Source organism: Mastigoproctus giganteus, chromosome 13 (assembly GCF_048544385.1).
Source record: "Mastigoproctus giganteus isolate SK-2022 chromosome 13, ASM4854438v1, whole genome shotgun sequence".
Lineage (NCBI taxonomy): Eukaryota > Metazoa > Arthropoda > Arachnida > Uropygi > Thelyphonidae > Mastigoproctus > Mastigoproctus giganteus.
Genome location: NC_143587.1, coordinates 15,282,411 through 15,426,589, shown reverse-complemented (window position 1 = coordinate 15,426,589; position 144,179 = coordinate 15,282,411). Strand labels below are relative to the sequence as shown.

Here is a 144,179-nt window from a genome sequence, read left to right as displayed (position 1 = left end):
GGAGGCCTCATTTCAAGAAGGATGTAGAGCTGCTGGAACGAGTACAGAGAAGGGCAACAAGATTAGTGAATGGAACAAAGGGGTGCTCTTACGAAGAAAGGCTTAAGTTTTGCAAATTACAGTGTCTGGAGACTAGGCACCAGCGAGGTGATCTGATAGAGGTGTATAAAGCCTTGAATGGTTTAAGCATGCTCAATGCTGATGGGATTCTTCCTCTAGCTCAGAAAAATCACCTGAGAGGGCATAAATTCAAGTTGAGGAAAGACAGATGTAGGATAGACGTGCGGAAATTTGCCTTTAGACAGCGGGTGGTTGGTTGGTGGAACAGACTTCCATCCCTTGTGGTGGAGGTTGATAGCCTAAATAAGTTTAAGGCTCAGCTGGACAAGTATTTTGAACGAACAGAGGGGTGAAGTGGAAGTGGGTTTTTTTTTGGCTGATGCTGCATAAGCTTGCTTTCTTGCATCAAATGCCTCTGCTAATGCTAACGAGTCATTAATTAATCTAACTACCCTCTTTTGAATTAATCTAGAAGCCCTAGATGAGGCAACAATATTCTAATCTTATGTTCACCAAACTGGTAAAATGCAATGGAACAAATCACAAATCGATCAAATTTGAAGCACGTGAAAGAAGGGGAGGTGAAATTGGGGGTCGACTTCTGACCGTGTTATAAGCAATTCTGCTTTGTATTGGATCTACAGTGTATTTTAAAAATAGGGCAGCAAATATTTTTATTTTCCCTACATTCAGAAAATGCCTATGGATAAATACATAAGGAAATATACCATTAGTGATTTAGGGTGGGAACTACTCTTTCCTATAGCTCTAGTTATTTCTATTTTTTTTTGGCCGACTTCAACACCAGCTTGGTACCAAATGTCCTTTTTGTGTTGCAAAGGCTAAAAATGATGTATGCCACTAGTCATGGCAGTAATCAGTCTTTTAGCAGTAGGTTTCCAGAATTTGAAATAAATTATGGCTTTCGGTAATTATGTTGAAAAATGAATGCTATATTCAGATCAGTTTCCTTCTTTATTCTTTTTTTCTCCTTTGTTTTGCAATTTACTTAATGACTCTCCCTAATAAAATAATATTAACACTGCTAATATTATTTCATATAGCATTCATATTAATTAGGTTGCCCCAGAAAAGCCACAGAGAGAAGTTACATTGTTTAGATTTTTATAGCTCAATTCCAGAAATGTCCCAATTATTTTTCTTAGGTTGCATTTTTGTTCCTTTTTGTACCATCAGAATTTTTTTTTTTTTTCAAAACTTTATTCAAAAAAACTAAACAAAATTTTATTCAGTTTTTTTCATTTTTAGAATTAATTTTGTCCCAGTTTCCATCGCTGAAAATCTGATTACCTTATATAAATCCTGCTGGACATCCGTTTCTGAACAGTTATGGAACTATGGCTGCTTCAATTTAAAAGATGGTTTATAGAGTTTTTAATAATAAAAAATATATAAGAATAAGCAAGCATGTATCTAGTATGAATAAATATTTTAATGGATATGTGTCTGTTTATTCTTATTATTTTATTATATATTTATTATTTTTTTACATTTGAAAACTCCATAGCTATTTTTTAAAATTAAAACAATCATAGCTTTGTAACCATTCAGAATTGGACTGATGATTGCATAATTTTTTTTATTATTTTCAGGTCCTGGATCTATCCTGAAAGCATGGCTCTTATGTTATGAACCACCATATGTATAATTGTCCGAAATGCAAAATTGGGGATTAAGGCATCTCTCATCTTATAATTTAAACATATTAAATTAGATTTAATTCAGTTTAATCTACTATTTGCAATAACTATTGTTTTGTCAGCATTTGTAATTATTAACTTTATTTAACAAAACAAAGAATGCCTCTAAATTTTAACTTTTTACAGTTTAATCAGATGGTCATGTAAGATGAGAGATGCCTTAAATAAGATACTGCTTTTAAGCAGTATCTTATTTAAGATACTGCTTTTAAGCCTCCTTCAGTTTGTTTGTTTGTTATTTGGTTTTTAGGAGCATTAGCAACTAAGGCCATATTGCTCCGGGAATATGCGGTGGTCATTCCCTGACCTTTCTGCATCCTCTGTATTTGGTAGTGATGGGCTCGAACCCCGGTCTAATCAAGAAGCGTGTGCTACACACTGCTGCTCCTTCCCATCTGGCTATGGAGGTGCCCCTCCTTCAGCAAGCTTTTAATGTTAATATATATAATATAAGATTAACAGGCCAATAAAGCTTTTGCAGTACCTCTTTACACCAGGTCACTAAGACATGGTGCTCTGTCATGCTGAAACAAAAAAAAGGGGATTTCCCTCGTGCTACCAGAATTGTTTAGAATTTTATTGTACCACATGACATTCATTGTTCAAAGAACAATGATCAGTGGCCCAAGCCTAGCCCAAAAAAAAAAAAAAAAAACAATCCCAGATGGCAAACAGCACCTCCACCAAACAAAGTAGTTAGAATGACTCGCTTTGGAAAATACTGTACTCCAGCATCCATCAGATTCAAACATGACCATCTGATTGGAAAACCATGTACTGTTACTGGCCATTTCGATAACATAATTTTCCAGGGACCAATTATGATTAAACAATCAGTGACTGCCATGTTTATTGACTGCAGTTCTTCTGCAGTGTTATGTATTATCTCTATGTAGTATCCTTATACTAATATCAGTTGCTGTGCTTCCATTAATTCCTACTGACAGTATTTGATAAGGACTTATAGGATCTAATTAAAATGCTTCTGAGCATCCTCTAGTCTCTTTCTGCCAATTTTTATGGGTCTACCCAAATATTTCCAGGCTGTAGTAGCATCGTGATGTTTCTATTTAGTGACTGAATCAGCCCCCAAGGTGCTGTAGCTTTGTTGCAAGGCAAACAGATTGAATGTTAATATGGCATCCTGTGATGACTCCTGATTGGAAGCCACTAATTACAGTGCTTTGCCTATTTTACTGATCTGCTTGCCTCCAGCATGAACACAATTGCTTTTGTACCTATTCCTGCCACATGAATGGTAACTTGGCTGTCATTCAATTTTCCCAAATCCCAGGAATGTCCAGATAATTTTGTTAATGTAATGTATATTGTCTTACATATGTGTGGCGGCAGCAGCAGACTTTCAATACCAATAACAGCTTTTGCTATACACACACATTTGAACAAATTTATGTTCTTTCTTTATGACTAAAATATGCAGCATACTTTTTATATGCTAACCTGCTTCTTTCACAAACTGCTATTAAATTCATAATATTCACTGTTGTTCATTACTAAATAAATAACAGGCTCAACACTGAGAAAATTCACTCAAAAAAAAAGTACTTTTCTATACGTACTATGATGAAATTCACCGGGAAGATGATTTTTCTGTGTGCTGATAATTATACATTCTTTTAAAGCAAGCACCCACATGCAACCATTACACTGCTTATTCATCACAAGAAATAACCCTAGATGGTGACAGCACCTCCACCAAACCTTACAGTTGGGACACACACTAGTAAACTGTGTTCTCCAGCATCTGCCAGACTCAAACAGCCATCAGATTGGAAAAGCATTTAGTGAAATTGGCCATTTCATAACACAGCTTTCCAGGACCAACTGCAATATGCAGTTGGTCCTGCAACTCTTCTGTAAAAGAACTGCAGATATATCTTTAAAAATAATAAATACAGTCAATCAAATATAATTTAATCAGATATAGCTTAAAGGAGATAGACTAATAGATCAAAATTCATCAAATTTACTTGCTCTCAATTTTGATTAAGGAGAGACTTTCTGCCCTCAGTACAGCTTTGGCCCTGAGTACTCAGCACTAAGGCTTGGAGTTATGTTCTTTTAGAGACATACAGCTATGCAGGGTTGTGCCTAAACTGTTAATATCTTTTTAAATTAGTATTAGCATATAGTACAAGGATGCTACAGGCTTTTGCTGCACTAAAAATTGTACAGCACCACTTGAATAGGTAACTACTATAACAGGGTTCAGAAACCTGTGGCTCACGAGCTGTATGTGACTCTTTGAACATGTAACTGTGGCTCTTTAGTTTTTAGCCCGCATGTACTACAAGCAGCGTATTTCTAAGAGCAAATATTTTCAAACATGAACTATATTAAAATAAATCAAGAAACCATCTGAAAAATGCGAGTCTCTCAGCATGTTTAAAGTTGAAAATTACAGCATACTTGCTTGATGTTGAGAGACTTGCACAATTAGTTCAGTAGCAAGAGTCACATTAATTTGTACCTAATTGGATGTTTGTTACGTTTTTTCAGTATTAATAAATAATATTTCAAAATATATATTTTTTTAATAAAACACCTTTCCTCTCTATTACATTTCTTTAAAAACTAGCCCACCCACCATCCCAGTTTCAGCTGAGGTGCATTTCTTTGGATTTTTTTTTTTTTTATTAGATCAAAAATGGCTCTTCACCCAAAAAAAGGTTGCTGACTCCTGTACTATAATTTAAAAATCTGAGGCACTACCAGGACAGCAGCTGTTTTAAAGCTTATTGGCTTCTCATCAACTCAAGAAATGCTCTATTAGCAAAAGTATGCAAAACTACAAATAATGTATTTTGTCCAAATGAACATGCACAAAGTATATGAAAGTAAAGCTTCAATTCAAAAGCATAACTGTTATATTTTTCAGTAAGAGCATAAAGTCTAAAACCTTGTATAAGAGAAATCGAAAATAAAAGTATACGAATTCTGATTTGATTTTCAACTATTTTAAGTATCATATACTACTAGCATCCATTTTTTTCTCTTCCTTCATTATGGGTTCAGGAAATCTCAATTTAGTAGCCAGTACGTCATCCAAGAGCTCAGTGTACTGATAGCAGATGGTATGCTATCTTCAGGCTTCTAAATTAGTGCCTAATACTTCCAAGTTCTGTTATTTTACCTTCCTGTTGTACAGGGTGTTCTAGTCTTGTTACCACATGAAAAACACATGCTTCTTGATTAGACCGGGGTTCGAGCCCGTCACCACCAAATACGGAGGATGTGGAAAGGTCAGGGAATGACCACCGCATATCCCGGAGCAATATGGCCTTAGTTGCTAATGCTCCTAAAATCCAAATAACAAACAAACCACATGAAAAAATTAAATGAAAGTAGTACAGCAAAACAGATATTAAAAAAAAAAAAAAAAAAAAAGGTAAAGATAAAATTCAGCCATTATCAATCCACTACAGGATACAAGCCTCCTCATCGATTCATGTTGAGGGAAATAGACCATAATCTACCACGCTGGCCCAGTATGTATGGGTTGGCATATCGACCATATTTAACAGTAGATGGGGCTTGAACCTCCAACTACTTGAAGGGCATGTGCTACACTCCCGCCCCTGACCAAATTTCTATCTAGGACTCCAAAGCATATCAGCTAAGGAGGCCTAGATAGAAATTTATTCATATTTAAATACATATATATATAATATTATTGAATAAAATTAACAAAATCATTTTGTGAGACATGGTGATCTATATAAACACCCTGACTTTCTTCATACAAGATAATATGCCTCCATGTGCTATGCAAGAAATTAGACATGTACTTATTCCAATTTCTAAAACACTTTTGCAGCATCCTTCAACTAGTCTGTGGTACTGTAATGTTCAGTAACTTCTCTAATAATTTCCCAAAGTGCATTTAATGCAAGAAAAAAGATGGCAGTGCCAGAAAATAAACCAAATCTTCTTATCCACCTATTCAGAAACACTTCATCTCATTGTGTCTTGAATAAGACACAATGAGAGCATGCATCCTTGTCTCTTTCCTTGATCTTAATTTCTGTTGATATGTGATCTCCAGTTTTTATGCTGTTTGGTGCAGTAAGCAGGGCTGTGCAGAGGCATCTTGGGGCCTGGATGCAAAAGGGGTTAAGGGGCCTTGTTTATTTATGTTGAGACTTTGATGATTCCCTTGATTGGGGGCCCTGGGGCAGCATATCCAATGCACCCCCCCCCCCAATTTGCACAGCCCTGCCAATAGGTTAGCAATTAACTTCAGATCTTTTTCATCTATTTCTATAACTTGAAAACACTTTATCACTTTTGTATGGTAGACTCTATTGAAAGGTTTTTCATTGTCTATGAAGCATATCAGAAAGTATAACCTTTCTCATTTCTATATGTCTTCCACAAATTGTTCTTACATATTCCTTCCCTTGTTACTATCTAAAACTGCTTTATTTTTTATTTTGTGACGAATCTCCCTACTCAATATTTCTTTCAAACAGACATGTCTGAGTTTGGATGCTGTGCAGAGGGTACTTCCTGTCAGTGTATACTGTTTCAACCATAAAATTTGATGGAGGCTGTTTCAGCTTGTGATTCGGAGTTGAACCATTAGTGGTAGTGCCCAAAACTACGTAGTCAATAACCTACTTCAAAGTTCTGGATAATTATGCACTATCTACTTGTGGAAAATCTGTGGGATGAATCAGAGTACCAGATTAAGCTGTGCCCAAAATGGTTTTCTTCCATATTGGCTGCAACAACTAATTTTCAAAAATAAAATGGAGGATAATTCTTGCCAGCACCTACTGGAAATTGATATAAAGTATGATATTATATGTATTGGTATATAATTATGCCCAGGAGGAAAATCCCAGCCCTCCTAGACATAATTTATACCAATACATATATCTGGGCATACTTATGTGATTTAAATTTTATTATATATCCATGAGCCAGAAGAGCATGAGCACAAGGCATATACTTTTCTGGCTCATTTTGGGTCAACTGAACAACATAAGATAAATGGATTTGCTAGTTACTGGGAATGTAGTGGTTTTATTTATTTATTTTTTCTCCCCTTTTTGGTTTTTTTCTTGTCATCATATGTGTCTAGCTTGCAAGCATTGTTTTTGGTATTTAAGCTATACAGTAGACTCTCGATTTTCCGGGATAGATGGTAAAAAACAAATCCCGGATAATCGATTTCCCTGTTAATCCAAAAATACAAAAGTCCCCAACATACGTAAGAGATACGTCCAGGACTTCTTATTTTGTCGAGTTTTACGTAACTTGGGAATAACTAGTAACATATTGCTACTATATTATTATTGACAAATCTGAATTCTGCACGATACTTGTTAATGTTTGGCCATTTTGATACATCCTTATTATAATGATTGCTTAGAGCAGTGGTTTTCAACCAGGGTGCCACGTAATTTGGATTTAAGTTACTTAAACTTATTATTATTTTTTAATTTATATGTTTATTTCATTATAAAATGGTGTACAGTATCTTTTTAATTTTGTGGTGATCTATAATTGTTGTTTACTTATTACCTTTATATAAAGAATAAAATTATATACTGTATATATATAATTTGTATTATGAAATGTAATTTTTATAATTATATTGTAATAAATATCATATAACATATATATTTTTAATATTATATATATATATATATATACACAGAGAGAGAATCGGATCAAACAGGAAGAAAATTGAGTAGGGGTGCCGTAAAATAAAATAAATTACTTAGGAGTGCCGTTATTAAAAAAAGGTTGAAAACCGCTGCTGCCTTAGAGATTTAACAGATGCACCGTTTTCAAACTTTTGAATAATTTCAAGTTTTTGTTTAACTGAAAACACAACTCTTTTGCGTTGGCCAATCATTTTCGCGATTTCTAAACAAAAAAAAAAAAAAAAAAAAAAAAAAAAAAATTTACTATAAAAAAAATTCTGACATCCCTGACTTAAATAATGAAACAAAATTTGTCCTTTTGTCCTGCAACGGAACACAACAATCGACGCGACACACTAAAACAAACTAAACATTTGGTCTTTTTTTTATTTGAGCGGTGGGTGTGAAGACAGCAGAGATTGCAAGATAATAAGTACACTAATCTCCCAGTGACGACTTATAATGTCACTTATTTACGACTTACAAAATATCTGTTTATACCTATTCTAGTTATTACTTGAATTTTTTGATTTCTGGTTGATTTCTTTTTTTTTTTTTTTTTTATTTGGAGTCTTGAAGTGTCCTGGTTAATCCGATCCCGGTTAATCGAGAGTCTGCTGTATTTTCATTCAGAAATAATTTTTGTGTTATTTTAAAAAAAAATACATCCTTCTGAATAAAATTGGAAGACTAATGCAATGCAGTTGAAAGATACAAATGTTTAAAATATATTCATATAAAATTTTTGATACAAAAGATGCTAAAGTGGTACTTTTTTTTTTTTTTTTTTACAAAAACCCCAGACACGAAAGGTATTAGGACCTACAGTACTTAGTGCCATGCATGGGCTGAAGCTTGAGGAGATGAACAAAGATACTTATTGACAGTAGACTTAAATTTCTATAGTTTGTAATTTTCAGGAAATATATGCAAAGGGAGGTTGTTCCAGAAAATGGAAGTTACAGGAATAAATAAGGAAAAAGAGTTGGTTCTGTGAGTTTTAAGTTGGACAGAAAAAGGATGCTGACTGGTAGCAACATGTGTTTGGACTAGTTTGGAGAAATGGGAAATTATAGAAGCCAATTCAGAAGAACAGTACCCAGGAAGGTATCCATTGAAAAGGCATGCAGCAGAAACAGAACATCTATGACAGAGCTAGTGGGGAGACTGTAAGAGATGGGTCATTAATTAACCTACTTGCCACTGGGCCAGATGTTGGACAATAATCCATGGTAGGGCAGATTTGAGATTTGTACAGGGTGAGTAGATGCTTAGAAGAAAAGTAATGCCAAGAGTGAGAGAGATAATCCAGATGCAGAGGAAGCAATATTTGTGATGTGCTTATGCATCACAAATATCACAAGAAGTCAGAGTAATTCCAAATAGAGATACACGACCTTTTCTAAAAAGCTAAGTGTCATCGAAGATAAGCACAAGTGCAGAAGAATCCATTTTGTGAGATATAAGACAGGACTGAGTTTTAGAAGGATTGAAGTGAACTAAGTTATCTTTGCCCCACTGGAGAATTACCTGGAGATCAGCACAGGAATTGGTAGTGGATATTCGAGAAATTGAAGCTGTTTGTGCAGGGCAAGATTTCTCAAACTGGAAGGTGGAATGCAATGTCCTATCATCAGCAAAACTATGGATATTTCCTTCTTCCATTGACAGGATTTTCAGTCAATGGAATGAGAAAAAAACAGGATCAAGTTAAGCCTAATCAAGCAAAAATTTAAAATTAGTGGCATCTCTTGCATACAATTATTGATATTTACACTGGGTTTACATTTTATGGTAACACATTCAACAATTACATTCTCTGGCTTTGTGTCATGAAAGAGCTTGGGTAGTGTTGAAGCACATGAGTTTGATGCAGGGTTTAGATACACTACAAGGACCAGTATTTAAAAAAGTGAACAATTTTTAATTATTTCTTGCTGATTTTTAAGGTTAGTAATGGAAGTTATAAATGGGGTAGCTTTTCCCAAGTCCCTATAATCCTTAAAAAATTTTAGCACATCAAGTTACAGGTTAAAATAGTAGAATGACATAAGGAAGAAAACCTTATGCAGCATTTGCTGTTAAAGAGGGGGGGGGGAGATCTCACTGCATCAAGATGGCATACATAATGGGATCAAGATAGATCCCATTATGTATGCAATAAATGTATATATATGGTTTGCACTATATCAGACTGGCATTATAAGTATAATTTTCAAAGTAAATTTTTGAAATTAATTTAGTAAAATCCATGAAATTAAAATTTTATGAAAATTTAAAGGAATATTAAATTTATACAATTTTAAGAGTTCAATTTTAGTACAGCTTTATATTTCCTTTAAACTTCCATAGAATTTGCTTCAAATTTTACTTTGCCTTTTAAGTTCACTTTAAAATTGAAATAATTTAAAAGCCTTTTTAATTTTTTATTAAAAAAAGTCTAATCCCTGTTGCTTGCCTTGCATAAAGTTTTACCCATCATGTCCATTGTAGGACTTGAAATTACAGTATCTAGTATTTTACTAACTATACCACAATGGCGCTAGCTTAGTAACATGGTCTGCCACTGACAAAAAAAAAAAAAAAAAGAGGGGGCTGAATTCTATATGGAGTAGTCACCCTCAGTGTTTTTTTTTTTTTTTTTTAATTTACAGTACTGGAACAATTTCCCTATTTAACTGAATGAAATACAAGGAAAACAGTTACTCTGATGCAGAGAATGCAGATGCATCTTCTGAGCAGGCCCAGTGGGGGGAAGAAGGGGATCCATGTTCCACAATTCCTATCCCATAATTAAAAGGGGGGGGGGAAAGAGTTATGCATTTTAATTTACATTGGATCTAAGTTATGGAATAACTGATAAACAGAAGTACAGTTTGAACAACTTTCATCCCATTAATCCAACTTGCACTATTTTAAAACAGAAATCGCATTTCAAAATATATTTCTTGAAAACTCAATTTCATTACACCATTTGAGAAATACTGTTTTTAAGTGTTAAGGAGTAGGCCAAAGAAAGCATAACTGCACGAAGTACTGTATTTACGGATTATCTGAAGTACGAATTTTGGTATTTTCAAATTGTAATACGATTTATATATATTTTAATTAAAAATATTAAAAACGAAACGATCTTTGGTACATTACATAATAGGTTATGGGCATTAGTAATTTAAATTAATAAAATAAAAAAAGTTAACAGTTCTGAATATAAAAATGCCCCGTCAATTCTTTGTTCTGGGTTTACCGGTTAGTAAAAATCTCCCAATGACGTGTCATCTCAGCATGAACGATCTACCTTCTTGGAACTTATTAAAACATACAGGAGCACAAAAATTAAATAATATTTTAATTGATAGGCGAACAATTTTAATGTAAGAAGGAGGCAGCGGCAAGAAGTCTGGCCATGCGTCATTTGTCACCGAGTTCTAGAAGCGCCAAAACAACAACAGAGTTGTGACTGCAGTCCTGGTAGGCGACATTTTTCTCAAAACCACTAAAGTTTCGAATCTATATAAACTTTTCGGTAAATTTAAAAGAAAATGTAATGTATTATGCAAACAAGAAAGAAACAGTACTCGTTCAACAGTTAAAAATCACACTTAAATGCAAAAATAACACTTATGTGATTTTTATAGGCAAACAAAGATCGGAGAAAGAAGTCACTCAAAATTGTATAATAACAGGGAAAGCATCGCAGTGTATGCATAATAATCATATTATGCAAATTAGTTTAATCACATGCAAATACAAAGAACAAAAATCGCTAACCCTAACTTTCGAAATTACAAGCACAAAGGATTTTAATAATGAACACACACGCTTTCTCTCTCCTTCTTCCAGAGTTGGTAATTAGTGAACACAATTATACCTACTTGTCACATAATTAGTTAAAATCCATCACAGAACAAATAAAAGGCGAACACTTTCTTTCTGAACTCAGCATGGCTCAGCACATTGCCTAACAAAGCAACTCCCTGTAGCCCTAGTGACGAGATGCCCCGTTGTTATGGTTACAGTGAACTACCGTTAATATGTTGCACTGTGGGATTGACTTTCCCCCCACTTCCCCCTAATGGTACTTCACTGGAAACTTTTTGCGCATTATTTATTTATTTAAATAAAAAAATATATTGTATTAATTTTGTATAAATAAATAAACTCTTTTAGTATATAATGTATCATAATTTGTAATGTATTTATATCTAAAAATGTTACATAGAATGGCATAGCTCTGATTAAACCGATTTATTTTAAGAGTATTTTATTAGAAATGCTGTAATTCATTTTCAGTGGTTAAATGCGGTGGCGAAACTACCACATCGTCAAGTCCACTACTAAGAAAAGGGAAGGTCGAGTACAGTCAGGGACGGATCCAGGTTTTGTGGACCTTGAAACTTATACAGTTTTTGAGGCTCTCTTTTGGGAAAAATAATACAAAGTTGCGAATACCAAATTAGGTACGAAACTGAATGAGAAAAGAAATCACAACTTACATATTTTAAAAAGCTAAAAAATACTACAAAATCCACAAAAAATAATATTTTTATTAATTAACTGCCTGACACGTCTCTATAATACTTTATTTCCCAAATTTTTTGGCTGCATACTGGTTTATCGCCTCTTCATATGACAACGATTTTGTAATATTTTCTATAGAGATAATAGAAAGATAATTCAGTCTTTCCTCTAGCACGGTTGACCGAAATTTATGTTTTATTATTGATTGTTTAGAAAAGCTTCTTTGAGCTTCACAACTCGTTATTGGCAATGTCATAATTTTTTAGGACTGTAGTCAAATTTGAGAAAACACCTATCAAGTTTCTTTCATATATGAGCCGTAAGATTTCAGGGAATTTCAAGTTTTCTTGTGCAGTGACTAATCTTAAATACTCTGGATTGACGACACCCATTAAAATAAATAAATAAATAAACGATTTTGTCCTCAATATCCTCGTTGTGGTGGCGTATTATGAGTTTTATGTTATCTTCCTCAATGTCAGCATTTTGTGTCATATCAGCAAGAAATTTAAATTTTTTTCCAATGGGAACCACAAATATATCCCTCTAAACTTAAACTAAATGTATCCACAATTCAACTTCCTTTTAGCCGTACCCCAAAAATGCCGGCGGCCACTCCAACGCCACCCGACACGAGGTGAAGTCGGAGTGGAAAGAAATAGCGGCCTTAACCGATTGTTGTTAGAATACCTTACTTTTACAATTGTACAAAAACATGTGGCCATGTGAACGCATTGCTAGGTTCCTACCAGGGCCTTGAAAAAAGGTCAATGCAAGCGAGGGGCCATGAATCTTAAGCTTCATTAGTTTCACTGTTAATCAGCCTTTGAGTACAGTATGACTCTGAGGTCCATTTGAAAACTTCACAGAATTTGTAGTTATGCCTCTGATTAAATGTTTCTAAAATTACATCACAAACACTCCAAGTTATATTAAATAATGATATTTTACTTCAATAAATTAACAATACATTTCAACAAATAATTTTAACAATACATAACAAATATTATTTATAATAACAACAGCAAGTTGAAGTATACATTCAGAATAACTTGGTTATCGAAACGAATTGTTCTTAATGCATAATTGCCATATTTTCCCGGCCATAAGACGCGATTTCCTTCCTAAAAAATGGTGCGAAAATTGCCCTGCATTTTATGTCTGAAGGTATACAGTGAGATCACAATGCACAGTATATTGTTCTTTCATAGTTCTTACTAGTGTGGGTTTGAAGGCTCACAAGAATTTTGTCTTTACTACCAAGAAAAGATCAGTCAAACACTACTTCCTTTTAAAACCCCCGAAGTCTTCCAAGAAAATATTTTTTTACTAAAATACTTATAGTCGGAAAATACGGTAAATATTTTATAGCACAGTACTGTGCATGCTTTGCATATCGAATATTACGCCGATGTGCACGCTACATACAAATAAATATAAGAAACAAATAACAAGAATACATTAAAGCTCATGGACCCGTTTCCAGCATCAGCGATTCTCAAGTAACTCTTATGTTTGACTATAATATACAAAAATTGGTCTGATTGCACTATTCCATGCCCAAAATTTCAAACAATGTCTCCAAATTATTCTAGTTATTTGTTTTCCCTGAGTTTTCGGAACATTTATTAGATGAAATTGTCGTATATCCTTAAAAGATCTTCATGGTCACCTCGAAGATGTTTCATATGGGAGCTCTGAAAGTTTTGGATTCTCTATTATGGTGGCCCAGCGCTGCTTTTTCATTTCGTGAGAGAAAAGTTCCCATCCTTGGACTGTAGTAGGATAAAGAAAGTGTTCTTTTTCACCCATTGGGGGGGGAACTATACGATGAACAATTATGGCTTCTAAGTTGCTGGGGTTTTGGTGCTTACATAATTTTATGCAAATCAGGAGCAGTGAAATAGCAGATACAACTGCTAGAACAACGAAAAGTATCAGCTGATATAGTAGAATGTCCATGGAACAGCTTCCTTATATTATGGATGTGAAGCAATCTGCAAATAGAAATTCAAAGTATACTATTAATAAATTATATTAATAAGAATAATCGTTGAACAATAAAATATTACTTCTTGCATTAACTGCCACTGCCATTTTAAACCATATGGATGAATTACGGTTAAATCTAAAAAGGACTTTTGAATTCATAATATTCATGATGGTAAAACTGATTGATATAAAAATATATTATTAATTTCAAGATTAACGAAGAGGTAGCGAAGGCCATAAGGTGTAAGTATATTGGATGTGCAAATTACATGCATTTTATGATCTGGTTCCTGTTTTGAAAAGTAAAAGTTCCACGTTTTCTGGAAAAGTCGTGTATTCTCGCAAAAGGTCGGCTGACTCGATTACAGTGTAAAATACTCGTAAACCAATCAAAGTTCCTCCCTTCGACGTGAAGTACTTTTAACGCCGTCCTCTCCCAACACCGATCGGAAAAGACTTGAGTTCGAGTCCCTTAAATGATGCCAGAAATTTTTATGGCTCTTTTTCCCAAGTGAAAAAGAGCCATAAAAATTCTCTTTCATGGCCTTAGTGAAAAAGAGCCATAAAAATGGCTCTTTTTCAGTTTAAGGCGAAGGTAGCATGGCTAGTCGAGCTAAGGCGAAGGCCCAGGTCTTTTTGACTCTGTGCGAAAGAAAACCAGCCACTGCATTATCGCTATGACTATATTAATGTCATTAGGATTAATATACACTACTCGTGTAGTAGTAGGGTTTTAGGGGTATCAGCGACTAAGACCACATTGCTCCGTATACATTGTCTGTAAATTGCGCGTGTTCTGTGGTCGATTTTCTGTTTGCTGGACGAGAAATTCGAATGTTCGGGAGAAAAAAACCATGCTACCTTAACTTGAGACCAACTAACTCAGCCAAGTTGTGAAAAAGGCTCATAAAAATTCCTCCCGTCATCGACTGGACTCGAGCTCAGGTCTTTTCCACCTGGTGTGAGCAGGACAACGATCTTACGAACTGTGCTACCCACGAGGGCATTGTCTGAAAATATTATGGAATGAGACATTTGACTCTGCACCATGTTTGTTTTTTCAATTTTAAATGGCTTATTGCATTTCAGAATTATAAAATCCCAAAAAAACTATTTCCTTCCAATACTAGTCCTGCCAACAGGACTCTAGTGAGGTGCACTAGTTGATAGTAACGCTGTACTTCCCACACAGGGTGGAAAAGACCTGAGTTCGAGTCCCATCGATAATGGAGGAATTATTATGGGCCTTTTTCTCAACGTGGCTGAGTTAGTCGGTCTCAGCCATAGATAGCAAGATTTTCCCCCCAGAATCTGGGGTTTTTTGTCCAGCAAAACAGAAACAAAACAGCATTAACTAATCTCTTCCAACTCACTCAAAACAAAACAAAAAAAAAAAAAGATTGGCAAAGTAGGAAGAGATCACACACCTACATTTTGTCTTGATCATGGGCGACCGCAGCATGGTGCAAGGTGGTGCACTTGCACCACCTTTGGATTTTGAAGTGATACATAATTTTTAATGTTTTCATTAATTTATTTTGATGAAAATTTGGTAAACAAAAAATTTATTTCCACACATCCACCATCTTGAAAAATACCCTGTTGGCTCCCATGGCATTGATAACGGATTCTTAAAGTTGGATCCGAAATGTTGGCAAGTTATTTACAACTTGTCCCTTGATAAGAAAAGTAAAATTTTTTTATGTCTAGAATTCGATAAACCATTCTTTTTTTCTAATATAAACGTTTGTTGGCAATTATATGGCGAATTAGCTAACATTAAATAGGCATGAAGTTTTCTTTTTAGCTTTTTCATATAAAGGTTTGTAATACATTTTATAACAATATTGTTATAAAATGTATTACAAACTAACGCCTCATAGTTTTAGTTGCTTTGGCCCAAAAATAACATAATTATTATTAGATCTGTTATATTAATATTATGCTACATAATAATAGCTCTCGTGGGTAGAATGGTTGGTAGAATCCCACACGGGTGGAAAAGACCTAAATTCGAAACCCGTCAATGACGTGAGTAATTTTTATCAGAGTTTTCGCAACGTGGATGAGTTAGTCGTTCTCAGGCGTTGGCAGCGCGGTTTTTTATGCCGGAAACTCGGGTTTTTCATCCAGCCAACAGAAAATGGATCTCAGAGCACGCAATTTATAGACAATATACACGGAGCAATAAGGCCTTAGCCGATACTCCTAAAATTCTACAACAACAACAACATAATAATAATATCGTTCTTTATTTATATTACTATACGTCCTTTTTCCTCAAATCTATGAGTTTTGTTTAATGAAAACAATAAATTCTGCGCAATTTCCCATGTACCAATATGTTGGTACTTGGGAAACGTCCTATTTTAAAAAACAAAACTGACAGTACGAAAAGTTATAGGAGCACAATTTAGATTTAAATTTAAGAGGGTGGAATCCGATTTGCCTAACTTCAGGAAAGGAGCCTTTAATGCGATGACATAAGCAACATTTTCTGTAAGACTTCACTGATTAGTTTGAAAATTTAGTTCAAGTACACTCACCAAACAAATTCCGTTGGATCTTTAAAAATCACGTGTAAGTAATCCTCATAGCACGAACGAATCTGAACATTCGAAAACTCAAATCGCCAATAAATAGCACTTCTTCGGTGTTTTCCAACTTCTTTCTTAACGTTGATCTGTTCTCATTGGCTGTTGCCATAGCCATAGTTCTCCGAATATTTTCAGCGGGTTTTCACCGTACCGTTTACGATTTTAACGGGCTCTTTCCGAAAGTCCTTGTGTGGTAAGCTGTGCGTTCTCAGTACGGGTAGCGGCGGCTTTTCCGTGATCTGGAGGCTCTCTTCCTCAGTGACGTAACAACGGAAATCACGAGCATCTGTGTCGGCAATCATCTATCATAGTCTGAAATTCTTCCTTGGATAATGACAAATGAGAGAGGGTGGGAGTTACAAAGGATACATACATTAATTAATACAATTTAGATAAAGAATATCTATTGGTCCAATTTTAATGGAATTTGGGAAGACTCGACAAATTGCTCTTAAGAGTAAAATCCATCCATTACATGCAAATGGGTGGACAAAGATATAATAATTGTCGGATTTCTATTGGCCCAATCTTAATTAAATTTAGGATTGCTCTATTAATCTTTCTAAATAGCCCATATCTAAAATTTATTGAAAATCCATATACTGGGAGTAGAGTTGTTTTACTGTCCAATGGGTCCAATATGTGGATGGACGGAAAAAGAAATGATGGTTGTCGGATTTCTGGTGGTCCAATTTTAATTATATTTGGAATGGTTAAACATCTTTTTAAAAAGCCCAAAGATAAAAGTTGTTATATGCGGACGGACAGAAATGGTGAAGACAAATACATGTTACACATGTAACATCTTGTTCTCCAGATGTGACGTGTGTTACATGTGGGATCCCGTTAATTAGTTTATTAGCTAATTAATTAATAATTACTTATAAATGTTAGTTCTCTCTATCAATGTCATGTGCCTTAATCCCGTGTTTGTTCTTCCATGAAAATTTTTTGTTACATTTTGTTTTCTCATAATATTGACAATGTTCGAGGAAGTTCTTGAAGGACGTTTCCCCATGGGTGTGTGTTTACTTCCTTCACGCGAGTTGCCCACAGATCGGAAGAGTTGATAATTAATGTGAAATCAGCTTTACCATTACACGGTTTTTTTTTTTTTTTTGTTTTGTTTTGTCTGGTTTTTTCCCCAAGAATTGTAGCAAACTATTTGCCTCAGTTCCTGGGTCAGTTTCCCTTTATTACTTCATAGGTGACACAAATTTAAAAAAATCACAATCTGTTATTATTATGATTTTTTCTGCTTACAATTTTTTTCATCCCAGTGGCGATAACAGTACCAAGTGTATGGGGTGGTTGGTTGTGTCTGGTTATTATTATTATTTTTATTATCATTATTATTGCTCCAGGATCTCTGACTATCCTACAGGTGTTCTACAAGCGGCATTCTGGAGTTCCTTGTAAGTGTTCTCTGGGATCCCTATTTTTGCTGGGGTCTTAGGCTCTTTGGCACAATGCCGGTGATTGATACGGTGATTTTTTTAAAATAAAAAACCCCAAACACCTATAGTTATTGCATGAGTTGAAGGTTGAGAAGATGAAAGAAGATATTTGTTGACATTAGACTTGAACTTCTGTAGATTGTAATTTTCAGGAAACACGCATGAAGGAAGGTTTTTCCAGAGAACGTAAGTTGAATGAATAAATGAGGAGAAGAAAAGTTGGTTCTTTGAGTTTGAAATTGGACAGTAAAACAATGTTCATTGCTCTGGAAGAGAGAGAGAGAAAGAGAGCGGGAATTATAGGAGCCAATTCAGAAGAATAGCGCCCATGGAAGTATCTGTAGAAGAGGCATGCAGCAGAAACAGAATTTCTATAAGACAGAGAGTGGAGAAACTCTGTTAGAGATGAGTCATTAATTAACCTAACTGCGCTCTTTTGAATGGAATCTAGAAGCCTGAGAGAGAGAGAGGTTTTGGGGGCACCGCCCCTGATGTGGGAAGAATATTCCATAGTAGGGCGGATTTGCGATTTGTACAGAGTGAACAGCTGTTTGAAAGAAAAGAAACGCCGAGAGCGAAAGAGAAAAACCTAGTTATTTAGATTGGGAGGAAGCAATATTTGTAATGTGCTTATGACAAGAGAGAGAGATTAGAAGTCAGGGTAATCCCCAATGGAGACATATGATCTTGCCTAGAAATCAGTGTCATCGAAGATAAGCATAGGAACAGAAGAATCCATTTGGCGAGATATAAGGAAGGATTGAGTTTTAGAAGGATTGAAATCAACTAAGTTATCTTTGCCCCACTGGAGAATTGCCTGGAGATCAGCATTTAATGAATTGGTAGTGGATATTCGAGAAGTTGAAGCTGTTTGTTCAGGGCAAGGTTTCATGAACTGGAAGGTAGAATGCAATTGGGAAGGTCATTACTTATTCCATATGCCACATTTCTTTGACTTTCTGACTTTTTCCTAGTAGGTTTTAGACAGCAACCTGCGCAGAATCACTTTCGCACCTCATCTAGTTTATTTCCCAGTTTTAGGGGTGCTTAGTCATTGTATCAGATATAATTAGCCATCTTCCTGGAATTGTTTGTGCAAAGTGAAAGTCTGAAAATGCCAAATTTAGTACCGAAATAATTTATGTTCAAGAAAGTCATATTTTCATATAAAGAATTATGTTAAAGCTACAAGTGAAGCAACATGAGTTTGTGAAATCACAGTTAAAAAGGTGTTAAAAATGGTAAGCATGCTTTGGAATATCGAATTTACGAAATGCGCTATTGGTCGCAAAATCCACTATTCATAAGCTAAAAATATTCCTGATTCTTTAAATAAACTGTCTGTAGTAAAGCAGGACATAACTTTGGACTGCAGCAAGGAACTTCTTAGAAAAACAATCAAAGAGATGGGTTCTAAGTGCCAAAAATACCAGTGCAGAAGGAAAACATTCATTGAGAAATCAGAAATGACCTCCTTGTGGTATCAAAGAACTTGTTGGCAGTCGGTGAGTGAAAATGGTGTGCTTACAGCAATCATGAAGGGCCCATGATTGATTATTATTCACTTGTGGAGATAAAGGCTTTGTAAATGATGCCTTACTAATTTTTAAATCGAAGCAGAAGACTGGTGACTATCGTGATGATATAATCTTTGAAAACTTCAGCAAGTGGATCGAAAATAAACTACTGCCAAATATACCTCCCATCTCTGTTATAGTAATGGACAATGCCAGCTACCTTTCTGTACAATATAATAAAAAGAGATATACAACATTGGCTACCGGAAAATGGTATCGTGTTCAGTGATGATTTAAAGAAACCTGAGCTCCTCCAATTGGTCAAAGCTTCTCCCATAAACCCTGATACAAAATCGATAACATTTTGAAAATGCATGGGCATAATGTATTTCGACTTCTTCCCTATCATGCCGATTTAAATCCTTTCAAACTTGTGTGAGAAAAAATAAAATGGCAGGTTTCCGAAAATTACAGTTCTTTCACTTTGGAAAAGTGCACGAACTGTAATTTTCGTTAAAGATTGGCAGAAAACTTTTTCGAACAGTATACTCTGGATAAATGGAAGAAACGTTGGTATCACGAAAGTACACTGGTGTGTAAAATTTAAGGACCAGTCAGGTTTTCACCTGTAGCTTCTCATAGGAGTGGCCTGGATATGGGAAAGGCATACCAAAAGAATATCGTGAGGTACAGAAATGATGAAGGAACCAACACCGACAAAACAACTGAAACAAAACGGTACAGAGGGACTTTATTCAAATATGGCAACATAGCATTGGCTGTCATGATACAGATGCATCACTGTCAAAGATGGAACAAAGGGAAGAGGTGGTCCTCAGTAGGAGATATGGTCACCCCTAATGACGACGCAAGTTTTTCACCGCCTGTCCATTCTTAGAACAATGTTCTTGATAAGTTCTTGCGGTAACATCGTCCATTCCTCTGTTAGCGCCATCTTCAGCTGGTGAACATTTTTCCGGTGGGTGTGAACATGCCGCTAGGCGTCTCCTCACAGCGTGTGGGGGGGAAATAATAGATCTTTACTTTTTATTTTTATTTAATGATTAATTTTCAATATTCTTTATTTAATATTCCTTGTTTTGTTCCCTATTATTTATATAGACCTTTTTTTTCTTATAACTAGTCACTTACTTAATTTTACGAATCGGATCTCTCCGTTTTGGGGCCTTCAGCTCCTTGTCTGGGAATGGCATCATCGTTTGCCAAGGGCATTCATCTATGGGCTGTAGTCTACGTCTGGATAGGGCATCACTGTCTCTCTTAGGAATTTATGGGCTCGTCTTCGATACTGCTACTTAACCTTCGGTTCAGGTATTCTGGCGGACTCGGGATTACAACTTTACCTTCTCAGCTCACTTATCTGCGCCTTGCCTTTATCACTGCCTTCAGATGATGGACTAGGGTTAATTCTTTCCTTGGCCTTTATCACTGCCTTCAGATGATGGACTAGGGTTATTTCTTCTCCTTACACTACTTATTTTCATGCTGGCCACTTTCACTACCCTCCTATTGCGGACTAGGTTTATTTCTCCATACACTTCAGTCATTTGCATACGGCCACTACCCTGGCCTTTCGACGACGGACAGGCTTATTCTCCTTACACTTCACTCATTTGCATACGGACCACTACCCTTGCCTTCCGATAAAGGACTACTCGACTGTTCTCTTCTATTATGAAACTCCACTAACTTTTCTTAACTTACTGACTGCACTAAACTTATCTAACCCTTCACTACTCCATCATAACTTTGTCAGATCTTTCCCAACTGGCTGACAGGACAGGACAGGACAGGACTTATCTAACCCTACACAACTTATTACTCATTTTCCCACTAACACTGACAAAAACTCAACTCTGTCTTTCCTAACTCATCTTCACAAAACACCAACAAAAGCTCAACTCAGTGTTTATAACTCATTTCCATAAACACCCACATAAACTCAACTTTGTGTTCTTTTTAACCCATTTTCACAAAACACTAATCAAATGGTCAAAGCTTCTCCCATAAACCCTGTTACAAAATCGATAACATTTTGAAAATGCATGGGTATAATGTATTTCGACTTCCTCCCTATCATGCCGATTTAAATCCTTTCAAACTTGTGTGAGAAAAAATACAATGGCAGGTATAAAAGCCAGACGCCAATCTTAAATCTCACCCGAGCATTTGTCCCGTATTTACTACCCGTCTCTTCTCCAGGTGTCACCGATCAAAGGAATGTCCCGACAAACTCAGTCCTTTGCCGTATTGTTCTTTCGGAGCCATAATTATTCACACATACTCGCCGATAGCCGCTGCTACCTGTTTCCATTGTTTTGGTGTTATTTCCCGTGTGCTGGGAGCTGAAGCGCACCCCTTCTGCTACTAGTCTCCCATGCTTACCCCCCTACCTGGTAACCTTGTTGAAATTTAATCCCTTGCGAGTGACCCATTATCTTAGTAATATTTGTTACTGGTAATGTTTCGCTGCCCCATATTGCTATAACAGAAGCTTTACTTTAAATTAATCTCACTTTTCTATAAAATATTTTACTTGTAAGATTTTATATCTTACAAGCGTCCCATATATGTTCGATGGGATTTAGATCGTTGAACGGGCAGGCCAATCCATACAAACAATGTCCTCACTTTCCAAAAGCATATCAACAGTTGCAGTGCGATGGGGTGTGGCGTTATCATCCATAAACACGAACTCGGGGCCAATGGCACCTCGGAACAGATACACATGGGGAAGGATTACCTCAGTACAGTAGCGTGCACCGGTTACAGTACCGCCTTCCAGTATCTGGAGTTGTGTACGTCCATCCAAGATAACGCCTCGACCGCTACATCGATCCCTTTCAGTGATGTTTGCGGGGTGATACCGTGTGCCAATATGCTAATGCGTCAGCTAATCTCGCCAGATTAGCTGACGTGCAGAATCGCTGCTGAGACTGAATCAACTCTCATCAGTAAAGAGTACCTTAAGTAAAGATTTTGTGGTTTTAACGTTTAGAAATAGTGTTGGTCCTTAAGTTTTGCACACCAGTGTAATATTGAAAACCAATATTAAGAAAATGGAAGCCGAATTGATGAGGAAATCGATAGACTTATTATTAATACAGCAAACAATTCATCTTCAAATAAGTAAGATAACTTTAATTTTCAAAAAAATATTTTTTTTACACATAACCCATTTTTACAGACTTGTATATGCTCCCAAATTGTCCTGGTTGATTAACCTAACACGCTCTCACAGACGAGTTTATCTTCAAGTGCATTGAGCCAGGGTCGCCTCTAAGTTGCGGACCTTTAGCCATTTCCTTTTGGTGCGAGAGCGTCTTGCCCATTATTATGGCGCAATCCGAGTACAGTTTGTAAGTAGGAGTACAATCTGGAGTTCATACTTGTAATACGATGCCCTTCTTTTGACCAACTGGAATTTTGCTCTAGCTTCAGGTGCTTTATTACCCTGACGACTTGGTCGTATCTATGAGTGTACTCCATCTGGGTAATCATCCTGCATCTCGCGGTGATGTGCACCTGGTCTTGGATGGCAAGCATGAATCCTTCGATCTCGGAGTAAAGCCTTCCCATCATGAGCCATGCGTTGGAAGCCAGCTTATCTATATAGTTTTGATGGAGGTCGCGGTAGTTTCTGCCATGGAATACTCTTCGCCAATCTTTCTGCCTTCGTTTCTTCTGTCTGTGTGAGTAGGATCTCCTTGTTGAGTGGTGTGTGGGAATTGTGTATCTTCCTTATGGCTTGGTAGATTGGCACTGTGTTTTCTTGGAAGTAATCCTTCAGACTCTTATTTTTCTTCTTTTGTTGTTCAATGATATCTGCCAAACCCTTCCACCGCCCCCCCTCCTTTCCGGGCTCTGGCCAGTCTCTCGATGGCCGAATTTGGGTGAGGATCATCTTGATACCATCGAGGCCATCTTTGCGGCTCTTGGTTATTGTTGTTCTGGTCGAACTCATAATCCCCTCCAGCTCAGGGTTGGTCCAATCTATGATCCCAAAGGAGTAGTTAGCACTGGGACTGTGTAGATGTTTATGGCTCTGATCGTGTTCCCAATATTCAGCTTTGTTTTTATCAGGTTTCTTAGTCTCTGATTGTATTTCTCAGTCAGGCCTTGATCTCCTTGTGTTCTAGCTATTCACCTTGCATCACCCCCATATATTTGTAGATCTTTCTTTCTGGTTTCGATCTTTTCACCGGTCCTCAGCTGGCAGTTTCTGTCGACTGGATGTCCTTGATGCAATCCATAGGTCTTGCATTTGTCTAGTCCAAATTGCATCCTGGTGTTAATGCTGAACTCTTCGGTGACCGGAGTAGCTGTTGGAATTGATTCCCAGTTGTGCATAAAGTTTTCTGGCATCCGTGTACATCAGGTGGGAAAGGGTATACAGGTTCTTTCTGCCTTCTTTAAGAGTTCATCCGTACTTGCGGTTGTTGAGCCTGGTGGACAGTCAGTCGGTTGAATGCTAGATAAAAGCACAATGTACTCAGGGCAACTTCCTAGAAAATTCCTTTTCTGATGGGGATCAGTCTGGTCGTGATGTCCTCGATGTTGATGGTAGTCCTCCACTTCGCCATGGTTGCTTCTAGAAAGTGTGTCGGTGTCGGGTTGACTTTTTATTAGTTGTTTGTTGCTCCTTCTGAGCTATTTCGGGACAAATTTTGACTGGAGGAACCATATCTACATTTTGAAGTTAAAACTAAGGAATGCATTCTTGGATAGATGGTAAGTCAAACTGAAACCAGATTTTTTTTTTTTTGTTCACCATAAGTGTTACTTTATTTTTGAAAAAAAATCCACCACAGTTTAGGTATCTATTACATCTGTACGCCAAGTATGGGATAAGTACCTATCTGCATATTTCGCTCTTCATTGGGGGTTCACACCCCAATGCTGAGACTGAATTAATTTCAGTCTTAGCATTGGGGTGTGTAGATTGAGGTTCTCAACAGAGGGTTAATTTTATTAACCCTCTGCTGAGAACCTCAATGAATTAACCCTCTTTTGAATGGAGTCTAGAAGCCTGAGAGAGGTTAATGGGGCACCTTCCCAGATGTGGGTAGAATGTTCCATGGTAGGACGGATTTGAGATTTGTACAAAGTGATTATCTGTTCAGAAGAAAAGTAAGCAATATTTGTGATGTGTTTATACCAAGGGATATTACAAGTCGGAGTAATCCCTAATAGATATAGATGGTCCAGAAATCTGTCGTCGAAGATAACCATAGGAGTGGAAGAATCCATTTTTTTTGGTTAGAAGACTAAGTTTTAGAAGGATTGAAATTAACTAAGTTATCTTATCTTTTCTCCACCGGAGATCAGCATTTAAGGAATTGGTAGTGGATATTCAAGAAGTTGAAGCTGTTTCTTCAGAGCAAAGAATTCTCAAACTGAAGAGGTGGAATGCAAGGCAATGCACTTACATCACAATAGATGGGTTCCCTTGTGGGTAGCACCGTCCTCTCCACACCAAATGGAAAAGTCCTGACTTCGAATTCTGTCAATGACCGAGGAATTTTTATGGGTTTTTCATCAAAACATGGCTGAATTAGTCGATCTCATGCTAGAATAACTTATCTTATTTTTTTCCCCGCAAACAGCAAATCTACCACAGAACACAAGCAATTTACAGACATAGTATATATGGCGCAATATGGCCTAAGTTGCTGACTTTTTTTTTTTTTTTTATGAGAACCCCAAATACGAGAGGTATTAGAACCTATAGTACTTAGTACCGTGCTTGGGTTGGAGGTTCAGAAGACAAAAGAAGATATTTGTTGACATTGGACTTGAACTTCTGTAGATTGTAATTTTCAGGAAATACGTATGAAGGAAGGTTTAGTTGGACAGTAAATGGATGTTGGCTGGTGGCAGCACGTGTTCGGACTGTTTTGAAAGAGAGAGCGGGAATTATAGAAGCCAATTCAGAAGAACAGTGCCCATGGAAGTATTTGTAGAAGAGGCATGCAGCAGAAACAGTGCGTCTATGAGAAAGCGAGTGGAGAGACTCTGTTAGAGATGAATCATTAATTAACCTAACTGCCCTCTTCTCAATGGAATCAAGAAGCCTGAGAGAGGTTTTGGGGGCACCACCCCAGATGAGGGAACAATATTCCATGGCAGGGCGGATTTGCGATTTATACAGAGTGAGCAGCTGTTTGGAAGAAAAGTAACGCCGAGAGCGAAAGAGAAAACCAAGTTTTTTAGATGCAGAGGAAGCAATATTTGTAATGTGCTTGTGCCAAGACAGATTAGAAGTCAGGGTAATCCCCAAAAGAGATATATAATTTTGCCTAGAAATCGGAGTGTCACTAAAGATAAGCATAGGAGCAGAAGAATCCTTTTTGCGAGATATAAGACAAGACTGAGTTTTAGAAGGGTTTAAATCAACTAAGTTGTCTTTGCCCCACTGGAGAATTACCTGAAGATCGGCATTTAAGGAATTGGTAGCAGATTTTCGAGACGTTGAAGCTGATTGAGCAGGACAAGGTTTCTCAAAATGGAAAGTTGAATGCAATGGGCTTTCATCGGCAAAACTATGGATAGGATTTCCAGTCAATGGAAGAAGGTCATTGATATTCAAGAGGAAAAGAGTGGAGGAAAGAACTGAACCTTGAGGGACACCGGCATTAGTGGAGAAGTTAGAAGACAGAGAGCCATCTACCATCACCCTCAGTGAGCGATCAGAGAGAAAACTGGATAACCAATTACTAAAAACAGTTGGCAAACCATAAGATGGAAGCTTGTTTAGAAGGCCTTTATGCCAAACACGATCAAAAGCCTTTGAAATGTCAAGAGCAACTACTTGTGTTTCACCGAACCTTTCCATTGAATTAGTCCATAAATGGGTAATATAAGCCAGAATATCACCAGTGGATCGACACTGACGGAATCCATACTGGCTATCGTTGATCAGACGGAAGGTTTCTAGGTAGTTTAAGAGTTGCCGGTTAATTGATTTCTCCATTACTTTAGAAAGAGTAGAAGTAATTGCAATGGGACGATAATTGGATGGGAGGGATTTGTCACCCTTTTTAGGAACTGGCTGGATATGAGCAAATTTCCAAGCAGAAGGAAAAACACCTTTGGAATAAGAAAGTGAAAAAAGGCGGCAAAGAATAGGAGTAAGTTCAGGAGCACAGGTTTTGAGAACAAGTGGAGAAATACCATCAGGACCTGGAGCTTTCTTAGCATCAAGATTCATCAAAATCCTTCTGATATCCTTTTGACGGAAGACCACAGGAGGCATTGAATGGAGCGTGTTAGGAATGGTGGGAGGTGTTTTACCAAGATCATTAATAAATGAGCTGGAAGAAAAGTGGGATGCTAGAAGGTCAGCTTTATCCTTGGCTGAAGTGACAACAGAACCATCTGGTTTGGACAGAGGTGGGAGCAGAGATGGGCAAAAGTTGCGGCCAATAGCTTTGGCAAGAGACCAGAATGCTCGGCTACCATTAGGGCAAGAAGCAAGTTTTCTCCTCTTAGCCTGTTCAAACTCTAGTTTGGACTGATTAATAACTGCTTTACAATTGTTGTGAGCTTTGGTGTAGGCAGAAAATGAAACTGAAGAATTAGAAACAAGCCAATTACGATATGCAACATTCTTCTCTTGGACAGCCTTAGCACATTTATTGGAAAACCAAGGTTTAGATAAAGGACGAGATTTTAAAGTGGAGTGTGGGATAAAGGATTCCATTCTTGCAAGAATAATTTCACTGACACGATCTGAGCAAACGTTGACATCAGAAGTTTTGAAACAGTAATCAGACCAAGGAATTGAATATGAATTAGTCCATAAATGGGTAACATAAGCCAGAATATCACCAGTGGATCGACACTGACGGACTACAATAACAACAACATGGATAAGATTTACAGTCAATGGAAGATCATTAATATAGAGGAAAGGAGTGGGAGAAAGTGGTGAAGGGCTTGTGCTTGAATTGTTTTTTGTAAAAATCAATATTTATTCTCGTTCATTATTTCACAAAACTGTACGTGCTCGGTTTCGTTATCTGAAGAAGGATTTCACGAGCTGCCTCCGAAACGTAGTTATTTTTGCAATTGCTAACTAGGTGTTCAAATAAATGGATAAGATATCGTGCACACTTATAGTAATGACTGTTTCTACTGTGTACAAAGTACGCAGAAACAAGATTATAACCTTTTTCAAATGCGTCTAGTTTAAACCGATTATGGTTTCAAAGGTCCTGGCAAAATGCCATGGAAACTGTGTTATCAGAGTGGCGCCATCTGCCAGCAACTGAAACAACTTAGTCAGTAATTCGATTATTAAAAAGAAACAAGTTTCATTTCATAATTTAAAATAAATAAAAACATCAACGACTTCGTAAACCATTATTTACATTTTATGTTTTATTTACATTGCTTTTTTTTTTAAGGATTAACAGGAAATAGATTTATTATCGATCCGTTGATGGTAACCACAGAAATTCTTTGATAAAGTGAGTAATCCAAGGCCATAGAAATAACAAAGGTCGTTTAGAAAACTGGCACCACATTACGATGACCTCAGACTGATGACTCCAGTGACTTACAAGTAATCTAACACTCTGGCAAAAACCAAGGCATTTAAATCCCAGTTTCCAAACACTTTGTTATCTTTCCAATTTGATAACCATGGCGTTTAATCATCCGAATATTCTTAATCTAAAAGCCTTTTCTATAATCGACCTTAAATCAAATACAATACGTGTCCTATGTCCAGTCTCGTGCAACCTGGAACCACATTTGCTTGACTTCTTCCTCTCCATCCAGGACATCGAAGCTCAACAAGCTAAACTATTGCAAATTTCTTTTAAGGAATGTATTTTCTTATTGAGTCGTCGGGTTATTCGTTGTAGGTAGAGAAACCACGCCTAAACATTCTTAGACCCGGGTCACAGAGTAACTGAAGTCGCTTCCTTCGTCGATGTACCTAAACCTGCTATCATCGTGGTCATTGATTATCGGAGATTCCAGATCTGACTCTGCTCTTGCCGCTCTGTCGTGTTCCACTTTGACCCACGCAATGACTCCAATCAGGAATACAGCGAGAAGGAAAAAAACCACAGATACTGAACTGAGGACAATCACTTTAGTGAGTTCGTTTCGATCAAAGAGGTTCTCGAAACTCTTTGTCATTTTATCTCTCCAGTAGTCGATGAATCTTGGATCTGAAGCAGAGATTGTCACATTTCCATCTTCATCCTAAAACGAATAAAGAATTATAAATCACCCATTTTATTGTTTAAACAGTTCTATAAATACTAATAGTTAAATTGAATATAAGTTCCAAGGTAATACAATGACTTAGCGAAATAGTCTTAAAGCAAACCAAGCATCAATAAATATAATTGATTTTATTTTATAAATAAATGTTTTGTTTGTTTGTTTTTTTTAATGTTTCTTACTGTTCTGCTTTTACAACAAATTTCAGCCTGCAAGGTGCTTAAAATTAATCTAGATTTTCCATTAAATGAAACGTAATATAATAATAAAAACTCACAATTACAATTCAAAATAAAAAAACATCAAAACGTATAATTCTATAACAATTTATAGATTTGTGCACGCAGTAACCAACGAGATTAAATTTTATATTATGTTTAATATAAAATCTATTTTATATAAATATATACACTGTGCTGCCACTTTATTAGGTACACCCCTGCTGTGCACACAAATGGCTTGTCCACAACGTTGCAAGTCACATGACCACCGTTGTGGATATAAATGCAGAAGAACAACCTTTCTAGTATCAGTTAAGCGTACAAACCGTAGCGAGAAAGGGGAAAAGGAGTGATCTAACGGACTTCGAACGTGGCATGGTAGTAGGTGCAAGATGTGCTGGACAAAGCATCTCTGAAACGGCAGTTCTCTGAACTTTTCACGCACCACAATTTCAAGGGTGTATCGAGAATGGTGCAACGAACAGAAAACATCCTCTCAACGGCACTCCTGTGGAAGAAAATCGCTTGTTGATGAGAGAGGTCAGAGGAGGATGGCTAGAACTGTGCAAGCAAACAGACGGGCCACAATGTTGCACATCATGTCAGAATACAACCTTGGTGCGCAGAACAAAATATCGCAACGGGCCACTAACCGCACTTTGTCGCGAATGGGCTACAACAGCCGACGGCCACATCGCATATTAATGAATAACAAGAGAGCACGCCTCCTGTGGGCACAGCAACACCAGCACTGGACTATCGAGGATTGGAAAACAGTTGCTTGGTCTGACGAGTCGAAGTTCCTGATACATCATGTTGATGGAAGGCTCAGAATTTGGCGAAAACAACATGAATCCATGGACCCGTCATGTCTGACGACTACTGTGCAGGGTGGTGGAGGGCAGTGTTATGGTGTGGGGAATGTTTTCTTGGCACACGTTGGGTCCATTGATACCCATAAATTCACGTCTGAATGCCACTCGTATCTAAACATCGTTGCTGACCAAGTGCATCCGTTCATGTTGACAGTTTATCCTCAGTCAGATGGTTACTTCCAGCAGGATAATGCGCCAGTGCACAAAGCCCGAACCACTATGGAATGATTCAGGGAACATGAGAATGACTCTTCTTTGCTGCAGTGGCCCGCTCAGTTCATAGATCTCAATCCTCTTGAACATCTTTGGAATGAGCTGGAAAAGGCTGTTCGCTGCAGGCCTACACCTCCGTCGAATCTCAAGGAACTGCATGACACACTCATCTGCATGGTACTCCATTCCTGCACAACGTTTTCAGCATCTTGTTCAATCCATGCCTAGACGAATTCAGGCTGTTTTGAAGGCTCAACACGCTACTAGGTAGGTGTACCTAATAAAGTGGCAGCACAGTGTATATACATATACATACCAGATTTAAAATTGAAAAGCCAGGAAAAAAACTAGGACAGTTTAAAAATTTATATTTATTACTAAACATTATTTATAAAAAACTAGGACGCAAGTGTAAAATCCGCGGGATGTCCGAGGACGCCTAAAAACTAGGACATGTCCTCGAAAACGAGGAATTCTAGTAACCCTGTATATGGTGGAGATTAATCTTGAAAAAGAAAGATTGCACAAAAAAAAAAACAAAATGATATTATCGTTTTTTTGGTGTGGAAAGATAAACTGGAAAGATAAGAAGAGCTACCTCCTCTCATCTTTGGGTTCGTACGGGGTATATAATACTCGTCCCAAGACACTCCCTTGTGGCACTCCAGAGAGTACAGTACTGGGTATAACTTGGTTTGTTCTTCTTTCAGTTTCACGTGGTAATATCTTTCCGTGAGGTATGATTTTATAATTATATATAATTGGTGAGATAGAACCTGCTTCAGTTTGTATAGTATGCATGCCAAACCTTGTCGAATGCTTGGCTGATGTCTAAGAACACAGCTGAGCAATATATTTTTTTTTTTCCAGACATGTTGCTGTCTGAATCTGAATTGATCTGGTGGAACTAAGTTTTCTTCTTCTAGGATCGGTTTCAGCCGTTTTAATATTAGCTTTTCTATTATTTTTGACAATATTGGTAGTAGACTGATGGAACAGTATGATGTTACTTCATTGGAGGGTTTCCCAGGCTTTAGTATCATTATTATTTGGGCAACTTTCCAAGCTGCTGGGAAGTAACCCTCGAGTATTATATATGTGCGTTAGAAGTATTAGTCCTTTTGGAGGTAGTTCTTTGAGGATTTTGCCAATAATAAAATGGAACCCCGGAGCTTTTTTAGAATGCAGTTCTCTTTGAATGATACTCCTTACTTCAGCTGGCGAGAAGGCTTTTACAAGTGGAGACAGTTGATAAGAAGCTTCAAGATAACGATGGATTCCTTCTTCCTCTTCTGCTGTAGATTCAGAGGGATATGGTTGGAAAACTTTTGCCAGGTGTTCAGCAAAAGTGTTGGCTTTTTCTGAGTCACTTTTTGCCCAGTCTTTGTTAGGTTTTTTGATAGGTGGTACTGGTTGTGTTGGCTGTTTTATCCTTTTTGTGCCTTTCCACAAGGCATAGTCAGTGGCATCAGTTGCAGTTATCTGTTCCAGATGTTCTTGAATTGACTCATTTTTTACTGCACAGAGCATTCTTTTTAAATTTCTTGCTGCGTTATTAAAATTTCTTTTGTCTTTAGGGTGTCTGCTCAGTTGCCTGACTCGTTTTAGCTTTCGTTTTTCTGATATTGTTTGTAAAGTGTGTTTCTGTAATCAACATGATATCTAAGTTATGTTCAATAATAAATGTTTTTACCTTCTGGCTATGTCCATCCAGGCCATTGGCATTCCAAAGAGTAATTTTTAACGATTTTATCATTATTTAAGTTTTGCTAAAAGTGCTGTTAGCAGGTTGAGCATCGTTCTTATGTCTTCTGTCAACTTTGCCTGATTAGAGCTTGTTCCAGTCTGAAGAGAGATTGTTGCACTTGTGTTTGGCATGTTTTGTGTGAGGTTGTTCTGTTCTTGTAATCGCTGGGATCTTTCTTTCACTACTTGACCGTAGGATAATCCTGGTCTGACTTGAGATTGTTGTCTTGCGTCTTGCTCTGCATTGCCTGTTGTTGTTGCTGATTGGGTTGTTGACAGTTGTTTCACCCTGTTCGGTAGAAATCTTCTTGCCTGGATCTCCTTGTAAACGGTACATCCTTTATAGTTGGCTGGATGTACTTCGCTACAATGAGCGCATTTAGCTGGAGTTTGTCTGTCAGTTTTTGGACAGCTGGTTGTCGGGTGGTTTTTAGCGCATGTCACACAACGGAATGGATGTTGGCAGTAAGTTTTGGTGTGTCCATATTGTTGACATCTTTTACACTGCACTAGTTCCCTTTTTTATGAGGTGGTTCGAATTTTATTTTGGCGTTAAGGATGTATTCGATATTGTGTATATCTTTATTGTTTGCTTTGGCATTAGATCGAAAAAATCTATATTGCAGATCCTCACAACCTGATGGTTGTGTTTTTCTATATCAGCTTTGACGTCAGCTAATTCTGTAGAGTAGTGTACATCTCACAGTACAACCCTATAGTATCTATTTTCTTTTGGTGAATGGGTATAAAAGCTGTAATCGGTATTTTCTAGTGCATATATTCTTCAGGGATAATTGAGTTTAGGTTTTCTAGTAATGGTTTTATGTCCACAATTTCTATATGGATGGTAGGCACGACAGGAGTTTTCCTTGTTTTAGTACATCGAATTTGTTGCTCATTACTGTTGAGAATTGTTTTTGCTTTGACATTTCTTGTATCAGATCCGGGGCTATTTCTCTTTGTTTTTCTTGATGGTGAAAAACAAAGCTGCTAATCTTTGATGTTGGAGACGTTGTTGGTTGTGAAAGAGCTTGAGTTTGGTTACTGATAGCTTGTTGTTGGTTTAGATCAAAATTAGTCAGCTGTGGCTTAATAATGGTCGCTGGTATTGCAAGCTGGCTTGATTTGTCACTACAGATGCAATTGGCTGCATTGCAACATATCCTCGAGAGTAGCTGTAACCTGGATTGGCGTATTGTTGGGTTGGTTGTTGTGGGACACAGCATCCAGCAACATTGTGCTGATTCATTTGCTTTATCATTAAGTTAACATCAAATATGCGTTGTGACAAGGAAGGAGTATTTCAGTTACTTTTAACTAATTAGTTGCGGAAGTAAGGGATTAAGAGATTAGTCTCTGATTCTTCCTTAGGCTATATTGTTACTTATTTGATCTTAACCACATAACTCTACATCTGGTCACTTTGAATAACCTTAACTCTTGTTTTAGGTTTTGATTTATTGAACTGAACTCCTTTTGACTTCGGTTTTAATTTTTATTAATTCTTTTTCTTTATTTATTTATTATTTTAGGCCTGGCATCCTCTGAAACGAACCCTGCATCATTTAGCCGCTAACCAGAGCCACTAACATATATATATATATATATATATATTTTGTATACTACACAAAAATACAAAGAATCTGGAATCAATGGAAATTTTGAAACACTTATTACACGATTAATTTAATTTTTTATGTAAATTTAACGTATAGGGATTAAAACATAAAATTTTATGAGATAATCAAACTATGATTGAGCAGGCAGGAAAAAAAAAGATTAAATATAATATTATTAAATAAAATAATTGGTTTTGATTTACCATATATTTGGGAACATAAGTAAACTTCTGAAATATTAAAAAAAGAAAATAAATAGGGGAAAATTTTAAGATCGTTTATGCTCAGAGTACAAAATTCTAAACCAAATTCCAAACATTGCCCAAACAATTTCTTTTAACTACGTTTGACATCATAAGTAAGCTTTTTAAAAAAGCTTATTTATGATGTCAGTTAATAAATAAGTTTTGCTAAATTATTACCAAATTTGCATTTTTTAAATAAAATATACAGTAAATTTAATAAAAATTGCTACATATCTAATGGCTCGAGTGACTCTTCGTACACCATTCTGTATTTAAAGCAGACATTTCTCCAAATCTGAATTTCAGAGGCTTATTCCAAACTTAATCCAATCAGCAAATGGTTAAATCTTTTATAAATGTTTTCAAAGGAACTTTTAAGCCCAAATTCAATCGATATCTTACGAAGATTATTGTCAGCCATTTTCCGACAGCAATTATTCTAAATATTAAGGAAAACTGGAATTATACTTGTTTACCATCAAGATCGCATTTGATAAACATGATATACGAATATGTATCAAAGTCACTTACTTCGTAGATAATTGAGCTGTCTTCAATATATGAATTCATTCTGTGATCCTTTACTGAAATGTTTCTTCTGCGAAGGCAAACCCAATACCGATTTTTCTGGACCACCTTGGTTTGTTATCCAATATCAGCACACTTCTACCCGAATGGTCTACACGTTACTGCTTAATCCTAAGTGCGAATTTGACTAAAGCTGCACTGGCAGGTTTTGTCTTGTGGATTTTCGCAGTAGTTTCAAATTTAATGGCCATTGGTCAAGTAGACGAGTGAGGGGATTAAGGCGCTATCCCCTCTCGTTCTATCTCATTGGTGGACTTTATCAGAAATGGTGTTTAATGGTTATCTTTGCAATATGCTAAACGTCCTTTGAAAACAATTGTATTCCGCCAACACCAGGGTACTTTGACCCTCGGGTAATACGCTGGTTGCTGTGATCAGGTTTTCACTCAAAAAATACCGATTAGTAAATTGCGATGATTTCTGTTCCTTAAGCCAGGTGGTCAAAAAAAGTCTGGTAACTACTAATTTAAGCTGCAAGCGTTGTAATTCAGCTAAATTAATGTTATTCAGAAAATTTCACGGATTATGGCAATGGCAGATAAAACTGAAATAGAATATCAGTTCCAAGAAAAATAATATCTAGCTTCCAGGCATGACAGCTATGGCTTGCTTCCTGGAAGTCTAAAGCGCTGATGGAATTTATATTGAGATCCCAACTGTCAGTCAAATGGATCGAATTTTTGTGAAGTTCTGCAACGAATAAATTCTCTGATTGCACCTGCATGACTTTGGGACGTTTAGTAACCCAGTATATCCCATGTTCTCTCAGTATACTGGAAGTGGCTGCCGATCGGACAACCTCCCCCCCCCCAGGACAAACTCCTTGGGACAAATAATAATACGAAATTTTTAAATGATGATTTTTATTCTTCTTATTATTTGTGGTTTATGAACACTTCTCTGAGATGTAAAATATTATATTCATAGGTGCTACTGAAATAGTCCATTAGGCCCTCCAGTCCTTCAACATCACGTATCTTCTGCATCAGATAATTCATCCCATTGGCCACTTCGTCTACAGGTAGAAAAGCCAGTCCATCAAACATTCCACAAAAATGTTTCACTCGATCATCACTCCTGTATGCGGCAGCGAATCCTAAACTTTACACATTTCTCCGTGTGCTTTGGATCAGATGGTAGAAACAGCCACGAGATGATTTTTTTGTGGTCCCAGGACTGTAGAAATAGCATTGATCATTGCACGTTCAAAATTGGTCATCACAGTGATGGGATCTGGATTGAATCCCATATGATCACATAATTCTCATTTATCCAAGATTGTTAGGACCTTCGTAGGTTGATTAAAACTCTGTAGACAGAAAGGCATACACACATGTTGCAACAGATAGCCCAAGAGCAGCTTGGATGATGTTTAATTGCTGGTACAGTGTTGGAGGTTTGCAAAAGTCCCCTCCATAAACCATGTGGTGCTGCGGGCAAAATATTCAAGTGCCTGGTTGGTTGCAAACATTACAATTCTTTCTGTCGACTCAGGTCTATTGCCATAAATGAGGAAATTCTGGTACTCTGGAGCCCCTGTAGTTTTCTAGTTTTCCATTCGCCACTGATATGTTCCAATTCTCGTAGGGATGTTGAGTCGTTTGCCAATGCTCCTTTCTGTAGAATTCGAACATTACGTTTCAAAGAGTCAAGTCGACCAATGGCACAACCGATTCAAGTGGTTGTCGACATATGGAGTGTGCAACAATATGTGCAGGCCTGACCCTGTTGATCAAAGCAGCTGTTTTTATGGTGTTCTTTACTTCGGCCGCTTTAACCGTGTTAGGATCTGGATCGTGGCTGTGTAGGGTCACATAAAGTAGTTGCTTCACCTTCAAATCTGTATGAGCATAACCTTTGCAAAAATATCCCCTCTTATAAAATTTTAAAATTAAAAAAAAATTTATAATGATGTTAAAGTCTAAAAACAGAAGAACATGTTTTACTTTAACTCTTCCTACTTTGTCCTACTTTGCACTTTGATTGAGGATTTTGTCTGTACCCAGTAGGCCTTCACATCACAAAGAGGCATGGCCGATCCTTTGTCATCACCAGTTAATACTAGGTATTACCTGGTGATGACAAAGTCAGGTAAAATACCACTACTTTGCGTATTGGAGGCTTGAAGTGGTCAAATCTATGTTTATTCTCCAGAGAAAAGCTCCGGCAACTCCTATTTCTTCCAACATGCACTATCAGTGACGTCTTTTTGAGGTTATGGTGAGAATCATGGCGAGATCTAATCTTCCTTACATTTCGAAGGTTCAACTCTAAAACAGTTTGCAGCTCGGCCACTAGACATTCCACCGGACCAAACCTATTGAAAACTCTCTAGTAGACATCCGGATCAGCTAGTATATAATCTTGCTGCCTCTGCTTTATCAGATTGTCCTCCTACACCGGTTGGAGAAGGGCCAGATTCGAATGCCATCAATGATTTATGGGCGCGTTTAAGCTGAGTTAGTCGGTTCTCAGACATGGACAACAAGTTCTCCTTCTCGCCTGGAAACTCGAATTTTTCGTCGAAAGAAAGAAAACTTTATGATTCGACCAGAGAACACATGCAAATTTATGGACATACTCGTAATACACATGGGTGGGTGAGGGCTGTTCTTGGATAACCCTAATATCACAGTTTTTATTCTACCAGATAAGAACCATCACAAGTCAGTTAGACAAGGCAAAATGAGGACTGGAGTAATTGAAAGTGAAAAGAGCAACCCTTTATTTAAGGGTTTAAATTAAAAAAAAAAAAAATTTTAAGTTTCAAAAAAAGCCAAATGAAAATCTGAGGAGAATATATCAGAATGACCATCAAAATTAATAAAGTCTACTCTGAAAGGAAACGAAGGTGATAATTTTATTGATTATTAGTAGTAATAAGCAAACTGCACTTTGGTTCAATTCTTTCATTTATTTCTTTTAAAAATAAGAGTGATCGTTGTGATTAGAAAATTTTAAATGAGTAGCTCAGTAATTACGGGAAAGGAGTCATCGCTAGATTTAATTTCGTTCAAAAGGTATCAATCACATTTATATAAATTTAGACATTAAGCCTTCATCAGCATCATTAATAAATATAAAAAAACAACAGCAATGGACCCAGAACTCAACTCTAAGGAATTCCCCTAAAAACATAAGTCCATGAAGATCAGTGTCCATTGATATTCACGCCCTCGTAGGTAGCACAGTTGGTAGCACACATCTTCCACACACTGGGTGGAAGAGACCTCAGTTTGAGTTCCGTCGATGACGTGAGGAACTATTATGGACGTTTTTCACAACATGGCCGAGTTAGTCGGTCCCAAGCGACGGTAGCATGGCTTTTTCCCAATAAATTCGGGTTTTTTCATCCAGCAAACAAAAACTCGACCACAGAATACACGCAATTTACAGAAAATATATAAGGAGAAATATGGCCTTAGTCGGAAGCTCATAAAACCTAACAACATCGATAACCACTCTCTATGTTCTCCGACTCAACCTCCTTTTAATCATAGCAAAACAAGCCCTTAAGGCCACACTGCTTCAGTTTTAACAGCAGTGTTTTAGGTACAATAGTATCAAATATTTTTCTAAAATCCAAGTACTGTATATGATATCAAAATTACGTTTCACATCCAATTCCTTTACTACCCATTGTAGTATCCAATCAGATTGGTCAGACAGGAAAATAGCCGAGGTAACATGGAAAAAATAATTTATAAAATATATCTGAAGTTTGAATTTTGGGGCCGTTTTCTATCTTATGCAGGTTTATATTTGCTAGAGTTATTACTTATTTATTAATAAGTAAGCATAATATTAAATAATTTATTAATTATTATATAATCAGTCTTCAGTTTAAATATTTTTATTAACTTATCTTAAAAGACAAGGGCAGTGTGTAATAAAACATACCGTAATTCGCTAAGAACTGTTTCTCCAACTTCTTGAACCATGCTCCAAATAACTGGATTGCGTCGCCGGTTACACCACAGACTGCTGAACAAACAGGATGCAGTTATCAGCTGCTAACCAATGATAAGTTTCCTGCTGACCATTTTTTGTTCGTTATGAAGCATACATCTTAATTACTGTGATTTTTAAATTCAACGCTCGAATTGATAAATTATAAGTTATTTGTAAAATCATGTTAGATTCATAATTTTAAAAATTAATACTTTTTCTACTAAAGGAATCGTTTATCTCAAGAGATTAGTATGTGCATTAATAATATACTAATCTCACATACTTGGATTTCACAAAGGCTTTTGACCTTCTCTGGCAGCCTGTCGGCACTGCTCAGAAAACTTCATATCTGACTGCACAATTACTCCCAGATCTTTTTCATTTTCTACCACCTAAGTTTAGTACCACACAGTTGGTCCTCTGGGGTTTCTTCTTTGCATTTGTCAATGTTAAATTTCGGTTGCCACTTCTCAGCCCATCTGACCAAATTTTCTATATCCTGTTGCAGTAGTACACTGTCATTTACAACCCTGACAACTTTTGTATCATCTGAAAACTTCAACATTTAGCCTGATACCTTCATCAATATCATTGATAAATATACAAAATAACAGAGGGCCCAACGCTGAACCTAGTGGGACTCCATTAATAACGTTAGTCCACGAAGAGCAGCGTCCATTGATTACCGCTCTCTGTCTTCTCCCAATCAATCACCCTTTTATCCATTGTAACAACTTACCCTTAATACCATACTACTCCAATTTGTACAATAGTCTTCCATGCATTAAGGGCAAGCTGCTGTTATGGATGAAGGGATGTTTGAGTGGGAGAAGACAGAGAGTGGTTGTTAATGGACACTGCTCTTTGTGTACTAATGTTATTAGTGGAGTTCCCCAAGGTTCAGTGCTGGGCCCATTGTTGTTTTCGATATTGATGAAGGTATATCAGGATTAATGCAGAGTTTGCAGATGATACAAAGGTTGGCATGGTGGTTAATGACGGTCATCAGGGCGAGCTATTGAAACAAGATCTAGGAAAAGCTCTTGGGTCGATGAGCTGAGAAATGGCAGTTGAAGTTTAACATTGACAAATGCAAGGTACTTCATATGGAGAATAGTAATCCCAAATGAACGTATCAACTGTTTGGTACTACACTGAGGGTAGTAGAAAATGAAAAAGACCGGAGGGGGGTATTTGTGCAGTCAGCAATGAAGTTCTCTGAACAACGCACCCAGGCTGCCAGGACAGCTCATGGGATTTTGTCAATGACATACAGGAACATTGCTAACACGGATAAAGAGTTGATTATCCCTTTGTGCAACGCCCTGGATAGACTGCATCTTCAGCACTGTATACAGGTCTGAAGGCCTCATTTTAGGATAGATGTACAATGCTGGAACCAGTGCAGAGAAGGATAACGAGATTGGTGAAGGGAACAAAAGGATGCTCTTACAAGGAAGGCTTCAGTTCTGAAAATTGCAGCGTCTGATCACGTGCAAGGAGATGTGACTTGGGTATTTAAGCCCTTGAATGGATTGAGTAAGCTCCATACTGATGGCATTCTTCCGCTTGATGATCACACACATGAGGGTGTCACAAATTCAATTTGAGGAAGGATGGCTCCAGGATAGATATGAGGAATTTGTCTTCAGTCTGCGGGCGTTTGATTGATTGAACCAACTTCCATCTTCTTGTTGTGGAAGTGGGTAGGAACAAATATAAGGAAGAACTAAACAGATTCTTCGAGGGGGTGGAAGGGTGAGATGGGTAACTTTATTTTTCTTTGCTGATGTTCTCTAAACGTGCTTTCTTGCAATATTTGCCATTACTAATATATCAATAATAATTATACGTTTCCATCGCTGCTAACTCAGGAGTACTTGATCCATAGATGGGACAAGTGAGTAACTGCTGAGCGTTCAGCAATTAAACAACACTGATGAACACTGCACAACTGAGAAATTGAAAAGGGTCACCTGCTGTGATGAATCCAGATAGCAGTTGTAGTATGGCAATACCACATCTAGGATATGGTGAGAGCAGTACATCCTAATAGGAGGCGCCACTCCTGTTAGGTCGATGTAACTCTTAAACGGGTGATCTGTAAATCTACCCCTGTATACCGTGTTGACAGAGACTACAATATTAAATAATCTCTAAAAATAATTTATCGTAATAACGTCAAGAACTGATGTAAAAATGACAGATTTTAATTTTTCACTCACTTGAAATTTGAGCTTGACATCACAAAACTGCCGACATGGACCAAAAAATCCCTCCCCCTTTGAGGTAGAGGGTTACTTTAATGAGCATTTATTATATTAACTAAGTTAGCGCATCTCAAGAGAGATCTGCAAATGTTTTCCTTTGGGAAACTCGAGTTCTTCATCCCTAAAAAGAAGCGAACCGACCTTAAAACACACACAGACACAGTATGTCGATACCTGATTGCCTTAACTACCTAGGTGCTCATTCTATTTAAATAAAACTATATACATTTACTCTTTCGCTGGTAGCGAGTCGTTGTACAGAACATATTCGACTGACACCATTTACAACATGGCGCAGTATGACTTGCAGATCTGACCAACCATAACGCCTGCGCTCTAGTCGTCTACGTGGAAGACAGACAGACAGTTGTCTGGTAAATCGAATATATTTACAAGAATAAAAAAATACCATTTTCTGAATAGCTACTTAAGGTTTAAAAAAAAATAAGTTCCTGGACTAGACCATTCTAGAGCTTGAGTATGTCGATCGAGTTGGGAAAATTAGCTGTAAATCTGAAGCCATGTTCTACTGCCTGGCTTACCTCATGTTTATCTACGAATGATCAATATCGCCATGATTGCCATCTCTAAAAATACTTTAAATGTTTGCCAAAAGCGACTGACTTACTTGCCCTGTCCTTTGTGTCCCTATTGATTAATCCACGGTTGTAATTCTTTGGTGAAGCCGCGTTCTCAATTTTTGTGGGCGTTTGAAAGTAAACGCACACACCTTTGTTCACATATCCTAGGCTTAATACATTCCAGTAGTATTACACCACTTGGCTCAGCTGCTATCAACAAATAACTCCACTTCCCAATGTGACTTTGCACTTTTAATCACGTGATTCTATCGGTACTACTCTGATTAGTAGACCTTACCGTGTTGCTAGCCTTTGCTTCTTCCTTCGTATAAGACATGCGCATTTGTCTATCATATCCTACTTCAGTAACTATAGAAACGTTAATAGTTCCTTAAGATAACGTCTGGAGCCTATACTTCCTATCAAATGGGGTGTAGGGATCACGCATGACTTAAAACATCATTAATAACAGTGTACAGGGAATCCATTTAAGTTCATGAATATAGCAAGTACCTCGATACATTGTTTCGTTATGACCGAGTTATAAGCGTGAATTTTAAATGGAAATACGGGACTGTTCCTTCCCTCTTTCATTTAGGGTTCAGGAGAGAAGAGTTGGGTGCGTTTATGAAATTTAAAAAATCGTGGGTGGGTGTCATATGTCGGGAGTAAAGTTACTAACCAGTGCCGCCATCTAGTGGTTTAATCTTTTAATTACTACGAAATTAGACAGTCTATTTTTAATTGCCCTTTTCAATTGTGTCTGTACCTGTTGGGGAATTTTTGTCTTCACAGCAGCTTTTGTCTGGAGCAGGGTGGAAATACCCGATCGCCTTAGGACAGCCATAGGCGTCTTTCTCAGAATATTTTCGTTTAGCACCACGTGACCTGCGTCGACTTCCAAGAAAAAGTCATCGCACTGCTGAGAGCAAAGTTAAACAGCTGTGAAGCGTACTAATCCTACTAAGATTACGCAGTAGGGGACTTAAAGGCAATAAAAAACAATCTTCCCCTCCCCAAAGAAAAGAAAAAGTACAAAATCGAATTTGGGAATTTTGTTCCCATAGGTGGCGCTGCTAATGCATTTCACAGATCAAACATGCCGATGTTCCTTTAAAAAATTATACTTTTATTTTAAATAATTTATACTCGCATCAACAGAACGATGTACTCCAAGAATTCATGAAATTACTTACGTCCACCGGAGATTTGGGTTGGTCATCATTGAGGGAGTGGGGGAACAGAGTTTGTGTCCTGCTGTGTTTCTAGGTAGTTCGCTTTCCTTCTCAATCCCTAAGAAAATGGAGTAGATTGTTGGCAAGGGTCCACCCTTTTGTAGGGCGTGGTATTTATAGAGTTACCAAGTCGGTATTTCCGCAGGGATAACCACGAGTACGTGTGTACGAACAGTTCATAAATGGTCCAACAAGTTCGTTGACTGTAAGGTGAGAATGTGGCTGGCATTGAAGAAACAAAGCACTCTCAAAAGTCAGTGACAGGTTGGTAGGACGTCATTAGGAGAACAAGCAAACCTGAGCTCCCTCCCCAATCCCCATTATTATTTTATTTACTCAGTTAGAGATTACACACTGTCCTTAGCCTCTGAAATAATCTTAAGTGAATTATCAGAAATAAATCCTGGCTGGAACTTCACCAAAGTCAGGACAAACAGATTATAGTAATCACATCGAGACAACTTAAAGAATGGACAGAAAGTTACAGTTCAGCAACCTGTGACGTCATTCTCACGAGCTATGTTGTTAGTTAAGAGGTGCACTCAAAGCTAAGCAGCAAACGAAGGAATGAAATAGGATTAAGAGGCGTATCTCTCTGCAAGTTCCTCTCTAGTGGCCTTGGATTTCTAATGTGACTTTCAGATTTTTTTATTGCAGACTGCACACCGTTCTTGTGTTAAATCATCTGAAACAGAAAGGAACGAAGAACATCACGTCCAAGTCTTGTATTTGTCTGGGAACATAGCTAGGTGACGTTAATAGCAATAAAAAAAAAAAAAAATGCAGCACACTTGTCTTAAAATCAGGCGATAAAAACATCTAAACGTACTGACAGACAAAATGAGTGATGGAGAGAAAGAATGAAATCTAGATAGTAATCTAGACAGCTACATGTACACTAACGATTACTTGTTTACAAAGATCGATATGCACTTATTATTATTATTAAAATAAATAGTTATCATAATTAGCTCAAGAGATAACCTGGCTAATAAGAATAGAAAAGAATCAAAGACATTTAAAAATAAATAGTTGATGGATAGAAAGGCAGAGTATAAAGACGTGCACTCAAACGTACGTAGAGAGCAAAGCAGCCAAATTACATAGGAAGACATGTTTCAATGATGCTTTGATGCATACAGAGAGGTCTGTTTACAGAAATAATAGAAAAATTGACATCACATCACTGACCTTGACGCCTTCTGATGTCCCTCTACTCCATCGGCTAGTGGTCCGTAAAATTTGACTGTGCAATATTCGGGTGAAGAGCAAGTGCGTCATTTCTGCACTACCCGTACTAGGGTTACCACCGAATCTATTTCTGTGGAAGTTCGGGCGCCAAATGTTTTTTTTTATTTGTGTCTTGGTGCAGTACTGACCTTTGGAACCTTGCCAACCATCCTTTTATGCCGGAGTGTTGTCTCTTTGTTTTCGAGTGTCTTTATTGTGTTTATATTAAAACAAAACCACTAACTGTTTCAGTGAATTTGTATATTATCAATGTTTATTTAATATATTCGAAATCTAACAGAAATAAAATAGCAATCGCAATAAACAAATGCGGAATGAAGACTAGATTGATTCACATTTAAAATATTTAAAACACATTTAGTAAATAGATGTTAATATTTAAAATTTTTTAAAATACTCTATAATAAACAATTAAAAACAATAAATGCACAACGTACAACTTAACAGGAAATGCGAAAATCACGCGTATTATCAATAGCGTATTATTATTTGCTCCACTCTGTACATATTATTAGCAAAAATACTACTTTTTCTCGCGATATTTCGCTCACTTCAGCAAAATAATCATTGTTGCTCGCGCTGTGTACATTTTGGTAGCGAAAGCATCATTGTTGCTCGCGCTGTGTACATTTTTGGTAGCGAAAGCATCATTGTTGCTCGCGCTGTGAACATTTTGGTAGCGAAAGCATCATTGTTGCTCGCGCAGTGTACATTTTGGTAGCGAAAGCATCATTGTTGCTCGCGCTGTGTACATTTTGGTAGCGAAAGCATCATTGTTGCTCGCGCTGTGTACATTTTGGTAGCGAAAGCATCATTGTTGCTCGCGCTGTGTACATTTTTGGTAGCGAAAGCATCATTGTTGCTCGCGCTGTGAACATTTTGGTAGCGAAAGCATCATTGTTGCTCGCGCAGTGTACATTTTGGTAGCGAAAGCATCATTGTTGCTCGCGCTGTGTACATTTTGGTAGCGAAAGCATCATTGTTGCTCGCGCTGTGTACATTTTTGGTAGCGAAAGCATCATTGTTGCTCGCGCTGTGAACATTTTGGTAGCGAAAGCATCATTGTTGCTCGCGCTGTGTACATTTTTGGTAGCGAAAGCATCATTGTTGTTCTCGCGTGTACATTTTGGTAGCGAAAGCATCATTGTTGCTCTCGCGTGTACATTTTGGTAGCGAAAGCATCATTGTTGCTCGTGCTATGTAGGTTTGAATAAACAAAATAATAATTTTTTTCCCTTGTAGTCCATAACTTTGACTTTTTTGAGATTTAAAAAGCACATTACAAAGCAGTTTAACAACTAAACACTGCAAAACACCAAGTTTAGGAAACTGTCTATGAGAAGCTGTTTATTTTTCATGTATTGAATCTCTGCCCTTCTTTTTTCTGTCATTAATCAACTCCCAGTTCTTTTTCTTCTTTTTCTTATTGTTTCGCAGAATTTTCTTATTTTCTTTTGGAATCTTTTTGTTTTTCTTCTTTGGTTTAAGGGGATTTTTAGGTGGACCTTCTATTTCTCTCCCTCTGCCTGTTGTTTTCTGAATAACTTTTCTGTCTGCTCCAACCACTTCATAATCAATCTTCTCTTGTCTTTTACGTCTTCGCTCTTTTGGAGTTTGCCTTTTGGGTTTGTTTCTGGTATTCATCGCAATTCTAAAGAATATAACTAGAGTTTCTAGGTAAGCCAACTGCTCAAAAAATCAAATGATGAAATTTCCTGAACATTTCCCGATTACGAAATGTTATATTTGGTCACTGGATACCAGTACGGGATATTCTGTTTCCAAATGTGTGCACTTGCTTCAAAGATGCCTGTTTATGATCCATCACTGCAAGACGAATTCCACAGAACATACAGCATCCAATGACTGTAAAGATTACACATAGGGCGATTATCGCTATGAAAATAAACTCCATCTTCACATCCTAAATATCCATCTTCAGAATGTGTAGATCTGAAATTAAAAATTGCAAATTAAGTAAAGCAAAATAAATTGAAAAAAAAATTATATTATTGCAAATTATAAATAATTGAAAAAATAATAAATAAATAATAATGATGCAAATATAAAATAATAATAAAATAAAAGCCTTACGCGAATATTTCACATTTCAGTACATCCTCGATGCAACAGTCACAGCACTGATTAAAACGTTATGAGGGACAGGGAAGCAAAACTTTTTGTCAGGCAGTGCAATAGTTTGATAATGAATGCTCGTGTGTTTTTTTTTTTTTTTTTTTGCCTCTCTGCCCTGTCAGACAGAGCCGGATTTATCCATGAAAAGCTATGGCTTATTTGTTTTAAGCCTAAATTCGGATCTGCAGCCAACAGAACCCAAGTTACAGAGTGGGAGACATTTTCTACACCTGCTTTTTCAGAGAATTCATCCATCGATTGATTGACTAATTATAACGGGCCTCCGCCTATGACAACCTTGTAACTGAGAAGGTCATGCACCCGGATTAACTATTTGCTATGCAGGAGACAGATTCGGGTGGAGTAGTATAGCCATGTCTCCACCTAGCAGACGACTTGACGATCGATGGGAAGGGAGGGGGTCTTCGTTCACGGTTCAAGGAGGTTCGTAAGACCCGTTAATGTGAAAGAGTAAAAAAAAATTAAATAAATAAATAAACAGATCAGCAATAAAAAGAAGTTTCAGGAAGGGGAGATGAGAGACAGTACTGTTACCATAGCGACCATTGCAACGACAAGGAAAGTACACTCCCTCCTAAAAGTTTGGAATCACAGCGTATGACAACAGTTTTCTTTAATTTTTTTTGGAAATTAGCCATGACAATGTAAGGTTTAATACAAAAACAACAACACACTACAAAGTATTTTAAGAATTTTTCATTAATAATTGAAAAAGTTACAGCAGAACATTATTCGAAGCGATCTGCAAAGATTCCAATAAATTTTGAGAAGACGAGCAGCAGACCTCAAGGACTTGATGGTCTAGAACCTAGGTGATCTCATAAAAGCTCAATTGGGTTTAAGTCAAGCGATTGGGTTGGCCATATCATAATGTGCAATAACTAGAAAGGATTTTTAGGAAGTCCCTGCACAGTTTAGAGCTTTGTTTTGAGCCATCGTCTTGTTGTAATATAAAATTTCTTCCAGAAAGTCGAATTCCAGAGGATATTGCATTATGTTCAAGAAAGTTTTTATAGCATTTTTCTTAAAATTCCTTCAATTCTGCCGATGCCATCCACTCCAGAAAAACAGAAGCAACCCTCCAGATCATGATGGAACCGCCACCGTACTTGACTGTAGGCACTAAACAATGTGGCACCGTTTATTTTTCAGTTGAATGCCTCACATAAATTGTACGCTTGGATCCAAAACTTTAAAATTTGGATTCATCTGTCCACAGTACGTTTTTCCCTGCTCTTCAAATGTCCAATGTTGATGGCTCTTAGCTCAAGCCAACAGTTTCTTTCGATTTTTCCGGTTTTAAAGGGTTTTCGGACTGCTACATGACCATGGAATGAACCATCTGAACGGCAAGTGTTCGATTTTATAAGTTACAGCTTTTACTCCCAATTTATATTATTGAAAAGAACTCTGGAATTATCTACAATCTTCTATAATATTGAAACAATACTCCCAGTGTCTAGAATATTCTAGAATCATCTACAGAGTTCTATCATTTTCAGGAATCTTCTAGAATGTTCTACCACATTAGAGTCCTCTAAATTTATGGAATATTCTAGAAATTTCTTTAAGTTTTTTGATTTTTATACATAATAGAAAATATTTTAATAAAATTTGAGGCAGGAGTGTATATAAAGCAGAGGCTATGGGTTTAGGATTCAATAAACAACATATACACTATCCTCTGAAAAAGTATACGGACACTAGAAACACAATAGGAATTTGGTTTTTTTTTATTAAAAATTACTAATGTGGCCAGAATAACAGGCTTCGTGGAGGACTTCACGTGTTGCTCTGCAGAGATTACAGATGGAGCTTTTCTGGTTTTTAACGTCCAGTTCTTACTTTTACCTTTTATCCGAGTATCCAGAAATAGTTGCTGATTAATCAATTAGGGGAAATAACAACATTTCACGAGGTCAAACTGTTCCTGCCTTCTCTTGCATAACGACTTCCTGTTGCATAACTAATGGCTTGGTATGTTTACTGGTGTTGTCAATATCTGTAGAGACCACATTAAAATTCAAGATTCACTCCTCATATGGAATTAAAGGATAAGATTTTTAAAAAAGGACCATTAAACATCAAATCACTCAATCCCACCCAAAAAAAAATAACGTTTTTAATCTTCCTGGGTTTTACCATCCCTCCACGTTTCTCAAAATTATTATTGATCATCAGCGAGTAAGGCCACATGCAAGTAAATTTGTTATCGGCACAAGTTGCACACTTCCTGTCTCGAGACACACGCGAACAACAATGCATCTTTCACTCTCGAGACACGCAGACAAATAATTGTTTGTTTGCGCTTTGTACATTTCAAGAATGACAGAATGATTGTTGCATGTGGCTGGTCTAACTATCCTCGTACAAAAATCCATGGTGAATAAGAAAAGAAAATAAATAAATAAACTCCAAAAGTTTCTGTTGCATTTTTATTCCCATCAGCCACCATTGTTTCCCTTTTTTGAGCAACGCCACAAAAGGGTGGAATGTTAAAGGGGACATCCGTTTCCTTCTTAGCCACAATTAGTTAAAGCTTACAGATAACAGTGCGACAAGTCCCCTAACCGCTCGTGTAGAAGAAAGGGGTTTTTCCGTAAGAAGTGGCCTGTTAAGTGGCCTTCAGCCTCTCTGACCTCAGGCACGACCTCTGATGATATAATTACGGGGTTCAGGAGATTAGGATTATGGGGGTTCCATTCCACTGCCACCTCTTTAATTGATTTTTCTTTTTCTGTCAGAAACTGCACTTGTTTCGTGATCGATACGTTCAAATCATGGACCAAACGATAGGAATCGTGCGCGTGCGCCACTTTAAAAACGCTCGACATCATTTTTGTTTACTTGCGCAGTGGACAGCGTTATGAACGGATTACTGAATTCGGTCAGTTTTAAGTATTTTGAACTGCGCAACAGCAGACGCTTTTTTTTTTTTTTTTTGACGCAGACGACGCTGTTATTAGAGTTGGAGAACGAATGCCAAATATTACCTACCTCATCAACAGGGAAAAGCTGCACTAGTTATCTAGTCAACCGGTACAATGAAACATCTGCCACTAAGTCAATTATTGGTATACTGAGCATGTACTTTGTCAAGTGGAGTTCCTGTATGGCGTTTCCTTTTACGTCACCTGACACGATAGCAGACGGAAACAAAAACATTCTGTTATTGTTATCGTCTGTAAACACACTCGTTCGGATACAAGGAGAAGCCCGATGTGTTTAGTGTAAGATAAATCGAAAAGCAGTAAATGAACGAAGAGTAAAAAAAAAAAAAAAAAATGGCAAAACGCAAATTTGAAATAAATGTTAATTGGTTAACACTTTCACTTGAAAGTAAATGACGTCATTGCGCGTGGTGAAATCAAACGTATCAATTTGTGCCACGTGCGCATTCAACAATGGTTTGCTGCATGCATATTTCATGCATATTTCAAGAGTAGTCACGTGTCATCAGTTTTTTTTTTTTTTTATAGTGTTTGAGTGCGAGCGCCATCTGCCTTTACGTGACTTGAATTCGAAAAATGTCATTATTCAATTCTTTTAATTATTACGTTATGATTTTTTTAAAGGTGGTATTTATTGTGCATTTTTGTGTATTTTTTTAAAATAAATACTGTATATTCTGTCTAGTTTAGAGGAAAAATTAAATGTTATTGCTGAAATTAATAAATTTAATGTTACTACGAAAGAGAAAATTTCCTCAGGGGGAAAAAAAAAAAGTATGAAATCTTTACTAGGATATGATTAAGACCAAAACTTAGGTACGGCCAAAAAATGTTTTTCTCTCAGTTCTGCAATAGCAAACTTGGCATCTTTCCAAATCTGAAAGTGTTGCAACATCAGTGGTAAAAATTGAGGAAACCCCATTCATTTGAAGATAGTTATGGCTGAAATTAAGGCGATAGTGAAACTAAAGTTACCATGCAGGGATTTTTTCCCTTTATTTATTTATTGTTTTCCGTTTCTTATTCTCATTTTCGAACTTGGAACAGTAGGAAGAATGTTTCCTTGGAAGTAAACCCTAAATACAGAACCTTCGAATATGAAATAAAATAAAACGGATTGTCATCTTAAATCCAAAGGGGTACCCTTTCCTCTTATCCGTCCCTGATGTTTCCATAATAACTCAACGATCTGGGTAACTGTTGAAGATGTGGGAGTGACCTGAAAGGACAGAGCTGACCCTTGAGAGGTGCAGCAGCAGAAATACACTGGGACCCTGAAGTTGAAAGGACACTGAGTCCCAACAAGCAGGATCCCTTCAATCCAAGAAAGGAGAACTTCTTCCTGTCCTTTTTCCCCCAAAATTAATTGTCGCACTTGGGAGTCCTCCTGAACTCTAGAAGAATTAAATTGAAGCAGGGAGTAAATAAAGAAATTTAAATACCTTAAAATTGTTACACGCATCTGTTATTATAATAGAGAGAATTTCTGTAGGCGGGTCGAGGTCATTTCATAGTTATTCAGCGAGGCATTCATGCTACAATTCCACTTATCAGAAATCTGGAGGTCTAATGCGTAAGCAGTCTATACCATGAATTAGGTGGGTGAAAGATATACAGAATGAGAGAGAGAGAGAGAGAGAGAGAGAGAGAGAGAGAGAGAGAGAGAGAGAGAGAGAGAGAGAGGAGATCAGCTAATGAATGAAATTCAGACGCTAAGAGAATTTTTCTCCGCTAATATTATGATCTGAATATTCATATTCTTCAGTGTGCCATCAAGGGCACACATTACTGATTCCAAATTTCTTGAAATACAGCAACTGTCTCCTGTTTCTCTAACTCCCACGAGGGTAATGTCAGATAAACGTTTAAAAGTTGTATAAATGAATATTAGGGAGATTGTCGTTATTGAGAACACTGAGAAGAATTGCTGATATCTGGAGGGGTTCCCCAAAAAAGACCAATGTTAACTGCTGCTCATTAAAAAGCATGGGTAATATGGGCTAAAAACTGGACTGCTGTTGATTGGAAACTTTGATGTTGCCTGATGGATTCAAATTTTGCCTATACTCCAATGACACCTCACCGAGTTCAGAAGAGAAGCAGTGCGACATTTCATCCAGACTGTGTACAAGCTGGTTGGAGGTCAATGATGTTTTGGGAATGTTTGAACTTTTACTATTATGAAGTAGGCGCCAGAATCAGGCTGGGTATACAACTATTCTGGATGATCAGGTTGTGCCATCTGCTGAACATTTGAGGGACACTCATGATTTTGATACTTCTGTATTCCAGAATGACAACTGTCGGTTTCTCTGCTGTTTTAAACTGCCACGTGGAAGAGGAGGGAATGGTAGGGTATTTAAATTGGCCAGCCAAGTAGTCATATTTAAATTATTTAAAACATGTGGGACTATCCTGAACAGACATGAAAACATAACAACAACAGCATCCACAAAGCCTGAATGAAATCCGAGCTCAACTATTTTCAGATTGGCATTGTTTATTGATATAAACAATTTAAGGAGTTTAATTAAATCCTTTCCAACGATAATCATGAAATGGTTTATGCTAAAAGAAGAATTTCCACGTAATTCAACATTATTTCGATTATAGCGAATCATTTGATTATTTTGATTATGCTCATATCATTCGAATGATTCATTCCATTATGAAAATCATTCGAATGGGAAATTATTGGATCACATCATTCGATTATTTCAGTCGATTATGTGCATCTTTGGAATATATCAATAAATAAATTGAACTTTGGTATAATAATATTTATTCCCCCTTCCCGACAGACGTGAACGATTAGGTTACCATAGTAACCGCAAGATGGAGTTACCGTAGTAACTGCAAAATAAACAACACAGACGCGGCTCCAGAATTGCTATGACTACTTGGAATGTAGTCATAGCAACACAGACATGGAATGGGTAAGCGAAAAGAAGCTAATAATGGCGGCTATGAAAAAAGACATAAAATGAGCGGAGTACCCATAAAAATGGTCTTAAAGACAGAAATAGATTCGTGGTGTTTGTCTAAACGGGGCTACCGGGTTACTGGAAGGTGTAAAGGGGACCGCTGATTTCCGTGCGTATCCTTTAAGGCGTTTTTCCGTTAATGGGGCCAATTAAAAATTAGTCTTCTCTTGTAAGTGTGTCACCATTCAAAGATTCCCAGATTGATCCCTCCTGAGAAAGAAAAAAGGAATTGCCTGTGTTTCGAGATTCATTAGTACAAACCGGTTTGCTATCTCATCAGCCCAACTCCGCCCGTTACAGCGAATCTGCCCATCTTGGAACGAAAGCGGTGATAATCGGGTTCGCACATAATCCCGCTTAAATCGGGGTTCCCAGAGGTCACGTGGTAATCCCCTTTGACGTGATTCGAAAGGATTTGAAGGGCGACGAATCGGAGGAACGGGTTTAACATTCCTCGGAGGGGAAGTTTCGATGGGCCGCGACATGTGCAGATAAGATGATAAAGGCACGCATCTCGTGACGGATTCCTCCTCCCCTTGCAATTACGTGGTGCCAATGAAGCGAGAAACCAGACCATACACCTGCAGGATATGTCTCTATCTCAATATCGGCTCATTAGAATTCGGTTGGGTTCAGAAAAGATGCCGCGAAGGTCTGGGGGGAAGCGCTGCATAGCTCGTGTTTTGACGTGCACAAGGGCTCAAGGTGTTCTCCAAGGAATGGCTGCATACATTAATGAAGAAAAAGTAGAAAATTTTTTGCATCCTACATGTGCAGCATTCTTTAACTTATCTTGATCGCATATTAATCTCACAAAAGATAACATACACTTTAAACAAAAAGTAGTATATCCTCCACTGGAGCAAAGCCTTTTTATTTAGAGTAGTGCAATACCAAGCCAACTCGTGGAGAAGTACTACGTATCAATTAAACGCAGTCTGCTGGTAGCTATGTACATGGTCAGATAATATGGTTTTTATTTTGTTTAATATTTTATAATTTTGGTAGACGTTTTATTTTCCTTAAAAATTCAAAAAGTACGTATTACAAGTACGTAAACTCTTTAGACATTTTTAAATGACATTTAATTCCCATAATTTTGTTTCCCATCTGCTTTAAATGCTTCACGTGAAGTCATATCCAAATCTGGAGTAAACACAGGAGGAGGAAGAAGATCAAGGGGTCTTCTTCCTCCTCCTGTGTTTACTACAGATTTGGGGTTTACCTTCCTTCAAAGTCCAATCGGTCAAACCACAGTGGTTCGTCAGTTGGCAAGCAGGTTGCTGCCCAATGACCTTGAATCTGCCACTTCAAATCAAAGCTACCACTTTTCAATTATTCAGGTGTACTTACGTAATCCATTGACGTTTGAACGTAGTCAGCGTAGTAAATTTAAAACTATCCTACAGGTTATCATATTCTTGTGGTCAGTGCTAATTACAGACGTTTCAGCAATGACGTGGGCAAAATAAAAAGGTGACTCATTACAAGAGTGCAATACCTACAGAACAGGATACTTGAAGATGGGAGTTAACATGGTAAATCGCTGTTCTGAGCTATGCTACAAAACTGGCAAGGTGGAAGTTTTGTTTTTCTAAAAGTAAGTTTATTAAGTGATCTTTCTTTCTTTCTTTCACTGCCCTCCGATGCCGGACAAGGCTTTCTTTCTGTCACGTTTTTTTTTCTTTTTCATCTTGCTACCACGAAATGTGAACGCTGACCACCAAAGAATCTACTTCTTCCACTTCAACCCGCAAACTCACGACTTTTTCCCTTCAGAACACAGAGACGTCACATACAGAGTGGACGCATGTTCAATTTTTCTCCCTCCAAACTTTTTTCCCCCTCAAGTTTGAAATGCCTACCCCGGACTCGCAACCAATCCTCATACTCTGCTTAATATTCCATTCCTTCCTATTTGCTAAAACATCTCATGAGAGGTTGTCTTTAAACCATGGAAAATGTCATTCAAATGAGGTCTCCAGGTCCTGGTGGCATTTTTCCACTTTCTCTCAAAACCTGTCTTCCTGATCTGTGTAACGTTTTTACATTTTCTTATTCCACTGGTGTTTTTCCTTCTGCTTGAAAATTTGCACATATCCAGCCGGTTCCTAGAAAGGGAAACAAATTCCTCTCATCCAATTATCACCCCATTCCACTTCCAAAGTAATGGAGAAATCCATTAACCGCCAACTTCTGAACTATCGCGAAGCTTTACATCTGATCGCCAATATGAATTCCATCAGTGTCGATCCACCAGCTTATAATAACCATCTATGAACAAATTTAATGCAGAAGTTTGGTGAAACACGAATAATTGTTGTAGACTATTCGCGTTTGCCACAAAGGTCTTCTCAACAGGCTTCATCTTATGGGATACTTTCTGTTTTCTGCAATTTGGTATCCAGTTTTCTCTCTGACCGTTTACTGGTGATGGTTGACGACCTTTTCTTTTACCTTGTCAAATAATGCCAGTGTTCCTCAAGGTTCATTTCTTTCTCCTACTCTTATCGGCGTCTATATTAATGATCTTCTGCAGACTGGAAATCCTATCCATAGTTTTGCTGATGAAAGTGCACTGCATTCCTCTTTCCAGTTTAAGAAATCTTGGGGAACCAACGAAAATTATGTCTAACTAACTATAATTAAAGGAAAATCATGTTTAACTAACTTCGTAGGCTATTTTGACAGTTACTCATGAGCTGGATGTTGGGAACAATTTCGGCATAGTTTATCTGGATTTTAGCAAACATTTGACTCGGTCCCTCATGAGAGGTTATTGCATAAGCTAGAAGAGGTTGGAATTACCGGAAAGATTCTAAGATGTATTCCTGGGTGGCTACAGGGCAGAAGACAGAGGGTTGTCATTGATGGATATTCTTTAGATTGGTGTAACTTCAGGAGTGAGGACCCTCAATGATCGATTCTTGGACCAATGTTGTTTCTCATTTTCCATAAATTACATCACGAAGGGATAAAAGGCGTGATGTCAAAATTTGCAGATGACTTAAACATTGGCAGAGTCGTTAATGATCAGTGCCAAGCAGTGCTCCTTCAGGATGACTTCAACAGACTTCAAAGATGGTCAGAGACGTGTCAGCTATGTTTTAATGCAGCTAAATGCAAGGTCTTACACTTCGGCAATAGCAACCCCAAAATAAACTATACGCTTTTTGGGGTTGACTTAAAAACATTGGAGGAAGAAAGGGATCTGGGAGTTACGATACGGGCAGATATGAAGTTTTATGAACAGTGTAAACAGGCGGCCAAGAAAGTCCATGGTGTCCTATCAGTGATTTATCGAACATTATCCTGTAGAGATAGGGAGGTCATAACCCACTGCATAAGGCAATTGCAAGACCACATTTGGAATACTGTGTCCAAGTATGGAGACCTAATCTGAAAAAAAGACATCGGGCATCTTAAAAGGATCCAAAGACGGGCAACTCGAATGGTGAGATAGGCAGAAGAACGACCGTATGAGGAAAGACTGATTGTGTGAGCTTGGCCACCAGGCACCTCAGAGGTGACTTGATTGAGGTTTAGTAAAATGAATGAAGGTGTAATTCTCACTGTTATAAAGAATTCCCGAACTAGGGGTTATAAATTTAAATTGCAGGGCTTCATGTTTAGATTGGATTGTAGGAAGTTTTCTTTTTAAATATATTTTAAAAGATATTTTAAAACTAGATGCTGTATTCATCTAGTTTTAAGCAATCGAGATTTCAGGTGAACAAATCAGATAACTTCGAAGCCCTATGTTCCACATTTAGAAAGGATGCCATACTACTACAAATCTGTCTGGTGTAACTACCCCCCGATCATACAGAAGATTCCCGGAGTGAACTACAAGCATGGACAGCAGTCAACCTAGCCCCCAATACCCCAACCTTCATTATATGCGATTTTAACATGCCTACGCCTAGACATGATGAAGCCACTGAAGATCTCAGAACAGTTGTTGGTACATTTGGCTTAGTTCATCAAACCACACCTCCTATCAGGGGAAACCAGACACTGGATGAGTTATTCCACAATCTCCTGCACCTTAATCTGACCACTGAACATTACAGCTTCCCTTCTGATTACTCTTCCATCACATTTGAGTTCAACGTTACAAACGACTCAAACGCTGGCGAAGCCTTCGGGAATGAAGTGCTGACCAAAACAGTATACTCCATCAAATACTTAAACCCATAGATCATCTTGGCACGTCTCACAGAAATAAACTGGAAGGATCTACAGCAAGAACCAATGAACATCGCTATATCTAGCCTTGCTAACCAGCTAGTTGAAATTGCCACCCAACGAGCATCCAAGCAAATAAAATTATCTGACAGATCCAACGCATGGTTCACTGCTGAAGTCAGAGAAGCATTCCAGAGGAAACAAAAAATTACAGAAAATGGAAAAAGTTTCAATACTCAGCTGACTACCAGATGTACAAGAAAGAGCGGGCAACCTTCCTTAAATACAAACGAAAAGCAATCCGGCAGCTGGTACTCAACAGAATAAATCACTCCAAACGTATTACATCCAAATGCAACAAAGTTTTCCATATGGAAGAGAAGGTATTTCAGGAATGGGTATCTTTGACTTTCAACGCGGTGCCATCAGACCCAAAAAAACTGGGCGATTTCCTCATACACTCCAGATAGCCCCTTTCAATTATATCTCTAACAAAGCAACACCTTATAAATACCATCAATAGACTTCCCAATAAAACTACAATTGGTCCTGACGGTTTTCCTCTATTCATGGTTAAAGTGTGCAGTGCCTTCATTGTGGAGCCCCTTCTGTCAATCTTTAATCAGATATTAAATTCCGGATCAATCCCGACAATATGGAATCACTACAGGGTACAACCCATACCCAAAGGAAGAAACCCTACGGAAACTAAGGACTTCAGACCGATCTCAGTGGGCTGCTCTCTATTAAAAGTGTTTGAGAAAACTATCTTATCAGCACTGATCGAACAATGCGTCTCTCATAGACCCAATCTGCATACTGTGATTCCCAAAAGATCTACATATACAAATTTACTAGACACCCTGTTTAAAATTCAAACTCTCTCAAAACAGTAAATCTCAGCTGGACGTCATCTTCCTTGATATTTCATCTGCTTATGATAAGCTCTCAATTCCCGCTCTCATCTACATTCTGGAAAAATACTTTGGCATTACAGGAAGCCTGTTAAAAGCCATCAACCTCATCCTTACGCCAAGACAACTCATCATCAGCCATAAATCCTTCGAACAGGAGCGTGTTATAACGCGGGGAGTACCGCAGGGAGGTGTCTTGTCCGATTTGTGGTTCGCCGCGGCCCTTGAACCTTTCCTCGCAAGGTACACTGATTTCTCATCATATGCAGATGACCTAAATTATATATAAAATCAAAAGACCCTGAACAAACCCACCTGATAAATCAGCGAGCAGCCGTCCTGATCAACAGCCTTGTAACCTATCTACTTCAGATAGGTCTGGAGCTAATCATATCTAAATCAGCCCAAATCACATTTACAAAAAAGAGAATCATAGCCTATCACAACGGAATGCAGATAAGGAAAATGAAGTCTCACACCGACCTCGGCTTGACTTGGGACGAGGGCCTCACTTTTCAAAACCATTTTTCGACCATGAAAACTAAGACTTTCTCGGCGATGTGGGCAATTTGACAAGAGCTGACGGGGTTACTCCACGTCGATGTAGTCTGTGGATACGTCCATCGGTGCATACAACCAATCGCACTATATGCATCACCAATCTGGTCTTCTGCACCGACCTCGTACATAAACCGATTCCTAGCAGTCGAGTACTGGGTAATGCGATGGATGAACAGTCACGGGCAGCGCATTCACCATCTCCAGAGCTGTTTTATATACCAACTTAAATATCACTCCCTGGAGAGTTCACATTGCGTCCAGGAATAGTCTTCTGTCCCAGATGCTTACCGGTGTGATTGACGCCCCCAGTCTTCACTGAGTTATCGCTACTCCACGTGCTGGACGCAGTAATGATAATCCCTGCTTACCGTTGCATTCTACACTGTTCAACCTGCGCTGTCTGAAGAACTTCTTTCCGAACAACGCAGTCCCCCTTTTCAATACATTGACAATAGACCCTGCGAAATACTGTGAAGGCAAGCAATACAGAGTGAAGAGCCTCTCTGAAGCCTACAGCTTGCTTGAACTATAGAAGTATGAAGAAGAAGCTTGAATAGGAAGGAATGACCAAAATATAAAATAGCTGTTGGACATCTACTTTTAAATGGTACTGTGAATAATTTCCTCTTCTAAAGTTGTCGATAATTACATTCTGCAAATAATACTGTAAATAATTCGCACTTTTATAAATATTGTAAATATGTTTTGTAAATATTGCATTGTAAAGATTGCCATTCTTGCATTTTTGTACATCCTTCTAGCCGGTTGGCTGTGTCAAAGGGGTGAAAGCAATCACTTGCTATAATAATAAACGGATTTAATAATAATAATTTTTAATTACAGAATACACTTCTTTATTTTATCCTTCAGGGGGAAAATCATGTTTCTGTTTGGCGAAGTGGTATTTTGATTACAAAACACAATTCGCTTCCATGAACAATGCAGATTAGGCAATGGAGAAAATAGGTAGAGGTGAGTGAGTAGCAGTGACTTCCAGGCCCAACATCTGCCACAAAGAGTATTATTCAAGTACCAGGACTAATCACACCATTGAACTCCCCCTCCTCTCCCACCAACTTCAAAAAGGGTGTGACTAGAATTACAATGCCACACGTCATTCAACCGAATAAATAACACCTGTCTATTTTCACACACACAAAAAAAAACGACAAACTACAACTATTCTACCCTCCAACAGCTCCACCTGCCGTTAATTAATCAAAACACCCCATAATATCTTTAAAAAATATTTTAAAATAAATATATTGGTTTTAAAGGATCGAAATAAATAAATAAAACTTTGCGAAGAATACGCAACCCTTTGAAGGTCATTAAAACGAATAAGGAAATCTTTTCTTTATTTCAGCTACAGAAGTCATCAATTTAAGACTGGAATTTCCAGCTTCTGTCAAATGCAGTTTATGATAAAAGAAACAGTCCCGCTGGTGGTGTGGTGTTGTAAAAGATAATAGGAATTCTGGGTAATTATATCGATACCAGAAGGATGGAAGCCCCTTCTGTGCCCAACGACTAAATCTTTCTTGGTTTGTGTGTCACTTTAATAACTGTTGCTTCTGCGAATATTTGCGGGGAAAGTTTACTGTTCTCAGTAATGCGCGCGAGACCTCTACATTATCCGCGTGCCACTGTTTATTCTGATGACGTCATTGGCGTGCAGGGGGGATCGAGATAGGGACAACACACGAGGAGGACGCGAACAGGTCATAGCAGCTGGGCTTAACCTTCCATCAGGTTTCCGCTCACGGCTAGGGAATACCCCAGTAAGATGAGGGATTTTTTTTTCCTTCTTTCTTTTTGTTTTATTTATTTTTCAGTCACTATTATCGTCCTGGATTCTGCCACAAGGCTGCGTGGAACCAAGCGAGCTGCACGGACACAACTGAGGGTCTCGGTACAGAAAAGCAGCGGCACCTAAGGATAGAGAGGTATGTGGAAATTTGCTTAAAGATGCTATAAAAATAACCGAAGGTAATTAGTTGTATAGAAGGTCTCTTTAATTCGTGGGTCGATTGAGCTCTGCACCAAGTAGATGCGACTGTTCGCCTATGTATTAAAAATAAGAGAGGTTATTTTAATGCACGGGTTGATGGAGCTTTGCACCAAGTTTGCACGATGTTTTCCGGTTGTAGAAATAATCTAACTTGATCACCAGAATGTGGACAGATGACTTAAAATCACATCTATGCTGTTGACTTTGCGTGCATCTTGTTGTTATATACAGCGTCCATTAATGTTTCATACACCAGTGGGACTTAGTCGTATCAGTTATTAGGTTTTATTAAATGATCGTCGTTGAGTCAAATAGGTTTTGCAATCGTCGTTGAGTCGAATAGGTTTTGCAATTGTACTAGTGTCCTTCAAGATGTCCCACAGCGATTGTTCCTGTTTGTCCGATACAAAAATCGCCATCTATGAGTAGGATTGCGAATTGGTGAAGTACAGTTGACAATGGGACTGTCACCAAGACCATGAACTTGGGGGAAAACCCGATGTCGAAAGATTTTCTTGAATGTGAGAAATGTAAGGTGTGTCTCTCTCAAGGACTTTCTGCTAGGAAAATTGGTACTTCGGTTGCTAGGTAAGTAATTGTCAATAGTGTATGTACCGGTACTCTTGAACAGCTCAGTTATATTATAGTTGAGAAGCGGATATATCGAAGTTTTAGTAAGGAATCACCTTTTAGGGACGCTTTTGAGATCATCTAAGTTGGAAATTGCATGAGTCATCTGTATACGATTTCGACAAGGATCTGTACGCATTCCAACCAAGTATAAAGGGTTGGCTATACTGTCAGTGAAGAAGTCTATATTGATTACACCAATCTGAGAAGATGGAGAGTGCTTTTACCGCCTTCGATCGCTATAATACTTAATGTAAAATTATGAGGTATGTTTTTTCTTCTGTGCCAGCATGAATGTATTATGACCATTTGGTTCTTGACTAAATGCAAGGACCAAACAGCCATCATTCTATTTTTCCTTGTTTTAATATTGACGAAAACGGTTTTATAAGTTTTGATAATAGTCTTGTTTATGTTTAGATACAAATGTTTTGAATTAAATAATTATGAAGTTTTGAGAAACTTAAAACGCATAGCCAAACCTTCTTCTAGGAAGGATGGGAAGCCCTTAATTTCAGTTTGAATAATTGATGAATTAGTGCCCTACTTCAAGATTGGATAATTTTAGACATGTGGATTCAGTTCCGGGTTACGTGTGACGTGAAGATTTGGTTATATCATATATTTATTTATTTATTAATATTTATAATTTGCTTACTATGTTTACTTTAGATTACAGTGACTATAGGTGTCGAATCCAAGTTTTTGAAATTATATTGGAGACTATTCAAGTCTAATTTCTGCTTTTTAGTGGTTCTAAAGATAAAATTGGTTCAACTTAGAAGAGATTCAGGAACATACCATAGTTATTATGTGCCACCGGGGTCAATATAGATATAAACTAATTCATCAAAAGTATTCAGCAACTATCAACTTTGGAAAAAGAGTTTTAATTAACAAACTAATAATGTTTGGCTCCACCTTTTGCTCAAATGACAGAGTTGATTTGTAACGGAACACTTGAAACGAGTTTCATGGCAAGCAGCTGGAATTTGTATCCATTCTTCATCAGTGCAGTTGCTAATTCGGCTGTAGAAGATGGATGTATTGTCGGACCTTGATCAAACTGATTTTAATTCACTCCAAAGGTCCATTTAAGTCTGATGGGCCTGCCAGGTAACTTGGACTTCATTTTTCTCACACCAGGATGACGGTCAGGTCATGTTGGAACATGAAGTACCCATTTATGCAGATGGTATGGGCCTGTTTGGATTTGGTTTTCCTGGGTGCTGTCGATGAAATCTGTCTGTTTGGATATTCTGAAGGATTCTGCCTTATCTGCATTGTGGAAATTCTTTGTAAGTGGGGTCCGTATACTTGAATATATACAGGGTGTCTCAAAAATACACGGCATAACTTCAGGAATGAGTTCCTCATATGTAGACAATAAAAATATTTTATATCAACATAGTTCCGGAAATGCTTGGTTCCCGAGTTTTGAAGGTTTTAAGTGTCTGTCTCTGACACTTAACTGTTCACATCACCTTATAGTAATTGTTCAAAATGTTCACCTTCTGCCTGAATACAGGCCTCACATCGATGTCTCATGGACTCGCGAAGACGATGCCAAATTCCTGGCATGTTTCTTATTGTCTCCCAACCTGCCACAATTCGATTGCAGAGAGTTTCCACATCAGCTACCGGAGTCGAATACACCAATGACTTTAACTGGCCCCACGAAAAGAAATCTAGTGGGTTTAAATCAGTGAGCGTGGATGACAGGCAGTTGGTCCACCCCTCTACTTAAGGAGTCGTAGATCTTGGTCGGCCTCTGTCCGCAGCATGCGGTGTAAAGGTCCCATGTTCGAAGGGACCGTTTGAAACGTTTGAAGGTATCCATATGGATACCTTCAAACGTTTTCCTATCTGGACATCTTCGTTCTGGGAACCTTTCGTGGTACAAACGACAAGCCTCCAGAGCATTGCTGTCGCCAAACCGTACATAAAGTGCATATCCTCTTGCTCCTGATTTGAGTACATGGTCGGAATGGGGAACCACCAGATTCTGTCAGTACCTTGTGATGAAGGAAATCACTTGAGGGAGATAAGACATTCCGGTTAATAACTCGGAAACCAAGCGTTTCTGGAACTATGTTGATATAAAATATTTTTATTGTCTACATATGAGGAACTCATTCCTGAAGTTATGCCGTGTATTTTTGAGACACCGTGTATACTTCCTCATACTCCCATTTGGCACCCTGAGTACACTCGATAATATTTTTGCATTTCATGGATATGCAAAAATCGTTGTAAAGTGCCTATTCAACTCGTTTGACACTTCTGAGTTTTCTATGACTTTTCAAGTTTGAATAAGAGATTTTAACGACCGATGTTTAGAAGATGTTGTAAATGGACAAATATACAGTCGAAGCTCTATATAACGAGCCCTAGGGGAATGAGAAAACGATCGTTATATCGGAAGGACAAAATAAATAAAAGTTTGAACATTTAATGTGGTTCTACTAATACAATATGGTATAATCTTATTTGTAATACGAGAGGTTTTCGAAAAGTAAGGTAACACATTTGTTTTCTTAATAATGGTGAAAAGGAATGAGATGAAACGCGGTGGACAGACAGACCCTTTAATAACGTTCAAAAAGATCGCCAGTGCAGTGTTGCGGTACTGTCGCCTCACAGCAGATTCCAGTTTGCAAAATGGCGGCTACCGTGCGAGTGTGGTCCAAAACAGGTGTTTGGGAAGTTATTCGCTTTTTTTTGAAGGGTCTTCACCAAGTGACATTCACCGTGAACTAGTTGCTGTGTATGGCGAAAAGGTGATGACAAAGCAGCAGGTGTGTTTTTGGTGCAATGAATTTAAAGCGGGCCGTGTTGACATTGAAGATCGACATCGGGAGGGCAGGCCTTCATCGAGCAAGACAGAAGACAAAATTTGGCGCATTGAGGGCGAGTAAAACTGCGTGAAATTGCACAAATAGTGAACGTGAGTAAGTCGACTGTTCATAATATCCTTGGCTTTCGAAAGGTGTGCTGCCGTTGGGGCCTCGACAATTGTCAGAGGAGGACAAAGCAAAACGCACCGGGATGTGTCTGGTGAACCAATTGCGATACAGCGACGAAAGAGAGGATTTTCTCGCTCGCATAGTCACAGCAGATGAAACGTGGGTTCATCACTTTACCCCGAAAAGCAAACAAGACTCCATGACCTGGAAACATCCACAATCTCCTGTGCGCAAAAAATTCAAAACTGTTTCCAGTGTCCGAAAAGTCATGGCCACAGTGTTCTGGGATCGCCAAGTCGTTCTGTTGGTGAATTTCTTGCCGAAGGGAGGAACAATCGATGCACAGCTTTACTGTGCAAAGTTGGAAAAACTGAAAGCCAGCATTTGACGCAAACGACCAGGATCCCTGACAAGCGGCGTGATTTTGTTGCACGACAACGCAATTCTACACACTGTCCACACGAATCGTGAGTGGTTGTGTCGTAATCGTTGGGAAACTCTGTCACATCCCCCACTACAGCCCAGACTTAGAGCCTTCAGACTTCCATTTGTCCGGCCCTCTGAAAAAACACCTTTCAGGAAAGCATTTCACCACGGATGAGGAAGTTCATCAGGGAGTGCGATGTTGGTTACTGCGTGTGGGCACGGACTTCTTTCAGTACTGGTATTGATAAACTGATCCATCGTTGGGACAAGTGCATCAATAAAACTGGGACTTTGTGGAGAAGTAGTGCATATTCACTTACAATATTTCTTGGTGTGTAATTTCAACACCATCAATTATTAAACACCATCGAGAAAAAAAATGTGTTACCTTACTTTTCGGAAACCCCTCGTGTATATTACAGTATTAAACAAGAAAATTATGATTATAAATGTAATATTTAACTTTTGCAGTTAGGCTGCGGTTTAAAAAATCGTCATACAAGTTCTAACCCTTGATAGGCATTTTTCACTGGAACATCTTGTTCAACCACAGTAGGTTCCTCATCTTCAACGCTACAAATTTCGGAAGATTCCATTACGTCTACAATAAGTTCCTCTTCATTCGTGCATATCCTGAAACATTCAAGGTCCTCATCCACTTCTGCGTAATCTTTGAAGCTTAAGTTTTCCTTAGTTTTTGCTAAGTTTAGGTGATGACGCACACCCTCAAATATTTCTTCCCTATTATTGGACTGTTCTTCGCAATTAATAGAGGAAGAAGCGTGCGAAACTTCACACGTTGCATCATTCAAGGTGGTATATTTGAAGCAGTTGGTGATCACTTTTTCATCCAGCATATTTGAAGCAGTTGGTGATCACTTTTTCATCAACTTCATCCCATGCTGAATCACATAAATACATTGCCTGCAGGGTTACGCATTGAATTTTGCTTTCGAGACGTAGAACACAGTTTTGTATAATAGCATTCTTCGGTAGTTTTTCTTAAAACACTGGATTGATCAAGTGACTGAAGAACTGGAGTTATATTTGGTGGTAAGTACACCACCTAACACACAGTGACTCGACAGCGATTGCACGTAGGTCATTTACTTGACAGTGAGGGGTGCAGTTATCCACAAACATCAAATTTTTTCTATTCTTCTCATTCATCCTGTGATCTAAGTCTCTGATCCATTCTTCATAGATTTGTAATGTCATCCATGCCTTTTGGTTAGCTCGATGTATAGTCGGTAATGTCTTCAAACCTTTAAAGCATCGAGGCTTCTGGGCTTTCCCAATGATTAACGAGTCCAGTTTTATCAGCATTGAAGATGTCATTGTGGTCGTATGCCAGCAAAACATTTTTTAAACGATTTTCCTTCCATTCATTTGTAGCGTCAATGTTAACAGCTGCACTTTTCCCACACACTTGTTTGAAAGACAGGCCATGACGAGTCTTAAATTTCTGGAACCATCCATCTGAGCTTTTAAATCCTTTAATATCCATTCGATGAGCAAACGACTCAGCCTTAGCTTTTAAAAGATTACCATCTACGAGAACGTTTTATGCTCATCACCATTAGCCATTCCAAAATTACCTTTTCATGATCCGGATACTTCGTCTTTCATTCTCAAATCCTGTCCAGTGTAGCAGATTTCTCTAAACTTTCAATCTTTTTCCGATCTTTCAGAATAGTGAAGCGTTCTGTCATTTTTAAAAGGGGATTGTGTAATAATAAAAAAAGTAAAAATTTAGATTAAGAGGTAGAAATTTATGGTCGTTATAGAGAAATCCTTTTATTTCCAATATCGTTTTATTTCCAATATAGAAGAGAAAGACAAGGAGAGAAAGATATAGAGGTACAGATATCGAGAATAATCGTACTAATGAAAATTAAAATATAAACCAGATTTGGAGATTGAGAAAACCGGACTGTGGGGAAATAGATAGATTGTTATCGAGCAATATCATAATACTCAGCTTTTCCCCAAAATAATTCCCCACATTTTTCGTTTCCATTTTTATTTCTGTGACAAAGCGAATAATTGGGTCTTTGTTCTCACACAATCTTCTTCCACTCCCCTCCTCCACCCTCCAAAAACGCTAACCGGGGGTATTTCCTTATTGCATACTTCCTGCATGGAGTGTACAATTACGTCACACACGGTCAGCATCCCTGTTTTTATTGTTCCGGACATTTCCATGAAGGTCAGAGCATTTAAATTTTTTTCCCTCAACTTTGTCACTTCGTGTTTCTTGGTAGTTAAGGTGATTGCCATAACTGCAAGAAAGTTTGTTCCAGCTAATCAAAGATTTTTTTTCCTTCTTCCTAACTTTCAATCTTGTATCAAGAAACCAAAATCCATTCGATGTGAAAAAAACCAGCTTATTTTATTTTTATAAAATAAAAAAAATCACTTTAATGATTTTTCATCCAGCTGCGTACTGATAGTAATTTTTATTTCATCCTTTATATAATTCATACTTAAAATAAGAAAATGAGTCAAATAGTGCAAAACATCGAGTTAAATCTCTTTCTTATATTATTTCCAGATCCTCAGCAGTAAGAGGAGCAGACGACATTCCGGTGACGCAACAATGGAGCTGATAATTCTGTGGGTGATAATTGGCTGCTGTGTGGTGGTGTCCTTGTTTCTGTTGTGTTGTGCTTGTCTTACAAGCGTCGTTATCCGAAGAAGAAGCCATCACAGTGTCACACACGTGGGTCCACACAGTGTAATAGTGTGCGCAGTTCAAACCAAAGAAGTTTCGACCAAGGCGCCTCCTACAGAAACTGTTTGAAAACACTCGAGGACCATGGATGTTTTTCATTGTTACCTGATTCTTGTTGAAGCCAAAAAAGAAAATGAACAAAGAAAAAAACACGTGAAATCTCATCCACTACGAGATTAATTTGTATATGAATTGTATATAGGCCAATAAGTTATGTATATTGACTTGATGCTGTATATATTACTGTCGGGTTCCGTAAAATGTAGTTGTCCGTTGTTTTACCCCGCATTTACCGATCGTGTCAACTTAGACCCCCCTTCCTCGCTAATTTCTTGGAAGAAATCCATGCAGCTATGTAAAAATTATTCCTTAAAAATTTTCCGCCTAAATTTTCCTAAAGCATCTGCTATCTGCTTAGAGTCGTAAGGCGGATATGTAAATATATTGAGTACGCGTGATGTTCTGTTTGATAAATAAAATAACGAATATTATTTATACATGCAGTTGTCCAATGTTTCATTTCATAATGAGCAGCACTTCAAAACCACACTGCGCTGTGTGAAGAACGATAGAACTTGATGGCTTTGACTTAATATTTCAAAATTTCTGGATGAAAAACTAGGCTAAAATATCTCGTGCGAGCTAAGAAAACACACGTAGGTAGGAAATAAGAAACTTATTATTTAACTAGGGTGGAGTATACTTGAAACCTCTTGACTCGTAATATGGGTCATGTGTTAGTTGGCCCTTTGCCAGAGGTCGCATCACGGAGTGAAGCAAAGGAGGCATAAATTCTCTTTGTCCTTGTAATGCGCCGATATTTTAACATGGTTGCAAGTATTCTGCAATAGCCTACCTTGTTTACCATAACCAAGATTACTGGGGCTTGACGTTAATGACCCCGTATAATCAGCAAGTAAATAAGGAGTGGAATATACAGTAATCACTGACTTGGAATTTCCCATTATCAGCTGAAAAACCTATTTCGAAATCACATGGAACAAGTAGTACCAGAAGGCGTACATATTTAGAGACTATAAGAGGCGTACGTCGCAAATTTAATGAAACCCACCTAAGGATTACAATATATATACGAGAGTTAGTCAATAAATACAATGAATTCTCATTTTTTTAGTTTCTGCGATGCAAAGTTGGCAATCACTATTAAAAATAGAGGTCAATCTTTTACTTTTTGACCACCGAAATATCTTTATAAGTTAGTATTTAAACAAATTGAAATTTATCGTAGTGTACAACGCATCACAGCATGAAGACATTTCTCAACGAGGCCAGAAACTGTGGTTCAAGGATAGTAAATTGACTTAGGCATGGATAAGCTGTTTGCAGCATGGATAGGCGGTTTGATATTGGTTGCTTGGACATGAATTTATTTCAAAATCAACGCATCGGTTTCTTTAATTTGTAATAACCCGGGTCCTGATCTTGCACCAGCTGATCTTCATATAGAGAGGTATTGACCATATTGTCTACTTGTTTACTAACCCGTCTGTCGACAATTGCTACTGGTAAGTGATTTTCATTAGTGCCCCTCTAGCATTCCATTCAAAAGGGGCAGAAATTAGACCGTTTCGCTTTCCCAAAAGGAGCCAGGACCTCTGCCCTTATAATAATGGATAAGGAGGCATCAAATAGTATATTTGGCGTTGACTGTTATCAATCATTTTTACATAAAAAACATGGCGGCACTTAATAGGGCACAAAGTGAATGTTCCATTAAGGCCAACACATTCTTCAGAGCACAACTACTTCAATTTAACACGTGGTAAGTAATCTTGTTTCGTTCATCTACCTGCTTAATCTAAGAGATAAGAAAGCCACATATCGTAAGCGAAGAGTAAGAATGAGAAATGACCTACCTCAACCGTCATTTCGTTATCAGTAGGCGTACCCACGACGAGATCGAAAGCGGTAATTCGTATTATACTCCTTGGTAACATTATATCTCGGGACCCACGCCTGTTGAACAATATTCAAGCCCGCGTCTCTTCGAGAAAGGTTCTCCAAGGCATCTGAGGTCCAACGAAGCGAGCTATTCCCGTAAGCTGGAAACTGTTATTGTAGCTCTGCCCACGGTTGCCATAGCGACTACCGTCTGGCTTTACACTGTCAAGAGGCGTCTGGGAGAGTTGAAAATTTAAAGCTAGCATTTAAAAAATGAGGTTTGGAAACAAGTGGTGTACTCGAAGACGTCAGACTGGCTGGTACCAAGATCATTCTGAACGGCATAATTGAAAAATTTTATGGTTTATTCTTTTTTATTTTATAAAATCGTTTTTATTAATGTTCACATACCTTCAGTAAAAATACACCAAAGTGAATAATCGTAGTTAAATCCATCTAAAAGATTCTACTCGTTTCAGTAGTAATGTGTTTAAAAATATATAATAATTATCTATTTATTTTGCGAAAAAGTATTTTATGAAATTGTCTGGCGCCATCTACCGGTCTTTACAGATACTTGGAATCTATAACCAAAATGGAAATATAAAATTATAAATAATTTAGAAGAAGAAGAAGAATGGTAGATATGCGCCACCTAGCGCTAATTTTCAAAAAGTTGGCCAAGGACATTCCACCAATTTCACGGGTGATGTATCCTGGTTACAGCCATCGGGTTTCATTAAATTATTCTTGTTTATTAAGTTCCCATAATTGATGCATTACCGACTGGCAACAGTAAACATTATTTGATTACTGTCAGTGAGTAGGGCAACCAAATCATATTTCTTTCTAGTTGCAATTTTTTTTCGCTACAATTCGAAAAAGAAAAAAAAAAAAACAGTATTCAAGTATAATACTGTATAAATTTTATTTTATTTATTTATTATAATCCTGGTTAGAATAAATAAACCTGTCGAAAGCATTCTTTTATGCATAAATTATTAAAACGCAAAAATTAAATTTGTCAAGAGAAGAATTTTAAATCTAAAAGCTTCTTGAATTTCTTTATCAGAAGAAGCTTGTTAAATGTTTTGTCAGTGTGCATGCGCAAATTGGGTTTTACCAAGAAATCAAATGACCTACGTAAATGTGTAAGTATACGTAAATAAATTTGCAATCACAATGGTTTTTTTTTTTAAGTTCCGGTTAGAGAATGATGTCACAAAGAGACGTCACAAAATGGCATTTCACCTTGTGCCATCTGGTGGGAATCACTAGAATTAACAATTATAATTGATTGGATAAATCAGAATAAATATAATATTGAAGAGTATAATAATAATGGAGCAATATTGTAATATTGAATTATTAAGGCACTAAGAGAGTAAGGAATTTTGCATAGAAATTACTTTTTTATTTAATGGTAACTTTTTTAAAATGAGGTTTAATTTTTTATCCTCCGTGTTTATTTTATTTGCAACATAAAATAAACACATTTTCTTTAGTGTATAAATTATGTTTATATTATTCAATCAGAAACGGCACATTAACTTCATTTAAATAATTAATATTAATAATATTTTTAATATGACATTTTTTATAACAAATTATATTTTTTGATGATATTCTACCTCGTGCCATCTAGTGGGAATAACTGGAATTATAATTATAATTGATTACATATTATTGAATAATATTGAATTATAATATTAAATCGGAATAAGTATTATAATATTGAATTATTAGGGGTCTACGAGAGTAACGAATTTTACACCGAAATTACACTTTTATATAATGCCAATTTTTTTAATGAGACTTTTTAAAAATTTTATTCTTGTTTATAATATATTAGTGTATATATTATGTTTATATTATTCAATGCGAACCGGCACATTAATTTCACATACATAATTATTATTAATAATATATTTTTAATATAAATTATAAAAGCATATATTCTGGGGAATAGGATTTTAATTGATTATAATCAACATTATAATTAATTATGAACAACATGGAAAGGGTGAGACAAAAAAAAGGGTTAAGAATAACTATTTTTGGAACTAATATAAATATTTAATAGTACTGATACGCTCTGGAAATCACACTAATTCTGTCATCCAAAATATTCTTTATTAGCATGGAAAATTAATCTGAAACAGCCTTAGCGTTTTGTTCTATTTGAATTGGCACAGCTGAAATGCAGTTTAGAATTAATTACATTAACTTTTCTCTCCCTATTCGAAGTCAACATCAGTAAAAGCAATAAAGCCAGTTTTAAATCTTTGGAAACAAAAAAAAAAAAAGTTAATTAATTATTGCATGTGAACACTGGTGCCATCTATGAAGCATTTCAGGCACTTCTGAGAAATAGTTTGAATAAATTCTGTTGGGCTTCAGCAAATTCCACCTGTCACAGTTCAGAACAGGAAGTCCAACAAACTAGTTCCTCACACTTCCGGAATGATTGACACTACGTCGGGCCAGCTCACCTTTCGGACGTTCCCCCCGATATAACAGTTTAATTAGCTAATTAATTTTACTTCATTCCCCGCCACCACCTCCATCGCCACCGTCATGACCTCCATCGTGACCTCCGGCGTCGCCATCTTCGTCAGAGTGTCCGAACATGCCGTGACTTCTCCCATTGTGGGTCGACCACGTGTCACGGCGGCCGAAGGAGTTGTTCGCCGTGTCGCCACCTCCCACAGCTCCGTGCCCTGCCCCCAGCAGCAGTGCCGCACCCATCAGCGCGGCGGCACCGGAGTCGTAGTCAGCGTCCTCATCCTTGCAACCGATTTCGGTGATTTCGTCGAACAATTTGCCCGGGTGGGAGCCCTCGACGTTGTCGCACACGGCGTCGTCTGTGGCGTCGCCGCTCTTGACCTCCGACAGACGGTGAGCGGCACCATCCGGCGGTTTGTTGCACTTGTAGTTGATTAGGCACATGCACAACCAGAGGGCGCCCATGCTGCACAGAACGCCCAGTATGATGAACACCACCACAACGACACTCATCGTCGGCCGACGCACGAGCTGCTTCCAAACACAGGTGTTGAGTGACGGAACACCACCCACGTCATGCTTCTCCCTTCCGGATGATCATCTGTAAAGAAAGATAGAATGAGTAAGAACTTAGAATGAGTTTAGAGCTCAGAAAGATAGAATGAGTAAGACTCGTCGACACCCATAATAAATTACGTTATTTTCTATCCGGTCTGTGTTAAGCAGTTTGGTTCTTTGGAGACAACCGGAAACAGAATTCCACAGAGTTTCCGGCTGTTTCCATAGAACCAAAATTTCTATCAAACTGAATCTGCAAATACTGTGATTCTTTCGCCTGGATGGTGCGTTATTTGCTTGAAAGGATTCTTTTTCATATGGCAAAATTACAGCATCATACCAATTGGAAAGTACATTGGTTTGCAGTTGGATTTGGTTCTTTGGAGACAGCTAGAAGCAGAATTCCACAGAGTTTCTGGCTGTCTCCAAAGAACCAACTTTTCCATCAAACAGAAGCTGCAAATATTGTGATTCTTTTGCCTAGATGGTGTGTCATTTGCTTAAAGGGATGCTTTTTTGTATAGCAAAATTATATGATCATTCCAATTGGGAAGTGCACTGATTTGACGGATACCAGACAACTGATTTTCATGGTATAAATTGATGATTTACTTCGATTTTTATTTTTTTTTATATAGATTTTTATCTTTGATGGTTTTTGAAAACGCCGCATTGCCCTATCATACCAATTAGACGATCTACAATTGCATCTCTTCCACTGACGTACAATTTTACAACAATTGAATTGCTGTGTCCCACTGTTTCTGCTTTTTTGGGACACGTTTGCTGTTTAACAGCCTACTGTCATACCCCTTGTAAAGGGATCTAGGTCCTTTGCACGTCCCATTCTCTTACATCTACCTGTCACTGAGTGTGCATGCTCTTTGTATCCTACTTTTAACTGGTACAGCCGCGTACCTGTCATGTGACCTCTGGACTTAACCATTACCTCTTAGGGAGAAGGTTCCCGATACATACTGGAGTGCGTGTGTACATGTTTATATACGCAGTACGTCTGAAAGGACAAATTTGATCATTCAAAATTTGGTCTGTCAGTCATATTCTTTTGAATGTTTTGGACGATACTGAACTGTTTGCTATTGGTGTTGTTGGATTTTTTTTAAGAGCATCAGCGACTAAGACCACATTGCTCCATGTATGTTGTCTGCAAACTGCGTTTTCCATGGTCGATTTTCTGTCTGCTGGACGAAAAAACCGAGTTTCCGGGGGGAAAAACCATTCTGCCCTCACCTGAGATTGATTAACTCAGCCACGTTGTGAAAATGGCCCATAAAAATTCCTTTCCTCATCGACGGGACTCGAACTCAGGTCTTTTCAACCCAGTGTGGGGAGGACGTCAATCCTACTAACTGTGCTACCCACGAGGGCCGAAGTGCTTGCCTTTTATATTCATTTTTAAGAGACAGAAGCCAAATTTTGTGACTGGGGGAAGTGAACTCTTTTCAGAAACAAATTTTCGAATAATTAATGTAGCATGCGTAGGTGTACTGCCATACAACAAAAACCCAGTTGTTTTTCATGGTATAAATTGATGATTTACGTAGACTCCTTCCAAATGTGATTGTTACAAAATATTTGATAACTGAGACCAGACTTTCGTGGAAACAGCAACTGGTTTATGTTTCACGACAACGCTCCTGAACATAACACATTAATTATTTGAAGATTGCTTTCACAAAATCGGGTTAACGAAACCAACCCTAACACATTTTTTCAGATATGGATCCGGCTGACAGGAAAACAATGTCATATCATCCAAAAGAACACGATCGACCAATTCAAGGAGATATAACTTTGGAGGAATTTCAAGAATGCATTCAATCAGGGTTCGAATTGGGCCAGAGAGCACTGGAACACTGAAAATAAGAAAAAGATAGTTCCTTTACACATAACCACAGATACCAAAGTTTAAATCGAGAAATATTGGACATTTTCAAAAGCAGAAAAAGTACAGGGTCGTTTTATATACCAGTGAAGAAATGGCAAGCCACTGTGCCACGGCACACCTGTTTGGAACATCTAACTCAATCATTTAATTTTTAGGTGAATGATAAACAGTATCTTTGATTCCATAAAATACATTAATATAAATGTTCCATTCATTTACTTTCAAAATAGGATTTGAATCAAATAGTTTTGCACATTTAACCTATTTCGTTATGCCGATATATACAAAATCGGGTGGCGTCAGGGTTAGGCTCCCAAACACATTTTCTTATATCGACTTATACACAGGCCAAGATACTTTTTGTGATGTCCCGAAGCCCAAAATAGAATTCGACCTGTACTCTAGTATCTATGGTATGTCTCAAGTCTTAATTTACAAAATATTAAACATTAATCATAAATTACAAAACATAAAACTCTGAAGGAAAACAGCTAAAGATGTTCAAAGTGACCTCCATTTTGTTCAATGCAGCATTCAGCACAACGAATCCACAATTGGCGGTTGTTGTAGGGTTTTAGGCGCATCAGTAACTTAAGCAATATTGAGCAGTATGTAATGTCTGTAAACTGCGTGTGTTCTGTGGTCGAGTTACTATTTGCTGGATAAAAAACTATGCTACCCTCGTCTGAGACCGACTAACACAGCCACGTTGTGAAAAATGCCCATAAAAATTCCTCGTCTTTGACAAGATTCGAACTCGGGTCTTTTCCACCCGATTTGAAGAGGACGGAGATAATACCAACTGTACTAGCCAAGAGGGCGCGAATCCACGATTTCCTGGCATATCTCATAGTTTCAGGGCTATTCGTAATGGTTTCAGAATCTTCCAGAATGTGATTTCTCAGTTCATCTGGCGTGTCCTCGAGTGTGGCAAAGTGGTTATAACCACCGTTCTTCCCACGACGGGTGAAAGAAGCACCAGGTTAAAATCCCATTAATGACATGAGGAACTTTTATGGGCTCTTTTTCACTTGCTGAGTTAGTCGCCCTCAAACGATGGAAGGAAGGTTTAACCTCTCGGAAACTTGAATTTTTCGTCCAGCAAAAGAGACAAACCGACTAGAGAACAGTCATTTATGGACATAACGCACCACGTGAGTGGAGAAGATTGTTTTGGAGCAATCCTAATATAATAGGGTTTCTTTTGTTTGTTTTTTGATCTATCTTACATGGTAATAAGGTTAAAAAACAGTCTTGCATAAATCAAATCCTCTGCCCATTTTTAAGGGGATGTCTTCCAATAGTTCCTACTAATTATTCCGCAGAAAATGTAGATACGCCATTCTTGAGAAACTTTCTGGTAAAAGAAAGATCCAATAAGATTGTCCTCCAAGAATACAATACTAAACAGTAAAGGTACGTTGATAATGAGTATTGACAATCGTATATGTGGGTTGACTTCTGCCCAGGAGTAAGTGTTTTGACAGTTGAGCATCCATTTCTTGAAAATATGATTGATCTGTATCAAGGACATGGCCAAGAAATCGAGGATCACTTGTACACTGAAAACGAGCCACTGGCAAAAATTTCTTCATATCTTCTGGCAACAATTCTTGTACAGTCGCACTCTGAAATGGATACAGTTTCTGTTAATGTAATGTCTCCCAATATGCTTGCAGATGACACATTTATGCAACCTTAAACCCATCTGATGTTTGTGGTAAGAGAAGCTTGAATAGAACTAGCCTATACTTCGTAAAATTTACTCGAACTGCGTAATTGGTATGATTCACAGAGTAGTACACTATTCGTTTAATCCGAAAATGTTTTGCCATTTTACACGGATTTGTAATTTATGATTAATGACACAGACAGCAACGAGCGTTCAGTCAGAATCTCCGTCAACGTGCTACTGTTGGTTGACCCACACTTTGTTTCTTCCATCATTGCTGACGGTAGAAGGCCCAGTCCTTTGAATGGATGACTGCAACTTTTCTAAAGTCCAAAAAAAAAAGAAAAAAAGCAAGACGTTCTGACCAGACGTCAAGATCATGCTTATCTTATTTTTTGATTCACAGAGCATTCTTCATTACCAATTTTTTTTCACATTGTCAATGAACCAGGAATACTACAAAACGGTCTACAGCGATTTTGCGATGCTGTTTAGAAAAACGGCTGGAAAAGTTGGCTTCACAAAACTGCCGCTAGCATCATTCATTCACTATTCGTTTATTTGTTGGGTGCCCAAGGGTGTCCCATAAATGTTCCATCGGATTTAAGTCTGATGATCGTGCTGGCCACAGCAGTCGTTGGACATCTTTAATTTCAAGATATTCCTTCACAACTTGAGCTCTGGCGTTGTCGTTCATGAAAAGAAAATCTGAGCCAACGGCACCCCTAAAAAGTCGCACATAGGGTTCGAGGATCTGTTCTCCGTACCTCTACGCCGTTATGGTACCCCTATCAAAAATATGAAGAAGGGTGGGGCCGTTGTTCATTATTCCACCATACACCAGAACACTGCCTCCACCATAAGTATCCCTTTCTCTGATCTTGGAAGGATGGCACTACATTCCTCGTTGTTTCCAGATGAAATAACATCTACAATCTGTTTGCAAGCTAAAACGGGACTCATCAGTAAACAGAACTGTATCCCATTTGTCAGAGCTCCCAGTCACATGTTCATGGCACTAGTTTCGATGAGCTCTGCGGTGGTTTGGGGTTAATCGAATACTAATAACATGGCGTCCTTGCCAGTGGTATGCATTCCAGTCCGGTTGGAAATGTTTTCACCTGTAGCCGCAGCAACTCCAAGAGACAGTTGATGACAGGACATCGTAGGGTTCCATCTTGCTGTTAGAGCCAGATAGCGGCCTGTTCTGATTGACGTAGCCCTCGGAAGACCTTGGCCAGCTGTTCTTATAATGGTTCCTCTCTCCCGAAACTGCTTCCATAGTGCCGAGACGACACTGCTTGACACGTTAAGCCAACGTGCCACCTACGCCTGGGACTGCTCGTCTTCAAGTCGTCCAACGGCTCGCAATCTCGAAGAATCATCTAAACCAGCGTTTCTCAACCTTTTTTTAATTATCGCCCCCTAAAGGGCTTTTTATAGGCAATTTTTTTCCTAATCACTCCCATTTTGAACAAGAAAATACTTTATACTTACTCTTTTTATTCAGTGGGATCCCTGAGCCTGATGCTTTTTGGCTAATGTTCAATGTTCAGTATGATGTTAGTAAGTTTAATTCTAATGTTCTAATGTCTCCTCTTCAACTTATATCAATTCTGTTTCTTTCCTTTGTTAAAATTTTATTTACTGAACTAAAACCACCTTCAAACATATAAGACGTTGGAAAACAAAGCAGTACTTGGCCATTTCAGACCACACTGTTGAATAAAGAAGTTTAGTTGTTTTTTATGCCCACAACTCAGCCATTCCACCTTTTTTGAATTTATATTTGCATTCTTGGCTAATTGAACGAGTTCTTGAATTCTTCACTAGCAGATCCGACATCGCATTCAATTGCATCTAACATCCATGGCTTCACTTCAAAAGAAAATAATATTTTACATTTCACCTTTTAAAGAACACAAATGATCTGAATAATTCTTAAGATCATTCTCATTGAGAGATTCATTGATTTCGTCTAACTCTTGCATACTATTAAATTGTTTTCCAATTAAATTGCTTTCAAATATATCCAGTTTTTCAGTGGGGGCTTTTAATACGTTTGCAGCCTATCAACGTAATTAATTTCCTTTGAAGTTGAAGTGATGGTTCATTAAGTTTTCGAAAAATCAAAGCCACTTTTGTTAGTTTCCTTTAGAAAGCCATCTTACTTCTGGATGTAAAAGAAATCTCGCATACTGTTCTTCATTTTCAACATTAAATTTTCTAAAAAGGCGATCATATTTGCTGTGGGACTTTATTTTATTCAGGGTTTTAATAACTATACTGAGAGATTGATAAAGAACTGGACTAATATTTTTTGCAACCAGATGATGTCGGTGCACAATGCAGTGTATTGCAAGAATTTCGGGACATTTAGGTGGGTTATAAAACCTTTGTCTTCCACCCATGGAGGTAGCACCATCAATGGAAGGATACAAAATTTTCCAGTGGTACTTGTTTTTCATCAAACTATGTTTTTACATCAGCCAAAATGGATGCTCCAGTATAGTCAGCTTCTATAGCTTTTACAAACAACATCTCTTCTTGCAATTTACAATCATCATCGAAATAACGAGCATATGCCATTAGAAGGGCCTTATTATCAGTAACTGTGGATTCATCAATCTGAATAGAAAAATTTCTCCTTTTTAGTTTGTCAGTTAGCTGCCCTTCAATGTTAACTGATATCTTATCGATTCGTCTTCGAATTGAATTTGCTCAATGGCAATGGTTTTAGAATACTGGAAGGGTTTTGATGCATCACTGTTGAAATTAGTGTCTAATGCGGGTTGTATCACAGTCTCAGCAACTGTATGAGCACTACCAGTTTTATAAAATTGCAGAATACACTTTCTTTTTTAGCACCTGACATGATTGATGATGGGTCGAATAACTACAAAGAATTAAATAATAAAATATAAACTATTTAACTCGCATAGCCCATGTCACTCACAAAAGAACTGTGGATCAAGAATAAACAACTTCCACATGGAAACAATAAGGTAAGGTAAGATAAGCAGCAGCCATTATCAATCCACTACAGGATGGAAGCCTCCTCAACGATTCTTGTTGAGGGGCATGGACCAAAATCTGCCACGCTGGGTCGGGAGATCGACTGTATTTAGTAGTCAGGGGCTTGAACCCCGGACTACTCAAAGTACGTGTCATACTGCACTCATGGAAACGATAAATCAATACTAACTGTCGGTTAGAAAGTAGAAATAATAGACTGAAACATTTCCTCATCCTATCCATGACTCATATATTTATTTATTCATAAAAGAATAAATAAATGAACAACGCTAATCATGCCACTGCCAAGGTTGCAGCGGTCGGAAAGGCGCGAATGCCAAGGATAGCGGAGACATTACCTTTGAAAGCATTTAAGCATTTAATGCCTATGCCAGGGATCGGCAACTACGGCTCTTTAACTTTTAGTCCACACGAAGAACAATTTGAAATGGAGTTAGAGGACTTAAAAATCAAGGAAATGTGGAGTGCAAGACTAAAATGTCTTGAAATTGAGGATTTGGAGAGGCAAAAGGCTGCCCTTGCAATTCTACGAAAATGGTCGGCGATAGATTGGTTGAAAACGCAAGACCAAATTGTGTTCGATGCGTGGAATTTATGAGTTTTTGAATGTGTGAGTTGAAGGAGTAGCTGTCCCTTTCTTCCTCTTCCTCTCCTACTATCACCTTCCCATCTTTTTTGATTACCGTTGGTGATTACTGGACACGTATAAATTTGAAAATATTTGCGTTTGGACTTCTCGTAGTTTTCGGTTCGACGAATTTCTGCGGGCAAATATTTTCGAACATGAACTATATTAAAAATAAATGAAGAAACCCCCTGAACAATGCGAGTTTCTCAGCATGTTTAAAGATGAAAATTAGGGCAAACTCGCCTGATGTTGAGAGATTCGCTTAAGAAGTTCAGCAGCAAAATTCCCACTCTATTCCATTTCTTAAAAAACTCCCTCACTCCTCTTTCTCCTCCCAGCTTGAGCTGAGGTGCGGCTCTTCGGATTGTCTTTTTTTTTTTTTTAATTAGATCAAAAATGGCTCTTCACTCAAAAAAAAGGTTGCCGACCCCTGGCCTATGCAAAGGTAGTTGAATTAAATCACGCCCACTATCTTCCTTTTATCAAAATTTCTCACTTATTCCTAATATAATATACCTATATGTTAAAAATCAGTTGTCTCAAGGGTAAATAAAACAAAATCGAATGAGAGAAATTAAACATTAAAGAACAAGATGTCGTCAGGTAGGGTTGAACTTTGGAGAGCCACAAACCATTGTAATGCCCATGATTTTTTCGTCCCCCCCCAAAAAAAAACTATTTTCGCTGCCGTTGAGAACCCCTAATCTAAATGACGATGACTTGCCATCCTGAGTACTAGAGATGTTGCTGTCCTACTGAGCAAGCCAAAAAACAGGAACGAATGATGTGGTCGCAACCCTCTGTTTTTATAGGCTTCAATAATTTGCATATTGTGAAATCTGTAAGGCGGTGCATATTAATTTCTATTGGATACTCGGAATTTGCACGCCAGGAATGCCTATTAAATAACAAATATTCGCCTTTGGTGACACTGTGCACAATAAAATATTCATGAAAAACATTTTGTTCTGTTAATTTTGTCCAGCAGTGTATTATTGAATTTTATTATTTACAAATTATAATTTAGTTATATAAATTAAGCCGTTTTTTCTCGTGATTTGATCCCGATTTTATCCAAAATTTTGCATCATTAGGCTTTATAGTTCGAAATTAGTTGGATCACTGTATGAGGTTTTGAAATGTTGGATGATGCTTCATGAGAACATTCCTCTTAATTAGTTGAAGTTGGTGATTATGATTCTGAGTGCAAACTGCTGGTTTCTATTTGGTATTTTTGGGGGAGGGCACTGATGAATCATCAATCCGGCGAGTTGGCAGTTTAGCAAGTCTGGATAGGTTTTCATCGAGAAGAGTGAGCTTTCAGGGAGGTCAAGACTAAATTGACTAGAGCAGGGGTCGGCAACCTGTTTTGAGCGAAGAGCTATTTTTGACCTAATTAAAAAAAAGAGAACCTGAAGAGAAACCTCAGCTCAAGCTGAGAGGATGGGGAGGGAAGTTTTTTAAGAAATGGAATAGAGTGGGAAGGCGTTTTATTTAAAAAATATACATTTTGAAATATTATTTATAAATACTGAAAAAAACGTAACAAATATCCAATTAGGTACGAATTAATGTGACTTTTGCTGCTGAACTTAAGCGAGTATGCCGCAATTTTCATCTTTAAACATGCTGAGAGACTCGCATTGTTCAGACGATTTCTTGATTTATTTTTAATATAGTTCATGTTCGAAAATATTTGCCCACAGAAATTCGTCGAACCAAAAAGTGTGAGAAGTCCAAACGCAAATATTTTCAAATTTATATACGTGTCCGGTAAGCTACTCCACATATCGAACACATTTGGTCTTGCTTTTTTAACTCATCGGATGGTTTTCTATCGCCGTCCATTTGTGTAGAATTGCCTTTTGCCTCTCCAAATCTTCAATTTCAGTTTTAAGGCATTTTAGTCTTGCTTAAGTCCTCTATATCCTCATTTCAAATTGTGCTTCATGTGGGCTAAAAGTTAAAGAGCCGCTGGTTGCCGACCCCTGGACTAGGGGTTTTCTTCTAATCGGTTCAGTCACCACAGAATTTCACCGTTAGAAATTTGTTACGAGAGACTAGTGCAGGAGACCGGAGAGGTACAGGGCATAGTGTTAATTGTCTGGTGGCACCGGAGGTCTTCCCCAACTCCGCGTAGTATCTGTGATGCACACAGTTCACTGTAAAGGGTCGATTGTGTGCGTGTGAGTAAGTGTTGGGTTTATTCAGTGTAATGTTGAGTTGTGTTGTTATGTTCACCTGGCCTCTTAGCTGTGGGGCGCTGGGAAACCAAGGCAAGCCCCCTCGCCCGTGGTGGGCCATGGCAGTAAGTAAATATATGTAGGAGTACTATGGCCGGGGACGAACCCTGGACGGCACCTGAATTTTCCGGGAAGGGCCCCGATAGAAAAAAGAAAAAAAAAAAAAAAATGTGGAGGAAATGGTAAAAGAGAGAAGGAAAAAAATTGTGAAAGGGTGCATGGGAATGACAATTTCAGATTAAAGGGGAAGGCACAGGAGGATGATAGGAAGACTTCCAGCTGGAAATAGGAAGAACAAGGCTAGAGGGGCTCCCATGCAGAAGCAACCCACCTTCTGATAGGGGAGTTAGCAGGCAGACACACAGAATTATGGTAGTAAGTCTTTCACCAGGAGAAATCAGAGTTATAGGAGTGAGACATCTCTCGGCGTGTTAACCGATTAGATTAATATTGTGGCAGCCTAGTAGCTTCTTGTGGATGGCCCAGAATGTGGCACAGGTCTTTTTATTGGTCTTTAGAAAGTGTTTTTAAAATTTAGGTCTTCACCCTGCATTAGCCCTAAGTCCGTATGGGAGATCTTCACGCTAGGTAGCAAAAATGTAGGTGGTAGATGACTTTCATCAACCGGTGAAATACCACCACTTTGCTTATTGGAGGCTTGAAGTGGTGAAACCCATGTTCAGTCTCTAGAGCAAAGTTTCCGGCACCCCCCTCCTCCCATACTTCTCCTTCAACCCATGCATGGTACTAAGTACTATAGGTTTTGATACCTTTCGTGTTTGGGGTTTTCATAAAAAAAAAAAAAAAAAAAAAATGATTATAACCACCATCCTCTCTCACTAGATGGAAGGGACCGGCTTCGAATCGCATCAATGACGATGAACTTTTATGGCTCTTTTTCACCCGGTGATTGAGTTAGTCGATCTTAGGAGAGGAAACTTAGGGGTTTTTTTGTAGAGCAAATTCGGCAAACCTACCAGAGAACACACGCAGTTTACAGATATGTACGGTTATATGCATGGTTAAATGGTGTAATTCTCGAGTGGACCTAAGATGACAGTTTTTTTTTTTAAAGATCTGTATGGGATGAAACTTTTCGTATTTCATGACAACGATCATGAACCCAACGTTCCTGCATACTGGGCGCTTCCATTCAAGAAATTTTTGTCCATCACTGACCTCGTGGATAGCACAGTTGGTGGAATAGCCGTCCTCTCCACGTCGGGTGGAAAACTGAGTTCGAGTCCCGTCCATGACGTGAGGAATTTTTTCAGAAAGTGGCTGAGTTAGTCGGTTTCAGACGAGAGTAGCATGGTTTTTTCTCCCGGAAACTCGGGGTTTTCGCCCAGCAAACAGAAAATCGACCACAGAACATATGTAATTTACAGACAATATATACAGACGAAATAAGGCATTGTATATGTCCGCCATCCGTCCTACTCTCCCGATCTGAACCAGCGGACTTCTGCTTCTTCTCTCCCAAGGTGAAAACTGCCTTCGAAGGAAAGAGATTTCAGATTGTTGAGGTCATAAAGAAAAATGTAACCACTAAACTGAACATCATCTCTTTGGACGCCTTCGCTAACTTTTATAACGGTGTAATAAGTGCATTCAATCGGGTGGTGGTTACTTGGAATAAAAGAAAAACAATTTTTGAGCTGCTTAACTTTGTGTTCTTTTTATTGAACCAGTCCAGGAACTTTATTGTCACACCTCTTATAATTTATTCTCATATGTGAAGGAATAACAATTTATTCCTTCAAATGAAATCAGAAGTGATGAATACTACCGTAGCACCTGTTGAAAAACACTGCTATAAATCACTTGCAGGACACGTTGTGCTTTCATAGCCACCTGTTCACACTGCATGGAAAATTTCATTTCAGATTGAATCGTAACACCTGTTTTTTTTTTTTTTTTTTTTTTTTCGTGTTGAATCACTTCCTCACCTCCTAGCTTATACATGACTACAGAATTTCTGGTCCCCAGAAATAATCTTTAATTTAGAAGAACTGACCTTTTGTTTCCACATATGCAACCGATCCAAGTCTTTCTGCAGCATCATGGCCTGGCTCAATTTGTTAACCACCCTTTTAACTTTAAATCATTAGCAAACTTTGATAGCTTACCTCGCACACTTTCATAAATATCATTTATAAAAATGATACATAGAAGGGAACCTAACATCACCTCTGAGGTTTCACCTCCATTTGTTTCACCGGTCCATCTCCTGAAAACTGACCATGTATGACAACCCTAACGAACCTGCAATCCAGCGTAGGATCTAATCCATAACTCCAGCTTCCTCGTTTACACAGCTCCATGTGTCGGTATATAAGGTTTTACTAAAATTTAGTTATATAATGTCAAAACTGTTACTTGCATTGAACTGTTTAATTTCTACATCATGGTAATCTACTAGATTGGTAAGACATTATCTTGACAAAAATGATATCTTGAATAGTCCCAGCATTTGTTAAGAGGAGGTCCTGAATCACATCCATGATTTTCAAACGCCATCATTTTCTCCACCACAGAACTCAAATCACTTGGACTATAGTTACCCAACTCCTCTTTACCACCAGTTTTGTCTACTAGGTAAAGGAGAAATAATTGATACCTTGGTCGGCCCCTAATTAAACTAAAAAGAATAAATAAATAAATATGAACACTTCAAATAAATTTTATGAAAAAAATAAAAGTTAAGGAACTGATATATTATAAAGATGGGCATTCCCCCCCCCCCAAACTGCTAAGGACATGAGACATCACTATATCATCGTTGCTATAATCATAGAATTATCGGAAGAACAGAAAACCAAGAAATAAAAACAATTTATATCAAATGGTCAGTTTAATGAAAATAAATAATGCAATCCAGACCACGTTCTGGGGTTCTGCAAATTGCATTTTCACGATTCTTTGGACGCTCTTTAGGACATTAAAAGGGTGCTTACCAGAGGATGGCATCATTATATTGATTCAGCAATCTACGAACAAATAAAGGGAAGTGAGTAAGCGAATAACTTCCGCATTCTAACAAAGCCTAGCGGATGTAGGCCATGAGAAATATAGTGGAAACCAAGTTTTGAAATTACTGCCACACTTCAAGTTAAAGAGGTCACTTGAATACCAAAACAAAAATAAAACACGAAGTATATTGCATATAATTGTCTTCATAGATGTCATTAGTATGTAAATAATAACAAGCACATTTAAGCCTATTTGAGAATTAACTGCACAATAGCTCTGTATTTTACCTGATGGTCAGTAGCCGAATGGTGGTACGCTGTATGAACACATAAGAGAACACTGGGATTTGTCTTTTTCCTGTTTTTTTAGAGGATTACGGATGAGGAATATAATTATCGGATATTAAAGTAACGGTTAATATTTTAAGTCATGCAAGGAATAGTCTGAAAGTGTTTATCTGTTCACGTACCATACCATACCATGTTCTTTCGGTCAAACGGCATGTGGTACTACCATGGACAGCCACATTTGGAAGGAAGCATTTTTGCTGTCTCAATAACGGGCTGGAAAGTCCACTATTAAGTGACACCTTGCACTTGTCGCAAAAGATATAACCAGTTTCAAAGTAATTGGTTCTACTCAGGTGAACACAACTGATAGACCACCAAGGCAAAACCTCCATTTATATCAAAGTATAGGAGATGCATGGACGATCAGAAAAAGGTCAAAGTACAGCCAACACCAAAGTATCAAAAATACACGCATGATTAACTTGCTTAAAAAATTAAGAAATACGTTACTGAGAATCGAACAGGTGAACTGTGAAGTTAAGAAATAAATTAAGAATAAATTACTGGGAATTGAACAGTTAATTACTACTTTAGTTAATTAATTACCTGCAAGATTTTATCCCCAGCTAAATTTTGTGGAATTACAGCTCTCAAAATACACACACGAATAAATATTATATTTTTGTTCCAAAGTGTATTTTTCTTTTTAAGAAATTACTGTAAACACAATTTGCTGTTGACTTTACCATAAAGGAGATATGAACTCCTACTGAGCTGCCAGTTACCGTGGTTACAAGCTAGTGGGCACGCGCCCACGTAATTCTAAACCAATTGTTGACCAAAGGTTGTCGAACACCATCTAACGGAAAGAATGTATAATTTCATATTTGTAGAATATTCTATAAATATTCCCAAATGTAACTTATAAATTAATTATTATTAAAATAAAACTGATAACACAAAAATAAAATAAGACATTTCATTATTATAAATAATAATATTATTTTAATAATAAGGTTGTCGAACACCATCTAACGGAAAGAATGTATAATTTCGTATTTGTAGAATATTCTATAAATATAGCTTTAAAATTATTATTAAAATACAACTGATAATACAAAAATAAAATAAGACATTTCATTATTATAAATAATAATGATAATATTAGTAATAATAATGATAATAATTATTATAAAATACTTTATTTTAAGATTAGGTTTGTTTAGAAAAAAACACTCACGTCATCCTGGCTGACAGGTTGATCAAATTTCAATAGCTAAGCTTAGATGAATATCGCATAAAATAACAGCCTTCGTCTATTTAAACATGTGTTTCCTGTTCAATTCCATGTGGCTTAACTAGTCGGCCAGTCACAACAACCATCCGACTATCTCTTTCCACACATTACGCAATATTTGAATTCCACCTGACGTCATTAACACTCCCATAAAGTGCACAAAGTAAGTTATTTCCGACTCCAGGAGAAAAAATCATTAACGACTCACACGGACAGAAAAACTTCCGAAATGTATACACAACCAATTGCTTGAATCACAGACAGTCCACGCATGCTCCGCTGTTCACTTGACGTGCAACAGGTTTCTTTAGTAATGATTGTACATATTCGCTTGAGCGTAGAACGAGCAACATTCTTGGAGCTTATTGGATAGTACTGAGGCTCTAGAAGTTTATTGTGTGGAAGCAGAGTGTTGTGAAACTCTTCGAAGAATGGGGCTTTAACTTCTGCAGGATCATGCATGAGTTCTTTTATGTAGTTTAAATAATAATAATAAACAGTCGAAAGGAAACCAGTATCGAAACTATTAAAAATAATTTCTAAAAAATTACTCCCGTTGATAATTGTATTGAAATTTTTTTCCCAGATTCCAGATTTGTTAGATGTGTTGTTAAACTGTTTATGTTTGTGGAGGCAATATTAGACCTGCTAGATCAAAGTTCATTTGCTGCCGTGATAAGGCAGAGTAAGCAATTTTATGAAGCAGCCTTGTGTAACAGCTGTGTAAAATTGTGTAAAATGAACTCTCCCGATTTCTCCATAGTCGCTGAGTTTCTATATTTCAGTGGAACTCTAGATGTATAAATGATAAGGGTTTATACGTAAATCTAAAAATATTCAGGATTTGTAAACAAGTCGTTAGACTTGCCACGTGGTGTACTGTCTGGGTTTCTTCCGTACCACATCTTTTATTTTGTCTGCAGTTTTTGGTAAATGCAAACTCAGTACTGTACAGGTCTCCTAGCGTGGCCGGAAGGAAATAGGGTTGTATTAGTTATTTGTGACCTCTTGACCTGTTCATTACTACGTGATGTCCCCGAAGGATGTGTTTCGAATATAATGCGTATAGGCACAATGCCAGACCTAGCAACTGATCATTGGAGTACAATAGACTGAAAGTTCGGCTCGTGATTGCTATAATTAGTGGGCTTTTTTAAAGGTTGGTTAGTCATTTATAGAGGTGGTGATCGGAGAGTTTTTCCATTTTAATCTAGCAAGGTTTAACCATTCAACCAAACGCTGTATTGTATCAATTTGTGTGGAAGCAGAAGTACTACCTCTAACCTGCTGTTACCGTCCTGGGGAGCCTGGGTCGCATGCTGTTCGTGCGAAACATTGATTGAAGGCTAAAACGAGAAGTGCACATTGTATGTACAGTAATTTACTTATTGGGAAGGACGAAAAGCTCATTTGGAACTTTGCCAAGCTGAACAGGGACAGAATTCTCCTCTTGCAAATGGTTGAAATTCAAATGATGACTGATCTTTCACTTCCTTATTCTCTTCGATGGCTGATGCCAATAAGGACATGTCAGTTATGGATAAATTAAATAAAAATACTGTGTTAAGCACTATTATCTCTGAAGATAGTTTTCTGAAGGCAGACGAAAGCTGAGGGACAGTTATTCAGTACTTCCATGTGGTAGTATTAGTAGCAATAGTAGTATTTCGGGAGGAAAAAATAAGCTTGTTTAGCAGATTTTTTCAAATATTTATAATTTGGCTATCCAGTTTACTCTGTTCATTATAATGGAGTGCAATACTTATTGTATGGAAATTTTCATTTTTTAATTATTTTATTTTAAAAAATTAATTAATTTTACTGAAAATTACATAAAACACGTTTTAGGCATAAAATATAAACATAAATCTATTAGTCTCTTCCATTTTCCAGTTTAAAAGGCCATTAAGTGCATGAAATTTCGTGTTGCCCGACAGATGACCAAATTCTTTTTAATATCCTTTTAATTTGCCCTTTTTCATACATAGTCAACATAGGACAGTGAGCGTAGAACGTAGTGTTAAGCATGCACAATCTGTATAATTGCAACTGATCAAGCGGTTTACACTCTCTCCAAAACTTAAGTTATATTTCCATGTTTACTACATGCTCCATTCGTCAGTCGGCAAGTTAACAAAAACAAGAGCGAGAATGGGAAGAGAAGGCCTCTTAATAAAACGGGGTCTTGTATCAAGGCCAGAACAGTGTGCAACTCCATTAAATCACACATTCGGAATAACTCCATATACACTGCCTGACTACTTTATTAGAATCATGAGCTAATAGGTCGTTGGACTGGCATTAGTCCGAATCAATGCTTCGACATGACTTGGCACGTAGCGTGCAAGTTGTTCAAAAGTAACAACGAATATTGGATTATCCATGAAACACTACACGTCATCCTTTTTGCTGTAGAATCTGCTTAACACACCGGTGGTGGTGGTTCCAAGTCTTGATTCTATTTTGGATCACGACTTTATAGCGGTTTCCTATATACATCAAACATCATGTGCCCTCTTCGATTTACATATTTTTGTATAGATCATTCCATGTGATAAACCTCCACGGTCTTAATAAAGTGACCTAGCAGTGTACACTCATGAACCAAAATGTTATGATCACCTAACTAATAGCGTATTGGCCGTCAATCGCCTTGGTATCTGCTTGAACCTGTCGTGATCGACCTCACGAGATCGCGGAAGGTATCCTGGATCAGATGGACAAAAGGACATTCCGGAGTTCGGCAACGGAGGCAGGCACTGACGGGAACTAGCGAATGCTGCGTCTCAGTGCATCCTACAAATGCTCGATGGGATTGATGTCAGGGAAACGTGGCAGTCATAGCAGCACACGAAATGCTTGGACATGATCCCCGAGTCATCCCTGTACAATTCGGGCCTTGTGACACTGGGCGTTAGCTTTTTTAAAGAATCCAGTGCAATTTGGATACACAGTCACCATGTAGGGCAAAACTTGGTCCTTTATATAAAAGGTAAACTGTAGCCATTATCCACTGCAGGATGGAAGCCTCCTCAACAATTCACGTTGAGGAAAAATGGACCATAATCTGCCACACTGGTCCAGTGCGGGTTGACAGAGCGACCGTATTTAGCAGTCAGGGACTTAAGCCCCAGTCTACTAAAAGATCATATAAGAATAAATTACTGGGAATTGAACAGTTAATTACCCCTGTCCTTTATACATTTGATTTTGAAAAGGCTATTTTATGTTCTGATAAATGAGCGTGTTACATGTTAGTGTGATAATGCGAAACACCATCTTGTTGTAGTAAACATTTAACAATGCAAACTTATAATTTTTATAAATTGTTTATTAAATTTTGTTAAGTACGGACTAGCAAATTCGAGTTAAGGTAAGTCGAATAAAAGTTTTACTCTTCTCGGGCAATGCCACAAGAGGTAGGTCGTTTACATAAATGTTAAATAGCAGAGACTACAGTGATGGGTGTAACTTGATGAATCTGTAAGTTAGGTACCGCCCATATTGCTCCAATTACGAGGTTTCAGAAAAATGTGTCTTAATCCGGTTTTCATATTTTGCAGGAAAAACCCAAGTTCCTGGCAGCAATAAAAGAAAAATGTTTTCATAAAACCTTCTCTAGAAATAATAACGTTTGAAATAAATTTGACTTTCATCTCCTGGAGGAAATGAAAGCCAAATCTATTTCAAAGAGTATGGAGTAGGATGGATCCACTACGCTGCCAAGAAGATGCTGTCATCTGATGCTCGATATCACTGTTGACTTATTCTAGAGGAATTTAGGTTTGGCTACGTCATTTTGATTGTTGCGGAACTCATAGAACAAGAATTAGTCATATCTTGATAACCTTACCCTATTAGACCAAATCAATGGACCACTTTTCAGTAGTTGTTTGTGATTTGGAGTTACCAGCATTATTTTCAGCATTATGATTTAAAGATAATTTATCTTTGGAGGGGTAAAGTACTCTGTGCGTAGACCAACGAAGATTTTTGTCGCTTTTTTGTTTATTTACCGGTCTAAAAGTATAGAGGCTTATAAAGTTCAAGATTTTACAAGTATAGCATAGTGGTGTCGAATTTTAGATTGCTGCATTGTTGTATTATCAGAAGTTTACATCACATTATGTTGACCAAGATTATATATTAAAAATTTATAGTACAGTGTTAGGAAATTTTTTTTCATTGAAGAAAGCCTCTAGCAGTATTTCAGAAATGGGACTCCGAATACACAGTATTTCCATTCTCATCATCCTGAGTGTTTCTATAAATTTTGCACTGAGTTTACTTTACCAGTCCAGATCTGACATATTTCTGATTGCAGTCCATTTGTATTTGGATAAAGAGATAGAGAGTGGTTATCAATGGGCACTGATATTATATTCATGGATTAATGTTATTAGTGGAGTAGTCCTCTAGGGTCCATAGTTGTTTTCAATATTTATCAATGATATTGATGAAGGAATATCAGGCTTAATATCGAAGTTTGTAGATGATAAAGGTTGGCAGAGTGGTTAACGACAGTCAGCAAGGTGAGCTACTGAAACAGGATCTAGGAAAATTGGGTAGATGGGTTGAGAAATGGCAGTTGAAGGTTTAACATTGAGAAATGCAAAGTACTTTACATGGGTACCAGTAACCCCAGAGTATCGTACCAACTGTACTGTACTACACTCAGAGTAGTGGAAAATAAAAAAGACCTGGAGTAATTGTGCAGTCAGATATGAAGTTTTCTGAGCAGTGCAGACTGGCTGCAAGAGCAGCTCATGAGGTCTTATCAATGATAAACAGGAACTTTTCTAGCAGGTATAAGGAGTGATTATTGTTAGTTAGGCAGCATCTCGAGTACTGTATACAGGTCTGGAAGCCTCACTTTAGGAATGATGTAGATCTGCTGGAACAGGTGTACAGTAGGGCAATCAGACTGGTGAGGAGAAGAAACGGGTGCTCTTACCTAGAAAGGCTTCAGTTCTGCAAATTGCAGCGTTTCGGGAGTAGGCATCTGCGGAGAGATATGACTGAAGTGTGAAGTCTTGAGTGGATTGCGTAAGCTGAATGTTAAGGTATTCCACTTCTTGAGACTACACACATGAGGGGACATAAATTCAAGTTCATGAAAGATGGTTGTAGGATAGATGTGTGGAAGTTTGCCTGCAGCCAGTGGGTGGTTGAGTGTTGGAACGAACTTCCATCTTTTGTTGTGCAAGTGAATGGCTTAAATAAATTCTAATTTTGCTAGCAGTGATAAGGAGGTGATTTTCCCTTTGTATAAGGTCAGGCTACACCTCTAGTGCTGCATACAAGTCTGGAGGCCTCATTTTAGGAAGAATGTAGAGCTGCTGGAACGAGTACAGAGAAGATTGGTGAGATTGTTGAATGGAACAAAGGGTTGCTATTACCATAAAAGGCTTAAGTTCTGCAAATTGCAGCTTCTGGAGACTAGGCACTGGCGAGGTGATCTGATGAGATGTATACGACTTTTAATGGTTTGAGCAAGCTCAGTGTTGATGGGATTCTTCCTCTTGTTCAGATTACGCAATTGAGGTGGCATAAATTCAAATCGTTGTAGTCTAAACACAGTTGTAGACTAAATGTGGGGAAATTTGTCTTTAGCCAGCGGGTGTTTGATTGCTGGAACAAACTTCCATCTGTCGTTGTGGAAGTTAAATTCAAGGACAGAATTTTGGAGCGAATGGATGGGTGAAATGCGATTTTTTTTTTTCTTGGCTGATGCTGTATAAGCTTGCTTTCTTGCATCATTTGCCATTACCACTTCTACTACTACGAATAAAGATAAAAGGTTATAAACGATGAAAACATATTTACCTTATCACACCTGTTTTGTCTGTTATCTACAGAAATGTTTAGAAGGTACATTTTAATTGGGACATTGTTTTCTTCTCTGTATTCGAAGAGTAAATAAATACTTGTATATAAATAAAACGAGCTGACTAATAGGACAATATTAGTCTACTAAAATTTTATTACCGATGCTATCCTAATGGGAAAGGAGACGCTAAACAAATTTACATTCAAACCAGAACCTTAAAAACACATTCGCAGTCTTTATATCCATCATAATGCTCAAAACTTTTCATTGTCCACTTAAGAGTAGCAAATTTCCTTGTATTGAGTACTGAGCTATGGTTAATTTAAATTTAAGAATAAATAACAAACACGCGCACTGTACAAAAGAATCAACTTTATTTTACTCCTACCTGTGCTGCCATCTTGTGATTTAATTATGTACTACGTTTATGTAAGTTTAGACGAATCCGAAAGGAATTTGATTATTAGAGATAACAGTTATTTTCATTATTTTAATTTTATTTATTCTCTTAATTACAATTCGATCTAAAATGGAATAAATCCTTTGTACAGGTATTTTATATTTTGTAGTAGTTGTGTACTTGGAACAAATTAAAATTAAGTTGTTGGGACACTACGAAATGTTTCCCGTTTGCTAAATTAGCTAGACACGACCCATACAGTTAATGATGTCTAATGAGCAATAAGTCTCTGTTAATATACTAAGGATTCCAGATCTTCTTCTGGAATCCTTACTTCCGTTTGAGAAGACTTACTTCCGTGTGGAACATTGTATCCAAGTTGATATATTTCTGACACCAGGGAGACTATGTATTCTAACAAAAAAGCATGGTTGTGTTGTTGTTGGTTGCAAAAAGACTAGCTAAAATTCATCGAGAGGTTCATAAACGAACGAATGCCTTCTTGATTTCTTCATATGGCGACCAGTGACATCCTCTTAGTGCGTCTTTTAGTCGCCAAAATAGGTGGTAATCACATGGTGTCTGGGGTTGTTGTTATTGGGTTTTTTGAGCATTAGCAACTAAGGCCATATTGCTTCGTATATACTGCCTGTAACTTGCGCATTCTGTGGATTTTCTGTTTGCTGGACGAAAAACCCGAGTTTACCGGAGGAAAAAACCATTCCACCCTTGCCAGAGACCGACTAACTCAGCCACGTTATGAAAAAAGGCCCATAAAATTCCTCTTCTCATCAACTCAGGTCTTTTCCACCCAGTGTTGGGAGGACGGGGATATTTTACCAACTGTGGTACCCACGAGGGCTAAATCTGGAAGCTGGTATGATGGGAGGAATGATAAAAAAGGCCCATAAAGTTCCTCTCCTCATCGACGAGACTTGACCTCAGGTCTTTTCCACTCAGTGTTGGAAGGACGGGGCTTTTACCAACTGTGGTTCCCACGAGGGCTAAATCTGGAAGCTGGTATGATGGGAGGAATGATTCATCTCCGTTTACTATGTATTCTTAGAAAGGGTATCCACCATCCAAGAAGCACAGAACACATATTAAGTCATCGTTCACTGACCAACTCCTCGCTATGGACTGAACCAACAGTAGCCTTGCGCGCAGTGCAATTTTTTCAGTAAGAATGCAATGGTTTTCTTGTAGGAGTTCCTCCACAGCCTTTATGACTTCATGGGAGAAGTTGTGTGAGATATCTAAAATCTGAACTCTGTTAAAGTTACACTGCTGTTTCCAGGAATGTTGAAATAAAATGTTCTAACAGATTGTCTGTCCACACAGCACTTGCGAACTATCCCTGCATACTGTCGACAGAAAGTACAGAGGGCGCTGTGATACAAGGACGCCAGTGATCCTAATTAAGCACACCAAGGCAGTCTGCGAAAGTTTAATAAACATAATTTATAATTCTATTTTCCTTTGCAGGTGACTCCATCATAATAAATTCGATTTTAAAAGGACTTTGAGATTCCAGAAATTATCCACATGTATGGATACTACTACTACTCGATGAGAAGCTAAATACTATAAATAAATTGTGTTTTCCAATGCAAGTCATTCAGCATGACGACATCCAATATACCTTTAAGTTGATGGATGTTGGTTGAAGGAGACAGAACCGGTTCTCTCCATGTACTTTTAGCTGAAATAATTGCACGTTTGGGATTAGGATGATTGTGATACTTAGCCGTTGACGATGTAGTGTTGCACTGGTGATATTCTCAGTACAGAACCACCGCCAGCAAAGGTAAGGATCCATTTGTTTATGATTATCTTCAATATCTAATGAAATATATCGCCAGTTATTTTAAAAACGCGAATATGTCATTAAGATTGGTTTGATTAGTTGGAAATCTAACAAATGCACGCAATTTACAGGCAAGTACGCCAACGCCTCACAGCCTAAGTTACTTTGGCTGTGAGTAGTCAACAAACAACTGCTAACAAGATAAAAGTCATCCTACGTGCTTATAAAACAGTAGATCTTTGGGAGGGCAAATGCGATGCCCTGATTTATTCCTGTTAGGGACATAGGGCAGATTTGCAACCAACAACATTTATCTATCGAAGAACTAAATACACTGGTAGAAGAATGGGTCAAAGGTTGTGCACACTGCAGCGTTTTTCAAATACGCTTATGTACTTTCTTTAGATATTTTAATAATCTCAGAAGCTGCTTAAGAAATTAAAATATTTAGAAAACGATTAATTAATAATAAAAATAATTAATAGTAATTAACGATTCTATAAATTGATTATATGAATTGATTTGTTGCAGGTTCCTTGCCCATTTTCAATGGCATCTGCCGAAGTGATATTTGTGATCTTCGTTCTGGCCTTTGTCTCTTCTGTCTCCTTAGCAGCCATCTGCTATCTTACCGTTAGTAAGAAGATGCAGTCTATCTGGAGTAAGAAAAATCTTGATTATCACGGTGAAATGTAAACAGGATTTAGACGGGTCTTAGCCTTTTAAATATAGTCCAGAAATATTTGTAATGATGTATTGAAGAAGGAAATAAATAATTGAATACACATTGCTGATTTTATTAAATTATTTTTGTTTATTAACAAAAATCAAGAAATTCCTCGCATCAAATATCTTATATTATATTCTGGTTACAGTTTACTTAAAATCAATAGAAGAGTAAAGTAGAAAAATTCCTCTAAGAGAAACATAAAATTAAAAATTCATGAAAACTCAAATTCTTCGCGGAAAGCTAGTGTACAAAATAAGATGACCAAAAAGTTCATATTTTGAGCATGGCTGCAATGTATAAATCTCCCTCAATTGCCTCTATAACCCTTCGAAATCGTTAAGCATCCAATGTTATGAACAGAATTCCCCATTCCGTATAAAAAACAACAAACATTGGAACGTTACTAGACTTTGGACCAACGGTTTTAAAAGGTCCATGGTGATTTAATTCTCAATATATGAACATTTTGGTAGTAATGATCACCAACATGGCATAGACTTCGGTAGTTCAAGATCACGTAAGCTCAGTTGGGTCTTGTTGTTGCGATAACTGAAGTTGATGATCGTTAATTTTTACTTTTGATCAGGACAAACTGCAACTGACATAAGGAGCGAATCTTCCCTGCTGGCAGTTGGTTTCGGAAGTATCCCACTTGTGCCGTATGTTGTAGGAGATGAGTGGCATCCGTGTTCTGGGCAGATGGTGGGCTGACTTCTGGAGAAGACGCTGGAACACATCAGGATCGATATGACCAAATGTGGAACTGTCATGCAGAAGAATACGATGTACAACCACACTGCGTTTTCGTCACCAGAACCGTCAATCTTGACGAGCAACAATGTTATTGTTAAGAAAGATGAAAAGCTGAATACCACACAAAGAACGGCAAACAGTTTCCTGTCTTCTTTCCACCAAGGCTCCGATGTTGCAGACAGAAGTGGTATATTGTCTGCTCTCGTCATTTCGCTAGGAGAAAAAACACGAAGTAGAAATCTTTAACAATGTTTACCAACATTAAATTGGAAATACTAAATAGAATTTTTTCGTATTATTACACCATTATTTTCAAAAGTTATTGTTGATGTCTGATAAGATATCGCAAGAGGTTCCAGTTCCTTGCTAACTGTGCTACTATTTTTGATAATAATTCATGGTTTAAGCATGAATAAATCATTATTTTTCGTTGCTTGCAAAAAATAATTCGTGTAAGAAACTTAACTCTATCTACAAAATTCAAATAAAGTGAGTTTGTAGATTTTTCTCCTTTTTCTAATGGCTTGTAGCAGCTTAAGTACAACATTGTCATTGATCCCATGAAGGAAGCTTATTTAACGTGCTTGAAAAACACTGCTTAGCAGTGTATTTCAAGCACGTTATTAAGTACACCTACCTATAGGAATCCGTCATCCTTTCACATTCAGAACAGCCTGGATTCGCCATGGCATGGATTCAGCGAGGTATGGAATGCCTGCCTCAGCGATGCTGGTTCATGTTGACTCGATGGCTTCCAACAGTTGTTGCAAATTGGACGGTTGCAGTTCTGTACTCTGAAGATCTCGTTCTTTCTCATTCCACAGGTGTTTAATTGTATTGAGTTGTTGACTGGGAAGGTCAGTGCAGCAGATTGAAAAATGAAGTCACTGCAGTCGCTTCCACAACACCTGGTGGAAGGGTGTTCCAACAATAAAATCCCCAATAAATTTCTGGTTGAAAGCAAATTTTTACTCATTCCTTTTCAGTTTAAATTTATGGTCCCTTACGAGTGTTGTCACACGCGAGAAAGGACGTCGTCCGTCAGCATTTAGCAAACTCAATCCGTTTAGAGCCTTAAACACTTCAGGCAGGTCTCTAGTCATAGGTGCCTAGTTTTCAACCGCTACAATGTTTAGAACTGAAGTCTTTCATGGTAAGAGTACCCTTTTGGGCGGAGAATAACTAATCGTGTTGTTATTCTCTACACCTGTTCCAAGAGATCCACGTCATTCCGAAAATTAGGCCTAAAGATCTATATGCGGTACTCAACGTGTGGCCTAACCACTGCCTTATACAATTCGACAATCACATCTCTGTCCCGACTGGCAAAATTCCTGTACATCGTTGGCTAAACCACATGAGCTGTTTTAGCAGCCTGTCCGCATACCTCTAAAGTGTCTTTCGTGTTTCACCATCTTGACTGTAATATCAACCAATCTATATGTTATTATAGGATTAATGCTACCCATATGAAATACTTTTACACTTCAGTACAGTACACTTAGACATTGAACTTCATATGTCTTCATCAATATCGTAAATAAATATTGAAAACATTTAGGGGCCGAGAGCTCAATCCAGGACTCCAGTAATAACATTGCCCAACAGCAATGTCCGTTAATAATCACACACTCTCTCTCTCTCTCTCTTCTCCCACTCAGCAATCCCTTAATCCAGAGCATTAACTTGCTCTTAATGCCACGCTACTCCAATTTGTACAGTAATTTTCCACGTGGAACATTATCAAAAGCTTTACTGAAATCAGACTTTGTGGTGTCAAACTTATTTTTTGTACCCAATCAGATTGGTCAGACAAGATCTCCGATTGAAAATTCCGTGCTGTGATTTCCATATAACTGCATTTCTACCAAGATGATCCAGCAATAGTTCTTTAACCACTGACTCCATTATTTTTCCTGAAAGAGAAGTAAAGCGTACAGGTCTATAGTTCCTCATTTCGCCCTTTGATTCCCTTTTGTGTACAGGAGAGAAATTATAAAATCTGTAATCCACGGGAATCTCTCTCTGAATCCAAGGATACTCTCATAATTGTAGTCAAAGGTCTGCTTACTTCTTTTTCTGCCTCTTTTAATTACATTAAAAGAGGCAGAAAAAGAAGTAATATAGCCAGGTGGTGCCTTATTTACTCTTCCACTTTATACACAGATATCACGCAATCATTTGGTTCTCCGTTATAATTTAGTCCTCTTGTTGCCTCTCTAACGTGCTGCCGGAGAAAACAATCATCCAATAAATCCACAAAACCTTGCTAGTGTGTGAGTGAGTGAGTGACCAACCCACAAGTTCCAGTCAATATGTGGGAAGTTAAAAGCCCCCATATAAGACATTCTGATTTAGCTCACTCTATTTCTCTGTACAATTGTTCGTTGTACTCATCAGTCATTAGGCCTATGTCACACCAAACTGACTCAACACTGCACTGACCACCGATGTCAATTACGTATAATCCCACTGCCTGGGATTATACGTAAGGGTATAAGTTTCCCCCTCCTATACTGTCTGCACTCTCTGTATGCATTGCACTCATCATTTATAAGTTCTGCATCCGTATACCTGGGTAGACTATGTTTCCAGCATCCCCATATTGTCCACATCGTTGAAGGTTTCGCCCTATAATGTCCACATGACTTAAAATTCCTCAAACTTATTTATCATATGCCTAACGTTAGCGTTGAAGCATGTATACGTGTTCCTGTTTTCTCTTTTTGCTGTTAGGAACCCTAATACAATGCATATGTTTACCTGTTCCATGTGAACACCCAGAAAACCTTGTAATCTCCCACAGGTTGCTTTCCTATCACAATAAAATGAGTAAATTTTCTGTTCATGCTCTGGGGCGACCACATAATATCAGAGGAGTCCACTATTGTATTTGAAGTTGACGATCTTGGTTGTACTCTTTTTTGAAAAATTCTATCCCATGAGCTTTGCAGTGTCTCCAGCGCTCAAATGATTGACAATGTTCTCATTATGTACTCCTTCATATTGTGTATGGTCATAATTGCACACACTATGAAATTTAAACCTAAGTCGCGACTTTACTTCAATATGTCTATTAAGTAAATCCTAAGATGTGTTCTTAATGTCAGTAATCCTTAACATCGCACAACAATATCTCTGCACTTAAAAGAAAACAACTCTTCTAGAAAGATAATAACTATGGCTCCCTGCAGACATACCATGGTCCTATCCTTTTTTGCAAATTATATTTTGTTTCCCTGACAACTGACTCACCAACAATAGTTTCTTCTTCTGCATCCAGCGCTTTTTGCCGTTGGGGAGTCTACTGCGTTCTCTGATTCACGAGTGTAGCCTCAAACGTTCGGCGAGTAAGCTTATGGTCCTCGTTTTAATTCCTTCAACCTCTCATAAAATCGTTTATTAGAACACTGAATTTGTACTTAATCTTCTTACAACCTTTGCAACAAAAACACACAGTGGAATCCAGAGGCGGACTGGCCATAAGACTTACCGGGGAAACCTCAGTAAGCCCGAGGATGATGGAGGCCAGTGTGATTTTCAATATTACACCCTGATCTCCAATACATTCTATTTGTTTTCCCCGGTAAGAATTTTTGACTTAGTCCGCCTCTGGTGTAATCCTCTTTTCTGAATCATGTGCTGCTACTGATGGATTTGTTAACATGCAACAAGTAGCATATATCATAAAACACAGTTCGTAGAACTACTTGGACTTTTTTTTTCTTTTTATGAAAATATGTCATTCATGAAAATTAGAAATAGGAGGGAAACCAAACCCCACCATTATGGGTTACTTTGGTCATCACAGCGATAAGTATTACTGCTGTTTTTTATATAGGCGTCAGGATATTAGGGTATATAGGATGATAATAACATTATGATAAATTATAACCCTCCTTTGACATCGAAAATGTCTTGAAAAACATTCTCGATAATTTTTCTTCGTCCAAAGAGGATCATTTAGAGTATTCCATTAATGTCATAGTAGTTTAGCAGTTTAAAACATTGCCACTTTATAATCTCATCCTAGCTTTGGAAGTTAGGCAGACCTGAACAGATATGCAAAGTAAAGAGTTCTTACAGTGGATTAAAAATGCTTGTACAATATCTTAAAAGGGAATGTGAATTATACTGAAAATTAATGAAGCTTGGGCACCACTGATGGGGAACAGCGCAGCATTACAGGATGAAAGACTGACGAAGAAAGTACCGGTAGGTGGGGAGGGAAGGATATTGGTGGTTAAACCAGGAGCACATCATTTGACCTTGAGTAGCACAAGTGAAAGTTTCATTCCGAGGTAGCACTAACGTTCAAGCAAATTGACAGCCGGAAAACATGAAATGACCTTCAGGTCTAAAAAAAAACCTGCAAGTTCTTTGAGCTCCCTGAAGCCCACGTGCTATAAACTCTGACAGTCTCGGACAACAGTACTTTTAGAAACAATTTCAACGTTTTAGGAATAAGACCAGACAGCTACAAATAAAATTTGAGGGTAGTTTTTCTGCTGTTATGAAACCTATTGGTAAAATGAAATTGCAATTAAAAATATCTCTTAAAAATACTGATACCATGAAAATTCGAAATAATCAGGGAGAGCAATCACCACACTTTTCTGGGATATCCTTTGGAGGTTTCCCCCACTTTAAATGTCAACTGCAGAAAACCGGAAGCTGACGCACGCATCATTTTAAAATTCCCCTTGAGCAAATGACAAAGCTCAAAGTTCAGGAAGCGTATCAGTCCCTTTTAGAAAGAAATACTTTAGGATCGCTGAGACTCCTTTATAAGAGGAACGAATCCATCTCTAGGTAAGTGCCCTAGTTTTTAATTGTCAGAATGGTTTATTTTTATGTAACAGAATAATAAATTTTTTGGAGTGAGGAGTTAATATCCTTGATACGAATCTATCTGTAATGTATTTGAGGTTAATTATAAACATCCTTCCAGTGATTGCACATCAGTGAAAATTTTGATAATAAAAATTATTAAATATATCGATTAAATTTCAATAATTTATTTATAAAATTGTTTTAACTGATTTAATGTAATTACGATCTTAAATTTTTTAAATCGAGAACTTAAAACTGTTTCTTTACATCTCCATAAAAGATTCATCATCTAGTTAATGAAAATTTTGAATTAATCTTTGGAATTTTTACTCTGATTAATATATCAATCAAGCTATGCAACCAATTTCCAAAAACGTTTCTGTCTGTCTGCATTTCCTGGTATTATTTTATGAATTTGTATATGCGGATTCTGAATATGACTATAGTTTTTGCATAGCATCAACGCTTTGCCCAATAATACTATATTATATTCGATTTTTAATAATGTTTAACTTTTGTAAAGAAGAGAGTATTAATCCTTGATGTAATAAACCAAAAATTTTAAAAAATCTGCTGTCATGTAGTTCGAGGAATCAAGGGAATTTAATGAAACCATCTCCAGCATCTTCAGATCCCGACAGACATCCCTTTTATACTGGTCATACTTTATCTTTTCCAACACGTGCTTCACATTTCCAAGGTCTTCTTTAATATGAACAGAATGTGCAACAGGGAGCAGTGCAGCATTTGTTTGAAGTGTTTGTAAAAAGACACCACTTTCTAGATTGTGACTGATACCAATATCTTAATAGACTAATAAGAACAGTTGCACATTCTGCAATAGTGTAAAAACATGCATAAGTGTCATGTCTTTTTCTCTATGAGGAAGCCTTGTAGGCTGCGATCCTGTAGATTCTACTCTTTTGAACGAGATGTAAGGAGCTCTGGACCGATTTGATTAGACCTAGTCCCTTACAAAGTTATCCAATTCTTTCCGATTATGGAAATGTGCCACTTTACTTGAAGAGGCTCCTCAGGTGTAATTCTAATTATCCTTCACAAGATTCACCTTCCGATTCTGAAAATTCTGTGGAAAGTGTATTAGGAATTGGCAGGTCTTCAGCGTGTGGCACTGGAACAATAGAGTGTGGCAGGTTGGAATACACTATAGCTTTACAATCCGCAGACTTTTTGAACTGATATATCGCCATACAAAACTAGCAGTCGTCAGATGGTTGGTATGTTCTCTCACATGTATGCCCTTTTCTCTACCCAGCATAGCATGCATTTAGGAAACCATCATTCGTGTGTTGACCTGCAAGTACCACAGTATGAATGGAGTACCCATAACTTGTCTTGATCACCGGCAGGCATTCCAAAATAAGCTTCTAAGCAGTACACACCTTGGGGCCACCAACGATGTTATTCTTCCCGTGCTTCGGACCTACACAATATCCATAAATATAACAGAACGAGTCTGGAGATAACTTATACCTTCAAAGGGTCCTCCTAAATATATCACAGTATTTGGTGTGCACTTATATAAATGTTCCAAAAACATAAAATAATTATTTATTTATTTTATTTGTTAAATTGTGTTTACTTTAGATTTAACTCCTGCGCATATTTATAGTGGGATGTCGATTATCCTAAACCTGCCAAGGAGTTGTTTGATAGTGCGAACTTACATCTGATGTTAAAGTTTATCTTTCATCACATAGGGCATTTTACGCTGAAACAAATTTTATTCTCAGATATTGCTGAACTTCCCTTCCTTTATCATATACATTCATTTGTATAAAACAAATGCAATCTTGTTATCTGTAATAAAATCTACTTAAAATACAAACTCCCTGGTTAACTAGAGTTTTTCCTTTGCTGTTACAAGACATCCACGTAATTTCCTCACAAAATATTTAAACCAAGATAATTTTTAAGTTTCAAATATTCAATAATCGTTTTAGCAAATTTTACATCTTGATTTCGAATACTTTAAGAAAAATACTTGAAAATAAAAACCCAATCCCTAACAGGCTTCAACAAACCTACAAAACCACTTACTTTGTGTTTATTCGAAGAGCAAGGCTTTACAATAGTCTTATCCTTCAGTGGAACACCTGCAACCAAACTCAGAAGCTCGGTGACCTTTCCAGGTAGTACCCGCCGTTATGGATCACTTGAACGTCACGGAAATCACTTACAGAACCGTAGTAATCCACTGAAAGCAAATCTGCGAAGATGCCTTCTGCAAGAAAGAGCCTTCCTTTCACGCCATGCCACTTGGGTACACATCACGTGCTATTGGTGACTGTCGTAGTGGCAGGCTGAAGGTCGTTTAGCGAAAAAGGTGACCTGTGGACAGTTTATCGTGCTGCGGAGTCTAGAATGTAGGTCAACATGTCGTCTTTCAACATGGGTCCAAATTCACTTCCACGTTTCCAAAAGCCCCAAGTTCAGACACGCGCAGTTCAGTCATTTACGAGATTTTGCTTAATTCTGAAGCAATATATCCAAGTCATGCCTGAAGGCAATGGCGCCTGACAGTTTTTCGTGTTTACAGTGACGTACGTGATAGCCTCGAACCAAGTTGTTTCTTCAGGATGGTTGAAACTTTACGTTATTTGTATCTAGAATCAGAATAAATAAATCTATCAAAGTTTCCGTACCACAGAGGTGAAATTTCCCTTAAGAACCGAAGGCACATTTTATGATCAAAGTACAAAATATATATATATTTTTAAATTGCAGGGTGATTTTCCCTCTGAAGACCCCTTTTCCTCTGTGTATGTTGATGAAGTGGATCCGACATTTTCAGTTACTCGACTGCACAGGATGCATGTAACTTTAAGCAAATTAAAAAGGAAAATACGACAGAATTTGTTCCCCAAAGAGTTGGTCGAATCCCCTCGGACATTAGCAGACCAGCTAAAAATACTTACTCTCTTGTTTACAATATTTATGTCCTTGCATTGGTATTATTATTTATTTTTTATCTTTGTGCTATTGATCGATAAAACTTCAATAGTTTATTATGACAATTTGGTGATTTTTGCTGATTGGATGATGAAGGTCTATTGGTCCCATGATGTCACTGGTTTCGCTCATGGACAAATCATTGTCTATTTCTAGCACACCGTCAAGTTTCATTGAAGATAAGGAGAAACTTCTGGGTTTAAATGGAAAATGATACAAAGCTATGATAATTCCAAGATAACAGAGCACGAGATAATTACCCTTTCAATCACATTCATATTGGCTGTGGACACTGCAACCATTGCACAATCTGAACTTTGCAGGATAGAAAGATGTTGTTTATTAAAACATCAGTTACCGTTTTCAACATTTTTTAAAAATTTGTGACATTATTTACAAAACACTGGATAAGAAGGTAAGCATACAGAGTTCTGTGATCTGTTTAATTTTATTTTATTTTAACAATAGTTGAGTAGAGCTTTCTGGAAAAAGTGAAGTGTTTTATTATAGCTTATAGAGGAAAATTACAAATTATATTGATTGTCCTTAGAACCTATCAGAATATCTTTCGATACTCGGGTAGATTCTAAGAAGATGGCTATCATGCCTCATTTGATTAAAGTAGACTAATTTATGTTAAATTTGAAGATATCCCAGGCACATAATTTAATTTTTTTTAAAATTAACTGATGTTTCTCTCTGTTCCTCTGATGAGTCATATTCAGTAGTTGGTAGAGACATCCCCGATGTTTGAGTTCAAAAATAAACTTCCTGCTAATTGGCTATTACATAAAATTTTATTCGCAGTAATTTGTGTCATAATGACTTTGTAGTCTTTTTTTTAGACAATTTTTATGCATCATATGTCAATGTGGTTGGTGTAACACATGGTTGTAACTTGTCTCTTTATTTCAATCATAATGCTTTATTTATAAAACTATGAATAATAGACTACTCGTTAGCTGATGAGAAGCCAGTAATCTTTGAAACAGTTGTCCTGGCGGTGTCTCAGATTTTTAAATGTATAGCCAATTCACCTATTCTGGTGATGCTATGCAGATTAAAAAGATACTGTATTAGGCATTGAAGCAGGACCCTGAATAACGATATTCGTTCTATAAACTGAACATAGTCCAAGCTATAACGCCGAGTACTTGGTGCTGTTTATTATATTAAATTATAAAATAAAATAATTCGAATGGAGGTTTTTATAATAATTGATTTGGATAATAATAACCGAAGTCATATTTTTAAAATGAATTATAAATTCAATTATTCTGAATTATTTTCGTTAATTCCACTCAGTGCCAATGACTGTGGTCAACATCGTCATCACCCTAGTTACGCTTCTGGCAGAGGGCCTTGCGCTAATCACGACTATGTTACTCAATAATCATACTAACTTTGGAATTATTAGGCAATTAATGTTAAAATTTCTCTTTTATTTCTTTGCTAGATATCAGATCATGGAAGAAGACACTCCACTACTTGTCACAAACTACGATTTGCATCAAAGACGTCGCCAGGTCATGCGAAGAGTTTCCACCGCCATCTGTGTGGTTGGATTAATCTTAATATTACCAGGAGCGTGTTTACGCTTTATGTATCAGGACTCAAGTCATCAGCAGTTTGGGATTTTCATTTTCGTTATAGCCGGTGTGTTCATACTAAACGGTGTTAGCAACTACCTCTATTTTATGTGCTTCACGGATGAGATACGTACTGATAGAGTTACACAGAACATCCGGCGTCCAGAAACCATCTCGCAACATCACCAATCAGAAAGCCGAAACATTAACAGCTCGAGGGAAGATGTAGAAATTACACCCCCACCTTCGTATTCAGACGCCACAAGTGACTCTGAGAAGTATGTGAAGGTCAGCGTTTCCTGGTCCGCAGAAGAATCGGAATCTCCTCCACCTACTTACAAATCTCTCTCAAAAACTAATTGAGTGCAGTTATTCTGTTGAACTGTGAGTCCAAAATGGCTAGCCATAGATGAGCTAGTGTTTTTTTATTTTTTTCAATTCACAACGCTTGTTTTGGTCCTGGAGTAAGCGCACAAAAATTAAATCATTGTTTACACAATTGTTTACTAAACGCTGTTATACCTGCTCATATAAACAATGATGTTGTAAATTCTACTTGCCACTGGGTGGCTGTACTGGAATATAAAAAAGAAACCTTTTTATTGTAATTTATTGTAAATAAAACTTCAGAAAAATATATTTTTGAAACTCACTTTAACAATGAAAAGATTCAAACACAGATACTCGCAGACTCAATGCTTTTTGATGAACATTGCATACTTTTTACAACCAGTAAAATTATAAACATTGCTTCTCATTATAACTAGCACTTATTTAGCCAACTAACGGTGAATGATATGTATCCCTCTCTGTTTAGTTCCGAGAGCGCATCCCAAAAAGCATATAAATCACTCAGAAACAAGGCGCGTTACATACCTTGTTGGTGATGTATCTCCATGTTGCTGTATTAGAACAAAAACAAACAATTCAGCGTAAGTTACAGGTTGTTACTAGTGGTGAAATTAGCCTGTTTTTTGGTAATCGTAGTCATGGAGGTCTTGAAGGTCACTTACGGTCTCTCTATAAGACGGAGGAGGGGATGCTTTCACTTCCGGCAGTTTCTGGAAGACTATGATCTCTGGATTGCTTATCGATCTTGAGGTCCTGGCCTGAGCGCTGATCACGTGGTCAGCAGTGTCTCTAACATCAACAAACTCGTCCGATTCCGGGCAAGGGGAAATCACCATTTCATCTCGAGTGTCGAACATTACAAGGTCATCCAGAGGTCGTGCGTTTTCTATTAAATGTCTTGCCCTGGTGTAATAGAGCAATCCACCGATTAATAAACCGCAACTGGCAACAGTCAGCGCTACCCCCTCTCTATTGGCTGTTGGGAGCCCGATTATTAGGACAATGTTGTGGAGAAACAGAAGAGCAAAGGCCATGCTGTAGCACACCATAAATACTCGATTGGCCTTTCGTTTTATTGCTTGTAGATGGGCCTCGTGAACTAACGGAGTGAAGTTCACGGTCATATCTGGAAGAAACAAAAGAAAAGAGAACTCAAAACAGCCAGAATCCCACCTAAAATTTATTTTCTGTATATTTTTTTTTAAATTTGAACATTTTAAATATTTTAAAGATCTGATTTTAATTTTTACTGTAATTAATAACAGCGTACAAGAGGGTTTTTTTTTGCATGATTTTAACTATTTTTTAAATATTAATTAATTAATTTCTTTTATTTTAAAAAAGTATTTAAAATATTGCATTTTAAAGTTATTAATATATCTTTAACCCTTAGTCCCAATGTACATAGTAAATTTAAATGGGACCTAATGGTTTACGCTGTTATAATAATTAATGCACTATATAAAATTCATAAATTATACTCCAAAAAGCTAAGGGTTGTTTACTAACCTTTTCGATGGGGCTAATTGGGATTAACTTTGGACTCAGTCATGACATCCTGTAATTGATACACAGCATTTCATCAAGGGGTGATACTTCATCTTAATTAATAATTAAGGTTTTAATCTTATTTTGAAGGGTATAGTAGAGACTTTAATACTAGGGGTTGGCCTAATACGCGAACACTGGCAAGGACATTTAGAGATCGGTACTCTGCCTTACTTTGAAGGCACAATAATAACAGCCTTCACCAAATGCAATATCGAATTCTCATGCTTAGATTTAAAATATTTGTTGATATTTCATATACTATTCAAAATATTTTTAACAGATGTTTACCATTCACATAAAAGAGAACGGTACTATGTATAAGTGTTTTGTTTACTCCATTCAAAGATTTAAAAGGAAAACCAGAATTGTTTCGAATTTCTTTTTCCCCGTCACGTGAATATGATGACCCAATGGGCAAAGGAAGTTCGTTTGTTTGTTTTTAAAATTATTTAAAATTCAATATTCCATTAATTCAATTTTCAATTCAATATATTATTAATATATTCAATAATTAATTATTTAAATATAGACTAAGGCGCATTTAGGGCTAGAGCCTCAAGCTGCGAACAAATTTAGACTATGTATATAAAGTGCTTAGCATCATAATACACAGCCATTTCTGAATAAACAGAAAATTTTTAAGGTGGCATCGTTTTAGGTTATATCTCATATTGTGAATGCCTTCACAACGAGTTGCCATGATATTGCACTACTTCGAATAAGTAACGCTTCACCTAAGGAGAAGACTAGTGTTACTTATTCTCAGATAGGTACCACCACCCAGACAGCACTGTTTCAGGGCTATTTGGCCCTTCGTCAGTGAGTGGGTAGGTACCCAAGTGATGCAATGATGGCAAAAACAGTTATGAAGTATAACTCCACAATATGAGAGATGCCTGATTCAGAAATGGCTGTGTATTATGATGCTAAGCACTTTATATACATAGTCTAAATTTGTTCGCAGCTTGAGGCTCTAGCCCTAAATGCGCCTTAGTCTAAATACATCATACACCATCAGGCATCTCTCATATTGTGGAGTTATACTTCATAACTGTTTTTGCCATCATTGCATCACTTGGGTACCTACCCACTCACTGACGAAGGGCCAAATAGCCCTGAAACAGTGCTGCTAGGGGGAGCTTGATGATGTCCGGAGTTTCCAAGAATAGGTAACAACAGCCTTCTCCACTGGGGAAGCGTTGCCTATTCGAGGAGTTTATGAGTTTTTGAGTGGTGTGAGTTGAAGGAGTTACTGTCCCTTTCATTCTTCTACACTGTTTCTTTTCCTCTTCCACTCCTACTATAACTTTCCCTCTACCTTTTTTGCTTTTCTAAGTCTAATAGGGACAAGTGGATATTCGAGTAGATATTCACATACATACATCAAATAGCCCTGAAACAGTGCTGTCTGGGTGGTGGTACCTATCTGAGAATAAGTAACACTAGTCTTCTCCTTAGGTGAAGCGTTACTTATTCGAAGTAGTGCAATATCATGGCAACTCGTTGTGAAGGCATTCACAATATGAGATATAACCTAAAACGATGCCACCTTAAAAATTTTCTGTTTATTCAGAAATGGCTGTGTATTATGATGCTAAGCACTTTATTTAAATATATAATTATTTAAAATATGTGGCGCCATATACTGATAACAAATAAAGTACAAAAGCCTGCTAAACTCCAGCGACTAACTGCATTTGTATTTTTTATAATCTATTTAAAATTATTAATCATTTCAATAATTAATTCAACAATTTATTATTTAAAACATGTGACGCCATCTACTGGTAGAAAATAAACAAGCATGCCTGCCCATTTCCAGAGATTAACTACATTTATATTTATTATAATTTTTTTATTTATAAAATTATATTAGAATAAATATTATTTCGTAATTCACCTATACCGAATATAAGTATAATATAATAATTAAAATTACTTTAGAATTACCTAATTAAAATTTGAAAATTTCACGTTTTATTAATTATGTATTAATTAAATTCTAGTTATGCGTTAATTTATTGTGTATTAATTAGGAAATTGCTCTTGTAAATTTAATTAAAATTTTCTATTATAACGTTCAGTTAGGAAACTGTTTCAACATTGGCATACGTCTTGTCAACCATTTAACAGACATAATCGTTAAAATATTTGTACTTGAAAGTAAATTTAAAAACACTATGCTTATTTTATTTTAGGTATCAGGACCAGGTTGAAATATTAACGTGAAACTGTTTTGGAAATACTATATGAGAAAAAAAAAAAAATCATAATTTGATTTTTTTTACCTAATTTTGAAAGGCGTTGCGTAAACATACCGGCAGATGGCAGCATACGTTAGAATTGAACGTGCATTTGGCTATTCTGCTACTTTCTGATTTAAATAAAAAAATTACTTTATACGAATCCCAAATTGTATACTTTATTATTTATTTAAGAAACAACTAATAATTACGAAATAAACTTGGAGATGATTTAGGGTAAATAATCTTGCCATATACTACACAAATTCGAATTTTATTTCCATTTTAAATGCGATATTATACTAAATTATCTTAAGTTTTTCCAAATATGGCATTTTCTACTTACTTTTTTTTTAAGATTTATAACGGTCCTCTTAAAAAGTAGAAGTTGGTGGTGAAAAGTTCCGATAATTAAGAGACATCTGACAGAAAGACTGTTTCTGGTGATGAGAGTATCTGATGGTGAACAATAACTTTATTGTCATGTGTAGAAAGATGAGATACGTTATCTGCCGTTGTCATGGTTACGATGATACTAAAGATTTCGTCTAAATGGCAGTATTTTTATTTATTTATTTGTATGAACTGCAGCTGTGAAGTTATTTCTAAATCAAGTTTAGACTACCATCTTTGTTTAGAAAAAATACATACATTTTAAAGAAACAGGAACGGATGGGGGAGGGTTATCACCTGCTCGATGGCATGCCACTCCCCTTAAAAAAAAAACAAAAAAAAAAAAAAACGTGGATCAGAGAAAGCAATTTGTTCTATCATAGGTGAATTGAAAATTCGCGAAAATAAGATCGCTGGCAGTGCCATCTAGCGGTCGAAACTGTACTATAAATTAACATATTATATTTTAAGCATGTCGCACGCACAAAATAAATGCAAAATTAAAATATAATTAAATTAATTGTTAATAAAATTAATCAAAAATTCTGAAAAAAATAAACAGGTTAATAGGTCATCAGTTAAGCTGCGTAGTTATTTTTAAAAATAATTTTTTCGAGCATCGTGTACAGTGGTTCGAATTAGTATAGTATTAGTAAAGGCCAAAATATTATTATTATTATTATTATTATTATTATTATTATTATTAGGTATATGGTGCAAGGAAGCCTGAGGCTTATGCTGCACCAGATAAAAAAAAAATTTCTGAACCACCCCAAGAGAGAGAAGTAGAAGGGAATCACCAAGAAAGAGAAGAATGATGATATCCAGCTCAGGACCCTGGGTGTGCCAAGCCCATACTCACCAGATGTGAGCCCCTGGGGTTGTATATGCAAGGTAACTAGCCTTTTTCTGACTTCCCTACATATTTCAGGATCCCCGAGGCGTTGATTACCCTGCAAAATTATTCATAAAAATCTCTTGTATATCCTGCATTGTTTCTAAACAGAACCGCTTACCATGGATTCCATTCGAAACTCAATAAACTTAATCTGTAGTACAATTTTGTTTTTCTGTGTTTTAAGAGTATTGTGCTCAAGGAACAATCACTAGAAATACTATTTTACATATTTATTTGTAATCAAACATAAACAATTTGCAGTTGATATACTGAGACTATACAGCTTTGATCGACAAAATATAATCTTTGGCATTTTCACTCCCTTTAAATGGACATTTAAAAAACTTTGTCACAAAGTGCCCCAACTATCGTTGGAACTCTCAAATACAACAATAGAACCCTTTTACCATTTTATTTATTTACAGTTTGACTAGATATCACTACTGGTCGAATATCTCGCACCAGTTTAAAATCACTGGGGTATTTGGCAATAAATGCTGTGCTTTTCCATACACCAACCACACCAATCCAATATTTGCACCTGAACACCACGTTGCATCCTTAAAAAACCCATTAAATGGTGGACTTTAGAGGTAGCTTTCAGTGAAATCTTTAAATAAGGCGAACACAAACAAATATAACGAACATTCTGTAGAATCCATCAAAAATGATCTTATTCCTCTCCACAACTTTGATAATTACGTACGGTAAACACTAGGGGGTGCTTCTCCTTTTAACGATTTCGGCCCCATGTCTCCCAATGGGAATGTAACAACGATGGATTCCATATTAGGATTTAGCTGCATATATTCCCATAGTTTGAGGTTCAGACTTTGGTGTCCTTTGGGATTTAACAAGTCAATTGATTTTGAGCCCTTCCATGACCAAGATTTGCAATAATCTCTTATACTGGCTACGACGAATAACAGGGCAGCTGTGATGGAAAACATGGATCCTATAAATGATAACTGTTTACTGATATCACTACCTGGGAAAGCTTTTTCTGTAGTAATTCCCATGCTTCTTATTAGTAGGCCGAGGAGAAACAAGAGGCCATATTTTGTAACCAATTCCTTATAACGGGTGTCTTTAGTATCCAGGAATGATGCCTCCATCTGGTGAAAAAAATAAAAACGAATATTCAAATAAAGGTCAGCTAAAAGTGAACGTTCTGTTGATTATGATTATTTATGCACATTATATCATGTAATTTACCAACAATAATCGATTTTAATTTAATATACCTTTGTTTCATTTGTGGACGGAAGATATACCAGAAAGGGTAACGCACCATGCCTTTCATATTACAAAGTCAGAAGCCATTGCAGTTGGAGCAAATGAAACGAAATTATCTTCTGAAAGAAATAAGAAGAAAAAAATCAGGCAATAAAAGAAGTACAGTAGTATAATCTTATGTTTTTGTTACCATATCATAGAAAGGATGTAAAGTTCTCTTTTTGAAATAATTGACTATTCAAATGGTGGTCACCACATTGATCTACAGCTTAACTACAATTTATCGATTAGTTGGTCGGTACCAGGAACAAGTGTATGTTTGCTGTTATTACTAGCAGTTGTTTCTTTCATGAAAATGAAAGTTAATATAAACAGGGTAATTAGAGACGGATTATACGGAAATGATGTTTTCAAAGTTTTTGGAAATGCAGCAGTGAGCTGGATTTCAAAAGCTTTTGTAACCCCCATTTAAAGGCTCTTGATTAGGGTAGCTGGTACTTTGAAAGTCAGAATGGATTATATCGGCACACACAATAGCATTATTTAAATGGTGAATATAAAACAAGTACCAAGCTGTTTATCCTTGTGGAGGGTGGAGTCACGAATTACTGGCTCGAATCCATCAACGGAGTGCCGAAATCAATATGTTCTATAAGTAGAACACATTGATTTTGGCACCCAAAGGACCACAATGACATTTCAGACCATTCTTATCGTTTAAGGATTAAAAAAAAATTAATATCTACTCAGTCGTAAAATTGCCCACCAATTAGATGTCAACTAATATTATGGTCTCGATGTCTTTGACACCCTACTTACCTTGCATTGGCCCTCTAAATGAGCAATGCTTGTGTTTTACCAATCATTCATCGACATGTCAAATAATCATTGTTCGTGAGATGAAAAAACAGTGTTTAGGAGGAAAAAAAAAACATGCAACCGTCCCCTGAGATTGTATAACATTCCACAAAGGAAAAAAGGCTCGTGAAGTTCCTGTCATTCCCGGAAGCACTTCGACTTTTGACGGAAATTGGTAATGAAACAAAGGCTTCTTTCCATCTAGGGTGCGGGAAACACGATGGATTTTGTAACCCATCATGTTGAGACCATTCTTCTCAGGAGTCTCACAGTCCAGGTAGAGAGAAGAACTGTCCAGGATACTATGTTAGGCATGAACATTCCGCGATTTACACTATTCCGTGTATATCAATGGGTCTAGGCTAAGCTACGTGAACAAGATCCATATCATTATGATTCCATCACGCTGAATTCATTTGTGGGTGCAATGAATCCTTTGGAAAATGTCTTTGGGCTTAATTCAGCTTGTCCAGATAATACATGGACAGTGACTGATCACTCCGCATTGCCCTTTAGGCCACTACTGCAAGATCTATTGCTTCCATTCCATGCACCATATTTGATAAACAGAGAAATTCAACTGATAAGTGTTTAAGTTTTGTTGGAAGTAATTTTCCGGATTATTGACCTATGAAACTTACAAGCAGATTTTTGATGACTTTGAACTTTATATCTTCCACTCTCTTTACGGGGTATTTGCAGAAAATGATATTTTCAGTTCGTCTCCCTATAGGAGATCGATAACTTTTTTAATGACTATTTCAGGGATAGATTACAGGGATTTCTTCTACTACTGACGTTTGCGTGTAGTGCGGTTATCTGGAACACGATAAGAAACCATTTTCGATCGTTATAATCCAAAGCACCATAAAAACAGACGCAGCATTTTTAAAGTTCGCATATGGTATTCTTTAGTGGGGAAGGGGCGTGGAAGTTGCTATCAACCCTCTTTCTCCCTACCTCTCTACCATTAGCGGGTGGTTGGTTGGTCCTGTGTGTCTGGAAGCCATTTAGCTATTGAACAGTGAAACAACACACTTTTTCTTTGGTGCCCAGATTTTAGAAGGGGAGGGAGGAATTTTATATCTTTGCGGTTTGAGACTGACACATATAGAATTTTCATATTGTCTCGGACGATAGTTGGGAAACTGATGACAAGTACACAGTTCCAAGTGGGCATTCAAAATCAGTGTAGCTGGGAGAGTCTTAAATGATTTTGAGTTTTTTCCGGGCCACAAGACGGATAAGAACGCAGATTGTTTCACCCTCACCGATACTGTTATACGTTTCGTGGCTCCCGTTGACCTTGTGTGACTTGATGGATGTATTTCTCATCCATCAGAGTCTATCAATATTTCACCAGATGTCCAAGCTTTTAAGATTTTCACCAGACTTGAAATAGTTATTTATGCGCTGTTATAAATCGAACGTTATCCACTTCATATTAGATGAATATATCATCATTACTATTGATCATTGGACAGTTGCCAAGACACACAGTGGTTACCACAGCAACCAAATGCAGGGGTGTTTTAGGGTAAAGAATATGGAGTAAGGATTGGTTGATATTGAGCCACTGCATAAAGAATATAGACATCCTCAAATTTCCACCTTCTGGATGTTACCCCAAGACAATTTAAATGTACATTTAAAATGTTTTCCAATAAAAAATCTTAATAAAACTGGGGCAAAAATAAATCAAATAAAGATGAAAAGTATGGCTGACACTTGTTTATAATCGAAGATCGTGTACAGATAGCGCGAAATGTTTTGGAAATGATCGCTGAAGACTGGAATAATTTGAATTACTGATTTAGATTCTCCAGAACTTTTTATCCACCCTCAGTTTACGAATATATTACGCTTTATATGTGAATCAAGTTTTACTTAGCGTAGTAGTATCACTATGGATTAAAGTAAGATACACTGGTGTGCAAAACTTAAGGACCATTCAGGTTTCCACCTGTAGCTTCTCATAGGAGTGGTCTGGATATGGGAAAAGCATACCAAAGGAACCTCGTGAGGTACAGAAATGATGAAGGAAACAACACCGACATAACAACGAAACAAAACGGTACAGAAGGACTTTATTCAAAAATGGCAACATAGCATTGGCTGCCATGATATAGATGCATCACTGCCAAAGATGGAACAAAGGAAAGAGGTGGTCCTCGTTAGGAGATACGGTTGTTGATGCAGGCTTTGAACTGCCTGCCCATACTTAGAACAATGTTGTTGATAAGTTCTAGCGGTAACATCGTCCATTCCTCTGCAGCGCGTTCTTCAGCTGGTGAACATTTTCTGGTGGGTGTGGATGTGCTGCTAGGCGTCTTCCCAGAGCGTCCCATATGTGTTAGATGGGATTTAGATCGGTAGAACGGGCAGGCCAATCCATATTAACAATGTCCTCACTTCCCAAAAATCAGTTTCCAATGTCCTCACTTCGTCACTCCCAGTATCTGGAGTTGTATACATCCATCCAAGACAACGCCTCCACAGACGAGAACACCTCGACCGCCATATCGATCCCTTTCAATGATGTTTGCGCTGTGATACCGTGTGCCAACCTCTCGCCAGATTAGCTGAAGTCCAGAATCCCTGCTGAGACTGAATCCACTCATCAGTAAAGAGTACCTAACCCCATTGCACTGCAGTCCAGTCCTTGTGTTCGATGCACCACTGTAAAAGGTGTCTCCGATGGGCGGGTGTTAAAGGGACCCAGCGTACTGGCTGTCGGGCAAGCAATCCACCTTTGTGGAGTCGTCTGGCCACAGCAAACCGCGATATCCTGCGTCCTGTGTAGCTGATTTGCAACGGATACCGCTGTCTAGTGTCGGTACCTCTTGGCCTGTAGGAGTATACAGCGGTCATCATTGGGCGTTGTTTTTCATGGACGACCACCACTGGACCTTCGAACAGCTGTACCTGTGGTCCTGAAGGCCGACCACGCACATGAGACGATACCATGGGCGATACCGAACTCTGCAGCTACACTTCTCGCACTTCGACCTTCCTCGAGCCTCCCAATTATTGGATCCCGGGTAAAGTGATCCAGATGTTGTCTATTGGCCATTTTGTTGTCTGCAGCACTGTATGAAACCAATCGAACGTGTGTAACAATCGTGCTCACCATTCGGTAATTTGCACATAACTGCTGAACTGCTGCTTTTATCTGTTTATGTGAGTCCTCTCATCACGATTCAAATTTTTGCATGTGCACCAGCTCTCTACTGAACGGCCACAGTTATGCCAATCGCCACAAGCTGTTTCGATTGATTTTGTGGTTGTAACCTTTAGAAATAGTGTTGGTCCTTAAGTTTTGCACACCAGTGTACATCTGTTTGCCCCTGGTTCAGATTGTTTTCAGGATAAACAAATTTCTTATACACTGAAACATACGGTACGTACTTATAATTAATTTTCAAGTTTTTATAATTAATACAATCATTAAAATGACAGTACTTCTAATTGTGCCCTAACTATTCCTCTTTTCCAAATTAAAAAAAAAACAAAAAAAAAAACTAAAGACTTTGCGAAGTAGCACATGACATTGTCTACAATAAGACAAGAACGGATATTTATATGCAATCCAAATACTGAAGAGTTTTTAAAAACCTCATTATGTTGTGTCTTGACATGTGCGGTGGAGAGCTGTTTTCAGTTCCATATTTATCTTAACACTTGTAAGTTGTGTTCAAATCATTTCCATGCTAATACATATGCGTAAACTGTTCCAAATGGCTCGTGTGTTTATAAATAGTTCTGTTTTTCCCTGTTCTGCAGCTTCAGAATAAGACTACATCGATTTTGCAATCTAATCAGCCAATTCTGTTGTCTGTGATTTGCAGTTGGTTTATGCCATCGTGTGATCATGAGGCCTCCTGCCATTGAACAACAGTTGTTGGATGGGTTAATCAAAGAGCCCTGGTCGATTTTTTCTCTGTTTGCTGGACAAAAAACCCGAGTTTCCAGGGAGAAAAAACCACGCTACTATCGCCTGAGACCGACTAACTCAGCCACATTGTGAAAAGGGCCTATAAAAATCCCGCCAGCCGTCAACGGGACTCGAACTAAAGTCTTTTCCACCCGGTGTGGGGGGGGACGTAGATTCTACCAAGGGCGCTACCCACGAGGGGCCTTCCGCGGTCTTTTACAATCGTAAAATGCAAGCCATGTGTGTCATTGATCTCCAAGTTATCGAGTTATAGTTCTATGAGAAACAGAAATTACTTTTAGCATACCGTTGCTAATTTTCTGTCTTTATGGCTGGTACCAGATTATTCCTTCTGGGGGTCATTACTGTAGCACGGAATCTCCGGGAACTAGCTGGCTTTCTTGACAGTTGAATAAAGTGGCAGTAATCCAAAGTAGCCTACTTCTTATAGTGATATTTATAAGCGCTAATCAATCAAGTTAGTCCACGTCTACCCAACCTTGGACACTTAGTAGTCAGAGGAGCGCGCCTGTAAAATAAGAAGAACGAATAGAATTTTAAAAGTAGGAACACTGCGCTGTGTGTCCCATTTTTTTGGATACCGATTCAGTTTTATGTATAAAAAAATTCCCTATTACACTCACGTATCTCTGTACAGGGAACTTTATTAAGCATGGAATTAGCAACGCCCAAAGGCTCATACATAAAAGAGAATTCACGTAGTATTAATTACTAGAAGTGGTGTGTACTTAGGATATTTTATGTGCTTCGAAAGTGCATGTTAAACTAGTTTTAAACCTGCTTCCAATGAATACAAAGTGAAACAGTATATACACTGCCCTACCATTAATATCTGGACACCGCGCCATAGATGGGGAAACAGGTCCTATGCATGCAACAGTTGCAAAAGTGGGCATGCAAGATGACAGTTTCATCAGAATTGATCAACTCATCAAATGCTAGACGCCGATTAACATGGTGTAAGGAGCGCGAATCCTGGACTGTAGAGCAGTGGAAAACAGTCCTATGGACAGACGAGTCGAGGTTCGCACTCTACCAGTCTGATAGCCGTTCCTGGGTGTGGCGAATACCAGGAGAACAGTTCCTTCCTGACTGTATCTTTCCAACAATGAAGTTTGGTAGAGGCAGTGTCATGGTATGGGGCTGCTTTCATGGTTTGGCTTGGGCCCATTAATCGTTATTGACAAAACCATGAATGTTGCGCAATACCAGGACAACCTGGACGTCCAACATTATGGCAATACTTCGGAGAAGGCCCATACCTGTATCAGCAAGACAACGCGCCATGCCATACTGCTCGGGTAGTAATAGAGTGGTTTGAGGACATGGGCGTGGAAAAGTGGGATTGGCTAGCCCAGAGTGCTGATCTGATCGTTGGGTACGTGCACGACGAGATACCCAAAGAACTAGGCCGAACTGGTGGCTGCATTAAAGGCCGAGTGGAGGAACATGTCACGTGACATTTATAAAACTGGTAACATTTATAAAACGTAGAAGGCCGTCATAAAAGCAAAAGGCTTCAGCACAAAATATTAAATCCACAATAAAAGCTCTTTTTTTTTTTGTCTAAAGGCAGGTGTCCGGATATTAATGATAGGGCAGTATTAATAATACTTGTAAGACTTATACTCTTACAAGTATTATTTTTTATATTAGAGATAAAAGGGAAGGTATATTATCATCATTATTATATAAACATACAGACACCGGTCAGAAAATTAGTCACTTGTAGTGTTTAGGGCATATAACAGATTGAGCACATGTATCTTCTCTGCTTGTTATGCTTACAGAACTGCTATTTACAGGTATACCAGCTGAGACTGGGGAAGCAAGAGTTTCCACCATGAAAGATGGGGCGCAGAAGAGGTGGTAGACAGTGGCAAAAAGGACTGATAGCATCTGGCAGGTTCTACTTTAGGTATTTTCTAAAACTCAAGCTGATTTCGAACAAGAGAAGAGAAGAACTCTTGCAAACAGCTAACCAAGCACGTCATTAGCCAATTTTTCAGAGAATGCAGCAAAGAGAATTGCGTAACATTGAAATCTAGAGGAAGATCGAGGATGCTGATGCTATCGAGGCAGTGTTAGGTGGGTCGGAAAACTGCTAGCTTGGGAGGGAGACAAAGCCCAATAGATTGACAGTAGCCACTGGCAGAGGTGAAAGTGATTCTTGCACTGATTCTATTGGAATGAGCAGAAGCCTGAAGAGTAAGATGCATGATATTTCAGAGACTGCTGGGAGTCATTGCGGTACAAGTAAACACATGGGTGGTGTTAGGGTAGCTAAGAATAGAAACAGGTGCAGGTATACTTGCGAGTACACCAATGCTAGGAGTTTAGTAAATAAATTTGATGAATTTGAGGTATTGCTCAAAACATCAAAGGCAGATATTGTTGGGATATCAGAGACGTGGTGTCACACAGATATAAGGGATGCAGAACTGCAATTTGGGGAATACAACGTCTACAGAAAGGATAGACAGGATAGGAAGGGGGGAGGGGTTATGCTATTAGTTAAGAAACACATAAAAACCAAGGAAGTGAAGCCAGTCGACATCGCTGGACAGTGCAGTGTTGAGTCAGTTTGGTGTGACATAGGCATTGGGAGATCAAAATTGAGAGTAGGAGTGTGCTATAGGCCTAATGACTCTGATGAGTATAATAAGATATTGTACAGGGAAATAGAGTGGGCCAGTAAATCAGAGAGTCTTATAATGGGGGATTTTAATTTCCCAGATATTGACTGGAATTTGGGGGCTGGTCACTCACACACTAGCAAGGCTTTTGTGGATTTATTGGATGATTCTCTTCTCTACAGCAGCATGTTCGGGAGGCAACAAGAGGGAGTAATACTCTTGATTTGATTATCAGCAGTGATTCTTCATGCATTAAGAATCTGCAGATAAATGAACCACTAGGTGGCAGTGATCACAGTGTGCTGAAGTGGGATTTACACAAAGGGGTTACTACCATTAGGGGTAAAGGGAAGGGTTATTACTTTCCTAAAGGCGACTACGATGGACTGAGACAGTATTTAAATTCTATACAGTGGGACCAACTGATGGTGTTACCAACAGCAAATTCAAAATGGGAAGCATTCAAAGAACTTATCTTGGAAGCTACTAGGCTTTACATACCAACTAAGAAATATTGTTCAAGGTTTAGGCCAAAATGGTTGTCAGATGAACTAATGAGGCATATGGCAGAGAAGAAAAATGCATGGGATACATACAAATTAACACATGACACAGAAGCCTATGATAGATACAAGTTGATATGCAACCAAGTTACAAAGGATGTTAGGCAGGCGAAGGCAGATTACGAGAAATCCTTGGCAAGGGATGCAAAGAAAAACAGCAAAGAGTTCTTTACTTATGTAAACTCTAGAAGGAAGGGGATGAATCAGATTGGTCCACTTGATATTGATGGGTCAACTGTTGATGATCCTGCTCAGGTAGCTAACAAACTAAATGAATATTTTGCATCGACATTCACACATGAGGAGTTATTCAGCAAGGGGAATGCCAGAGGTGTATTCAACTCTAGCAGTAATCTACAGAATCTTGAAATAACTGGGAGTAAAGTGGAGGAGAAACTGTTGAAGATAAATACAAGAAAGGCACCTGGGGTGGATGGGATCTATACAGTTATATTAAAGGAGGCAGCAAAGGAAGCAAGCAAACCCTTAGCCATAATTATGAGAGCTTCCTTGGACTCAGGGGTGGTACCCATAGACTGGAAATGTGCAAATGTGACCCCAATTCACAAAGGAAGATCAAAGGCTGACACAAGTAATTATAGACCTGTGAGCTTAACTTCTGTTCCAGGAAAATTAATGGAGGCACTGGTTAAAGAAGCACTGCAGGATCATTTAGACAAGACTTCAGTTATAGCTCGGACACAGCATGGTTTTGTTAAGGGGAAGTCTTGCCTGACCAACTTGATTGGATACTATGATGCAGTCACAAAAGAACTGGATGCAGAGAATAGCTTTGATATTATATATTTGGATCTTAGAAAGGCTTTTGATACTGTTGCACATGGAAGACTGCTACACAAATTGGAGCAGTGTGACATTGGAGGCAAATTGCTGCTATGGATAAAGGGGTGGTTGAGGGGGAGAAGACAGAGAGTTGTAATCAATGGACACTGCTCATCGTGGAATAATGTTATTAGGGCTCAGTGTTGGGTCCATTATTGTTTTCTGCATTTATAAATGATATTGATGATGGTATATCAAGCTTAATGTCCAAGTTTGCAGATGATACAAAGGTTGGCAGGGTTGTCAAGGACACTACTGACACTATGCTGCTGCAAAAGGATCTGGAAAGGTTGAGCAGATGGGCTGAGAGGTGGCAAATGAAGTTTAACATTGACAAATGTAAAGTACTACACATGGGAAACAGCAACCCCAGAGCAACGTATCAACTCTGTGGTACTACACTGACAGTGGTAGAGAATGAAAGGGACTTGGGGGTGGTTGTGCAGGCAGATATGAAGTTCTCTGAGCAGTGCAGACGGGCTGCAAGAGTAGCTCATGGAGTATTGTCAATGATATACAGGAATTTTTCCAGCAGGGATAAGGAAGTGATTATTCCCTTGTATAAGGCAATGGTCAGGCCACACCTAGAGTACTGTATACAGGTCTGGAGGCCTCATTTCAAGAAGGATGTAGAGCTGCTGGAACGGGTACAGAAAAGGGCAACAAGATTAGTGAATGGAACAAAGGGGTGCTCTTACGAAGAAAGGCTTAAGTTTTGCAAATTACAGTGTCTGGAGACTAGGCACCAGCGAGGTGATCTGATAGAGGTGTATAAAGCCTTGAATGGTTTGAGCATGCTCAATGCTGATGGGATTCTTCCTCTAGCTCAGAAAAATCACCTGAGAGGGCATAAATTCAAATTGAGGAAAGACAGATGTAGGATAGACGTGCAGAAATTTGCCTTTAGCCAGCGGGTGGTTGGTTGGTGGAACAGACTTCCATCCCTTGTGGTGGAGGTTGATAGCCTGAATAAGTTTAAGGCTCAGCTGGACAGGTATTTTGAACGAACCGAGGGGTGAAGTGGAAGTGGGTTTTTTTTTTTTTTTTTTTTGCTTTCTTGCATCAAATGCCTCTACTAATGGTAATGCTAATGAGGTATTTCATCCAAACTATAAGAAATATGTACAAGCTGGTGGTGGGCCAGTGTTGCTCTGAAGATGCTTTAACTGTTATCAAGTGGCTCCCCTACTTGAAATGCTAACCACGGCGAATGATGTTGGCTATACAAATATTCTGTATGACCAGGTTGTGCCTTTTGCTGAACGTTTGAGAGATGCTTGCGATTTCGATAATCCTGTATTCCAGGATGCCCACTGTCCGACTCATAGAGCTTTATCCGCACAAACCTGAATGAATTAGGCTGAATCGTTTTCAGAATGGTCTAATATTAATATAGCTAACTTAAGGAACTAGCTGAATCTCCACCAACGAAAATTCACGATGTGATTCTTGCTAAAGAAAGGTTGAAGACTATTAATTGAAAAATTGCGGTGGTCACTAATATTTTGTGCGATTTCTGCATACTTATATCCAGTGATGGGAATCAAAAATTTTAAAAACCATTCAAAGCATTAAACACCACCAGACGCTTGATCAGAGCACCCCTCACCAATCTAGGCAATGGTCAAGGTGTGGCCTGGCCATTGCCTTATACAAGGTGACAATCATATCCTTATTCCAGCTAGAAAAATTCCTGTATATATCATTGACAAGACCCCATGAACTGCTCTGGCAGCCTGTCTGCATTGCTCAATAAATTTCATATCTGACTGCACAATTACTCCTAGATCGTTTTCGCTCCCCACTACCCTGAGTATAGCTCCACCCAGTTGGTACATTTCTCTGGGGTTACTTCTACCCATATGCAGTACTTTGCATTTGTCAATGTTAAACTTCAGCTGCCACTTCTCAGCCCATCTGCACAACTTTTCTAGACCCTGTTGCAGTAACATACTGTCATTACTGTCATTAAGAACCCTGTAACCTTTTTATCATTCGGAAACTTGGATCTTAAGCCTGATACACCCTCAACAATATTATTGATAAATACAAACAACAAAATGGGCCCAACACCGACCCTGGGGGACACCACTAATAAAATTAGTCCACGAAGAGTAGTGTCCATTGATTACCACTCTCTGTCTTCTCCCACTCAACCATCTCTTTATCCATAGCAGTAACTTGCCCGTAATGCCATACTGTTTTCATTTGCACAGCAGTCTTCCATGTGCAACGGTATCAAAGATTAAGTAGAGAACAAAACAGAACTTTCCGGGATTACCTTAAATAGCACTTTGTAGAAGAGATCTCCCTTATGTAGTATCCTATAAGCAAAGGCTACTACACAGCGGTTAACTTGGTAAGTAGGGCTAAACATGTGTTATTGTAAGGGACGGCTCCTAGAACGTTAGTTAAACCCCGTATCTCTGTGAAGAACAACATACCACTGCAGAGTGTTATGATGAATGGTTATTCCTGAGATTAAGAAAATTATAATAAAAAGATAGGTAGTAAAGCAATATATGATAAAAATAGAAATATATAACGTATACTTAATTATAGCCCCCCCACCATATATATGTAGAGTATTCTGAATTGAGGAAATGACATCACACATCCGTACTGGTTACTGCAGATGGTAACTTATTACAACAGACATCAGCGTTCCTATTAGCATGACCCACCTAAATTTCAAGGAACTTTTGACCGTCCCCAACGAATTATTTTATTTTTACGTCTATATTTTAATAATTAGAATGCATGTAAAAATTTTTCTAACCAATCAGAACTTTCCAGGTCCGACTTCCACCCTACTGGTGTAGATGTCCTTGTCCTCCGCGAAGGTATAATGGTTAAGCAGCTATTCCTGATGAATCAATGTTATTAAAGCAGTGGATGATTTTAAAGAGAATTTATAGTGTCAAGGACCCAACTCCCCATCTGCTTTAATAAGTGTCTAAGTTCCTGGATTCTGCGTTGAATCTTTTCCTACATTTTTCAGCGATTGCAGTGTTCTAGTAACGCCATATGTATATGTATTATTATTATAATCGCATACTTGTCACATATGGCGCTAATGGGGGAAATCCAGTTTCCTGTTTTGATCATTTACATGTACGCTAACCTACAAAAAGTCAGAAGGTACTTGTAGTCATGAAAAATTATGCGTCTATTCAAAGAAATCAAGGATTTTAATGACTGCTTCGAGTCGTGAAACACTTTCTATTAATTTTTGGTGGTATTACACTCCCAACTTCTTTAAATCATAGGTGATCTCCACTAATAGAAAGGGCCATCTGGTAATGGTCCAAATTCTGCGATCCACTTCATCCCATAGATGTTCAACTGGGTTGAGGTCACCCTGAGAAGAAAAACAAAAGGGTGTAATCTAAAATCGTTACTGTTGTGTTTGGATTTAACTGTGAATGTTATTATAAGAGCAACTGAAAGACGTAGGAGACCTTCGAAAGAAATTCACATAGGTTTTAATGACAAAGTGATTAAGCTGGCAGGGGATTTCAATCTAGGAGCAGGATAGACCTTACCTAAGAGCCTAGAATCAGGAAAACTCTCTCTTTTAGACATCTATTGAAATAAAATAAATAAAATAAAGCATTGATTTCACCCTCTATCCTTTCATTAAAGACTTTAAAACAGCTCAATAAAATCACCTCAAAGAAACCTTTTTCCTAACAAGATTCATCTATATCTCTTGACAAGAGTGGTTTCTCTCAACGCCTGTATGCGATATTCATAATGCAGGCTTCATGGAATAATTACCTCTTTATCTCTACTGCAAAATTCCTATTTATGTATCATTGATAAAACTCCATGATGTGTCCTAGCAGACATCCACACTGTTCAGAACCCAAATGCAAGACTGCATTTTCAGAATTAAACTGTCTTTTCTCTAGCTGAGTGGTCAGGAGCGGTAGTGCAGTAGCACACGCTCTTTGAGTAGAGCGGGGTTCAAGCCCCTGACTGCTAAATACAGTCGATCTGCCAACCCGCACTGGACCAGAGTGGCAGATTATGGTCCATTTCCCTCCACATGAATTGTTCAGGAGGTTTCCATCTTCCAGTGGATTAATAATGGATGCCGCTTGCCTTTTCTCAGCAAAGATAAATTTAATCATTTATCTTTCTTTTTGAGGAAGCATATTCCGATTAGCATCCAACCACAGTTCCATCATCAAATTTAGGACCAGGAACTAATAGAAAGGTTCCGTTAGTTCCTAGTGGTTTGTTCACTTTTAATTGTAACAACTTCGCTTCTAATCCCTTCTCGGTTATCATAAAATCATTCCAAATAGTACTAGTGGTCTACCACTGATATCCTCAACTTTAAAAACTACTTCGTAGATGATGTGGTTGCAAAATATTTATTCAGCTTAACAGAACCCGACTCAGGATCATCGATGCTGATAGCATAGATATCGTGGATCAATGTGGTTGGTTCTTTGACCTCTGTGGATTTTCTAGTGGTGTAGAACCCATGCAATTTGCAAGCACAATGTGTACTCCTCTCATGGCGTTACTGGCTTGGGTCCTTTACTCAACACAATCCAACTAAGTGTACATAGGCTGAGAAAATGTAAATAGATTTTTTATTATTCTCCGACCTCGCCTTTATAAATGTTCCGTGTTCAATACTGATTCATCTCTGTGTCCTTTTGAAGGTTACATTCTGCTGGTTGCCAGCATATACGTATTTTGTTATTGGGTAATTCTATCACGCACATCCTGGTTTTTTGTGTATGACAGTTTACTTAGGGAATGTAGTTGTACCTAAGTTCTTTGCATGCAAGCTCACTCACTTTATATTAATATACATTAGATTTTATTCTGTAAAATCACATTGAATCCACTTTATCGTAGTACCAATTATTGCACACGAGTTCCCGAAATCTATTTTATTTATGCCATAAAAGTTGCAAAATTGATTCATTTTCATTTTGTATATTTTTCGCAACTGGTTCCCAATGTTTTGAATATTTTAATATCTAAAGTTTCTTTGTACCAAAAGGTACCTAAATTTTTCTTGAACCAAAAGAAACCTAATTTATTTTTTGCACTGAAAGATACCAAAATTTTTATTGCACCAAAAGATGCTTCTATTTTTAATGTACCAAAAGATACTTTAATTTTCAGTGTAACAAAAGATACGTAAAATTTCTTTGTATCAAAAGATACCTAAAGGTTTTCAGTGATAATTTTTATTGCACCAAAGATAATTAAATTTTTCTTTGCGCCAAAATATACTTATATTTTTAATGTACCAAAAGATACTTAAATTTTCAGTATACCAAAAGATACTTTTATTTTTAATGTTACAAAAGACACATGGAATTTCTTTGTGTCAAAAGACACCTAATTTCTTCTTGCACCGAAAGATAACTAAATTTTTCTTGTGCCAAAAGATATCGAAATTTTTCTTACACCAAAATATACTTATATTTTAAATGTACCAAAAGATACTTATATTTTAAATGTACCAAAAGATACTTAAATTTTCAATATACCAAAAGATACTTTAATTTTCAATGTAACAAAAGATACGTAAAATTTCTTTGTATCAAAAGATACCTAAAGGTTTTCAGTGATAATTTTTATTGCACCAAAGATAATTAAATTTTTCTTTGCGCCAAAATACACTTATATTTTCAATGTACCAAAAGATACTTAAATTTTCAGTATACCAAAATATACATTTATTTTCAATGTAACAAAAGACACATGGAATTTCTTTGTATCAAAAGACACCTAATTTCTTCTTGCACCGAAAGATAACTAAATTTTTCTTGCGCCAAAAAATACTTATATTTTCAATGTACTAAAGGACACTTAAATTTTCAATATATCAAAAGACACTTTTATTTTCACTGTAACAAAAGGTAATATTACAATAGGGTCGCCCGGAAAGTTATTTCATATACCTATGTGTATTGTGCAAACAAAAGATACGCAAAATTTATTTCAGTAATAATTTTTCCTGCACCAAAAGATGCCTAATTTCTTCTTACCCCGAAAGATACCTAAATTTTTCTTGTGCCAAAAGATACCGAAATTTTTCTTACACCAAAATATACTTATATTTTAAATGTACCAAAAGGTACTTAAATTTTCAATATACCAAAAGATACTTATATTTTAAATGTACCAAAAGATGTTTACGTTTTCAATATACCAAAAGATATATTTTTTTTCAATGTAACAAAAGATACATAAAATTTCTTTGTATCAAAAGATACTTAAAGCTTTTCTATGAACAGGTGATAAATCGTTCTTGAAAACTTGTATAAAATGAACCAAACGAAAATGAAAATGAGTTTAAACTGCATCTTAAATAAAAAGTACAGTACAATCAATTTTACACCTAGCGGAACCCCAAATTATTATTATTATTTTCGTTTTCTATTAAACTGCCTTCATTCGAATACGTTAATTGCATCCCCAAAAAAAAAAATTGTCATTCATCTGGGAAATTAAAAGTTCCCCTATTATTGCGTTTAATGTTTTCTGCTATTTTCCACTTCGATTGTTCTCAAAGAACGCATTGGATAACAACCAAAGCTTCTTATCGGAACGTTAAGAGCGCCGATGGTGCATCTCCCATGATAATAGACCATTATTGAAGAGTACTCCTCTATTCCAAAACAAACACACTTACCTGGACATTGTTTCTTCTGACAGATAGCAACCGACAATGCATCTGCCTCTTTCTAGACCAGCAGTCATGTCATCCCGCTCGCTGACACGTGATCCGACACGACACGCACGCCACCGTGTGACGTCATCGCAGAAGATGCCATTTCGCTACTGCGCAAATAGAATGGGAGCGAGGAGAAAGAGAAAATGAGTGAGAGAGAGTATTTTTCAAATTGATAGTTTAATTATTGAGAATGTTCAAAGGGATTTTTCTGAATGGATAATGGATAACGTCAGTTTAGGAGGGTGCAGTAACCTCCTTGGATTTAGTTCATTGATTCTTTATCAGAGTAGTAGGTGAGAATCCAGGAAGGATCTCCTTTTCTTTTTAGGTTAACTAAAACGTCTGACTCTGTGTGCCTCTCTTATTGGATGAAAATCTCGATTTTTTTGGGAACTACAGTCGAGACCGATTAACTCGGCCACTATAAGGAAAAAGCAAATTAAAGTTCCTCATCGTTTGATAGGATTGATTCTTTATCAGTGTAGTAGGGGTGATGCTTTAGTTAGTAGGGGAGAATCCAGGAAAGAGTTCGCTTGTCCTTTTAGGATAAGGAAATCGTCTGACTCTGTACCTCTCTTATTGAATGAAAATCTCGATTTTTTATGGAATTTGAGTCGAGACCGACTAACTTGGCCACTGTAAAAACGAAGTTCCGCATCCTTTGACAGGATTCTAACCCTAACCTTTTCTCGATGCGTAAAATTAGGGCAATCGTTAAACGTTCTCCTAATTGAGAGGTTGTTAATATATGTTGTTATTACGATTATTAATGGGAAAGTAAATATGGATGTAGACCAAGGTCAGTTGGCATCGAGAGTCATTTATTTAGCAACTGCGCACTGCGGTTGTAAATGATTTAATTAGTTTTAGTAATTATTGGAATTTTCATGTCCTAGCGTTAATACAACAAACAAACATCCAAAAATAGAGTAAACATTTAGGTTTTAGGCATAGATGCCAAATTCGAGAATAAATTGGAGAAAAAATCGTAGGTGAAAACAAAATCTTTACGCAGAAATGATTACTGAAGATTATTTTTTATAAATCATCTGAAACGTAAGCAGACATTGTAGACTTCCCTCAAATCATAATGTCTTTGGTCCCCGATATTACAATTTTGTATTTCTTTCTTCTAATCAAAACAATTGGGAAGTTTCAGAGTCCCAAATTATAGGTAGTATTTATGTTGTTCAATTTCAAGTTTTTCGGGTCCCTAGATTAGTAATTAGAGGGGTGTGTTAGTGTAATTCTTAAGGGGTGATAAGAATCGAATAAATAATCACAAAAAAAAATATAAAAATATATCTTTATTGAAGACATTTGTGCAAGTACAGATGATAGAAAAATAGACTAAAATTACATAATTCGTTTTCAAGTCGTATTACAAGTTATCCCTGGGGGGGGGGACACAGTTTCAAAAAAAGAAAATAAGTATTTATATGATTATTTAAAGAAACTCAGCTCACCTAAGGAACTTGCTGATTGATGAGTTAGCCAATATATAGTGGTAATGAAGAATATGATTATTATTATTGGTAGTTTGGGGCAATTTCATCAGATAAAACAAATAACTGTCTTTTCACAATTTATTTTGAAAAAAAAAAAATCGTTATTTATGATTTTTATAAAAAAATTCCTTCAAAAATGAAATTATTATTTCTTAATTTTAAAAAAAAATTAATAGAATTTTAGAAATTTATTAGTTACTAATGGTAAAGTCATTCAGATATCTTTTGTTGGTTTCTAAGATGACACTTTTAAGGTATGGCCTTAATTGGAAGATTTAAGACAAGTTCCTTAGTTAGCCAAGCATTACTTAAATGAAAATACACATGTTCATAAATAGATTATTGGTGCAGGGTCCTTCAATCTTCAGCAAAGTTTGATTTACAATCAGAAGACCCATTGAGACATTTCTTCACACCTTTATTAACTTCATGGTTTTGTTGAATCCATGAATCATCTCATCTGCAGATTGGTTGAGAAGTAATTCGCAACCACACACGGGGTCATCTTCAAATTTTATTTTTTCTTCTTCCTGCTGCTTTTCCTTGGTGTCGTCCAATAACGTTTCTACCGATGAGAGATTTTCAGATATCTTCTTCGGTTTTGGTTTGAAAAGGAATTTCAATAAATCTCCCCTGCGAAATCCGCAGATTACAGTAAGGTACATCGGCCAAATAAAACAGATGACGGGCAGGAGAACCACAATAGCAGCAATTATGCCCAGGATTATCAGCATCTTCGAATTTTCTAATAGCGAATCAAATTCGATACCTTGAAGGAAAATAAATCTTTTTAACTCTTACAATATATCATTATAAATACTCCAAACCAGTCCAAAAACAGTTTATATTAAATACTTTCCGAATCTTAGATGATAGGTAAAAGTTAAACTAAAACCAGAAATCTGTATAGGAAGATACATTAAACTGTAATTCTCTTTTACTAAAAGGGAAAAGGAATGCTTTCTTTCGCGTTCTGGATCTATTTCTTCCACAGTCATTCACTCCAATTAGCAAATACAATGACCAGATAATGCACACGGCACACAAAGCAACCAATACGATCACTATGAACATGAGAAGATTTAGTAGAGTAATTGTATTCATCAATGTCCCTTATACTAATCTTTCCCCAACCTCAAAGATGCACTAACTGAAGTTTTTGATTCTGGTAACTCCTACAAAAAGACTGTTTCCAATAGAACCAAGAAAAGTCACGGTACTCTATAAAATAAAAGGGGAAAAAAGTATCAAACCTGTATTATCAAAACCAACTCACCTACGTTCGTTGATAAAATGGAGTCTACTTCTACACTGACAATATTAACCTACAATAATAATTTTCGCTCCAGTATCCTTCACCTGGTAACACCTATACGACGCATATCATAAATACAGTTTACACCAATCAAATAACATCAGAAATACAGTTACAGAAGCGTGCTATTGTAAACTTAGGGTACAATACCTCTGTCCGCACGTGTACAGGAAGTTCAGTCCTGTACATCGTGAAGAATTTAAATCCAATATGTAGTATTGCTCGATAATATTTATCCTTGAAATTGGCTACAATTTTTGTTGGTAGAAACTTTTGCCACATTTGCAATTTTACAGAAGTCAAAAGGGTGGTAGTGTGCTTCGTTGTTTCCTCTGACCACCCCCGGAGAAGGGTGAGGGAGAAGAGGGGAAATTGAGCTTGCCTAAGAGAGAGAGAGAGAGAGAGAGAGAGAGAGAGAGAGAGAGAGAGAGACCATTAAACCAATGGAATTGAATCGGCACTAAAATTTCTTTGGTCGCAAGTTGAAGATAGAATAAACACACTTCGCAAGATAATACACATGGGGGGGAAGGGGATGCTCAGACCTATAAGACAGTTTCCATGGCAACAGTGCGAATATCGATTCGGTACGCATTTCCTAGAAGTCTCGTACCACGTCTCGGGGTTTCACGCTATGGACAGAGATGAGAGAAAGATAGAGGAAGGCAGAGGCCTGGGAGAAAGAGAGAGAAAATGAAGGTGAATGATCTTGGGGGTTCCTGCGATTCAGTTTTCGACTTGTGGCTTCGTGTTTGTGCTACTGTTTCAGGTGAGTTGCTAAACTGTGGGTTGAGTCCTTTTTTGGGGTCAACTGTAGGTCACTCGGTGTTTGCAGTCGGTGCTAGTTAATAGAGGAATACACCTGATTTGGTCTTCTCGGCATCATCTGGTTTCCTTTGACATTTGCAGTCACCCCGAGCCAGCAGAGACGTTTGTCGCTGTGTTCGGCTGTCCCCACTAAGCCTGGTATTGATGGCTACAAAATAGCTGATAACTCTGGCCCTGACTGCCGATGTCAAAATAACTATCGATTATTTCGCCCTTTTTTAGAATCCACAAGAGCGACTGGCGAGCAGTTTAAAATTCCAGTCGATAATACAGCGAGTTAAATAGAGTGGAGTTAGAAAACTGTGGATGTTTCCAGCGGCAAGAATTTGCAAATGGAAGTATTTGCCACTCAACTTTCGCTTTAATTACTGCGCGTTTAATTTTGGACATTGATTTATTGGTGAACTCTTTAGTTTTATTCACTATTCTGATTGATTTTGTGTGTGAAGAGTTTCATCCGTGTTGATATAGGTGAGCAAAATGAGTAGACTCTCAGTTGACATTTTGTAGTTTAATAAATTTTCGATAGATGGTAAATTAAAAATCAGTAAAAAAATAAAATTATTATATTATTATTATTATAAATATTTTATTTTATAAAAAAAAACAAACCAGACGAGTTAAAAATCAGTAAAAAATAAAATAGTAATTATAATTATACAATTCTTTGCAAAAACCAAATCACCAAACTGACTGGATCCATCTTCCTTGATAGCATTGCTCCATTTATAAGAATACTCTTACCCATGGACATAGAAGTGCTGGGCGTATCTTTCAAGGAGCCAGCTAAAGAGAGAAAAGTACTCGAACCTGCTCGAACTTGGTATGGACAGCTGGCATTCGTAGAGTATTCTTGGAGATCAATTCTCTTTTCAAGAAATGCCATGGGGAGTGATTCAGCTGGTGAAATCTTGTTTAGAAGGTGGACACTATTCGCGCAGGGTAGTTGGATGCTCTCATCATTGCTAGAATAGAAGCATCTGAGACGTGTGTGGGTTTTAAACTACTCCAGTTGCAGCAGCAGCATGAGGAATTGGGTTAACAGCTTAAAATGTCACAAGCTGTTAAAGATCGCTTGTAGGTTAACAAAAATGAGCTCAAGCACTTTGTTATTGAACCTTGAATATCCATTTCGTCATTTCCAGGAGATTGGTAACCGTGGAGCTGCAATAGTGTAGTGATGTGAAGTCGTACGAGAAGAAGCTAAATGGTGAGAATAGCAATGCCATATGTCTTTGGCAAGTGGTCTTACTAAAGAAGATGTTCCAGAAACTTTTTTTGAAAAAATTTAAGCATGTATTCATATTACGTTTATTACACAAAAGATATTTACCAGTTGAGTATAAATTCGAATGAAATTTTAAATTTATATTTTAAATAAAAGCATTAATTAAAGAATATGGAAAATTTGCGCCTTTACATTGATATACAGTGTCTTGTACTGTTTCCGCAATACATCTGTTTAACTTTCTTTTCAGTGACCTCGCTGCAAGACCATGCTATGACAGGACTGCAATACCCAACTGACTTTACATTATTCGGTCCATCTGCAAACTCGGAGCCTTCCTTCTACTTGATGGCCAGCAGGATTTTTCGAGCATGAAAGATTAACCTCCCTGAAGATCCCAGCAATGCATTTCTCCACAATATTCCTTCTGACCATGGCCGTGGTGCTGTTTCTGTTCGTGCTCATCTTGTTGTGCATCAACTTGAACACCCAGTCGGGGGTCAAGATTTTTTTCAAGCGACGAAACGATAATTGCAAAGATGTCCGCAGCGGAATTTATGCCGTTGGTGGGAACATAATCGACTTTGTGGCCTACGCGAACTTCTACACCCACTACGAGTCCGTCGCCGGAGGAGGTCCAGGGCATGCAAACGCCAACAAGGGACCGCAGATAGTCGGATATTGTACAGAAGCAGAAGGTGCTGCCAGTGGTGAGGATGCTGTCTTTGCAGTGAGCGACGGAGGGGGAGATTATTTTGTAGAAGGAGGTGGCGTGGCAGTTCAAGGAGAGTTTGGTGGTGAGGGCTTCGCAGGAGATTGCGGAGGGGACTGCGCAATGGGTGGTATGGATTCCTGAGTGTGTACATATACTAGAGGTGTTGTCTGCGAATGTTATTGTAACTCTGTCGTGTTAGCAGTGTTGGAACTACGAGTAGATACACGTTCGAGCCTGTTACCTGTTGGGTGTAGCCAGACCTTTGAAGTTTCTCCGTCTTGTATGCCTGGATTATTCCGGGCAGCATTTTTCCCTTTCAGTCCCTTCTAAGCGGTGCTTACAACAGACAGGTTCGTAGGACATTTTTACTGGTTCATATGAGAACATATGGACGATGTTGAAAATAAAGTTAGCATCCCCAGTTCAGGACTTAAGATGGAACTATTAAGTTTATTGAACATGTTAAGATTAATTAGAAAAATCTAAAAAGTAAATAATTTATCTGTGTACAAACTACAAAAGTTAAACATTATTAATTCGAAATTAGGGGCCCAAAAACATACAAGTTTCGAATTAGATGAATCCAGAAACTTGGCAGTCTGAATATGCAAATTATATTAAGGGAAAATCCAAATGGTCGGATATCGCTTGAAGACTGAGGGAGCTGATCGTAGCGAGAGAGCTGTTTTTTCAGAGGATTTTAAGACTCTCTCCCATTAAGTAGCAAGAGGTGGAACGTTCTTCAGCTTCGAATTTAGAACTATGGAGAGTTCGATTTTTCTATAATAATAAAGCATGCAAGTCTATTTTTAAAGTAGAAGAATGCCAGTGATTTCAAAATAGTCAATTCGTATTATCGAATTTCGGATTAAGGAGGTTTTGCGTACAAAACATGAAAGTTTTTTGTATATATACAGAGAGAGAGAGAGAGAGAGAGAACTGGTACGTAGCCAAACTAAACTTCAGGGGTTAACGTGTTATCTCAGTAATCAGAGAAAGTTTCTGATATTGACGCCTTTAGACCAAACATCAAGGGGATCACTCTCCCTTTGTCCTCTAGAAGCTATCCCTTTAAAGAATTTTCATCTCAGAGGTCGGCTACACAAAACTGGTAATAAAACCTCCAGTGGGTTTTTTTACTTAGAGTCACATCCCAACTCCTCCGGTGCAGAAGAAATAGGGAAAGATGTGACCGATAGCATAGTTGGTATTGGATTTCTCTCCCTCTCCCATTTTCTGTACGTCCGTCCCCATTCCTGTAGGGCATAAAACATGGCAACAGCCTTGTTCCAGCATGATGCATGTGGGCTCTGCTTATGTCATTCAAAATTAATGTCAGCTTGGTGTGAAATCGATGGAAATTTTGTAGTCAACGCGATTGATCAAAGTATGCACCACCCGCACACATATACACACGGGCACATTGTAGCGAAAATTAGAATTAGTAGAATTTTTAACAACGAAAGGTGATGGGTAAAGATGGTTGTCAAGGCTATACTAAACACATGACTCTCTCCACAGAAGAATTTCAAAATAGTTCAAGATATCGTGTAGCAACTTATTAACTAATTCCACTCTTTCCGTCCGCCCCCCAAGGATCCCATTTGCAATATACAACACGGTCCACTCATCAACCTTCCAGATACACGTATCTTGTTACAATCCAATCCAATCCAATCCAGTTTTCTAATCCATTTTCAAGTTAAATGGCCTCCATTTTTAGATACGTTGAGAAATTATCACAACCCGACATTCAGCAGTTCTCTGGATTAATTTCCTAATGGATTTGAGGCGTTATTATTATATTTATAAGCCATATACGCTACCCAACAAAAGTATGGGAGATTCTTCTGTTGTTTGTTTTCATAACGTAAGGACTTGAATGCCTAAAAAGTGACTAAATTACAAAAAAAGACTACTGCTTTTATTTATTAACTTAATTAATATCTTATAATAAGAGAAATGGAATGTTATATATTAATCATAAAACTTATTTGTATATTAATAATACTTATAATTTTATTAAATTTATTAATTTACCTTTAGGAGATTGGAAAAATCACAATAAACAAAAATCAGTTTTATTTTAAATTTAAAAAATAGATTGCTGAACTTTAAACGAGTCCTATCTGCTTAGTCTCATGAAAACCAGGGCTATACCACTGCCACCATCTTTCTATACCGAATCGTAAACAATAATGGATGCAAACTCCCATTCTTTTGCTGACTGAGTGTACTCAAAGTGATCTGGAGTTTGTCAGAGTCTGCTGTTATATACTACTTATACTGCATTTAGGAAATTTTATAATCCTCAATGTTTCTATAGCAATTGTCCACATTGATCGTTGCCCCCACCCCTGAATAAATTGTATAAGGAATATCTATACACAAGCATGTTTTCTTAGAGGTGTTACTGTTTTAAGAAATTAATAATTCTCACAAAGAAACTTAAGAAAAATATGACGGAGATGAACTTTAGATATTTTTCTAGCTACAAATGATGTTTGTAATGCCAAAGCTGTTATGAGTCATATTTCAGTAATCTATGTTGTAAAGTGTTACTTCCGCAAGATGTATACACACTCATGAAGTGGTTTCTGAATAAAGTTTAAAATAGTTGATCCAGAGTCGAATTTATTTTCAAAGAAAGATCATTTCCAGCCAATATCTTTAATCACTTGCTCAAACAACACGTAATTCAAATGCTAGTTTTACCTTTGACTTCGGTGTATTGATCCATTCTCAGGTCCTCAACACACCAACAGCTTATCAAAACCAAAACGAGATATCTTTCGCGTAGGAGTAGTTTGGTTTGTATTTGAAGGTGGTCAAGAAACTCTATTTAAGAGCTAATTTAGTTTTACTCTTTTAAGTTTGGAATTGCAACCCTTCTGAAATGGAGATAATTGGTGGTTGTTAAAACATTAATTATTTCGATAGGTTTGTGATTTCAAGTGAAATATTGTTGTTGTAGAAGGGTTTTAGAAGCATCGGCTACTAAGGCCACCTACCTATACACTGCATCTAAATTGCGTGTGTTCTGTGGTCGAATTTCTGTTTACTGGATGAAAACCCAAGATGCTACCCTCGCCTAAGACCGACTAACTCAGCCACGTTGTGAAAAAGACCTTTAAAAACTCCCCAGGTCACGACAGGACTCGAACACAGGTCTTCAAGTGAAGAGATTAATACTCGCATTTGTTACAGAGAAAATATAAGCTGTTTTGAGAAACAGTTGTTTACAAAACGAAACTGGCCCATAGAAAAATTAAGATAGTATACACTATGTTATCCAAACTATTGTGACACCAGGAGACGTCCTCGTGGGTAGCACAGTGCATATATGTGCCGTCGTCCCTCCACCACCTTATCTTGTTGTTGTAGTAAGATTTTTAGGAGCATCAACGAATAAAGCCATATTGTTCCTTTTATATAGTGTCTGTTATTTGCGTGTTTTCTGTGGTCGAGTTGCTGTTTTGCCTGACGAAAAATCCAGTTTACTGGAGAAAAAACCATGCTACACTCGCTTGAGACCGACTAAATCAGCCACTTTGTGAAAAAGGCCCATAAAAATTCCTTATATCATCGACTCGAATTCAGATCTTTTCCACCAGGTGTGGGGAGGACCGTCATTGTACACCAACTATGTTACCTATGAGGGCCCACCAGCTTAAGCCCTTAGTTGCAGTGCGCCACGAAACACCAACCAACCCTCCACCATCAACATCATCAGCCAATTTTAATCCCCTACGAAGATGAAAGCCTCTCCAGCAGCTTTCCATTCTTTCTGTTTTGTGCAATGGCCATCCATTTACTGCCCACGAACTCTTGAAGTTCATCCGTCCATCTCCGTTGTTGTCTTCCAGGTTTTTTTTTTAGTTTCTCTTCGATACTATTCTGCTATTTTCTTAGTCCTCCACCCTTACCTTCCACAGAACACACGCATACCTCACGAACGCATAGACTTGAACTCAAATCCCTTAATGACACAAGAAATTTTCTTGGGCCTTTTTTCACAACGTGGCTGAGTAAGTCGGTCTCAGGCGAGAGTAACGTGGTTTTTCTCCCGGAAACTGTTTTTTGTCCAGCAAGCGAGCAAATCGACAGCAGAACAGAAATATTAATTGAAATTTCAATTTTTAATTGAATATTCGTTTGATAGTTGCTTTCAGATTATTAAAACAATTATCGAGGTTAAGTTCAGATTGAATATCGCCGTCTGGCGGCGAAAACAACTCTTTTTTTTTTTTTTTTTTTCTTTTTCCTTTTAAACAGCAAGAGATAAAGTACTTTTATTACTAGAAAGGTGTGCACAAAAGATCTGTATACATAGATAATGGCAGCCTTCGACTGTAAAATATCTTATCTCCTTTCGGGCGTGTTTAAATTTGGCTTTTATGATGTATTAGGCTTTTGTGATGTGTCTTGAGAAGATTTTGTACAAAGTGGATGTAGTCTGATCGTCTCTTAGAATTTTTTTTTTATTTTTGGATTCAAAGGAATGAATTATTCTTACTGGTAAGACATATAAGTAATCATATTTTTGAAGTTGACTTTAGTGGTGATAATTGGCTTGGCTTAGAGATGATAAGAATTCTTTGATAATCTTTGCCCTTAAATAGAAGTTTCGCTGAACTATAGCTTGTTAGATTACATTTCTTCGTAGTGAAAATTTGTACTAATATTTAATTGTGATATACTCTTTAAAATTTGGCTTTACGTAAGAAAAATTAATTAAAGCTAAGGGATTCTTGTAGTATGGTTTTAGGAGCATCAGCGACTAAGACCATAATGCTCAGTGTAAATTGCGTGAGTTCTGTGGTCGATTTGCTGTTTTTTTGGACGAAAAATCCGATTTTTCTAGAGAAAAGCCATGGTCCTCTCGCCTGAGACCGACTAACTGAGCCACGTTGTGAAAAAGACCCATAAAAATTTCCTCCAGTCATCGACTCAACTCAACTCAGGTCTTTTCCGCCCGGTGTGGGGGGGATGGCTATTTTACCAAATGTGCTACCCATGAAGACAGTTTTAGTGTGAGTTTGTGTACATTTTATTTGTGTATCTATTGCATATTGGTACTGTAGCACATGGAAGACTTCTGTAGAAACTGGAGCAGTATGGTATTAAGGGTAAGTTGCTACAAGGGATCAAAGGATAATTGAGTGGGAGAAGACAGAGAATGGTAATCAATGGATACTGCCCTTCTTGGACTAATGTTATTAGTGGAGTACCTTAGGCTTCGGTGTTGGGCCCATTGTTGTTTTCTATATTTATCAATGATATTGATGAAGGTATATCAGGCTTAATGTCCAAGTTTTTTCAGATGATACAAAGGTTTGCAGGGTTGTTAATGACAGTATGCTACTGCAACAGGATCTAGAAAAGTTGGATAGATATGCTGAGAAGTGGTAACTGAAGTTTAACATTGATGAATAAAAAGTACTGCATTTGGGCAGCAGTAAACCCAGAGTAACGTATCAACTGTGTGGTACTACACCCAGAGACGTGTAGAATGAAAAAGACTTGGGGGTAATTGTGCAGTTAGATGTGAAGTTTGAACCACCTTGAATTCCTCTTTTGAAAAACAGTATTCTGTCTAAATGGCCTGACTGTGTTTGATTATGTCTGGATTTTCTAGGTATACAGAGGACGAGGTCAACTGCATAAGCTAGTTTAAAACAGTTGGGAACATTTCTGGTTAGTCATTGATCTAGTAGGACGTTTCAGAGCAGAGGCCACAAGACAGAACCCTGAATGCATCCTGGAAACGATTTTAGAAAATGTTAGATGTTGAGAAATAACCTTGATTTGTCTACTTAAAATTGGTTCAGAGAACTTTATGTATGTACTTATTGCATTCTGCAATTCGTAAAGACCTGAGGACGCTTTCCCGCCAAAGTGAATCAAAAGCGCCCCCAAAGTGTATGAAGATGGCCATTTCGTACTTTTCTGTAAGAAGTTTGGTAGTGGTTTTAAGGGGTCTAATGGCATTCTTGGCTGAAAATCCGTTTTTAAAACCGTATTGCAACGGAGAAGCCATATTTTTACTTTGCAGTAAGTCTTGAATTCATATAGCCATTCAAACAATTTTCCCAAATTTCCAAGAAGAGACATATGCCGATAGGCTTTGGGACCAGAAACTGCTTTCCCTGGTTTATGCAGAATTTTAAGCAAGGTAATTTTCCAGAAAATTGGATAAACGCCTTCAATTAGGCATTTATTAAATATATTTAAATTGAATTTAAATTTTATTTTACGAATTGCAAAGTATAATTCAGCACTGTTAAAAAGTTCATCACCATGACCCAAACAATTCTTATTTTCTTGTCTCATTTTGTATTGTTAAACAGAATCGTACATAGGATTGTTTTCTGGAAAAAGACGTTCAGTAATAACTTCAACTATAGAATACTGGTCACCTTGATTATAGGAGATAGTATTATAGATTTCCGGACCAGACTAATTTGTTCTTGAAAATCTTATAAGTTCCATGGTTCTGTGTTACCAATCAGTGAAACTAATTTTACCAAAATTGTCTTTTGGCCTCAGCAATAGCCTGAAAATATTTTCTTCATACATTCCGATAAATATATCAGACAAAAATCTGAACCAGATGTGTGGGGTTAATGGGGTATAACCCACTGGCTTCCTAGTGTAGAGTCCACATGAATTGAACCTTCTTAACACAGTCCGGTTGGAAATGTTTTCACCTGTGGCCGTAGGAACCTTAAGAGACAGTTGGTGACAGGACATCGCAGAGTTCCGACTTGCTGTTAGAGCCAGATGGCGGTCTGTTCTGGTTGATGTAGCCCTGGGGCGACCTTGGCCAACTCTTCTTGTAGTAGTAGTAGTGGCATGTGATGCAAGAAAGCAAGTGTATGAGCTTATGCAGCATCAGCCAAAAAAAAAAAAAAAAAAAAAAAATCACACCATTCCCTCCAAATGCCTGTCCAGTTCCTCCTTAAATTTATTTAACCTACCAACTTCCACAACGACAGATGGAAGTATGTTCCAGCAATTGACCACCCGCTGGCTAAAGGCAAACTTCCGCACATCTATTCTACATCTGTCTTTTCTTAATTTGAATTTATGCCCCCTTAGGTTCGTAATCTGAACAAGTGAAAGGATCCCATCAGAATTCAGCATGCTTAATCCATTCAAGGCCTTATACACTTCAATCAGATCACCGCCCAGGTGCCTAGTCTCCAGCCACTGCAATTTGCAGAACTTAAGCCTCTCTTGGTAAGATGATCCCTTCATTCCCCTCACCAATCTTGTTGCCCTTCTCTGTACACGCTCAAGCAAATCTACATCCTTCCTAAAATGAGGCCTCCAGACCTGTACGCAGTACTCAAGGCGTGGTCTGACCATTGCCTTATACAGAGGCACAATCACCTCCTTTTCCCTGCTAGCAAAATTCCTATATATCATGTAATGGTTGCTGTCTCCTGAAACTGCTCCCACAGTGTCGAGACGATTAAGCCAACGTGCCACCTCCTGCTGTGACTGCCCGGCTTAGAGTGTCGTCCAAAGGCCTGCCATCTCAAAGAATCAGCTAAATGACGATGACTTGCCATCCTGAGTACTGGAGATGTTAGTATTAGCATTATTACAGGCATATGATGCAAGAAAGCAAGCTTATACAGCATCAGCCAAAAAAATACAAACAAACCTTGCCATCGCTCCAAATGTTTGTCTAGTTCTGTCTTGAATTTATTTAAGTTGTCAACTTCTACAACGACAATTGGAAGTTTGTTCCAGCAATCAGCCACCCACTAGTTAAAGGAAAATTCCCACACATTTATTCTACAACTGTCTTTCCTCAATTTGAATCTATGACTCCTCATTTTCGTGATCTTAGCAAGAGGAATAATCCCATCAGCATTAAGCTTGCTCAAACCATTCAAAGCCTTAAACACTTCAATCAGGTTACCTCGCAGATGCCTAGTCTCCAGACGCTGAATTTTGCAGAATTTAAGCCTTTCTTTGTAAGAGTACCCCTTTGTTCCAATCACCAATCTCGTTGCCATTCTCTGTTCTCGTTCCAGCAGCTCCACATCTTTCCCGAAATTAGGCCTCCAGACCTGTATTCATTACTTGGTACCCACGAGGAAGTTCATGGATCGACAAATAATGTGGTTAGTTTTATTTATTTTCTTGGCTGATGCTGTCTAAGTTGTACTAATATTAATTTATTTTTAGTAAATTTAGATCAATTTGATGTTTTAAAACTTTATATGCTATTTTTTGCACAACAATAATATTTAAATAATGTTTAAATAATGTTTACAAGCAAAAAAATCCGATAGGTGACACTGTAACAGTTCGTTTCAGGTTTCACGAGAGATAGCGTGCTTTAATGTTTTTAGGAGAGACGAACAATCAAACAAATAATTTTAGTTTTCCAAACTGAATATGCGAATTAATTATTTCTGCATTCAAAATAACTGTAAACGAATGATAAATAACACCTAATTAAAACAGCGCCGAAGACTATTAATATTTAATCAAGCTTATTGGAATTCATTTATTATTACTGATTCTTTGAACTACAAATTAGGTGGATAATTAAAAAAAGAAGACTAAATTTTTAATAAGTAACGTAGAGAGAAAGAGTGATGCTTCATTTCCTTGTTTCAATTTAAGGAAAGATCAAGGCAAGTCACAGTATATCTTACCTGAAAATTGTTATGTTTTAAGGGTGATTTGCATATACGTGGGAGTAAACTGGGGTTTCAAGAGGATACTTTGACGAGACCAGTTAAAGAAGACTCCAAAAGAAAAACAGGAGGAAAAAAAAAAAAAAAAACCCTTTATGGAGTAATTTCTCTACATAACTTCTTCCATACGTTGCCACAAAGGTCGCATTATCTATAAACGTGCGAATATATTTTTGACCAAAAAGTAATCGAGCCTCTGGTTTTTGGCCAAAGCCAATAGCCGAAACTTATGTCCACCCATAGTTCTACCTCTGTTATATCCTGATGGTTTTATTGCATTTCATCTAAAGATAAAGTTGAGTGGTTGGTTGCTTGGAGTTTTAGTACATGGACAGCTGGAATCACAATGTGCCAGTATCCAAGGTGTTGAGTTATTACTGTCCCACTTTACCTAAACTCTTGCATCTAGGAACTTGGTAAACCATTTTTTACATACTAACGAAACTCTTCTCTTGTATATATACACTGAGTGATCACTGAATTATGACCACCCATATGAAAACTGAATGCGACTTGTTGACCAGGTGAGGTACGAGAGTGCGCAGTTAGTCAACCTAAGTAGCACAAATAAGGTGTCAATGGTTCAGTAGGTAGTAAAATTCCGAGCGTTATGAGTAAAAGGAAGGATTTATTGGACTTTGATAAAGGACAGATTGTGGGAGCTCGAAGAGCTGGTGCCTCAATTTCCCAAACGGCTGAACTGGTGGGAGTGTTCGAGAGCCGCCGTTGTTAAAGTGTACCAGGACTGGCATCAAAATGGTCAAACAACGACCCGACGGCAAAACTGCAAAGGACAGCGAAAGGTTGAAGTTAGAGGTGAGCGCCGGGTCCGACGACTCGTACAGGTGCAGCACTATTGAAGAGTCGACTACCCAATACAACATGGGCCAACCCGGAACAATATCTGGCATGACCATGCGTCGCACGCCGCACGTATGGGCTATACCAGCAGACGACCCCTACGGCATCCTCTCCTAACATCCATTCCTCCGTTCATCGGCGTAAAAGACTCGCCTGGTGAAAAGTGCATGCCAGTTGGACGTTAGAAGACTGGAAGGTGTGCTGGTCGGATGAGTCACGTTATTTACTCCACACCGTGGATGGTCGTGTACGGATTTGGCATCAACAACATGAGGCTCTTCATCCATCATGCATGGTATCAAAAGTGAAGGCCGCACTGTTATGACCCACAAGTGCAACTTTTGGGACGCTATGGAAAGGCATATCAGGCGTGTGGACACACCAATCGCCTCCATACCTGCATTACTAGCCGCATTACACACAGCTTGGTTGGCCATGCCTCCCGAACGCTTCCGACATCTTGTTGAATCAATTCCACATCGGATAGCTGCTGTACTGAGGGCAAAAGGAGGACCTACGAAGTATTAGGTAGGTGGTCATAATTCAGTGATCATTCAGTATATATATTCCCTTTGGTCACGTAACCAAAACTTATATGCATAGGTAACGCTGCTAGTCTGTGCGTTAAGCGCCAAAGCAATTAAGGCAATGAGGCATCCGTATATTGTGCCTGTAAATTGCGTGTATCTCGTCGTCGATTTTCCTTTTGGTAGACCAGAGATTCCGTGAGGGAAAAACATGCTACCCTCGCCTAAAGCTCTACTCCCAAGTTTCTGGAAGAAAAAGCTATGCAACCACGTTGTAAAAAAAAAAAAAAAAAATTCCTCGTGTAATTTACGGCACTCAAATCCAAGCCTTAGCCACCCGGTGTGGTGAGGAAAGTGATTATAAGCACTTGTTAACCAAGGGGTTTACCATACTAAAAGTATTCTGTTCATTGTCTACCGTGGTCTGCAGATAAAAGGACATTAGAAGAATCACGAACAAGCTCCAGTCCTCTTGGCATGTTCCCAAATCCTGTGCTCATGGGCTCCGCAGTATGGTGCAAGTTCTCGTCTTCTTTTCGAATTTTGATACAGTTGCGTTCCTAAAATCTTCATTGCCATCAATTCTTTTCCAGTGTAAGCTCATCATACACTAGACTGACAATCGTTCTTCAGACATAGTTGATCTTGTAACAAGATAAATTATATCAGAAACATTTATTCTCACATGCACCACCTTACAAAATATCCTGCCGGCACCCATGCCTGTGCTGTTTATCTTCCTTCTCTTTTGTATCACATTTATACACTCTGTTATTCCAATGGCGTTTTTTTATTATTATTTTTATTTTACATAGAAATTTTCTCATGTGCAACCAGTTCCGAAAAAAAGTGAGAAAAATCCCTCCGTTCTGATTAATGTCCCATGGCACGTTAATCCTCCATTATTTTTCCAAATTTTACTGTTCTATTTTTCGAAATTAATAGAGAAATCCATCAACTGCCAACTTTTAAACTATCCCGAAAGATTCCATCTGATGAATGATCGAAAATATGGATTTCCGTCAGTGTATTTTCTACATGGAAAATCAACTGTTTTCTGCAATCGGTACCCAATTTTCTATCTGACCACTCACTGCGAGTGATGGTAGACTTCTAACTCTTCAATTAATGATAGTGTTTCCCAATGGCCAGTTTTCTCCCATTCTTTTCATTCATAGTTTTCCTGATGATAGCACATTGTATTCCACCTCCCAGTTTGAGAAATCTTGCCCTGCACAAACAGCTTCAACTTCTCGAATATACACCACCATTTTCTTAAATGATGATCTCCAGGGCTGTTAATTTCAATCCTAAAACTCAGTCCCGACCTGAAAAAGGATTCTTCTGCTCCTATGCTTATCTTTGATAACAATCAGCTATCTAGACGAGATCACATTATCATTAACTGCCAAACATCTGGAATGATTCCCCCATAATCTTCTTGAAGGTCCTAAACTCTACTCAAAAGAGGCCAGTCATGTTAAATAATGAACCATCTCTTACAATTAACTAATTTAGGACGATTAGTTAATTAATGTTCTAATTCTATCATACAGACATTCATTTGTGTTTCCTCTGCATGCGTTTTTTCAAATACTTCCATAAGCCCAGTTCTTCTGAACTGGAGTCCGTTATATTCAACTCTCTATCTCTTTGGACGGTGAACGGATGTTAACTGGTTAAGGCAAGTCAACAACAGGATTTTCTACATTTCCAGAACTCACCAGCGTTCAGGAGTAACCCTACCTCTACTTCTGTTCTCTGGAACAACCTTCCTTCACATGTATTTCCCGAAAATTGCAATTTGCCAAATTCAAGTTTGTATGTCAAACTATAACTAATACACCACTGCTGTCACCACAGAAACCATAAACACTGCTTCTGTAATCGTGAGAGAAAATCGTCGTATAACAACTGGCAACTGCTAACTAGTAAGGCAAGAGATGTTGAGAATATCAGTAGGAAGCACGGATGGTATTCTCCATGACCTACTTGCCTATTCTCCACTTGTCTATGCTGGGTCTGAAGACTACTCACACCTGAGCAACAGCAAGTTCACATGAAGGTTTGTGAGGAACTACAATGGATGGTTACAGAAGATGGTCAGGTTCTGCCCAAGGTGATAACGGCGGATGACATATGGCTTCATCATTTCGATCCAGAGAGTAAGCAACAAAACTCTGTTTGGAAGTCTA

At 37.6% G+C, this 144,179-nt stretch overlaps 3 protein-coding genes and 1 long non-coding RNA gene across 12 annotated transcripts; 1 reads left to right on the top strand and 3 right to left on the bottom strand.

Moving 5' to 3' along the window:
- Positions 1-27,992: 27,992 nt before the first annotated feature.
- Positions 27,993-68,204, bottom strand: LOC150075796 (uncharacterized). 5 transcript variants are annotated; one of them, XR_016547836.1, is made up of 2 exons: positions 42,304-42,905; positions 27,993-28,777 (listed from the first exon to the last, which is right to left on the bottom strand). XR_016547836.1 is itself a non-coding variant. In XM_090387822.1 (2 exons), the coding sequence occupies exons 1-2, from the start codon at positions 68,071-68,073 to the stop codon at positions 28,457-28,459; spliced, it is 402 nt and encodes a 133-aa protein (XP_090243948.1). In that variant the 5' UTR covers positions 68,074-68,204; the 3' UTR covers positions 27,993-28,456. The 5 variants fall into 5 exon arrangements, 2 of the variants coding, with proteins under 2 accessions (XP_090243948.1, XP_090243947.1); XR_016547837.1 differs by lacking the exon at positions 42,304-42,905 and adding an exon at positions 41,155-41,297; XR_016547838.1 differs by lacking the exon at positions 42,304-42,905 and adding an exon at positions 38,206-38,245.
- Positions 68,205-70,147: 1,943 nt separating this feature from the next.
- LOC150075795 (uncharacterized) lies at positions 70,148-105,322 on the bottom strand. 4 transcript variants are annotated; one of them, XM_090387539.1, is made up of 2 exons: positions 101,543-102,017; positions 70,148-71,123 (listed from the first exon to the last, which is right to left on the bottom strand). In XM_090387539.1, exon 2 carries the CDS (start codon positions 71,033-71,035, stop codon positions 70,562-70,564), a length of 474 nt encoding a protein of 157 aa, XP_090243665.1. In that variant the 5' UTR covers positions 71,036-71,123; positions 101,543-102,017; the 3' UTR covers positions 70,148-70,561. The 4 variants fall into 4 exon arrangements, 2 of the variants coding, with proteins under 2 accessions (XP_090243665.1, XP_090243664.1); XM_090387538.1 differs by lacking the exon at positions 101,543-102,017 and adding an exon at positions 85,072-85,414 and having other exon boundaries at positions 70,150-71,123; XR_016547813.1 differs by lacking the exons at positions 70,148-71,123; positions 101,543-102,017 and adding exons at positions 94,011-94,861; positions 104,920-105,322.
- Positions 105,323-109,799: 4,477 nt separating this feature from the next.
- On the bottom strand, positions 109,800-126,296 carry LOC150075794 (uncharacterized). Its single transcript, XR_016547814.1, has 3 exons — positions 126,241-126,296; positions 110,724-110,834; positions 109,800-110,594 (listed from the first exon to the last, which is right to left on the bottom strand). It is a non-coding gene; the product is annotated as an uncharacterized LOC150075794 (long non-coding RNA).
- A 187-nt stretch (positions 126,297-126,483) lies between these two features.
- Positions 126,484-132,315, top strand: LOC150075793 (uncharacterized). Of its 2 annotated transcripts, none has more exons than XM_090387542.1 (2): positions 126,484-126,575; positions 131,412-132,315. In XM_090387542.1, exon 2 carries the CDS (start codon positions 131,565-131,567, stop codon positions 132,015-132,017), a length of 453 nt encoding a protein of 150 aa, XP_090243668.1. In that variant the 5' UTR covers positions 126,484-126,575; positions 131,412-131,564; the 3' UTR covers positions 132,018-132,315. The 2 variants fall into 2 exon arrangements, with proteins under 2 accessions (XP_090243668.1, XP_090243667.1); XM_090387541.1 differs by lacking the exon at positions 126,484-126,575 and adding an exon at positions 129,760-129,874.
- The last annotated feature ends 11,864 nt before the right edge of the window (positions 132,316-144,179 follow it).

What these genes read in the sequence shown, in the direction of transcription:
- LOC150075796 (XM_090387821.1), bottom strand. Translation starts at nt 43,623, where the DNA reads ATGACGCACTTGCTCTTCACCCGAATATTGCACAGTCAAATTTTACGG. An exon ending in GGACATCAGAAGGCGTCAAG is followed by an intron (nt 28,778 to 43,533) that starts GTCAGTGATGTG and finishes TATTCGTTTTAG; the next exon opens with GATGAAGATGGAAATGTGAC.
- LOC150075795 (XM_090387539.1), bottom strand. Translation starts at nt 71,035, where the DNA reads ATGAGTGTCGTTGTGGTGGTGTTCATCATACTGGGCGTTCTGTGCAGC.
- LOC150075793 (XM_090387542.1), top strand. Translation starts at nt 131,565, where the DNA reads ATGCATTTCTCCACAATATTCCTTCTGACCATGGCCGTGGTGCTGTTT.